Source organism: Falco biarmicus, chromosome 4 (genome assembly GCF_023638135.1).
Source record: "Falco biarmicus isolate bFalBia1 chromosome 4, bFalBia1.pri, whole genome shotgun sequence".
In the NCBI taxonomy this organism is placed as follows: domain Eukaryota; kingdom Metazoa; phylum Chordata; class Aves; order Falconiformes; family Falconidae; genus Falco; species Falco biarmicus.
Window position 1 is genome coordinate 11,808,250 of NC_079291.1, and position 144,179 is coordinate 11,952,428.

At 41.1% G+C, this 144,179-nt stretch overlaps 2 protein-coding genes across 5 annotated transcripts; both read right to left on the reverse strand.

Annotated features, from left to right (window-relative positions):
• Positions 1–591: 591 nt before the first annotated feature.
• On the reverse strand, positions 592–21,505 carry TCAIM (T cell activation inhibitor, mitochondrial). Of its 4 annotated transcripts, none has more exons than XM_056335769.1 (11): positions 21,356–21,505; positions 19,192–19,268; positions 15,787–15,922; positions 15,080–15,233; positions 13,631–13,877; positions 12,092–12,214; positions 9,346–9,443; positions 7,645–7,736; positions 5,174–5,406; positions 4,496–4,627; positions 592–1,113 (listed from the first exon to the last, which is right to left on the reverse strand). In XM_056335769.1, exons 2-11 carry the CDS (start codon positions 19,218–19,220, stop codon positions 888–890), a joined length of 1,470 nt encoding a protein of 489 aa, XP_056191744.1. In that variant the 5' UTR covers positions 19,221–19,268; positions 21,356–21,505; the 3' UTR covers positions 592–887. The 4 variants fall into 4 exon arrangements, with proteins under 4 accessions (XP_056191744.1, XP_056191746.1, XP_056191745.1 ...); XM_056335771.1 differs by lacking the exon at positions 21,356–21,505 and adding an exon at positions 21,189–21,207; XM_056335770.1 differs by lacking the exon at positions 21,356–21,505 and adding an exon at positions 20,745–20,888.
• Positions 21,506–23,446: 1,941 nt separating this feature from the next.
• On the reverse strand, positions 23,447–66,330 carry TOPAZ1 (testis and ovary specific TOPAZ 1). The gene is made up of 20 exons (XM_056337947.1): positions 64,631–66,330; positions 60,668–63,110; positions 55,122–55,189; positions 52,630–52,760; positions 50,670–50,731; positions 48,226–48,344; positions 45,885–45,970; positions 45,027–45,164; positions 40,633–40,696; positions 39,298–39,449; positions 38,994–39,086; positions 38,593–38,708; positions 37,035–37,101; positions 35,878–36,052; positions 34,225–34,325; positions 31,858–32,023; positions 30,826–30,990; positions 29,545–29,748; positions 28,295–28,478; positions 23,447–26,980 (listed from the first exon to the last, which is right to left on the reverse strand). The coding sequence occupies exons 1-20, from the start codon at positions 65,784–65,786 to the stop codon at positions 26,767–26,769; spliced, it is 5,904 nt and encodes a 1,967-aa protein (XP_056193922.1). The 5' UTR covers positions 65,787–66,330; the 3' UTR covers positions 23,447–26,766.
• Between the last annotated feature and the right edge of the window lie 77,849 nt (positions 66,331–144,179).

Sequence of the window (144,179 nt, forward strand, 5' to 3'; positions counted from 1 at the left end):
TTTTTTTTTCAAGGAATAACATACCAGTAAAAATCCATGCACATTTGCCTTACTGCAAACTCCTTGCCCTCACCGGGAAGTGCTTATTCTTGCAGACAATCCCACATAAACCAATGCTTCCTTTCCTTAGATGTCACATTAAACTACTCAGCTTTTAAGTGTTGTGAATGGGATTTGCAATCTGTTATAACATAAGTAAAGAGGATTGTCTGTATTTATTGAGCAAATGCCGGAAAACAAGAAGAGAATGACATCTCCTTTAAAGAAACTGCAGACAGTACAATTGGCGTATTTCAAAATTCTAAGGCAACAATACTGGGCCAGCACATGAAACTCTACTCTTGAGGCCAAGTTAATGCACTGCTTTATCCTACACAGTAGAAATACTCTGATGTTTTTTCCCCTTGTCTTTTTTTTTAATTCAGTAATAGGTAGCAATATGAAATACTGCCACCTGACAACTTAGGTACTCAACTTCTGCATTCAGTAAATCCCGTAAGATAACATGTAATGCCTGGTCTGAGTAGTGCACTCACTATTTATGATAATCTATTCGGTGATATTAATGTATATTAAAAATACACATGCCCATTTTCAGACTTGCAATTTAATGTATTTTCATAATTCGCTACAAAAATGTGGTTTCACAATACACCAGGACTCCTACAGTAGTATGGAGAATGTACAGATGTCTTTCCCAGAACTAGCAATACTGTGTACTGTGCAAATTGTCTAGGACTCCAAACTTCTTGAGCAGCAGTTATAAGAAAATTTGTGGGTTGAATACTGATATCAAAATACAGATTTAAATAATTTACTCTTAAAACCAACCATATTTATAGCCTCTTACAGAAAATAAACAATTCATCTGATTATCAGATATGTCCTCAGTTTTTCCAGTTCCAAGGTATACACAGGTCTCCATCCTGCAGCACAGAGTAGAAATGCGATATGCAAAGGTGCATGCCTTGTAGGTACGGCAATGATTCTTCCAGCAGTCGCTTACAACAATCTATCATCTGTGCACTGGAAACACTGGGTTCCTTATACAGCCGATCCAATGAAAATTTTTCAGTGGAAGTATCGATCAGCTCTTTTTCTGTAATCATCATCCTAGCAAATGAAGACAACATACAGTGACAAAATTAGAACTTAAATCTCTTAAAAAAAAAGAAACACCCTGAAATAAGTATATTTGTAGGTTATATACACGTAAACAAAGGTGTCATTTCATGTACAGCTATGGCACAGCTGAGATTTTTGTACAGGTTGATACTCACATGCCTACCTCAGAGGCTAGACTGAACATGCTTTCACGGCTATGGGCAACAGTATGCCTACCGATTCATGTTTGAAAGCCCATGACATTTTTTTGGTCACCAGGAAACAGGGAAAAATACCAACAGAGAAGTCTTATGAAGCTCCATTTTTAACGTATGGGATGAAAGTACTTAAGCAACCTTGAAAGTGTAAGCTTTAAGAATAAAATCATGTTAGGAATTACTCTGTCTTTTTAACTGAGATCCGTACTCTGCACGTCATCAAAACCAACAGATGACAGGTACAGCTACCTGATGTATATTAAATGTGTCAATAACTTACTAATTGCAGAACTATTAAAGGTCTTTTCCAACCTAAATGATTCTATGAATACTGAATTCGTAGCTCGTAGATGATTTTTTCCATTCACCCCAGACAGAGTGGTAAGACACCACATGGCAAACTCAAACTACTCAGAAATAAAGTTAATGTGCAGAATTAATTAAAAGTCACTGGAACGGTGGCTGATCGTCTAATGTAGAGACAGTTCAGGTTCAGCCAGCCTTCCTAGCTCAGGCACTGTGCCACATTAACATCGCCATACTTCCAGAGCCAGCTTGCTTAGGGGAACAGCACCGGTGCTGCTCTACAAGAGACTCTGTGCTGAACAGGAGAGGAGCACGTTTGCAGGGCCACTGGGACGGGAATCAGCCCAAGCTAAGCGTGGTGGAACAGCTACCGAGACTATCTGACTCAGGTGAAAACAGTGCCGTAGGGGCTTAACACCCCCCTTTACACAGCTCAGTGCGGGATCTCCATGTACCTGCGAGGCACTGCGCCCTGCTGAGGCGTTCGGATGGCTGTACAAGAGCCAGCCCAGCCCTGGCGGTCAGGGGTGAACTGAGCCAGTGAGTTAACCTGGAGCAAGCCTACCCTGCCTACTGACTGTATTCACGCCACCCTCCTGAGCACTTTCCCAAACAGCTGAGCACCAAGCTTTCCTCTTCCGTGAAACCTTAGGCTGCCCTGAAGGACATAAAGTTAGCTGCACACAGTGAGAACTGTGGGTTTATTTTTAGTCACTTCCACAAGGAGGTTTACACCTCTATCACAATACAAAACTGATAGGTTGCAAAAGCAAGGGAAGAAGTAGAGTCATACTAAATCCTGCATTACTAGAAGACTGACATTATCCACACAGATAAGACAACTTGCTAGAACAGCAGCATTTAAACTCCCCAGTACATCAGGTCATACAGAATTCCAGCTACACGGTGCTATTTACCGCATGTAAAACATTCATCTGCATGTGCAAAGTAAATCCAGTACATCTCAAAGTATTTTCCTTTATCTCAGGGCCCCTTTAACAACCACAGGAGGCTAAGGAAAGTCAGAAGTACAGAATGTGTTCTGTTCAAGGAAGTATTAAGTAGAAAAGGAGATTTCAGCCTCAAAGAGACAATTAAGGCAAAATATGACATATCCACAAAAAAGTAAAGGTGATAAATACAGAATGACTGGTTTTATATTTCCTAGAGCACAAGAACAAGAGAGAATGACAAATTAAATCATCAGGCTGTAGGTCTATAAAACAGAACACCTCTTCCCTCCTTCATACACATATGCTACATGTAATTCAGCTGCAGTTTTGTGGCTCCAAAATACCCCATGGCACAAGTATAAATCAGCTCAATAAATGATTAAACATCTAAGGGGGGCAGAGGGGAAAGATGATCTGTTAAATGCTCTTAACATGACAATGTTTCCAGCTTCAGTTTTCTGAAGTGCAGTCAGTCAGAAATTGGAAAGGAGTACAGAGTACAAAAACCCACCATTTTTGCCCCATTCACACAGACTTTCCATAAGCTAATGGATGATGGAGACAGACCTTCAATATGACCTAGTATAGTTGTTCTTTACTATGTTACACAAACCAGCAGTCATCCAACACACAACAAAAGCTGAGATACATAGCTTGGCTCTTACAACACAGCTGCTTCCACTCTGAGGGAAGCCCCACATTTTTCCTGGATTAGTGCCTTTATAACGTAGGGCAATGCGAGGTTTTTGGAGAGTGAGTTAACCCAGACACAAATGCATACGCTGGCTACAACATCCCTCCCAATCTCTACTGACAATACTTTCCCAGCTGTCACATATGGACGGCTACATAGAGAGCTATTCAGCAGTTATAACTTATATGGCAAAAATAATCTAACTTCAAAGCTAGACTAGGGTTATGGAAAAATTCCAAAAACCCTCCATGTTTTACCAAAGTTTATCTCCAAAACACATCCTCCCAAGTAATCAGGTCTTAACGGAGCTAAAATATTACAGCCTTCAGTAAGACTCGTGCCTAAAACACCTTCACAAAAAAAATCTGAATCAATATATCAGGTATACACTCATGACAGTGTGATACTTCAATAATTCATTAAAAGCTTTCCTAAGCAGAAAATAAACTTGCAGTAACAACCTCTAAAAGGACATAATACCCAGTTATCTATCACAGTATTTTATTCAAAATAAAACCAGTGTTTCTACTTCATGCTCTTAATCCTCAAAGACACATACAACATACAAGAACAAGAAAAAAAATTACAGTTCTGATGGATAGTACAAGTCATGAACTTTAATACTGAAGTATGGTACTATGACTCACTACTGTTGTCTCTCTCGCATCTGTGAAAGAGTACCAAGGAGGTATTTGTCTCATTGTTCTACCCCATTTTTTTCCTTCCCCTTGTTAGGTACTAATTAATCTTTTCCTCAACTAACTGACAATTAGAAATATTAATTCTATAATCAGTCTCAAGTTATTTTTAGATTTTACTGCTTTCTTGCCACAATGTGAGTAACGTCAATAGGAGGTTGCTGCTGTTATTATTCAGTAAAAAGGTCTCTTCCTTAAAAATTCCAACCCCTCCCCTTTGGGGAATTAATTGTAAAAAAATTATGTAATTTTATCTTGTAAGCAAAGATCTCTTATTTCTGAATAAAGTACAACTATTTCTACAAGGTGAAGGATGGGTATTTTCCAATAACTGTTTGCGTTCACTGAAGGCTAAAATTTTTGAATTAGTAAAGCTGATGGGTAAAGTTCTGTTTTATAAGCAGAAGTTTTTTCCCCACTACAAGAGCATGAATACATTCTTCAGAGTTCTCCTCCTCCAAATAAAACATGACATACAAAGATTTTCATGAACTAAACATATTGAGACACATGAACACTTACTCCTCCTTTCTTTTCAGATTATGCCTTGCCTCCTGTGCTTTGGCAAAAAAAAACCATTGAAGGGTTGCTGGATCACAGACCGTTGGGATCATAAAGTGTCCAAATTCATGTAAGCTTGGTGCATACCTGTCACTAATGAAACATGACGGAAGTAAAAAACAAGGTATCATTTTTTCTCTTATGCAAGTATTTACGTGAATTACTTTCAGAACAAATTCTGAAGATAAAAAGAGTATCGGTTAATTACAATCAGAATAAGTGGTAGAAAATCAAGTTTGATTCATGAGAATACATAAGCATCATAAATAAAGCTTTTTAAAAATTACATGTCAAAATTAACTCTTAACAATACTAAAAAAAATATAAACAGCAGCACCATCATACACAGCTGAGTGTTGACCTGACAGCATAAAACCTTTGATTTAACACAGCAGAACACTGCTAAGATAAAGACAGAACTTTGACTCTAACTTGCATGAAATTAAGCAGGATTTTCTTCAGTTTGATTCCTTCTTAACCCATAAAAAGGCACTTAAAACCTTTACAAACAAAAAGACTTCGACATAACGAAAATCCGTTATTATATTAGTTTTCTTCATAGTGAGAGTAATTATCAGTGTAACCATAAAAAAGAAGACTAAAGCTCTAAAAGGAAGAAACTTTCCTGCAAATACCTACCTCTCCAGAACCATCTGCAAGCCTCGCAGACTGCGAGGATGAAAAGGTAGTCTACTGTCACGTAATTTATTATAGAAAGAATCTAGAGTCTCGTAGTACTCTTCTAGAGTCAATAGGGGTTGCAGTTCTTCAATATATATTACTTGTATGCCTCCCAGAAGTTGGCTTATCCGGTCTTCCAAGAAGAGCAGCCTTTTCTGAAGTTTATAATAATTTGGCAATCTCTCAAAAATCTGTGCACACACAAACGAACATCTTCTATGTTACAAAGCATAAAACTTAAAATTAAGGAACTACCCCCATCCCCATGAAACTATAAAGGAAGAGTGTCTTAAAGTAAACATGGAACCCAAGGAAGGGGGAAAAATAAAATTCAAAGAACACCAAAAATCAGAAATATAGAGTATATACATTTTAGGGCAAGACATAGTGGAATAAGACTGTAATTATTCTGAGTATTTACTTTATACTATAAAGGCACCAAAAGGCCCTAAACAAAACTGACAGATGTCCTCTTTCTCTCTCTAGAGAGAGAAATTAATAGCCCCAGATAAAAAAAGTTTATAATCTGAGGCCTACATAAAATGTTTATCACCGCAGTTATAGTAGTAGAGCTATTCCAGTCAAAAGTGGTTTTGCCGGTGTAATTTATATGAACTCCTAAAAAAGAGAAGTCTCTGTTACTGAAACAAGTTTTTTCCCAAGGGTTTGGATTATCTTGAGTCTGAAGGGAGAGGAGAAAGGTCCCAGATTTCTCATCTACAAAACCTATACGAGAAAAGGTTAAGAAGTGATCAGACTTGTGAGTAAAGACACAGAAGGTGTGACAGGGAGAAGGCTGGAACAGGGCAACAAGTGAAAAGTCTGTAGTAGTAGTCACTACTTATCTTCTACCTAGTTATTACTACAACGTAGTTTTCCATCCCAAAAAATACTGCTGCTGGAACACCTCAAGTGATTTCAGAATAATCTCCTTGGAAACCCAAGAGAAGCAGAATCAGAACAGCTTTTGCCACAGTAAAATCCATTGGTTCAGCATTTGCATTTGTTACAGAGAAAACCTGCAAAAATCCTCTGAATATTGCACCTCTGACCAAGCATTCTACAGGCTGACTTGAACACTATTCTGCTGCTTCCTTCTTCTAATAATTAGTAACAAAAGTAACAGCTGTTAGGACTGCTTTCAAAAATATTGGTACATTAATATTAGACAAAAAAAAATTCTGCTCTCTAAAAACCAAGCAGCTAACCAACCTCAAAAAGGTTTTCACAGACTTTTTCTGTGTCTCATTTAACCTGATCCTCAGTGCATTTGAAAATAAAAGCCTTTGATTTCAGGTTCAAATACATACCCTTCTGTCTTCCAAAGCAAACACCATCACCACATCATCCCATCTGCACAACACTTTGTGCAGAAACACGACCCCTTCAGAAAACCCCTCAGCAAAGGTTTGAAAGAGGAATAAATTCTCTTTTCAAGGGACACAGTCTTTATAATTAGAACACTTTTATTCCAATTACTATCAACACTCTCAAGTCTCAGAGTAGAAAGTTTTGCATTAAATTCTAGTTTCTCAGTTTAAGTTCTCTGTAAATCATTCACATTAACAAACCATGGTTTATCTTCTCCCTCAGTGAAACACACACAGGCAAAAGTTCAAGCAACCACCAGAGGAAGCTTTGGATTGAGAGCTAAATTTTCGTATTATCCATTGATTGGAATACAGAAATAGAATATTCCAATACTCTAGCTAGGTGAAATTCCCAACTGTGAAATGCCACCAGTTATCTCCTTTACAAAGGAATATTTTTTTTGTAGAACTATCAATAATATTTCAGCAACCAGATTCCAGAAAATTTCCTGCATGGACACGCTGACATCATTACATATTTTATTTGTGGTCCTTTGCATATAATACTTTATCATTCAGGGTGCCAGAAAGCTTGTCAACTCTGAACTTTACCCAAGCAGCAGCAGAATTCACATAGTCACTAGATTTCTGCAACGCACACATTACCTGCCTAAAAGAACAAATTGGAGTGACAGGGTTGGTTAGCAGCCATTGACTGAAATGATCACTTCACAACTCCCTTTAAATCCATTTTTACAAAAAATCTGAATAAAATTTTTACATTCTTCATGGGAATGAGCTCTTTATGGATCATGAAATATTCTGCCGGTGCTCACTGCACTGGAACGCTGCATAACATTATTTTTCTTTGTACCTAATCAGGGGTAGGACTGATTGGTTTGTGAAAGCAGCAGCAAAAACCTGACAAAGATTGCTGTTAGTAACAGTATATCACAGGATTAAATTTAGAATGCAATGTACACAGTTATGCTAAACATACTAGCTATGTCTTTGCTTTAAATTACTCATCAGTTATCTGCACCAATTAATATTTTGGTTATAGCGTAAAAGAGGATGTCATAACAAGAGGCAGTATCATTTACTTGGAAATCTTCTTACTTTGGTCCAGTGATGGTGAACATCCATGGTTCCCAGCATTACGTGGCCTGCTGCACTCATACCTGAACGGTCTGTAAATACCACCGTGCGCCCTGAAGATTGAACAAAACTCTTTACTAATTTAGGTTATTGCAATTATTCCTATCACTATTTAAGGCTTAGCTAAGCTAGTAACTTGTCATGAACAACACATTTCTACAGCACAAAGACACACAAGCAGGTGTTTTTGTTATTCTCAAGATTTGAAAGAGTGATTCTTGAAAACTCCAGCTCAAGAATTTTTTCACACAAACTTTACTTAGCATTGCCTTGTCCCTGTTTAAACTCAATAGATTTTTTTTCAGTTAACTGGACTTTTTTTCTTACAAAGACTACTTTTAAAATAGAAAATCTCAGCAGACAGCATAGTCAAAGAAACTGTACAAATCACGTATGCAGTAGGAAATACATGCTGTACACTTAAAGTATATATAAATAAGGTAAAAGTTGGTCAGAGAACTACTGCTTCCACAGAACTCTCTGCAACATGCAAGCTGCAAGAAATGCTTTCACATTAGGTTTTTGCTCTTTTTTAAAAGAAATAATAGAGACAACAAAAGGATAATACTAGGTTTACTTCTGGGGGGACAAGTCAGCTTTGAGTCTGAGTATGGTTTTTTTAAGCAAAGTACAAATATCCTCAAGAATTCTTTAGGGTAAAAGCACAGGCAACTGTTTATTAAAATAAACTTCCACAAGAAAAGTCTTCAGTGGGATGTATTAATCTACAAGACAAGGCTTAAACAGAAGCTCTTGCTTTCAGAAATCAGTCTTCCAAAATCCTTAAGAGCGAGCAACACTGACTTGAAGGCATCTAGTCCATCCTTGTACCCCAAGGCAAGATCAACGGTACCTGTGTATTTGTCCAGTATATTATTAAAGATCTTCAAAGGTGGAGACTACAACAGATTCACAAGACAGACTTTTCTAGCACTTTAAATCCTTAGCATGCTCAGGTAAAGAAACTAATTTGAAACTTGATACAATTTACAACAACTACTTATTGTCCTACCCACTCTGTCTTTTGACAAAGGATTAGGTGAACCCTCAACTGAAAGCCACTCAAAACTGAGTATCTGCAGACAGGCATAAAATGTGGAGTTACAATTAGAGCAAACAGCTACTGCCACAGGTCAAACAGCTGCATGAGAAGAATGGTAGGTCAGGTTTACAGAGTATTTCAGTTTTTCCTGAGAAAATACTAACTTTAATATAGGTATTTTACAGAACATGCATGATAAGAGAAGACAAAATAGATTTTAAAGGTATTCTAGGAAGCCCTCCTTATATTGACTCTTCAGAGAGCTACTCATGTTACTCACATGGGTAAGAAGCTACCGCTACCTCCACCCTTTCAGAGGGTTTTTTTACTATCATTGCTAGTACTAAGTCTAGTGCCTTCAACTCGCTCAGTTTGCATTTATTAAGGTGTAAAATAGAAGCTGGATGTAGCAAACACACTGTAAGGAAAGGTCACTTTAAAAAATACCCAGTAGCTTAAAATGTCAGTTCTTACCAGCTTTTCAGTAAGGCTGGCAGGCTTGTTTTTGCAGTTATCAAAAGCATTCATGAAAAGAACTGGAGCTCCCTTGTCACAGAAGACTCATGCTCATCTCTGAATCAATACTGTATTAGGATATATGAAACAAGCAACAGAAATACCTTTAACATTCTTTAATACTTCAGGTCTCTGTTGGACTAATCGACCTAGACTGTGTAGTTGGCTACAGCGGTGAGCAATACCCCAGCTTCTCTGCCACCTACATAAAAATATAATTGAAAGCATTTCATTCTCAACATTATTAAAAAAAAATAATTCACAGAACTCGAGAGCAGCTGAAAACTTTATAACTCAAACAAAATAGCACTCCAACTGTAATAAAAGCAAAGGCCTACTGAAAAGCTGTCTGCATCATATGCTATTTGGACAGATAAAACACCTAAATAAAATTTCAATCTTTCTTAAAGTGAGTGCCAAAAGCCCAACCAACCAACACCCCTCCCTCCAAAGGAATAAAATCAGACATATGAAAAAATAAATATAAAACCCAGTAGACAGAACACAACTTGGAAATCTCTCTCCCAATAAGGGATTTGTAAGTAAACAGCAACAGTATTCAGCTGTCATGTGGCATGCAGTTTGTTGTACACTGTGTAATGTTTGTCTAGAGGAGCAAATACCGTATATAAGGACCATCTCTTTTTTTTCTTTTTCTTCGAGTTCCTAGCCCAGAACATTATTAAGATTCCAGCAGCAAGTTGCTGTCTATATATTCATATTTCACAGTGGAATAATTTTCGTTAAACCTTACAGGAGCCAGGTGTCACATTGCTGACTTCAATATACAATAGCTTTGACATCTCTTCCACCAGAAAGGTAAGACAAACTCCTAACAATTTCAAGAAGCATTTAAACTGTAAAATTGTCCCAGCGTATTGAAAAATTACACCCTTTAACAAACTTCTAGCTGACATAAAACTGTCTGAAAATGGGAAATTACCATTTCCTTATTGTACTGGGCCTGTCTGGGATGGAGTTAATTTTCTTCATTAACAGTCCCGTGTTTTGTATTTTTTACTAAAACAAGGTTGATAACATACCACTGTTTTGGCTACTGTGCAGCACTGACACAGTGTCCAGGTTCTCGCTTTTTCTTCCTACTCTGCCCCCTCCACTGGCAAGTAGGCTGGAGCGGGCAAGAAGCTGGGAGGGGACACAGCTGGGATAGGTGACTCCAACTGACCAAAGGGATACTCCAGACCGTATGATGTTGTGCTCAGCAATAAATGCTCAGGGAAAGGAGGACTAAGGGGGGACCCTCATGGTTATGGTGTTTGTATTCCCAGGCAAGCACTACACATGCTGGGGCCCTGCTTTCCAGAAGAACACCTGCCTGCCAACAGGGAGTAATGAATTAATTCCTCCTTTTGCTTTGCTTGAACATGCAGCTTTGCTACACTTCACCTATTAAAACTTCTACCTTGCTCCATGAGTTCTCTTGCTTTTGCTCTTCCTATTCTCTTCCTCCCATCCCGATGGGGGTGTATGAGTGAGCAGCTGTGTGGGTAGGTACTTAGCTGCTAGCTGAGGTCAACCCACATCATCTCATTTAGGGAAACCTAATTGGCAAAGAACCACTCTTTGGGATGCAGAGAATGGCACTGTGCCACGGCACTTAGGAGGCAACTCAGTCTATTGTAACCCAAGTCAGTATCACTTAAAATTCCTGTCTGGTGCTGCTGAGAGCAAAAAAGGTGGCTTATAGATCCTACCTTCTCTTCAGCCATCCTAAACTTATACATGGAGTAAAGCCAGTGACCCTATTACTTTTTTAAACCTCTGTGAAAACTAGCATTAGGCTGCAGGATTGCAAATATAGTTTCCTATTAAGACACTAGCTTGTCAGATTTCTACACTCACATTCCTTTTTGAATTATGACAATGTAACTCTTGGAAGGTTAGTAACGCCTCATTGGAACACAATAGTTTTAGTGCATTTTAAAAGCACAAATTATAAGAAAATTAAATTCAAGCCATGAACAGAACCAAACCTATGCCTCTAATACCGAAGACTGTTTCAGAAACCTTAAAACTCCCACCAAAGCACAGTTGCAGATAATTAGAAATTGCATTAAAAAACACTGCTTCAGCTTAAAGGAAATCAGGGTCTTTTTACAGAGTGAAAGGACAAAAGCATGATTTCAGAAGCTCCAACTCTCCCTTTTCCTGGTTAAAAGAAGAACTTAACAGACTACTCCTTGAAATAATCCGCAAAGTTTATTTTTCCATTATTGAATACCCTCACTGTCATTTCCCATCCTGAATATTCCACTTCAGAACATCCTCAATCGAAGGGACAAAATTTAAAGAAGGATCATAAATTATTTTCTGGAAAATATTCTGAAGAATCAAGATTACCAACTGTACTCAGCCCCTTCAGGCAAATATCCTCCTCCTCTGGAGTGTGGGGAACGAGACACTAAAAAGAACAACATTTTTATTAAGCCTTCACAGGATGTCAATAGGTACCATGTGCAAAGCTGCATTTCACTGCTAATCTAGTTACCTTTGTAGATATTCACCTGAATTCAGCAAAAGCAATTTCATTGAGGAAAACACCCAAACTAATGCACAGACAGAGGTCCTATTTTCAAGTGTTTAGGTGTTTGTCTCAACTGGAGCCTATGTTATTAGTTACAAACACTAGGTCTTTTTGAGCAGATTGTAACAGGAAACTTTTGTCCCCATAGAATTCTTCTAGAAAAATATTCAGTGCAATAACACTTTTACATATATGAAATGTAGCTGTTTTGCTGGAATAGGCTTCTACAGCTCATGGCATAGTATTACACAATACTTCCTGGCTTTGACTGTCTTAATCCGAGTCCGACTGATCTAACTTATTACCTGATATCTGAGAGCTGGAGTTGATGAGAGAGCTCAAATTTTAAACGTTCTAGTTCTTTTCTAAGTGGCAAACTCTTTTTCAGTTTTTTTACCGCACTTGCTTCATTATCATCTAGCCAGGATCTGAAAGAAGAGGAAAAAACTAACATTAGAGGCATGCTGTATTATCTGTCATGAAAACAGTACAACTAACTGAATTCTTACTGTTAACATTAAGATTTTATTTCAGTTTACTAGGTAAAGGGGTTTTTAAAGGTAGAGGACAAAAACTGAAATTGCAATGGTTTACCTTAAGATATCTGCAAAGGAATACCTGGTGCTTAATGTTTTTGAGGGGGACTAGGGAATCAAATTGAACCAAAAGACACTGACAACATTCCAGCTGTAAGACTTAGGGCTGTGAAAGGTGTAGAGCAGCAGATTAATGTGATTTAGGGGGGCATCTTCAAAAAAACCAAACCACCAAAGTGATTATAGTCGACTATCAAATAAGGGAGATGGTACTGAGGGGCTAAGTTAGGTAACTCTTACAGAGCTGGGATGAACATAGATAAAGCAGGTCAAAGTTTTACAGTTCTTCTGTCAATAATCACAACCAGGCAAACATGATTCATGGAGTACATCTAAAACTTTCAATAAGTAGATCATTCTATTTCTAGGAAAATGCTACTTTAAGAGATTTAGCCTTTGTTCGTATCATAAACTTATTTTCATACTTGTATTTTAACAAAGAAATACTTCCATTCTCACACTGTATTCTAAGCAAAAAAATTCAAACTCAGAAGAAGAGAGGCCCAGTGCCAAACGGCTAGGTATTAAAACCAGACTGTTAATATGTAACTGTTTGTGGCATTTCCTGTAAACGTGTAGAAATAAGTAAAAATATTTTCTAGTATGTTAAATCTCAGTTAAGTGTTTTACAGTAGCATATATTATAGTAGCTTTATTTGAGAGGTGCTAGGCAGTATGATGCTCTGAAGATACTACCACCACAGTTCTGCATTTATTTCAAATGGCACCTAAGTCTCATTGTTACAAAATTTTTCAAGGCAGTATTTTTCACCCTTCCACAAAATATGCACATAAGATTTTATAAACAACCGACTTCTAATGCACAATATGCTGCATTTAATGCAATTTCAGAATTTTTAATTGCCTCAATTTAAATATTAATGTTGGTATACTGAACAACAAATCAGGAGCACAGCACTAAGGTTTGAAGCAAGTGGAACCTCTGCCTTCTACTGAATCGCCACCAATATTCCACAACACTGAAAAGCGAAGATCAACCAAGACCAGATTGACCAAACATTAATGATGTGCGAAAACGCAAGAATGCCTCAGCTTAGCTGGCACTAGTTATCCCAGGAGCTCACCTGAACTCTCTTTAATTATAAAAAGCGTGAACAGAATTACATGTTGGGCAATAAGGTTTTGTGTTGTTTTCAGAATGTTTATCAGTAGCATCTAAAAACCCTTAGCATTAGTATAAGACCAATTTAGGTTACAAAATACCAGTTAAATAAAAGCTTTACATACATTAAAGTTGTTTCCACTCTCTGGGCTTGTTCTAGTTCCTCCTCAGGATCCTTGAATCCAGTAAATGAATAGTAAGTCTTATCCCATTTGATAGGTCTGTTCACTGTGCTTTTTGATTCCTTGTGGGGCTGAGAGTTCACATTCAGACTTTGAATATGCTCCGTAGATAAACTGCAGGAGTTGAGAATATCTAATACTGTGCTCAGGAGATCCCTAGTATGTAATGTAAAACTGACTGCTCGAAATCCTATAAAATACAAGTCCCACAATTAGTATTATTTAATTGAAATTATGTTAAATGCATCCACATCTCTCTCATCTTACAAGAGCCCAAACAAGACGTACACAGTCAGAAATTATGATATCGTCATTTCAATACTCGCTGCAAAATTCATGTGCAGTTTAACATTTAAAACTGTTATGTGTCCAAAATTATAAATAGAGCTGTTTTAACTACCTGAATCACTGGACAAATTGGAAAACTAGCTACAGATGCAGCATAACCCAAGAATGGATGCTTTTGCTTTAGCACTGGCAGTTTTGTCCAACAGCTCTACACAACTCATGTTATTACTGATCATCACTTTGGATATAATTTACTGTAGAAACGCCACACTACAACAGCTCTTCACAGGCTAGCAACAGCAGCTTCAGAACAAAACATTACACTTGCACACTGGCTAAAATTAAGTCCCATCACTTAGATATTAGGCCTAACTGCCCCATTAGACAGCAAGCAAGTAGACTCAAGAGTGTAACAGCTGCCAGTTCAACTCTTATTTTAAGTACACTGGACAAAACACTACTATTTTCTTGAAAAATGGTATGACTGTTTTCTAGCACTAGAGTCCCTCACAATTTGCTCAAGTGTTTTTATGAGCAGTATACAGAACATAAAACTCATCTGTTAGGTAAGGCATATTGGTACATCAGACCAAATACATAGAATAAAATTAATCAAAACCAGTAATCCAAACTCAGCAATATTTTCTGTAGTCTCAAAGCTAAGAGACAATGTGGTAAATTGAAGCTTCAGATATCCTACAACTTCTGCTTACACAGTAAGTTCCTACTGACCCTACAAACATCCTGACATTGTGTACTACACATTATCTGCAATGAACACAAGGACCCAACTGTTGTTCCAGCTAGACAAGACAACAGTATTAAGAGCAGAAAAATCACTGACATCAACTTAGGAGTTGTTTTTTTTTTTACTTTCTCATACTGTAACTTGGCCTCAACTTTGTCATTTCTTATTCTTTCAATGTTTTTTAAAGCTTAAGATGTTTAATTACTTGCATGGTTCTAGCTGGCATATTTAATACATATTTTCATGGTTTGACAGGATTTTATTTAGTCGGAAAGTCATTATGACGGCACAAGGCTAAGTTATGGTCTGAAAAAGTTTCAATACAGGAAGATGCATTCTGCACGATATAAAAGCACCTGAAGCACTGAAGGATTCTTGAACATTAGAAGAGTTTGGTTCTCTTTCTCTTACATAAAACGTAAGCTGAGTTGGCTTAAAGGAGCGAAATCCTGGTTTCTGTAGGTTCTCCAAGTAGCCATTTAACCTCTTCAGAGAGTTTTCATTCACTTCCTGTTTAAAAAATACAAACCAAAAACCAAACCCCCACAAACCTTACAGATGATGAATTTGGCCATTTTTCATCTAAACATTTTTAATCTTACATGCAGAATTAGTTCTTACAAACTGCCAGCTGCTCTTAATAAGTAGTGATATAGTTCATATTCTCAGCATAAATGAATTATCTTGCATGAATAAATTGGATGACGTACATACTTGCACTTTCTGTACATTCCAAAACACCACTTTTAAGGCTTTCAAGCTTAAAGAAATCCATTGATTCAAACATAATGCAGAGCATTTCACTATGACAAAGCAAGTAATATGTATTATAAATTAATCTGGAAGGATTCAATATTTGTTTAATAACAATTAAACAGAAAATATGACTAATAAGTAACAGGTGTTTTAAGGGACTTAAAATAAAGTGCATCTTTTTGTTCTCTGGTAACAACCATATTCAATTCTAATATTACTTTTGTGTCTCTGACTGCAGGAAAACTCGAAAATTTCCATCCCTGACACGTGACACATTTACAAAGAAAGCATACTAAAAGATTTTTACCCTCTCTTTGGGATGCTGGCCAAAGAAATCTGGATGCACAGCAAAATAGAAAGGTCTGAGAGCATTGATGGCATCAGCTCCTGATAAAGTTCTTGACTGAAGAATGCACTGTAGCAGTATCTTCTCCAGACATAACCTAATAAAATAACAAAATGTTTATATATGATGCAACCAAGAGACAAACTGATATAAACGGCATTAGAATGTGACAGAATGGAGTAAACATTCACAGCTGCAATAATTTTAAACCGGTATTAGAAGTCTCAGTTCTGGGGTTTTCCCCTTGCGACTCACAAAGCTGCATTTATATAGAGCAAATCCAACAAATTTGAGAAATAGTGAATGCTAACGGCTGATTACAGGCATGTAAATAAGTACAATAACTTTCCACTGTACTTTCTCGGAGCAGGCTCAAACAAAAATTCCCCAGTCAAGTAGTCTGAATGATGAAGACTGGCTTCAGTGGTATTTTTCATAGCTACTGCTGAAGCTGCTCTTAAAAGCCAAGCCTTACATACTTTTGAACCTCCAAGTTAAAAAGCCAAAACCAGTATTTTTCAAGCAGTGCCGAAAGAATATAAAATTTTACCCAGGAATAATAATCACAATTCAATCAAAAGAAGTTCGTCATTAGTTTGTAATGTCCACACACTTGTGTCTGTTTAAAAAAATAAAATAAAATCTACTTTCCCAGACATACTCCCTTTATAGAAGACATCAAGTAAAACATAGTACCTTTCTGACCTTTGATCTTCATTGAAATAGAGAAAAACAAGAAATTTTTTTGTGCTAGGAAAAGTTAAGTTGAAGTTGTTCTAGGAAGTTCAGAAAGTACAAAAGATCAAATAACCTCCAATTATGCATACATTAAACAACAGTTCTGCAATGAGGACACTTGCGTAACAGAAGACTGAAGTGGGAGGAAAAACAAGTTCTGAATTAAAGACCACCAAAATTTCCTGCCATAGCTCAAAGCTGATACTCAGGTCAGCAAACTAATTACCAAGAGACAGTATATATAAAATCAGCAAGAAAATGTGAATTGGTAAATATTTAATAATAGATTTCTCCTTCAGCTGATTTCATGGGCTAACAAATCCAACAGTCCAACCATTTTTCTCTGTGATTAATGTTCATTTTAGTTTGCTGCTCAGAAGGGTAGGGATTCCCCTCTGTCAATCAATACAATGCTGTTCCACTCCTCACAGTACCATTCAAACTGCAAGCCCCAAATAGGAAAATATATGGCAGACTGGAGGCAAAGCTACTTCCAATTCACATAAAACTAACAACCTTATTAGTAACGGTAAACAAGACTGTTTTACAAAGAGTTATTTGTTCAGCATCCTAGACCAAATAATTATCCTGGACACAGAAATATGTGAGACTATTTCTTGACTGCTTTCACGAATTAAAATAAAAAACCCAACCAAAAAAAAAAATCCCCAAATTTGTGCTCACACAATAAACAGTATTTTTCATTTTGGCAAACAGTAAATGACAGCAGTTGAGTTGTCAAGCAGATGCAATGACCCTTACTTTACCTTTTTTTTGTCAACATTTCCAACTCTCCAATTAGAATCATGAAAGTAGTTAAAGCTAACTTTTTCTGCCTAAGAGGTGGGCAAATATTTAATTAGTAGGTCTGAAAAGTCAGAATGCTGAAAACATGAGAAGTTTTCATAGAAAAGTGGGATGGAAAATGTGTAATGTAAGAAGACTGATGAAATTTCAAACGGTTATGACTAAACCCAATACTTATGTGCATGGATTAAATGGAAGATAAAAAAAAGGTAAAATGTATTACTGGCAAACATTTCTACCTCCTTGCTGGCTGCATCTCAGACTTTGAGACTAGTCATCACTATAGCCCATGATCCTACTCAAAATAGCAGGAGATGGTGAAGCACCACACAGTATCACATTTTTACGGAAAGCAAAGGCTCTCAATGACAAGAACACGCTAGATTTGCTCAGTGATGCAGAAAAAAAGTCTACGTGACCTGGCAAGAAACGAAGCGAAGCACAATGGATAAAAGTCCACCTGATCATATGCTTTACCATTTTGTATTGCAAAAATACCAAAATAACTGTCCTGCTGAGGGGAAAAAAAAAAAAAAAAAAAAGAAAGAGCAGAAATTTTTTTTTTGGTAGCAAGTGGGTACAAAGCAGTAAAAAGGGAAAAAAACACTAATTTTCCAACAAAGGCAAAAAAGTAAATTAACCAGCTACCTGTCTGATAGCAGTTTTGACTAACAGCAGTGCAAGAAACCTACATCCTCCTAGACCCAACTGCTTGGAGGAAGTAAGAAGCATATTTCTCTCTTCACCTTATTCATACGTTATTTCCCACGTCCACTCTCGAACTACACTGCATGCTGCTTCCAGTAGTTAGGGGAAAAAAGTTCCAACATACCTGGAAACTCTTAATCATACTTGCAAGTTTATTAATCATAAACTTCCATCTGGTATTTTACAAGACGAATGGCCAAGTATGGTTAACTCCAGTTCCCTTGTTTTGTATCTAAACAACACTGCCATGCTAGCAGGAAGGCTCAGGATTCCAGCCAAAAGTCTATTTTGAACTTGCTTAAAAGAGAGACGCTCAAAGGCCAAAATTAGTCTGCGTGACAGAAGGAAGAATTCATTTACTGAAGGTGAAAGACAGAACTCTGAGGCATCCTTCAAGTGAAGTGACAAAATAAGTGAATTAAAATGAATTCAGAGAGAAAAAAATGCAAGAAAGATGCTTATGGCTTCACTCACAAGGAGCAATAATTTTTCCATGAGCTTCATTTAGATTTTAAGGGCCAAGAAAGGCTTTGTGTTAAAATCAAGGTCATAAGCACTTTGAGAACAGCCGTCTCCACTTCATGAAAGATATGAAACACAATCTCCACTAGAACATATTATGCAATCATACTGTAGGAGCGATTTAATTTATTGATTAAATAATTCCCTTCAACTTTCTTTTTTACTTTTTCTTCACTTCTCTCTGAAGTTTAAATTTTTGGCTTATAGCTTTGGCACTGAAAAGCTTTGTTAAATTAAGCTCCTTATTAGAGATATATTCACTCATTTTGAAACACTGAGCTTTAATAACTCAATAATGCAGTAATATATTTGATATCATATTCAGATTTAGACTGCCCTTTTCTCATACTTAAACTATTTTAAAACCCTGGTTTTGTTGAGAGCCTTTTTAATGTCTCACTCGAGGACTGGCATATGCCTTTGGGGATTTTCAGCTGTGGATGTTCTGTTGAAAGCTTCAAGCTGTAAAGATGAGAAAGCCAAAGGAATAAGCATTAAACAAGAAGACCACACCAGTTTTACATATATGCAAGCCATAAGTACACACTTAAACATATGTTAAAGGTAAATTAGGTCAGCAACATGCTATACCTTCTCACGGCTCTTAAGCAGCAGAACATTTCAGCAATTCCAATGGTCAAGCCAACTTTCAGCCATCCACTAACTCACTGTGGAAAAAAATAAAAAAAGAAAAAATCCTATTTAGTAACGGACATGAGTATTTTCCCCTGTTACTTATCAGTGCATTTTCTAAATCCTAGGTGATAACTTTTAAAGTCACAACAGTAGTACAAAATTGCGAAATCACACATAAAACCTAAAAGCTTTCTGTAAGAATGTTTTCAGTTTCCTCTACTAACAGTGTCTTACAAATATTAACAGTAGTTACCATAATTGGATTGGAAGATTAATTAAAGATGTTCCAGTTAAGAAAAATCCCCCTAAGAAATAACTAATTGCAAATGTTTCCTGCTCTTCCTGATGTTCAGTTTTTGTCTTGAAGTATAGAAACAAAAAGAGGCAGCTTGCTTTCAGGACAAACACAGAGCAAGTAAATGCCATGTAAATTTTCACTCCCCTGAGTCCAAAACTTTCAAACAATGATAATACTTTAAAATAGGTACACCAATGATTTTATGGGGGTGCAAGATAAAAACAAAGGAAATGGCACTGCCACACAACAATGCCTTGAAATCTTTACCAAAAGTTTGCTGGCATCCATAAAAATGAATTCAAAATTTTTACTAGTAACTTCTGCACTACACAAGTGTATCTGAGCGTTTTCCAAGAGGAGATAAACCACTTAGCCTGTCAGAGTGCAAACTTAGACCTAATTATTAGGGATTATGAGGGTAGCCCCCTATTGGCAATGTTTTCCTCATGTTTTTCATGCACTTTTATTTTTAAATATACTTTTCTTTGCATTTTTGAAAATAACATGCCCCCACTAACGGCCCACACGTTGCCATTTTCAAGCACCTCAGATGAGCAGTTATCAGAGAAATACCATCCTGGTTCCAATACAGCACAATAGCTCATATGACAGTTTTCCAAGACATTGGAAGTTTTAGCATTGCATCTTACTGCTACAAATATACTTAACTAAGAATGTAAACTGTTTACCAAATATTTTACTAGGTATTTGTGAGCAAATAGTGAGAAGAAAAAAAAAAAATAGGCAGAGGTAAAATATCCCCAGAACGCCTTTCAATTTTTGTCTTCCAATTTCCGATTTTCAACTAGGTGGGAAAGGCAATAATAATTTCGCCTCTAGCAGCAGTCCTAATCATCAGCTAACTTAAGTACATCAACAAGCCCTTTGGTAATAAAACATTTCTCCGTCTGTAATTTTAGCTTCAGGGATTTGGATAGACGATGGAAAAACCCAGCAATCTCACTAATCTACGGCGGCACTTTATATAACCGGACAAAACCACCATTGTTTCTTGTTTTAAATGCTCTATTAACCGCCGAGAAACTGTTACATGGCTGAGGTAAACAAGAGCCTCCGGTCTCGCGTGTCACCTGCCGCCAGCTCAGAGGGGCTGGCCAGCACGGCGCAGGACACGGGCCGCCCCGCAGTCACCCTGCAGACGCCGGTAGGAACGCGCCGCCCGCCCCACCCGCGCCCCCGGACCGTTCACCTCAGGGGTTCACCCGCGCTGACCCCCGCGGCGCGGCGGGGAAACCGCACGGCGACGAGCCCGGTGCCAGCGCGCAGGGCACAGGCTGGCTGGCGTGAGGCGACCGGCCCGGCCCGCTGCGGGAGGCCCGCAGGCCCCGGCGGCTCCGCCGCTCACGCAGCCCTGGCAGAACCACACGACGCGCGGAAGGACAGGTCTTCCCCGCGCCGGCGGGGAGCGGGGTGCGCCAGGCGCCACGGGCCCCCCGCGCCGCGGCAAGGAGCCCCCGCCCGCCGCGGCTCTCGGGCGCGGCGCCGGGCAGGTGCCCGGGGCTCGAACACGCGCAGGGGCTGGCGCTCTGCCGCGCCAGGGCGGCCTCGGGGGCTGCGCCGCTGGAGGGGGGCGGCCGGGCCGGGCGGCCGTTACCTGCCGGGCCCGCACCGGCGCGTGCGCGCCCGCACGTACCGCTCCGCGCCCACGGGCCCGCCACGGGCAGGCGGGAGCTGCCCCTCGCCCGCTCCCGGCCTCACGCCGTCCTCCGAGGTCGCGCCGCCTTCCCCGCCCCCTCCCTTTCTCCCCGCTCCGCGGCGTCGCCCCGCGCGGAGGAGCCCGAGGCCCCCGGCCCCGCTTACCGCCACGGCCGGACAGCGCCCGCCGGGACCCGGCCCCCCATCCCCTGGCGCAGCCGCCCCCGCCGACGGCCCCGGAGCGGCGGGAGGGGGCGGGGCAGCGCCGCGGCGGGCGAGGGGGATTCCCGCCGGGGGCGGGGCCGGGGGCGGTGGGAACAGCGCGCGCCTGCGCTCCCGACCCCGCCCGCCCCGCCCCGGCCTGCGCGCCCCGCCCCGCGCAGGCGCAGCCTGGTGCCCTGCCCGCTGCGCGGCCGGCGGGGCCCTGCGGAAGCGCTACGGGCCGGCGTGCGGAGAATTGGGCGGAACAAACCCGTTGTAGCGATCGCTGCGACCCTTGAAGGCGTTGCCGCTGCCCCCCCGCCGGCCGGCCGGACGGGTGCGGGAGCCAGCGCGGAAGAGCGGGAGCTCTTTCCCTGCCGTTCCTAGCGTAGCGCTCCGCGTATACCTCCATCTATACGCCGGGTTTTCTTCCCAGGTGGTTGATGCTGGGGCATGCCGTCCGGTGCCCTGCTAGGGACCGGGGTTACGTGCGTACGACCCGCTGCCTTTCCAGGCGGAACAGGTTAACAGAGGGCGGACGGGGTTCAGGAAAGATCTGTAGTTCAGTGAAGCTTTAAATCAAGTTAACGCTCTCACTGCCCTCGGGGGATTTGCATGATTTCCGTAACATGCAGCACGTTTTCCCGCTTCCCGATAGCAGCTGTCAGTTAGGTAAGCAAATTGGTTGCGTAATTGGGCGAATGGAAAAATAAATTTAATCGATTCAACAGAAAAGCATGCCGTTCATTTCAGCAGGGATTTCTTCGAACTCGGTGCGGAATAAAATCAATTGGGAGGGGTAATTGGCAGGTGACACTGCCAGGGGGACGTGCCAGGACGCTCCACAGCGTAGGGGACATGTCAAATGGAGCCAGAGCACCACTGTCCCCCCCCGCCCCCCCAGGCACAGGAATTAAGTCCTACGTTGTAGCTGAAGGTCTCAACACTTGCTGCTTATGAATATCACCAGAATATTCCATGGGAATAGTACTCTGGTATGTGGTCTCACCACTCCCTGTCGGTTCCCAGGGTCTGTCCCACTGGCTCAGCAAGAGCAGCACAGGCATCTCGGAGTGAAAACATTGTTTTATACCAGATAAATTTAACATCTCATGGATGTTAGCGTTTCATATGAGGAGAAATAGTAAAACTAAATGTCCCTGGTTTCTACAAAATGAAAAAGTTTGTATTTTGACTACCTCTTGTTCCCTAACAGAAGGACGATTTTAAGCATCACAATAAAGTTGCTACATGCAGCAACTGAGTCATTTTCTCCTTGCTGCTTTTGTTTCTGTTCTGGTCCTTGGCCTGCAGGTGGTCAGAAAGCAGCATAGATTTCTCCAGTCCCTTCACCACAGTGGCACAGAAGCTCTGAGGCTGATCATGGCAACATTTAATTTTTGCTACTACTCATCGTACCAGTCATTTTAGAAAATGCGGGAGGGGTTAAGACTGAAAAATGTAGACCTGGGATTTGCAAAAACAAAACAAACTCAAAAACCAACCTCAAAACAAACCTGCAACACTGCAAGATGCATATCGAGAATGTTGAAGGCCAGAAACATAAACTAGTAATTGATCTTAATGTGGCTGTATTTTAATAAGCTGAGGAGTATGGCATTAAGATCTTGGTAATTATAAGTTCAATTACTACACCAAGGACATTTAGTTTCTCCTCATATGAAATGCTAACATCCATGAGAGTTCTTCAGCGAATCAAACATAGCCCCCAAGCCTAGCCTGTAGCCTCCGCTCAAGTCTGTACTGAACACTGGAAGCTGGCCACATCCACAGCTGGGAGTTTTAGCCCAAATTTATTCATGAGCATTTGCTACTTTATGTGCTACGGCCTGGTGAAAAACTGTATACTGACTGATTTCACACAGTCTTAAACTCCTCATGCAGCATTTCATACTCTATAGATTCTTGTAGTAGTTACAACATGCTGAACTCTTCACCTCTACTTTGCCATTTGCTTATCCTCCTCCATACCCAAGAATATGAATTACAGGGATCTGAATGGAATTAAACAATTTAATGACAATACTGACTCAGATATTTTGATACTTCGTATAAAGAATAAAAAACATTTATTAACATCTTAACAACCACTCCAAAATGATCCCCCCAATTGCTTTATAAAACACTGCAGAACTATCAAGCTTCTATTTCCAGCTTCTCACCTCCGTCCCTGATGTGGGTTAAGAAACTCTCAAAATTTATCAATGCTTTGAAATAAAATTGTGGTAAGTCTTCCAAACAACGTTATTCTGTTTTAGTTACAAGAAACTGTCCATACCTAACACAAGCAAGCTTTCTAAGAGCATACCTTGTCATCGGTGATAAGTGAAGAAAGATTTTCACCAAGGGAACTTCTCATGCATCTAACAACATACTAAAGGAGCATGGCATTGTCTAGACCTAGCTACTGAGTGCAGAACAGGAAGGGGGTTTTGCACCTCTCTCTCTCTCTCTGCAAACAGATAAACACACATTTTATTTCCCATATGAAAAATTAAATGTATCAAAGGAGTTGCTTAATCTCTAACACAGAAGTTCTTTCAGCTACTAAGAAACAGTAGCTTATACCTGGGGAAAAGCAAAAATACGGATATTGTCTGTTGAGTGGCTGGCTCTGCAGAACTGCATTGCCTCTGTTGTATTTAACTTTATTCTTTGGAACATTTTTTCATCTTTCCAGGCTCGCTTCCATTCCACATGGCAGTGTTGTCCTGTTTAGCACATGGAATTTCTGTCACCAAAATGGTATGGGGTATGTTGCTCAAGAAACCTTTCTGGTGTTTTGTTACACATCAAAATGACCAGATTTGTACGGTATTTCAGGTGGATCCAGACAGCACAAAAATGTGAAACACAGGACTTTACTGTTAAGTTGTTCAAACTGCCTACTGGTTTATCATGGTGATAGGAGAAACCCTGTATTGTCAGGAACAGCAGCTGTAACATAACTTCTGAGCAACAATGTGGGGAGCTTGCTTTGCTTGTTAATACAAAACATGGCTGAGATTGCGTCCTATCAGCTGAAGATGATACTCAGGAGATGGAGCCAAAACATTGCACAAATTTTACACAGTTCCAAGTTAAGCTAGAAGGTCAATGATTAACCTCTGAAAAAAAAGCAGTATTTGGGTTTTTTTCTGGGGATAATCTAAGTGACAATTCAAGGTTGCTTATAATGGAAAAAACAATGCTGTCTCTAGAACATCCCAAGCTTTGGAGTCATAGACAGTACTAAGAGAATTTTGTCTTTCTGCATCTCTCAGACATAGTATTAGCCACATCTGGTACTGCTTACAGAAATAGGGGATTTAGCTGAGGTTCAGATAGCCTCTGTCTAATTCCAAGGGAGATTAAGCTACAAAGGATCTTACAAAAAGTAATTAGCAAAAATGACTTAAGTTTCTCACTGCCAGTTTTAGTCTGTTGAAACCTTCCCAAATTGCTCTTGCCACTAATGCTGGAGTGGCTGGAAGAACATCAGTTTAGATTCCTCATCTGAAACCTGATCACTTCTTATCTACTCTTTCAGCTACTAGGAAACAAAAGCAGCAGAACGCTACTGGATTTATCAGGTGGATAGCCTTACAAATGGCAGAACAATCTTGGTGACAAGTGGTGGAACCCTAGGTCTGTTTGAACTCATGCCAACTGTTCTTCAAGAGAAATTCTGAGGTAAAGGGCTTTTAAAGAAATGCCATCTGATTGTTAGCATTGAATCTACCATTTCGTAGAAGGAAAGCAGATGAGATCCCTACAGAAGAATGATACCCTGTGAAAATATAAGAGCCTCTGTCCTTGCATTCTTCTGTACAGCTGGCACAGGAGGAAGGCACTGATCTAGGCAGTCATCAGATTCACAATCCTATCTCTTCCAGTAGTAACTCCCAGACAGACTGGATAAGCAGTGCTATCAAAGAGGGTCAGGAATCTAACAACTGATGATCAGATTAATGAGAGCAGATTAGCGGCATGAATCTCAAGACTAGAGTGGCAACACTCCCAAACAAAAAAACACCAGTACCCCTCCAAAACCCTCCACAACCACCCAGTGCTAAGATCGCAATGGCCTTCATGATTCAGAAGTGCAAGGGACACCTGCAATGATGTTGCTGGGACTGGGAACAGACTCATGCTGCCCCAAAGGAAGGGAAGATTTTTCAAACATTGAGGCCTTATGCCACCATCTTGATCTCACTTATGATGGAACAGCCTTAAAAAACTCCATGAACTTCTTTCTATGCTCAATAGAGCAGAAATTGTCAGCAGAAAAAGCTCTAAAGGGGATGGAGAGCAGCATCAAAAGAGCTGTATTATTGGCATGTTTATGTAAGTTGGTACTGGAGATCTAAACGAACACTATGGAAGTGGGGAGCTCCGGCACGTATCAACTTTGAGAGAGGTCCCACTGATTTGCCACAGGAGTTTTCTGATATGAAATGTTTGGCTTTTCTTGCTCAGGATGCAGATCAGTAGATGAAGTGTGCCTTAAGCAATTAATGTTCTGAATCTGATTCAGGATTTGCAGATGGGGAAAAAAAAAAAAAAAAAGAGTAATTCCCAAAGAACCAAAATGCTAGAACCAGCTTGCTAAAGCCTCCATCTCATCATGCAGTCAGCAGAAACTAAAAAATGGGCAACCCACAATCAAGGGAGAAAGCAAGTTTTCCTTTTCAGTGGAAGTATGCATATATATGAATGTGAAGCCATATACAAATTATCATCAAGACACAACTAAACCTTCAGCTGTGAGCAACTTGTGTAGACTCTCTCAGTTCTGTGAAGGAAGATATCCTTAAGTCAGGCATGTCTCAAGCAGTTCCGAAGTTATTCTTATTCTCAGTGCTTTCTATTGGGTTTTTGGAGTAAGGAAATTAAGAGCTGAGGGGCATACAGATGGGACAATATCCTCACAAGATATTGTGAGGAAGACAAAAGGAAACATATTACTTCTACAAACTATGAAGCAATGTGGAAAATGTTTCACAAGAACAGCAGATATATGCAATCAGTGCACTTACATACCATCAACTGCTAGGAAAAGAGCAACAGTTGGTACTAGATTCTCCATAAGAAGGGAGAATGTAGGTTCTGAGGCTGCAGCTTCTTCATTTTCTAATGATGCTGTCACAAAACATCTAAATCAGTCTGACAATCTATACAGTTAGGGAAAAAAAATCACTCTTTCTGTGCTACTACCATCAATGTAAGTATTTAAAAACACAACTTGAGTTTGAAGCCTTGCTGTAAATCAGGAAGGCAAGTCTGAACACAATGGGAACTGCCTTTATTATCATATTATTTTCAACAACAATTGCTTTAACCACTAAACCCCAGAAGTCTTGACTATTTAATGACTACTGCAACAGCCAGATGTTCCTAGCCCATTTCATATTCTCCTGAAGCCACTTTAAAGCAGATTTAAGCTCCAAGCTGTAAACTTCTTCCATACTAACATTCATTGTCATATACTTAAGAAAAAGCTTCGGATCAGATATACGAGCAGCCAGGATTAGTCTCTCCACTGCCTTTTGATAGTCACTGTTATTCTGAACTGTCTGATCTTCAGATCTGTAAGTGAATTTTCACAAATACAAAATTAGGCACCATACAGGCCTTGTGTCACTTGCCTGATGCTTTATACTGGCAACAAGACTGCAAAACATTAAAATAATGCCTTGTGTTCACTTCACTTATAACAGATTATGTTAATTTCTAGACAAATTTTAGCTGATTACTCTGTAGAATCAAAGTTAAGAAAAAGTGTATTTTTAATATATTTTAAGGTGATGAAAAGTAATAGGATCTAATGCCCGTGCCAAGTAGGTCTACAATATTCACAGCAAGTTTAATGATGAAATATTTAACTCTGGGCTGGGAAATTAAATAAAGGAATGTACACAGTTTTATGAACTGGATATAGCAAGAATTCATGTACATGCTTGAATCCAAAAGGATTACTCATCTTTGGCATGTAATCACTTTTGGAATAAGGATGTGCCTAAGTGACATGCCTATGTTTTTGCAAAAGCAGAACTTATTTTTTAAGCAAACAAGCAGAGGTACAAGAGCATACACACAAAAACAAGATATAAAAATCTTCTCATTTATCAAAAGTACAAATTTAAGAGATGCATTCCTTGGGAAGGGTAGAGGGGAAGGAAGACCAAGTTCTCAAGCTTGAGATGCCACTGTTCATCCTTCTTAACAAATACAGCTTTTCTATGCAGTTTTACTTTTTTGATGCCGAACCAGTCAATCTCAGAGCAAACAGAGTCTTGAAAAATAAATTACAGGCATAATCTAGTGACAGTGGTTGGTGGCTTATGGACAAAACGAAAAAAAAAAACCAACACATTTTTATCTGAAGGTATTAAGTCTCACAGAAAGGGGAAAAAATGAACAAACAGTGACATCCCCTATAAAGCAAATCAAGTAAAATGGCTTCATGCTGTTTCAAAAAAAGAAAAAAAAAAGCTAAGAAACGTTTGAGTTGCTTTTTGAAAGGAGTAATATTTTGACTGTGTTCTTCTACCCCACTGCTTAAACCAGAACACAAGAATTTATATACCAAGATATCAAGCTATCCTGGTTTTGAAAATACAGTACACACAGTGCAGTAGATGTGTGTAGGGAACATAGATGTTAGGGAACATAGGCCAGTATCACTCTGGAGCAATTACTTTTCTGCCATACATATTTAAAAATAATAAAATAATAACCCTGCAAACATCTACTGTTCTATAACCACTTTAGAAATAAGGATTAAAAACTAGTTTTAAACCCAAGCATTCTTTTTCCCAGCCAATGGAAAACAAGATCTCTTATTAATTACATGATCACACAGATAAATACAATCAAAACAGTACATATCTGACAACAAACCTTTTCAGTATTATCTGAAGAGTCTGACTAGTAGCCACTGGACTTTGAATATCACTAGCATTCGAAACAAGAAATATTTCAATGGCCAACAGCATCTCAACCTCAGACAAGTAAGACGGAATAATCAAAAGTTTGTTCCATAAACTTCCCTGCAGTGGTGGATAGCAACCCAATGATAAAGCACCTGAGAGTGAATGCAGAAACGTAAGGAATTAGGATTACCAATACCGAACACAGATCTGTTTTCTTTGGTATGTGACAAAGAATGTTGAAAAAAAGCACCCCAAAATCATAATGGAATTTACTATTTCACCTGTGAAATGGCCTGATTTGAGAACACAGCAAATAGTATTCACTCATAATATTCACTGTTCTAAAATGTTATTTTTCATCAATGAATACTATCAGTGATGATTAAAAAGCTCTGTCAGAAATCTGGGGACTCCAAGTGCGTAATAATACAAGTACAATTTAGGACAGATCAGACAGAAGCTTTATTAACCATGATGACAGTGAGAGGACATTTGAAGAGGGCAAAGGGGCTGCAGGGGCAAAGAGGGGGGGAGTGGTGGTAAAGAGGGGGGCGGGGGTGGTAAAGGAGGGGAAAACCAATCATTTCAATGTTAACAAAGCCAAGTATCCACCCTGGGAGGGACAGACTCCTCAAGCAGCTTGCTAACCACCACAATTCTAAGACAGAATTGAAGAGTAAATAATGGGACTGTATGGACAGATAGCTTTTGGTGGATCGTATCAGAGTGGCACACCCCGTATTATCTTAGCTCAGAAGTGGTGAGCTGAAAACAATCACAGACAGTTAGCTTTTAGCTGGAAGGGATTTTCTCTTAGTTGGGATAAACTTCTTAGCCAGACCTCTCAAATCTTAAATATTAGTAATTTTACCACCACAGCTCTAAAGAGAAGTACAAAGAAATTTAATTTGCCTCGATGAAAAAGCAAAGATGATGCGCTTTTTAATAATTTCAGGGTTCACATTTTTGAGATTCTGAAACTGAATGTAAATTAGTTTTATCAGAATTATGTTTATTTCATGCCTGGTAGTATGTACCAATTCGTATTTCACAATAAACATTTTGGTTATAAATAAATTCCCAATAGTGACACCGAAAGCAATGTTTTCTTCTTACAAAGTATACTCTTACACATTTCTTCTCAACATACTGAGCTGTTACAAGCATGTGTTATCCAAAGAACATAAGGGAAGGATATTGTTTCAAGATGCAACTTACTTTTGTAATAGGTCCTAGCTTTAGACCACAAAGAACTTCTTCCCAAAGCTGTGATTAATCCTCTAAGCAAAAATAAATCAATAGCTATGTTTTTTGAAAGCATGAAATCTACTGCAGAAGACGAGACCCCAAGGTTCTTGCTCTCAAAACAGGCATTTATCAGCTCATTAAAAAGGCAGCTATACTGAGAAACATCTACAGTATCTGAAATGAAATGAAGAATATTAACTACTGAATTAAGTCAAATGCAAATCTAACTGAAGAATCGCTTCTCAGTCAGTACCTAAATCAGGACTCTTGCTTCTGTCAGCAAAATGGAACAAGGTTAAGTTGTGATAATGCTTTATTCATTGTAAATCTTTTCATACAGTTAGTTAATTCACATCATAAAAGAGAAATGTTAAGGACCGAGTAATAATTTGCTGCCCAAACCAATAGGATTAGATAAAAACATATATCGCTTGCCCAAGCCTATAAATAGAATCTTCACCTCATCTCTCAGACTTTACAGTTTCCACCAAGAAAAACCACCTTAGTGCTTCGAGTTCTGCTTCTACTCTTAATCCAAACTGTCCACTTTCTCTCAACTGTCCCTTTCTCAGCAAGACTGAGCAGCCTTCTATCCACTTCATGACTCACATGACAAGAAATGATTCTCTTAAGCAGGTGGTCTCCAACTAAGCTCTCCTAACATACCTAAAAGCACACACTGGCAACAGGACTGAGACCTTCACGCAGGAATCAGCTGAGGCGTCCTCAGTGGAGCCTACGTGACTATGCATCTCGTCTTGAAGTACACATCCAAAATTTGTCAGATAAATTGAGCCCAAAAGAGCACTCAGTTCTTAATATGGTATGCAAAAGATGCCTAGGTTAGTTGGCTCAGTTATATAAAAAACCCAATGCATTTATCTGAAGTTAAGATAGAATGAATTGCCCCAATGATATCCCTATTTTATCTTATTGTATAGACTGTGTATGATCCTTAACAATTTAGTGAGTTTTTCCGCTTGTCCTGTGTAACTAAGCCAACTGGAAAAAGAAGACAGGTGTATAAACTGTGTGTGTGCATGTATGTGCATGTGTGCATGCACATGTGTGGCATGAGTGCAGAGCACAATACCTGGTTTAACTGACACTACACTTTTTGGAAATAAATAATGGGCTTGTAAAAAATGATCTTATTTCAACAAATTTTAGCGAGAAAACAAGCAAAAAGAACAGTACAGAATAATCTGTTAAATTTTTAGCTCTTAATGCAGTACCTTTTTCTTTACTTACCAAAATTATTTTGAAAACCTGGTAAGTTCTGCAGAGCTTCAAACGCTTGCCTGTATAAACTCTTCCTCAAATACTTCTGCACTAGTGTACATAACAGATTATGTCGACTGAGGATGTCGATTTTATCACAGGGCCACAATGGTGCATTTGTGGTCCACTCTGACTCTGCAGCAAACAACAGTGCAGTATTATTTCTGTGAACCGAAACTACTGGATGCCAAAACTTTTGACCATTAAGAATACACTGTAAACCACAGCAGAAAACAAATTTCAGAATTTCACAAAAAATGCAGTTCTAGTTATTTATAATTCGTTCCTTATCACCAGTACTTCTCAGATGGATTCACTGAACCTTTATATTGTATTTAACCTCTTTTATTAAGTATCATGGTATCATGGTAGTAAAACAGACTGTCAGTGGCATATATATGTGTGTATATAAACATGTATATATCTATGTACATATATAAAACTGAATAGCAAATTTTAGACCCTCCATATTACTTTATAGAACACCTTCTAGTCTTGTTTATACTTCTGAGTTTCTTCTCTTTTTAGCATATCAGAATTCCAAAAAGCCAGTAATTACGTGTGCCTTAATTGCGGAAATATGGTATAATTCTAAAGCTGTTTTACTAAATGGCTATACTGTGAGAAGAAAGAAACACTACACTGACTCAAGCCTGAAAATTTTGACACTGAATGTCACCTGGCTCAAAGGAAATCTACATGGGGTAGGGTCACTTTCCCAGCTACACCCCTCCCTTATTATGGTAGGCTTTTGAGTAGAATGGTGTTCATAGCAGACTATTGTGAAATTTTTTCTCAAAAAAAATTGGTATTGATCATAATATTTCTTATAAATATCAAGAACACTAACCAGTAAGATGGATCACTTTGTTTTTGTTGACCCAGTATTATTAACTTTATTTAACAACACAGACCAGCTTGTAACTTTCATCTGAAATCTGTCATAGAAGGGGACTGTTCAAATTTAAGTCAAAATTAATTTTTTTTATAAGATGAGCTTACCTCTCAAAACCCATGTTGCTCCATCCAAACTTCCAGTTTTAAGAAAAATTTCTGCAGCTTTATTAACAATTTGACATCTTGATGCTAACCCCTCTGCACCTGTAAGTCCTTTCAAGAGTGTAAAAGGTATCTGCAACTCATGCAACTTATCCAAAACCTTCCTTCCCTAGTATAAAAGGGAGAAGAGAAAGTGGAAAGGTCAAAGAAAGCAATGATATCGGTGAACACACAGCGTATTTGCACAAAATACAGCAGATGTAATTCAGTGATACAGATCTATAGGCATCAATTTAGTTATCCAAACTGAGCTGGGGAAAAGAAATGGTATTTTAAAATTTCTAATGAATAGTAGATTTTTTTGACTGTGTAGGCAAACCCACCCCACCAACCCACTGTTGAACAGCTCCGAGCACACTATTCCCCATAACATTATTTCTACTATATAATGTTCTTACAGAGTATTTTTAATATACTTTGTAATTAATTTGTATTTGCTTACTTTAGTACATTAATATTTTCACTTTTGATTACATTCAGGACTACACAACCTAAAAAATTCTAAAAAATTCATACTGAGAGTTTTCATTTTGCAGCAGAGGCATAATCGTTAAACTGAAGTAATTACTCCAGCATAAGCCAAAAAGAACACTGATAGTTGTACGCAGATAGACAATTAAGCTAGTAAAAGCTGCTTCTATCTGGCCAACAGCATAACAACCAACAACTTGATCATCATATTCCAGGTTGATGTTTACACTGGTTTTCTCCAGAAGTTTCCTCTTAACAACTCCTTGGATGGCCTTTTCAGTCAAAGATGGAAGAAAGGTAGCAGTCTCAAGGATAACTAAGATTTGACCAATCTAAAAAAAGATGATGATCCAAGTCAAGGTGGGATATCAAATTAATGTCCCCAGTAAGGCAAGGACAGGCAGGATGCAGCACTTGCTCTGTCTAGCTGCACCTTGCTGGTCAAGCAACACGAATGCAACTCCAAACATTTTTCAGCTCTTGCTTAGTGGGTGTATCAATGAGGAGGTGGCTTATCAAAAATTGTGGTCATGTGTGCGCATTCATTGTGGCCACAGAACAAGGGTTGTAGAGGTAGAAGAAAAGGGAGATTTAGGAGAAATGATTCATCAGAACGGGTGTACTGCCTTTAGATGAAGCACCTCTATCAAATACCTCCTGGAACTTGGGTTGACCCTGGAAATTGGATGAGCAGTGCACAGAGGTTTTATGTAACAGAATTCCTGAAGGTCATCCCTTAAGAGACCACAGTATATAAGATATTTTAATCCTCTAATGCAAACTAGAAAGGGTAGAAACTCAATTCACAAAAAAAAAACCTCAGAGACAAAAGGGGACAAGGAGAGTGCTTGCTTTTGTTCATAAAAATACATGCTGAACATCATTCTGTATGGGATGAGGAACATCCCAGTACAGCACAATTATTAGTTGTAAGGATCAGGCCCATTGACACACAGTAAGCTCAGATGATCACTGACCAAAGTACACTCCAAAATCATGGTGGCTTATATTATTTCTTATGTTGTCACTGGTCATGTTGCATTGTATGAGAGATCCAACTTGGTATATGCTGCTTCCTTCCAGGATAACAGTGAAACGGATCTTGCTGCAGTGAACTTATGACCAATACTGCATGAGGTCTACAGAGTATAAAACATCCAGTGAAAGGTCTGGTCTCTTACCCCTGTAATACTTGTATACAAAAGTCCTTTTTAATATTTGGCAGCAAAGAAAGGACTGTAAAGGGTATTTCTTTATGAGAGCTGAGTCTTTGCAAGATCCACAGAACTTAGATGCACCGGAAGAAAAGCACTTCTAGTGACATTCTGAGGAATGAGCAGTTCACCAACTGCAGCAGCAGCCTTGTTATGTCTCTTCTTTCTTTCCAGCCTTATCAATTCCATTTAAGGTCAGATTCAGAAGCATAAGTGCAGGGAAGGTCCCACTCAAGCTTCTCTAAATATTTCTTGTGTTGGGAAGTCTCAGAATACAGCCATATTGCCATATGGAAGAAAGTGACATTTCTGGGAAACAATGACATCAGCACCTCACCCCAGAATCTCAGGAAGACCTGTCTAATCCAGATTTATCCTTAGCTCAGAAAAGTCAAAAGCTGAATCTGAACGATAGGTTGCAAGACAAAGTTATGGGCTTCATAGAAGACTACTGCTCAGAAAGGCATAATAAATGTTTCAATCCAGCTGGACAGTTAAGAAATACTAAAATGGTGGGGAGGCTGGTGGCACATCCAGCCATTCAATTAGAGAAACACAGTTTAACATCTAGAAAAGAAATGACTCATTCTTTTTCTTTCAGTCAGGTTCCTATAGTCCAGTATACCTTTATCCACTGCAGTGCCCTGTGATAAGAATACATTACACTTATCCCAGTCCTTCCAATGAAAACTCTGTCTGCTTCATTATGTTGTGATTTTTTTATTACTGGAAAGAAAAAAACATATTTTTTTTTAATTTTACAAGTAAATGCAATTTTAAAGAAATTACACACTTGAAAGACATGGTCATTGTGAAAATACTAAATACACTTTCTCAAGTATTTGCCATTAGAAGTAGTAACTTCCTAAGTCGTAATACCAGAAGCAGGGTAAATAACTATAGTTTATTCAGGCACTGTTTCACAGCAGTCTAATTCATTGGACACTGGACAGATCCTTGGACATGTAATGGCATAATTTAGTAACATCATTACTTGTAAAGAAGCTTTGTGTTTTCTAGCACCATGGAGAAATGTTGGCAATTACAGAACTGAGTAATTACAAGTTTTTCCAACCATATTATATGACCACTTTGGAAGCACTGTTGGTATTCTAGAGTAGTGGTCTCCAAAGTGGAGTGTGAGCACAACAATCCATTCAGGTGTGAGAATAAAACATTTTTTGTATCATTACAAAATAAATATAGATAAATAAAGTATTTTTTAAAGTACTGCTTATTCCATCTTTATCTCTTCTTTTAAATTTCTATTTTTGTGTATTTTTGTAATGTACTTAATATATTAATGCAGTAGTACATGTATATAATTTATAAATAACTAAATAAATAAACTGGGGGTGAGTGCTCAAAAATTTTTTTACTATTAGAGGTGCCTATCAGTTTGGAGACCACTGCTCTAGGGAAGACAAAGTTCCAAGCCCCACCAAAATCTCTGTCTGTGACACAACTGGCTGCTGTGATAGCTGCTTTATAATATGAAAGTCTGGTCAGAAAGATCATGTCAAGTATCTGGAATAAATCTTAATTATGTTAGTACTTACTACAGGTTGAAAAAAGATATGAGTCATCCATTATAGAACACTTTAATATTTCACTGACACTTCAGTGAGCCTCAGTTTTCTGCAAACTTATTAGGAAGAATGATACAGACATGTAAATGAAGTGGCATAGGGAGGAGAGGGGTAAGAAAGGCTGCTAGAACTATTAAAAATCTAGACGGTGTTTTGTGGACCCAGGCCTTGCAGAAATTCTTGGTTCTATAGAGAATGAAATAATTCTGGAAATCCTGATTACTATTTAAAAAAAAAGTACAAATTATATACATGATGTAACCCTGTTCAATGTGTTTTGAAATATACAAATATATATAGAGCTGGATCTACAGCTCTATTCTGCTATTTAGAGTGTAACATTTCACAGGACAATACTTAAATATATTTGCCTTTGTCCTGAGCACAGGACATTCTTATTAAATGATCACCTACTTTGGTTTTGATTCTTGATTTCACAAAGCTCAAGTATTCTTCCTTCAGAACTTTGACTTTTAAGTGTAAGCACTGGATTTTACTTCTACTAAAAAATGGCTTCTACTGAGCATTTTACCTGATTGTATTTGCACTTCAAGAAATCCTGAATATTGTAACATATAAAATTAACCAATATTCAGAAAACAGTATACGAACTTAGGTTTTGACCTCTTTTAAAAACTCTACAAAGAATAGGGATGAACAACAAGCAGTTCTTGCTTCTGTAATTTTACCTGCATCAGCAAAATCACAAAAAGGAACTCCTGGTCTGTCTGTCTCAGAATCTCTGGTCAGTATTTCAGCAATACATAAAGACAGTTTCTGAAGATCATCTGAATGTTCACATCCAGTTCTTGCATTAACATATAAAGCTCCCAGCTTGTTCCAGTCACTTTTTTCATTGCAATGCTGCAAAGAAAGCCAGGGGTAAATACAAGCGAACCTACGTACGGAACACCAAACAGAAAATACACTGAAATCTGAGATACACCTGCAACAGCCTTAAAGCAGAAAAAAGATGCAGATGAAATGCTACTGCCAGAACCTCCATGTTCAATACGGCACAGTTACACATTGTCTAACTTGCATGGACTGCTAATCACTTTTTTCCCCCCCAAGAAATTAAAATCCTTTTTCCCTTTATGTCATGACCCCATCTGAGGAAACTCATAAATTATTCATCCTATTCAAGAACTGGCATTCATTCAGTATTTTACTTTTTATATGCATTAGTCTTTGGCTTGCCAGATCACTTGGTGACTTAGGTGTTAAAGGAGGAAAAAAACCAGTCCAGGTTCTTCCCTTCTTAAATTGTGGTCTCAGATTCTGTACAGTAAATGTGATAATATGTAAACTATACAATAATGTTGCATAAGTAATCTGCCCTTGAATATGAAAGATTAAAGTGTCTGATTATTAAGAATATTTAATGTTATTTTCTTATTCTTTAAAATACCTGCTTAGTGTTGCCAATTACAGCCTTTTACAATTGTGCTTTTTTATACCAGATAGGAATCCTATCTGCTAGATAATATATTAAATAATTTTTTGGTGAGGAATGATGTACCACTACCAATTACAAGCACAACAAATGTAAGGCATGAGAAAAAACTGCTGAAAGTTATAAAACCTTTGAATTAGATGCAAAACCAAGATAAAAACTGCAGGTATGTAAATTAAAATAGACATCACAGAAAAGCCAGACAGTTTTCCCCTGGACATTAATCCTTCCCAAACACAGCTTTGCATTAAAATATTTTATCATAATCTCAATATACTTAATAATAAAGCCCACTAATTTTACATTATGTAAAATTTGCTGTTTCTTGTAGGTTTAAAAGAACTCATGGTTTATGTATTCCAGCAGGCTTGAAGAACGTGCACAATGTACCTGAATTTCAGCCACGACCAAGTTGAAGTCAAAAAGCCAGTTCTTTTCAAAATGTCTTTCCTGAAATCTTTCAGAAGAAAAAAATATTACTTCATTTTAACCTTTTAACCCATCCTACTGAACTAAGCTATGCACTAGCAGAAGGCAATCAACAAATTATCATATCTGAACTAAAAGTTGATGTGATTTTTAATCCTATTTAGTACACACTATGCAACCTGGACACTGAAAACAGGCATTTACAGTCATGTCAAGGGAAGCCAGTGCATGTATTAAGCAAATAACTAAGCAGAGCTATTTTCACAGAAAATATTCCCTTGTTTTAGTAGAAAAGTAACTGGAAAGGTATGAATAAGACTTGCAATCCATTAAGTAAATGCAAAACTGTATTGTATATATTTCTGACATAGAAGTAAATAAAAAAAGTTAATTACATGAAAGAAAGTGCTATTCAGCTTCAAATACCTACCTAGGAGCATAATATTTTATTCTGATGCTGCCACTGAAACAATGGATACATCTATCCAGTATGATGCTATCATGTAGAGACACATAACCTACACATGAATGAGCTAATACATGTAGTTGAAGCAGCACAGCTGCTCAGTCTTCATAGATACAGACTGTTTCTCAGTTTGTACTGAAAACATACATACTGAGGCAACCTGGAAGGGGTCATTACTTTGTGAATGAGATTCCTGATCTGAAAAGTCATAAAAATTACAACATGTGTGGTAAGTTGCACTGGTAAAACACTGAGATCCGTGGCTGAAAGGTACTCTATGGGAAAAGTATAAAAAGCAGGAAATAATTTCTACAGTGCTTTCAGTTGAAACACTGATGGCTTGTTTTCACACAGTAGATGCTGCAAATTTGGTTTCCTCTAAGAATCAAAGGCTGCCTTATGAATTGCAAATTTAGTTTCTCAATTTACGTGTACATGTATGATGCAGATTAAAAAAATGGGGATCACAATCTTGTGCAAGTGATGGGGAGACATCAGCAGTTTTGGAACAGACCTGGGCTGTGAGTTCCCATTTTGCCCAGTATAATCCAGCAGTACTTAAAAAAATGACCTTCCTCCCTGGTTGTGTTGGCACAAGTGTTTATGCAGTTGCACAGTAAATGAAAGCAGAAAACTACTTCAGCTTATAACTAATCCTCTTATTGGCTAGAACAGTTGTTTAGTGCAGAAGTACTGTTTGCTTATGCAGGCCTAAATGATATAGTAAACCATGATGTTTCTAATTTGACTACAGTTACATAAACTTGTAGCGCAGCTGGGAACAGATGGTACAATGATGATCAATACGGGAAAAAAAAAATCATAACTGTGGTCAGAACCTACATTTTGACTTAATAATCCTTGATCTTTGAAGCACAGTAGATTGACAGCTCTTAAAAAATACAATTAGGCATGGCATGACACTATTTTCATCCAAATAACTACATTTGCATTTTCTAATTGCTTTTTAAAGTTTTTTACATGAATTTATAAAAATAGAACCTGAGGAAGGAACTGGACAGGTAAGCATAAAATAGCTCCTTAAATACGTACCTGGATTTTATGTTCAAAACAGTATCTATTTCCTGACTGGAAACTCGCAGTTGGTGAAGGCACTTAATAATATAATCAAAATGGTGAAACTCAAGGATCATACCAGCACCAATGAGCTGCAATATCAAACAGGGGGAAGAAAAGTAAGCATACAAAAAAATTGTGATCACTTGCCTATTCCCAGAGGCAAGTGGCAAACAACAGTGGGAAAAACACATCACAGTGCATCTCAGTCATAAACTAAGGGATAAATGGAAACCTGTACCACAAATTCAGCTAGTCACAATATAACTTCTAAAAAACAGTACTGAAATAATATTAAAGTGATACATTTGAGTTTTAAACCATGCAAGGTATTTCAGAAATTTCAACGAGTAGCAGTAGTACAATCAAACTCATACCTTATGAAAGGTGCTAATTAATGTAGGCACAGCATCTCTTATATTCAAAGCTGCCACATGATCAAAAGCTTTCAGGAGAACCTCTACAGCTGGCTAATTCAGACAAAAAAAGCACAATCAGTTTTGCAACGCCACTCAATTATAAAGTTTATAGTTTTTATAATGGGAACTCTTGAATTGTCTTTCCCCCCCACAAGCTTTGGGTACCGGAGCAAAACCAAATTTACTACTACGAATGGTATAATACTCAAAAAACTAAGAAACTATGGATCAAAGATTTAAAAAATATTACAAGGTCACCTACCAGTGTATTGATTTGTACAGTTACATTCAATATCTGAAATACTTCCTGCAACAAACAGTTCTTGAGCAAAGCAAAGAGAAGATCATTCAACACTTGAACAGCAAAATCCACACCAGGAGTAACTTCTTTGAAGTAATTCACAAATATTTGGACTGAAAAAGCAATTAAATTAATTTCACTTCCAGGTAACTGATGCTAACTACTTAAACAAGTTATTTCCTTAAATTTTAAATGCAGTATAACAACCCTTAACTATCCAGGATATTATGGGACAAGTAATATGGAAAAAAACAGGTGAAAAGATCCAGTTTAAATACAGCGTTAATCTTAGTAGATGCAGACTGGCTATTCTGAAATCTCATGTCATTCAGCTAAACATCATAAGCCCTGTGGGTTTCAAGAAAGCTTAGCTGATTTGGTGCAGCACAAGAAAAATGCACGAATCCGGGTTAGATTCAGTAAGTGCATGAAGATAGTTAAGGCCTTTCCAGACATGAAGCTCTAGGAAGTGAAGTGCAGTGTTACTGTGGTGGATACCTTTTCCTGTAGCAGAAACACGTTACAACCTGTTCCAGACTGACCTTGAGAGACATGTACTGTGCTGGTAACTAGTGTTATCTGCATCAGAATGCTCAGTATTTCAGCATGAGGACGTTACTACACAGGGTGCAGCAGGATCCCTCATTCACATTGTGTTACACTCTAATAAGCTTTCAAAAACTTAAGGACTGTTCAGAACAGGTACAAAAGAAATGACTGTCCGGGGTAAAATTTAGCCCTTTCTGACTGAACTCAAAAGCTCAGATGGATCTGAATCAAATACAGCCCCTAAAATGCATAAATCATAACTGTTTGCATATATGGTAATGTGAAAGGACTAAACTACAGCTGTTTGGGTACTGTAACAGCACTTCATTTCAAGAGCTTAAATCTAAAGTTTTTGGATTTGTAATGCTTGGCCAGAGTGTTTAAGAGTGCCTTAACAAAATTTTGGTTTTGTTAAACCTCTCTCCTGCCCCAGTTACTTTTCTACTCTCCATTTCTACTCTTCTACAGTTCATTTCTACTCTCAAGGCTAGTTCCATTCAGGCTAAGTTCATCTTCCGTGGAAGTACCATTTATAACAGCCTCCTGGGGTAACTGCATATCTAAATACCTAGCCTCAATGGGAAATTGGAATATGAAAACACGTCGATTGGATGTATTCCTTCAAAATCAGAACTTCTTATTTACTGTTGAAGTGGCACTCATTTCTCTCATAAAGCAAATGACAGACTATTTGCTTTAAATAATCTAAGTACCAAAGATACATCAAAAGCTTCTACTGTATCATACCTGCACGTTTTAGAAGGCTTGATTCTTTGATACTAATGTATGTCCTAAGTATTGCCATGCAAATCTAGAAAAAGATAAAAAAACCCACCATAGTAAAATGTTACCTCTGTTTATGCCAAACAAGAACTACCCACAAACATGAGTTCTGTAAGGAAACAAGCTTTACATTGCTTCTCTTTAACCCATACGTACTGACAAATCGCATAAGAAGGGAACTGGGTCCATAGGCAAAGGTGCTGTCAAAAGGACAGCAAATCAAATAGAAAAATAGTGTAGACAAAATGTGTGGGAAAGGATCTGCTGTAACCACAGCTGCATGTATGTGTGTATACACTCACAGCAAACAAACAAAAAAAAATCTGAAAATACAGTTACTTTGGAATTTGTATAAATGTAGCAGACTGTAAACAGAGAAAGGGAAGCAAAAAGCTGAAAGTGAAAACATGATAAACAAAAGTTATGTGAATGTACCAAGTAGTCAAAAATCATCTAGAAATCAAGTTGGTAACACTCATCCTTTGGTAATAGAGAATCACTTGTAAGGACACAGAATAAAAACCTCAGAACTAACTTGATTTAGTGAACCACTTCACCCCAGACCTACTTGATCAAAAAAAAAAATCCACACCTAGATATTTTAATATGTTATTTGGTATTGGATCATTCTTGTCTTAAAATCTTAAGCTGTCAGCTTTGTGATACTTATGAAGAAATAAAGACTGCTGAGATTCAATCTTAGAATTCTAAGTCAGGAAAAAACACCCACCCTTTCAGATACCCTCTGTCACTTCTGGAACATTTACAGTCTTTCTCACAGCAATGTAACTGGGTCATATTTAATACTATTTAGTGAAATAATGAAAAATCAAGAGATGGAGACCACCCTAAAATAGTAGTCATGTTATGATAGAATGGAGTCAGGTTAATTTTTACATGCAACTTCAAAATGAAACAGGACACGCTAATGAAGTTTGTTACACAGCAAATGAAATATCATCAAAGCAGAAGACACTGGCTTGTGGCCAAGACATCATTGTTTTTTAAAAACCATTAACCTGTTCAGATCATCAAGTCAAAGAACATAAAACCAGTATCTGTATGTTGAGTATAAATAAAGCTTATTGGTTTTATTCTGAAACAGTGTCATAATGCTTTTGAACTATAGTCTAAGATATACTTCAGAAAATCATTAGAATTTTTGATCATTAATATATATGAATGGCACTCATGTAATCCAAATCTACAACCCCAGGTGGCTGAGGGCATTTCCAAAACAAACTTTAGCACATGCTTACAGTATGTAAATTAGTTTGCTTTCTTTTGGAATCTGTTTTCCTTCTTCTTTGGACTGACTCCCAAAAAAAGCCAAGACTGCATCTGGAGCTCTGACTGTTCCAAGTATTAGTGAAATTGCTTGGAAAATCCAGTCATAGTAGTATTTGATCATGGGACATGTTACTTTACATTCATAAAAGAAACTAAATGTGTTACTCATTTATAGCTTCTGGGAAGCTTCAGTTGATTTAGTTGTTTCAATTTTAAAAGGTGTAACTGAACCTACAAACCATGTAAAAATGTGAGAATCTCTAAATTTTGAGTTAACCATAATAGATTTCAAATGAAGGTACCTAACAGTAACAATTCCCATTTTCAAAAGATAGTGTAGATCACACCATTCTGTCACTTATCAGTTGATTCCACAACTCATTTAACACGATAATTTAATAAAAAACTGTAATAAAGGGCAATGTATCTTATACAAGCAACCAACTGTCCAGTAAAACACAGTTCTGCTACAGTAATACAGAGGTGCTTAAATTAGAAAAACAAGCACCAGAATTTAGGAAATCCTTCAGCATCTCCCACTCAGTGTGCACTCTGATGTTTAGTAAGGAGGGAAATCCCATACCTCACTCAGCGAGATCAAAACCAGGAACCTTTTCACAAGAGTTTTTGTTTATAAAACCTGTGGCATTTTTGAGACACACACTCCACATTAAATGTGGCTGAAACTGACCAAGAGGTTCAAAAATTATTTAAAGGCAGTTAGAGACAGTAACAAAAGGACAGTACAGCCTTCAGTCTCATTTCTTTAGGAAGCCAGGTTAAAAAAAAACACAGCCCAAGGCCCTGAAGTTGCAAGATGACACTAATGAAGAAAGAAATCTTCCTATTCTGTATCCTGTTTGTTTCCAGTTAGAGGTTCACAGGATCAAGGAAAAAGAGAGTAAGAAGTCACTACAAGTGAACATTTCTTTAGTGGAAAGAAGTCCAAAAAAGTTAATGAGTAAGGTGCAAAAAACTAAAATAAAATCAGAGAAATACAGTTTGCATAAAACCAGATTTTCAAACCAGTTATCTAACTGTGCAATTATTATCTAAGCTACAGTCTGAAGCATCATTCAAGCCAAACAATTTCCTGTAATTTCAATTTATGGCCGCTGTCTCTTCCTCTCGAACCACTGAGAAGAGTGCGGCTTCACCTTCTTTATCCCCTCCAACCCTCATATACATACACATTGTTAAGATCCCTCCCCTACATCCCTGCATATTCAACCCCCCTTAAATACTTTGGGGAGTATTTAAAACACCGTTTTAATAGTTTTGTTTACTTTTCATAACGCAAAAGAGATTTCACTGTTGCAATTATAGGGAACTTAAAAAAAACACCCCAACCTGGTAACTTGAACTGGCTGAGCTCAAGAGTATTCTTTTCAAAACAGAAGATGTTTTTATGAATTAAATCACTGCTGTGTTGTGTGACCAGCCACAACTGTGAAGTGTTAAATCATCAGCCAGTTACTTAATGAGAAGGAAGGAACATCCATTCCAGGGAAAGGCACTTCTCTCCAAGAACTCTGTTAAAGATCATCACTGAAAGCATAGTACTAAGCAAGCAGACTACCAGTCTGTGTAACAGTTCCTGAAAAAATTTAGCTCCCCTGTATTTGAATAGATGACTTTGTTGCGGCTTTACCTGTCTTCCATTTATGTACTTTGGTGCCACCGTGAGGTGCTTGGCCTATTTTAATTTTTACATGGACATTTCTAAAAAATTAAATAAATACACAAACAAACAAATCCCTAAGTAAACTTCCAGACTACCAAGAAAATCAGGCTAGGTTTGGTGGGCAGAACAGTAAGTGTGCTGGAGTGCTGCAGCACAACTAAAATCTGATGGAATTTAATAGTTTTAGACAAATAATTTAATTCTTTAATGTGTTTGTATATAATGAAGCACTACAAATCACAGTAATTCATACAAACTGGCTCAAAATTACTGATATGCACTACAGCCTGCCAAAGATATTCAACAATTGAGGAAAAGGGAAAACATCCCATGCAAAATTACTCTTGCATTATCTTAGTATTTTTAAGCTGTCATATAAATTTTCAAAGGGGTTACAAAGCATTAGAAAAAAGCAACAGGTCTTTTTGAGACATAAAAAGGAAAAGAGAAAACATTAAGAAAAATAAAACCAAATTACACTGATGTATTTTAAAAATTCTGACACAGTGTATTTAAGATATCAAAGAGATGGATAAGCTCCCTTAGATACTTTTTTTTTAGTATTTATGTCTAACAGGTTCACCAACAATTTTTTATGTTTTGATTCTGTAATTTCTTACTTACTGACATCGATGATTAAAATTGTACTCATACCAATAAGATGACAGACAAGAAATCAATTGTGTAAGACCTGATGGTGACAAGTTTAGGCATTTGACTTTGTTTAGTTGGTTTAATGTTTTTGTTTGCTTCTGAGTGACTTACAGAACCATGTAAGTCTTGGATTCATACAGCCAGTTCCAAAATGTTATTACATGACAGCACAATTAGCTTGCCCTGCACAGTTCCTGCAAGTTTTACAGACTCATAATTTCTTTGCCAAATCATTTGAAAACACATCTAGTTTGCCCACCACAGGAAAAGTATTTTTGCCTGCAAGTATTATGAGAATTGTTGCTCCATTTAAGGAGATTACAGCATCTTTAAACAAACACTTCCCTGTTGCAGAAGATTTGCAGAAAGTAATATACCATAGGTGGCTTTTGACTTTAAGAATACATACAAAGTCTGGGTTTGCTTACAGGTCTCTGTATGCTTGGCATAGAAATGTCTCAGAACTTCCCTGTTTTACTACTCTACATTCATACAGCCTAATTCTTGCTCTTTTGCTGATGTCTGTTCTCTTAAAAAAATCTACTAGTTCAAAATTCTACCATTTTCTTTTAAACAAACTTGAGAGGAAGAATTGCTGAACATGCTTTTGATCCATCAATCTCTGAACTTTATTCCCTTTCTGTATATAAATGAACAGAGGAGATGTCATTTTGCATTTAAAAAGCGTTCACACTTACAATCCGTTCCTTTCTTCATTATATTTCTTTACCTTTTCATCCCCTTGTTGAGGAACATGCCCAAACCAACATTTTCTTCTTTCACACCCACGCAAAGTCATGAAATAAAATCTACAATATTTACGGGGCAATTCAATCATCTCGAGGATCTGCTGGACTGAATGAGAAGCCTAAAATAAAATAAAATTGGAACAAGCAGAAAAAAACTAACAGGTAATATTTTTGAAAGCAAACATACTCATTTTTTTTTTCAGAATTTCAAAATACCTACAAATTATAAACAAAAGCAAAGAATACGTGATCTATAATTCAACCTTTGAAACAACCCTCATTTCTATACTATATGTGCAGCATTTCAAAGCGGACCCAGATCAATCCCTTGTCATGTCATGTTAGCGTCCAGTGTGACAAAAATCTGTGTTGAAGACCACAGAGAGAATTCAAGAACTGCTAAATGAGACAGACAATGAGTAGAGGGGAGGAAGAAAGGTGACTAACTCTTGCATGGCTCTGTGTAACAGTCTGAGAATTCTGGGGCATCAATTTCCTTTACCCTTTTTCAGTGCCCAGCATAATGGATAATGCAGTCTGTCTTAAACACATGAAACCTTGTCTGCTTTTCAGTTCTACAAAAACAATAAAGCCAAAAGCATTATTTGATACTGCTTAAGCTGGAAATAGAAATCAACAAATCTCCAGTGAACAGCTGTCCCCTCATTGATTTTGTTCTCAGAAATTGTCTTTACTCAGTGATAACATCTTTAGAGCAGTAGCAACATAAACATACACAGATTCGTAATTTCTGACTAGATATATGGAGAACTGTCTGAATGTCCATAAAAAAAATTAGTGGCAAAGGATCAGAAACCATTAAGGATTTAACTACTCACAACTGCATTTTTTTCCATCTTCCATGGCTCAGAATCTCCATACTTTTGCAATGGCAGTATAGGACTTCTTCCTGAAAATCTGTAATCTAAAAATTGGGACGAGGGCAATAAATGTATCATGTAATAAAACAAATCATACTGAAACCACTCTCATTTATCTTGTTTTCCTTTATATTTACAGTTCCTTCAAGTCACAGAAATTATGGATGAAAATTTGATTAATACAATCTAAAGCCAGTAATTTAAGTTAGTTTTCTTAATTATCTTAAAACTGAGACTCCACAGAAACTTCAAGAGTAAGAACGTTTATTTTAAAAACTTCACTACTTTATCAAAGGTTTTTAATCTAACTTACAGAGATAAGAAATGGAATTAAAATATCCTGAAGTTTTAATTTCAAAAGGACCCCACCGCATCTATATTAGTAATCTTTGCATTCCCACATCACTAGCTATAAATAGCTATTTTTCCAGAACTGAAATAAAACATTTCCTGCTCTCTTTTAAGCAGTGCAATATCAAGCTTAAGCCCAATGTAAGTTACTGGTCTCTTAACCATGAAACTTTGTTTTAGAACTTTTAATTATTACTGATACCAGATTTATTTCTCTGAAAAATGAATAGTGTTAATGGAACATAAAAGTTTGAATATTCAACTCCATATCTAAAGAGAAAGGAGCGCTTTTAAATGCTTTGCTTTCTAGGGTTCCCTCTGGCCCCTTTAAAGAACTGTGTATTCAAAAGGCAGGGTGCTTAGCTCTTTCTGACAAACTAGTCAGAGTGCAGAAGAGCATCCAGTAACGATCTGTGTTCTACTAGAGACCTGCCCTACCTACATGGTTCTTAACGTGCATGTCTTTCTAACAGATATGACTATCACAAGATAGGAAGGAGAAATATAACACAAAACAATTAAATATCTAAGTGTTACGTACAATCACAGCTGCATAATTTTGTGCAGTGATGGTGGGCAATTTGGTAGATTCAGGACTGGATACATTTAGTGATAGGAAAAGACTTGAGGAAACAGTCAACCATTAGCTGCAGAAAAATGCCACTGGGAAATTGAGCTCAGAATTCTTTCCTCCAGATTCTTGCCGTCGCCACAGCACAGAGTTTCTGACCAGGTCCTTTCAAAAGTTTGTACTCTCCCTGCCGATTGTATATGAAATTTGCAGGGGAGCAGGCACTAAAGTGAAATAGCCCATCCTACTGGCACAGTTCTGGGGGAAAAAAAAGGCTGTCTTGCCCTCTCCTAGCCCAGGAACTCTCGCTTTGGCAACAGTTTCAAATGATTTTAGGGAGGAAGATTTAGGAGAACTCTTCAGAAGGTGTATACAATACTTCTAAGGCCAAAGACATGAGCAATTTCAAACAAGTGTAGTCTAGAGACGTATTTTACAGTTGTGTTTTATAGCATCTATGTTTCTTGCACTTCCTGAAAATATTGGTAAACTACATGATGATAAAATTGTTCTGGCAAGCTCAGACTGGGAGTATAATATGAAACTAAGCAAGAACGTCTGATCTCAATTCTGGAAATCTACGTTTATAAACATCCATACTAACCAATAATTCTAAAAACATAATTCCCAAAACAGCTGTTGCAAAGAAACAGAATGAAGCATCTATCCATAAGTAATCAATTCCTGGTTTTCTCTATCTGCAATGCCAAATAAAACAATGCATTTATGTAAAGCTAAATGCCAGAGTTGTTATGTGCAGAGAGAAAGAGAAGGAAACCAACTACAGTTCTATTATATTACAATTTCTCTGGCAGCAGACACACTTAAGAGGCATCTGTCCCAGGTGTGAAATTTACCAGGTCAAAATGAAGTGCTGCTTATTAAATCTAGATATTTCCTTGATCCTGTCTAGCAAATGCCTCACAAACATTTGAATTGGCATAAACAACAAAATTCTGACCTTCAGCAGGGTGGGTAGGTAACAGGTAACAAACAATCAAGACAATCTGCACTTACATTCTCTGACCACAAACAGAGAAAACCATGTTACTTGCCAACAACATGGTTCAAACATAACGTGTCAGAAGACTAAGAACGCAGGCACAGCTGTACCATTAAAGTATCTGAGAACCATAAACATCAAGACAGAATGATTGCTACTTGATCCTACCAAATAGGGTTCTGCTAAAAACCCCAACATAACCCCCAAAACCTCACTAACCTATCATATGAGAGCTTGCATTTCTGCTTCTATGTATGCAAACTAAACCAAAATCCAGACAATGCCTTCAGGAATTGAATAAATTCCTTAAGATTTTATAGGAAAACACATGTAAAAATAAATTCTGTAGGGTTCACCAATACAGCACATGATACCATCCAGGGTTGTCCGGGGTTTCATCACTGTAGCTTCACTGAGGACATTTACTTTCGGGGCATGCAATGACGATCCTGGTAGTAATTCACAGCTCACAAGATCTTTGTATTTACAGCCACTGTTGAGTATTAAAAAACAATAAATTTGTTTAATCAAATTAAAAAGGTGCTTCTCCCATATAGTGAAGCCTGAAAAGGGGGATTATGTGTATAAAAGGTGAGAATTTCTTCAACAATTTACACAACACTTCAAAACTTCTTGTAAATTTAAATAGCTAACAGTCCCACCAACTTTACTTTCATTACTCTCACTGCCTGGTCCAATCTGATTATGTTCTTAACTGAGATTATTCTGTCCTAAAGTATAACTATATGAAAAACACTTCCACGTTTTTTCCCCACTATGCTGACAGGAAGATTGAGATGATTTCTGTCACCTCTGAAGAAGCATCTACTTTTCACTAGTATGTTATGTAGTATCTGCCAAAGGAGTAATCCACAAAGCTTTTCAACTTACATTTGAAGAGCCAACTGTTTTCTTTCCTAATAACTGACTCTACTCAGCAGATGATTTAGGTGATTTCAAAGAAAACTCCAGTTAAAGACCCTTCTGCCTTTAACTATTCCCAAATATGTACATTCTGGATAATTAAACTACTAAAATGTGACATTTTCCAAAATCAGCTACAAATATTGCTAGCAAAATACTTAATGTTATCTCTTTATTTGTAAATAAAGCCACAGCAAAAAATAATCCCCTTTCATGAGATCTTCCTCCCCTCCCCCTTCAATTAAGAATCTAGGTTCAGTATAAAGGACATTTCAGCCTGTTTGAGGTTTGCAGACAGAAACAGACTTGCTATCCCCTGTGAGGGGCAAATTCTAGCTATTTAATACTTCTCATAGCCAGGATAATTCAAATCTTTCCTAAATTGCAGGCTGTTTTTAATCCAGTTTGAAATAAAAATTTTACAGAAGAGAGGAATAAATTTTACCTAATAAACCTAAATTCTTCAATATCAATCTTTGTTTTTATTCTAGTCAATGTATTGTATTGGTCTCTAGAGGAAAAGAATCTGCAGATCTAGTTACTCAGAATGTTCAAGTTACCATGCAAAGGTTTTTTTATGTTTCCTTGTGATGCCAACCTCAGATCTGACACAACAGGATTTACACAGCAGTTTACCTTCAGAATAACAATCTCAGCTCTCTTTTTAATCTAGACATGAAACTACACACAGTTGTGCCAGGAACTGTGAACTATATAGCTCTACAAGAAATTTCTTTTGAGTAACAGCATCACTAGAAGCAGAGTTTGCCAAATAAGAACAGTACCTACGCTTTCTTCTACATGAACCTTTGCAATAGTAACATTTTGACTAAAACTAGAGAAAACAGTTTGCCTCCAAATGAAGGAATAAATGCCTCTGCTCTAACGGCAGAGTGCTGCATTTCAACTAAGGAAGTGAAGTAATGCAGCATCACTTGCACAAACATATTTTATCCAGCATAATCTACTTATTCTATAGCATAAAGAACTACTTATGCTACTAAGGTACATTTAAATGGGTGTTTTAGCAGAAGGAGGAGCTTGGAGCTCTCTAGTGGATTAATAAAAAGATGCAATATTCTCCACATAACAGACCTCCAATACACTTCAAGTCTGTCACAGAAATGTGAGTGGTGCTGCACAAGAGCAATGCCCTCTTCTATGCCAGCTAAGGTTTCCTGATTATTGTGAAAATGACTCAGAAATATCTGTTATTTCTTTTCTAATTACTTCAAGTATTCCATCAGTTAAGTATACTTTTTTCTACAAAGTCTTACTCTGCTTCATTTTTGGGTTGATGTTGAACGGAAGTTTCTTAGTCTGACACTTCAGGTTGTACATACAATAAACACTGTTAAGCACAGCTTGAAGCTAGCGAAAGAGTAAAGCACATGCTTAACTCTACATGCCACGTTTTTAAGAGCCTTTTTTCTACTGCTGTTCAGATATTTGTCAGCCTGACTCTGAATGAGATCTTTCACTTCTTCCATCAGTTTAGAAAGTCCAAAAAGCAGAAAAGAAAGCTGAAAATTTCATTGACTGTTTTGGGTTTTTTTAAAGTTCTGGTAAGTGCTACTGTGGCTGGAAATGTATTTTATGCCGCATTCACACGAAGATGCCAAGGTGGGACACTGGCATGAACTGGACATATTTCATCACCAGCCAAAAGACAAAATAGCCTCTATCTTCCTGTCAGGCTATGACTATACTTGTCTTGTACTCTGCACAGTGAAACTGTATTATTTCACATATTTATTTTCTTCATCACATAGTCACAATAACATAGGAAAATGGAATGAAAATGCTGATGGTGTTTTGGTAAAAACACTGCATTTCGTTTGTACAGTAACTGGGGAATATCACAGGTTACATGAAGGACACAGTATATATATACCTGTTCACAGCTTCACCTTTTTTTCCTTGTTTAACATCAGGCACTCCATCTGCAAACCTGAACTGTGAAGATATTTAAAATATACTTTCAGATACCACAAAGCACTCCTAAGCCTGTTACACTTTACACTACAGAGTTACAACTGTTTGTGATTTTTGGAAGGTGTGATAATATAGCTCTGACTGTAAAAACTGTAAGGTTACTCTTACATCATCTTTTTAAATGGACACTCTACCATTATACTGTGATCTTAATAGTGATTTTTAATTGGAAAATAGGTGACATGATTGTCTTCACTTGTCTTTGCTCCCACTGGTAAGCCCAGCAATTTTTAGGCCCACTGCCCAATTTTAACTGCACCTGACTGATACGTAGAAACCCACAAGAGACATTCTATCAAGTTTAATGAAAATTTAAAGCTGTATTGAGGAGAGATCTAAGGCTTTTGCTCAGCTGCACACCATGGTGTATAGGTAAAAAAATCCCCAAAGATACGGAGAAAAAAGAGCCTGTAACATATTTGGGGGTGAGAATCTGACAGGACTGATACAGAACAAAGTCATGGAATCCTGGCTTTGTTTTATCCATTATTAGTGAAGTAACTTGAACTTCACATTATATCACAAATATATGATAGCCAAAGAATTAGGGATGGATATTCTCCCATTGGATTTCCGAACTTCACCGGTTACCCAAATATTTTTAGGGTTTTTTCATGGTTAGTTTTTGTCCTTCTCACAGCATTATTAGTTGGAAAAGCCATCAAAACAACAAAACTCAAGATCACCCCAAACACAGCTAGTTTTCCATCCACATACAGGAATACATGAAGGGCTGTAACATGTATTTTATGGCTTAAGTTTGAGGCTTTGGTGACTTTAGTTGTATGTATTTACTGCTGTCCAACACAGCACAGAAAAGCAAACATTCAGATACTGATTTTATAAAGCCACAACCAATTGGGATTGACTTGGCAATATTGCAACAAGTACTACATGTCCAGTAACCTATACTATTTGACAGACCCTTTTACCCTCTCCAAGAGGTCAGGGAACAAAATGGTGCTGTTCACTTTGTGAATCAGATGTTAACAGCCCCAATTCCATTTGCTGAAGGATATGTTTCTATTCTGCTTTTAAATAATGATTTTGCCAGGGAAACTGATTCCCTGCTGTTTGATTACCTTAGCAATTACTTACCAGTTTTTAGCCATGTATATTTTACAGTTTAACTTACCCAGTTAAAACCATTATCCACTCTTGAAGTAGTGGAAAACAGTAAATGTTATCAGCACCTATGCCTCTGTGGCAGAGAGTCGTAAATTCCAAGCCATTATCAAAGTAAATAGTAGAATACTTCAGCAAGTCTTTAAAGACCTAGACTTACTATCTAGAGGAAGGACAGAGAGAGTATGAAGGTCAGATAAAGTCTGTGAGCATGAAAATGGCTTAACTTCCCTCTGAACAGCCAGGAAGTCAGTATGTTAATGTAATGGCCCTTCTGCCCGAGTAATGAGCCACAGACTGATCTTCCATGGACGCACAATGGCTGTGCAGCTTCCCAGATTTCCAACACCATCCTGTCCTTCTGAGACTGAGACTTTTAAATCTAGGTATGTTATGTAAAAATGTCACATATGCGCAGTAGTACTCTTCGGTGTTCACCAGGAACAGTAATTTTCATACAATTGGTAATACAGAATTATTGTAACAACTGATATAACAATACCTTGTTTCATTTCAAATTTGAAGATGAATTATTAGTGACAACACAAAAAAATCAAGTTCTGTCAAGCAAAGCCTACACTGTCAGCACAGCATTCTATGAAACACTAATATTCTTTTTATTACAGGAAATTAAGAATTTTGTTGATAAAACAGCATTAGTAATTAAAATTATCCAACTACATGGACTATCATTTCTTAAACTATTTAGTGACAGAAGCATGCTTGCTCAGTACCTTTTCACCCATGTCAAAACTCTTTAAAAGTTCATCTAGTTTTCTTGGTTGCCCATCTTCAAGACAGTCCTCAGTAATGCCTCCCAAAGGACTACTTCCTCTGGAGGAGTTGCGGGTTTTAATATCTTCAGCTGAAAATGTATAAACATATTACTTTATATGCTTCCCATGCTACAAGACAACAAAGCTTTTATTTCCTAAATATTACAAAGCCTTAATACTAATGACATTTAAGAACTCCTAGGACTTCCTAAATGTGAAATTTATAGGTAAAATTATTTCACCTTTAAAGCACAACCATTGCAAATAAGTATTAAACTGAATCTGCAATTAAAATTCTATCCAAGCTGTATGTTCTGTAATAGTCCCTGTGGAACAGTACAACAGGTTTATTTATACAATACTGAATTCAATATTTTAGAAATTAACTCAGTCAAGCTTTGTTATTAAAACACAGCCAAAGATATGTACGGTAATTTGCTAAGCAGGTAGAAAGTTAGTCTTTGCTGGAGAAAGGGATAAGTTAATCATAATGACATGATGCAAACCTGAACTAAATATAGATAGTTCTGAGAAACTCCAAATTCCTGTAAAACAGTAAACGCAATGAGAATTAATTCAGTGTCAGGAAACTTCAGCATCTTTTGCAGATGCCACAGGAAATGAACAGCACACCTGACTGAGGTTTTCTGAAGCAGCTGTTTATGTACAATAGAAGTGTTCTGAATAGAAAATAAATTTGCTATTTCATCGGATCACATGAATGAATTTCAACTGCACTGCATTGTCCAGATACAGGAAGAAAGATCAATTATTGGAAAGGCTTTTATCTTACAGTCACTGGTCTCTGTATGACCATCAGTACAAGACACATCTACTTGAAGTCAATGTACATAACACTTCCATTTGAAAGATGAAGAGGATTGACGTAATCTAGAATACCTTAACTATAGCATTTGCTGCCCCTTAAGACTGAAGCCACTGAGACAAGCAGCCATGACTTCACTACATAACACAAGACATCAAAGCAGTAACATGTATTTCTAAATAAATACATAAATTGTCAGTAATTACCAAAACCTGGCATGTTTCTTGTGTTCTGTACAGGTCTTTTTAAAAAGTCATATACCAAACATAAGTTACCATGTGCATATTAATCTAAGAGTGTGATGTGATCCTAAATTCCTCTTATCTGGGAAGGACTGACTTAAGCCTTTTTCTTTATTTCGAGCACCACAGACTCAAATGACTTTTAGCCTCAAACTTCATTACAGCATGAAGTAAAACAACAAGCAGTCTAAGAAAATGCAGAAGTTACTAAATAGTACAAGACTTGCTCCCACATTTGGTTTCAATTACCTCAGCACTGCAGATGCCATGGCACAGGCTCCTCTCGCTCCTTACACACCAGTGGCCTCACTGTGTACTGCCCCCGAACACCTCAGGGAGGGAACTTGCATCTATTTCTTGGTGTCTGAGCTCTTAAATCCTCATTACCTTTTATTTTGCCTTCTAATCACTGAAGCCTGTAACTCTCCCCCAGTCAGTCACTATTCACTCCTTTTTCTCCAGGAGGCTACAAATCACTGCCCAAATCACTCACTTTTTCTACCTAAATATAACACATTAATATGAAAAAAACCCACAAGAGGTACTGTCACAGACACTTTTCAAGCCTGCAGCAAAATCAACACATAATGGCAGAGTGCTACATTAACAGCAAACTGCCTCCAGAAAGAGAAACACCAAGAACTTTCAAAACCAGTCTCAGCACTCTGTGCTTTCTGCAGTGTCAGTAATGGGATTCTGTTAAAAGTCAAAATCCTGGTCCTCCAGCCTAAGAAATACTTTTCACATCAGACACATGCGTAGTAGGTCTGTATGCAAGCTGTAGAAAACAAAACAAATCACATTCACATGCTACCTAGCTGGACTGTTCTACTTAAAATAGGAAGAAAAAAACGTTAAGTCAGAAGTTATCTTTCTCTAAAAAAAATAAGCACCCTTAAAAACCAAGTTTGTCAGAAGAGGGGCATAGCATCCAGAAAAACCAAACGTACAACCTGGAAAAAAAAACTTATTATAAAATTTTGTCTTCTGATGAACACAAGAGAACAACCAACTGACTCCCAAAGCACTACCGCAGTACTCGGTGTGTTACTATCATCTTATCAACAGAATTCCTTGCCTAAAGTACCAGAGATGGAAAAACACCCACAATCAAAACCAAACAAAAACCCAACCTAGTACTACCAACAGACAAGCACTACAGAGAAATAGATGCTCACTGTAACGCTCAGGTTGGTACCATTTCAAAAGACATCCATTTTATACGCATTAGGAAACAAGCTGCTGTTAGAATAAAAAGATACTACTGAACTGACAAGTTCTTACTTTATGGGAAAGTAGAAAGCCTAGGTTTTGCCACTGAACATCTTTGTGGTTACTTTCTCCTCTTGATTATGCATTAAAAAATCTCCAAAGACTCTTACCTTTTAGCATCCAACCACAGGAATTTTCAGTATCATTTGACATTCCAGATTCTTGTATGGTAATGTGTCTGTTTGGAACAAAACGCATATTTAAGATTTCCATCTTGCACAAAAGCAGAATTAATCTAACCAGTTATGTAAAATTAAAGATCTCAGTAATACTTTTAGCTATTGACAGAATCCTTCCATAAAATACACTGTTGTAAGACTGTTATTAACTCTTCTCTTTTGGCTTTCTTATGCCCATCCTTACAGATACACACCTAAACATGCTAAGTAAAACCAAGACATTTCAAGTCCCAATATCTGTCAGTAAAAGCTCATTATCTCACTTCACTTTTGCCTAGAATACTGAGAAGGGAAATCTTTTATGATTCTCTGTATAGCAAATTATGGAAATACTGTGCTAACAAGCCAATTCATCAGTTTCTACAAAAGATGATTTATAGTAATTTTATATTTGAGACAATTTGCATAATAATGAATCTCAAAGAGATTAACAAAAACATTTGTTCACAGAAAGACACTAACTTCACCTATTTTGAAGATAAATTGGTTAAAAAGTAAGTAGTCCTCTTTAGAAAAGTCAGACTCGCAGAATGGTCAGGGTTGGAAGGGACCTCTGGAGATCATCTGGTCCAACCCTCTGCTATAGCCGGTTCACCTACAGCAGGTTGCACAGAATTACATCCAGGGGTTTTTTTACTATCTCCAGCGAAGGAGACTCCACAACCTCTCCGGGCAGCCTGTGCCAGGGCTCTGTTGCTCTCAAAGTAAACAAGTTTTTCCTCATATTCAGATGGAAGTTCCTGTGTTGCAGTTTGTATCCATGGCCCCTTGTCCTGTCAGTGGGCATCACTGAAACTAGCCTGGCCCCGTCCTCCTGCCACCCCCCCCCCTTAAGATATTTATATGCACTGATATTAAAACATTATATATAGACTACATAAAACAACTTCATCATCACAGATTTTTTGGAAGCTCGTACCTGGAGAATGACACCAAGTATAGTGACAGCAAGCTGCCTAGCAAAATGGAATAATGAAAATTTGCAACAACCTAGTGGAAATGAAAGCTTCCCAATACACATAACTTGGAACTACACAAACATTCAGGCACAGATACCTATGTATATGCATGAGATTCATTACGAAGCAGAGTTAAGTAAGTTACAGCAATTTTGCAGTGATGAGAGTGATTTTTATTAGAGGCAGGCTCTCTGCAGGCTCTCCCCCCCCCCCCCAATTTTATGTGAAATGCAAAGTTTGAGTGATTTTGCCTACAACAACAACAGACTTTCTTTTTTGTAAAATTGCAGTGCAGACAGTTCCAGAAAGCTGTCATTTTCATAAACATTGCTGAAAACTGAAAATATTTAGCAGCATCAAGAGACCAAAGTCTTCATGTTCAGGTCAAAACCCACTTCCAAATCTTTACCAGATTCTGCCAATTGTGTAGTGTGAAATATTTACAGAAGCGCCTTGTAAGCCCTCATAAAGAAGGTGCCTAAAACACATACAGAAAACTACATTTATTACCGTACTTGGCATTTGCTCACCAACCTGACAAATCTAGGAGCACTGACAGAATCAGAAGTAGTCAACACCTTTTAGAGATCTAGAAATGGAGAGAGACTAGACCATGTCAGAATGTGGGATGCTCTTGCATGATGCTGATTAAGTTTAAGCAAATCTCTCTTTACAGCACAAGTTACAGAACCCACAGTGTTCACTTTGCTATTTTGCATATGAAAAATGGATTCAAGTTTAGGCTTTTTATTCAAAAGAGTAAAATGCAGAAGTCTCCTAAGAGCAAGAATGGCTGCTGATGTGCTTTCAAAGGTATCATCCTAGTTCTGTTGGGATGAAGAGATATACTGGATGCCACTTAAGAGTTAAAATCCCTACATTAGAGAAAAGAAACACCTCAGATGATTGATTCAAAAACCTGCACTGTTGGGAGTCACTCGGGGGTATGCAATAGAAAATGGCAAACATAACTATATGCGAAACCTGAGTTTTCACAGCCCCATTCAGGCTGCAGATCCAGAATCCTTTCCTGATGACTAGCAACTAATGCCTGGAAGTGACCAGCACTCACTATTCTCTTCTTAAAATGCAACCACCAGAGGAATAACCTTACCCTAAAAGGCAGAGCATGCTAACTGAATCAAACCATTCATGACATTCACAAGCAGAGCCTTTTCTGAATCTTCCTGGACTAAAGAACACAACCTGCTTGTCCTACTTAAAACTACTTGGTCAGAGACATCAATTCTGGGCGCATGAACAAGCACAATTAGTTAAGTAGGAAACTTTAGGTCACAGATGTGTAGCAATATTAGATGCATCTGTGGTTGCTGGCTGCTTGGTTAGTTCGCTTAAAAAAATCCAACTAATCAACCAATAGCAACCCCCCACGACTTATTTGAATTTTGTATCTCAATCACTGTTGTGACCATTATGTTCTGCTTTTGAAGAACAGGTGCCCACATTATCTGAAATTTGGAAGCCAAAAATTACTATCCTTGAATTTTCATAACTAAAAATACCCCTATGGCTTTTAAGGTCACAAACAGTCAAAGATAAAAAGTGTCATTGGCTAAACATGTCTTGGTGTTTAAATTCAAAACTCAAACAAAAACATGGATCCACGCTAATAGCTACAAACCCACAGTGGCTAATAGTTGCCACTGAACACTTGTCAGTTCCTGAATCAAGCTGGTACATCCTTCACACTGTTTCACTATGAAATGTCAATAAAAAGTATTACTTCATTACAGCAACTGTCATTTTGACAAGCTGCTAGATCTCAGATTTTTGTAGTTGGAAGAAAACTACAAATTAAGGCACCAATCGTTTCCTTTACAATTACAATTTAAATGCTATTGAACTCATAAGTAACACTGAACACATTTTAAAAAGCTTTTTAACAACCCAGCTACACTTTCAGAATAACCTGCTGCTAGCAGAAATACAGTTCTTACTGCTCTGTACCAATGCCAGACTAAAATATCAGTACACAAGAAGTAATGTTCTGAAGTCCATCCCCATGCATACATGCACTAAAACTGTATTAGCAAAGATCCTGATTCTTTCTGTCATCATCTGCCTGTTCTTGCTAATCTGAAACATTAATCTGAAAAAATGATAATAAAAGCTATGTATTGATACAGTTAACGAAAACATTCAGCAAAAACCACCTTGTGCAGCCATTAAGTGCTTGCATTGCTCTTCTACCTAGATTACATTCATCTAGAGTATAATGGCTAACAGTAACCAAAGGTTAAACAAAACATGCATACAAACTAATTAGAGTTGGTTTACAACAGTGCAGTTCTGACTCATTGTTCCACATGGACAGGCTGAAGTGGTGTTACAAACTAATACTGCAATGAAGCAAAACCGAGCATGTATAAAATCAGAAGCCAGACAAGAAAATATAGACAATAGTCTAGAACACCTGGAAAGAAAGAAAAAAAACCCAACAAACCACACACAAAAAAAACCCCCAAAACAAAACAAAGGACATTAACAAAAACAGTATTTTATTTCAAAATATGTAGTACAATGTGAGCCTAACTCTACCAGCATAATCACTTTTTTGGTTGGCCAAACAAAGCTGAAGTCCCAGTTGTATCTGGTAAATAACAACAAAATAAAAAATCAATAGCATGAAATGGCCATTATCTGGTTATACCATAAGCCACCTGATAACGCTGTGGTATAGTCTATTGCCCTACTTTAATATTCTTGTAGTCATTACATGAATATGTTCCTGACTGTTACCAACTATAATCAGTCACTGTCTAATGATCTTTGCATCAAACTATGGAAGGTAAAAAGCAAAACCAGACAATTTTGCTTGCTTCTTTACCAGATTAAGTGGAAATTTTAAGAAATAGGAACCATGCATTTTTATTTGTCTTGGCTGATGACAAGCAAATTCAGCAGGTACCAGGAAGAAAGCTGAAATACGACTTCAAACAAGTTCAGTTTTCATCTAATGGTTGTGATAATGTTACTCTAACTCAATGTCATTACTAATTAAAGGGAATATTTGTCCTCCCTACAAAGCACTTACAAAAGCCAGTAATTTTCAGTTAGTATTCATATAAATAGCAAACTTTACTATCATAACTAATACACGAGTGTAAAGGGCTCAGATGTTCTGGCCTTCCATTCTGTGAAAGAGCTGTCAGGACAGTCTGTGGGAAACCATCTCTGAACAGCCATTATTACCCTGGGTAATACAAAGCAAATACTCAATTCTGTTATACAGTGTATATAATATACAGAAATGTACACAACATGAATACTCATACTAAAAAATTTACTGTGAGGCAGCCTAGTTGCTTCTTAAGCTGCATGCTCCTACTAAAGACTTGCCCTGTTCTTGAGAGGCTTGTTTTGGTAGAAATTTTATTCTATTAACATCTGCAAGTTTTATATTCTCATGTCTAAAAAACTTGTTTAGCACCTCAAAGAAGATTCCTTTCCTCTTTGGCACATGGGCTTAGTGAAGGAGAAAGAATAAGGAGAGTAAAGAGTAAAAAAAGTGAATGCAGTTATAAGGAGGTACAACGTTGAAAATAATTAAAACATTATTTAAAATAAGGATAACATAACACCTCCCAGAAAGAGCACAGGAAGAAAATTAAAACACTCCTCCCAATAAAACAACCCTAATCTTCAGTGGAAAATCTTGTACTATTTCTATCTAAGCTTTATGGTTTACTTTGTAAGATGAAAAAATTAATCTTAAAACTCCTTAATTAAACACAAGTATCAAAGCTTAAGAGAGAAAACAGACTAGACAGTTAACTAGTTCCTCTATCCCTCAAAGGACTACTACCTCTTTTACAAAAGTTTGTTTCTACTTTAAACCTCTCTTCCCCTTTCAGTGACTTTCATTATCATCTCAAAACCCATAAAAAATTAATACCCATAATTTACACCAGGAACTTGCTGAATGAAGATGCAGAATCATAAACATCTATATTGTGTCAGCCAAATTACAGATTTGAAAACGATTTACATGTCTGGGGATAGGAGAAAAGCAGGGAAAGAGGATGACAGAATGGAATGTTACTGTACAGACAACCATTTACTCATACAGATCCAGCAGAAAAATAAGCTGCACCTAGAAAGTAAAAAATATTTCTCTGTATTATACAACTTTACAACTAAAAATCTCCCATCAAAGGGATACATGCTATCTCAAATCAAGTCAGATATTTAAATATATTATTTATTAAAAATAATATTCTTAATTTGTTTATACTTTCACATTCCACTTCACTTGGTTTAAACCAATTCTTTAGGACCATGATTTCCTTTGATTCAGAGTTTATCTTAGTTCTTACGAAGAACCAATTAATGTATTTGCATTCAGAATACTGCCTTACCTCAATCAAATTTTGACATTTAAAATCAACCCAGAAATTACTGAAATTCTGTAAGGAAGACTGACCACTACAACCAAAGTATACTGATATGAGAACAAATTACTTAGAATTACTATAATAAAAAGAATTATATGCATACCTAAAATTATCATCTACTGAGTCTCTATTTTCTGAGATAACAGGCTTAACATCCTGCTTTTTGTCTTCAATGCATCTGCTAGTACAGGACGCCTTCACAGGACAATTTTCACACTCTGCAAGTGCAAATTCCTTTTCATTATTTGTTCCAAAAAGGTCAGGGTCATCTTGAATCACATCAATGACAAGAACATCTTTTTCGTAAGCTTCAAGAATATCTGGAAAATGTTGACTTTCGTGTTGTGAAAGATTCTCTCTTGATTTTCTATCATCATTTATTTCTAATGAAACAGAGCAGTCAATGGTTTTCCAAGAATGATTGGGAAAATTAGATTTTAGTATGCATTTAGTATCATGGAAATCAGGCACAGATGCTGCTAGTTGCCCATTGAGAAAAGGATGTGGATATAAAGAAAACTGCTCAGGGAGCACAGACATCTCATTTGAAAGGTTTTCAGAGCCATCGTTCTGAAAGTCCTTACTGTTGATCTCACCTACTTCTTTCTTCATGGAAGCTGTAGACATAGCATCACTTGTGACAGTAAGAGACTGCTCCTCAGAATTAAGCAGAAAAGTCTGTTCACCTGATTGCTGCCTCCTCGAAACACTAATGCTGTCAAGAACTTCTACTGGACTACATGTTTTTCTTTCAAATGAATGGACAGATTTCAATTTTCTGAATTCAGTTTTATTTCTGCATAAAGGAATTTTGAACTTTGTCAAGTTTCCAGTGCTTAATCCTTTCATTCCCTTTAAATCAGAAAATGTCTGGTTCACTACTGATGCTTTATGGCTGAAGTTTGCTCTGTGTGTGTTACCTGTCTGGACTGTCACAGACAGGTCTCTCTTTGTTACAGCTTCTTTATTTTTACCTTTCTGTTTTGTTGTAAAATTCAAGGTTGTTTTAACTTTTTGCACATCATCATGGTTAAAAGCCACAGCACTTCTGTCCATACTAACTGCTGATTCCACATTTTCACTGCTCCTTCTCAAAGCCTCATAAATATTCACGGAAGAGGATTCTGGTGTTTCAAGTGAAGTCAGACATTCAGTATTTGGATCCTTTATTTTATGTGTAGATGCTTTGTTAATTTCTGCTGATGACATATGCAACTCCAACAGCCTCAAATTCCCAGTCACAGCACTGCTTCCTACAGCTTCAACACTACTTTTACTAGAGGACTCCTGGAAAGCAGCCCTTGAAAGCTTTTTTCCTTCCGAGATGGATCCATGATTTTTTTGAACCCACTTGTAAGTCCTGGCACATGATTCGAAAGGCCAAACTTTTTTACCAGTCATAGGTATTGTTCTTTGACAGGTAAACTGCTGCAGTTTCTTATTAACTTTACTCAATTTTTCATCTGTCTTGCTTTTGTGACAACTGGGAACATCACGGACCTGAGCTAGCACTCTCAGGCTACCTGAGGCAGCAGAACGATGTGCCATACTGTTTGAGTTTTCTCCTACTGCTATCATGGAGAGCTCAGATGTCTTAAAGCCATCTTCAAATGCAAGTGGTTTGGTACTATCCTTTCTCCAGACTGATATATTTTGTACTTCATGAGTAGGTCTTCTTATATGAAGATTTGATGTATGATCATATGAAGCTGAAAGAGTAGTTTCCTTATGATTTATTCCTAAAACGGCAAGGGAGCTTGATGTGGCAACTGGTGCTTCTGTTTGTAGCTCACACTCACTGCATTCATGAGCTATGGCTGTGAAAACATTCTGCACTGCCGATTTTTCAGTGATTTTCATCTTTTTTCTATGCCTTCTACCAATACTCCACCTTTTTCCCCTTAAACACTTAGCGTTTTCACTCTGACAGCATGAACAACACCCTTCTACATTTTGAGGTGTTTCTTTATTAAACAATAAACTACATTTTATAGGTGATCTCTCACTTCGCATTCTACTAGCACTGCAATTCATATCACTCTGTTCTACACCACTGTCAGGAAAAACATGCTTGCTTTTATCCTGGGCTACATGGAAGAACCCACTTAATTTATAATGGCTGCTACTTTCACTAGCTGAAGACTTCACAAATGTATTGATATAACTACAGACCTCTAGCCTCACAAAAGGATTCTTTTCTGTTGCACAGAGCAAGCCATTACTGTGGTTTAGGACATTTTTGCAATGTTCAGCATCACATTTTGCAGATACATTTCTCACATTTTCAGCTGCAGTCACACTAACACTTTGCAAGCACCCAATTTGATCAGTTCTGGGTTTCCTTTTTTTACGCTGGATGCCAGATTTTGTTACAGGATGACATCGAAAGCTCTTGCTTCGAGTCCCACCTGAAGTAGTAACCATAGGAAATTCATAGTAGTGAGGTTCCTTTTGCTCAGAATCTTCTGATTTGTTTTGATTTGTCTTAAGCTTCTTCACAGCTCGTGTACCGAACTCCTGCTCAATTGCTTTCCATTTTTCCTTTGCTGATTAAAAAATAAAGAATGTCATTAAAGAATATGCTAAGGGAGAATGACCATCCTAGTACTACATTATTTTATAACGAGAACAAAAAACATTCAAGGCTATCAAAGAACAAGATAGTGTACAAGGCTAAAACGTTTCTGTAGTTTTAGCAGTTGCTTTTTTTTAAGCGACCACTATTAGCAGACTTGCAGTAACAAATGATATTTTGTCTTCAGAAACAAATGTGAAGATGAACAAAACTTTAAGGTGTAACAAGGACATAGGAAGTTGTAGATTTAAAACATAGGTGGAAAACAAATTAGAGCAAGTCTGGCAAAAAACCATGCAGGTGCTGTTTGCACACTTGGTCTTAAAATCTTTTGTTTACACAGTAGGTGCTCTGTAACAGGAAAGCTTGTTCATAAGAATGTAGTAATTTATTCCAGATATATAGTCCAACCAAATGCATCAGACTGTTGAAGAAGATTAGGAAAACTGCAGGGCTTGCATTTTTATAAAGGTTTTTTTTTTTAAATTTTTTAATTAAAAGCAAATACAGATTATGTGAAAAACTGTACCTCTGAATTTTTTTTCTGGAAATGGACTAAAGAATGTACTGGTAGAATGATGGATTTTTTTAAGATCTTAGTTTTCAAAGTAAATAAGATACAATTTTAATACCAAACTTTCTCAGAATATGGTTCCTAGATATAATATTTCTTAATAACAGCCTACAGCAAGTATTTTTCATTTGAATGTACCCATTTTGAAAGTAAAAAGAATGCCTTTTAGACAACTTTCATGAAAATGAGACTTTTACAAACATCCTTTCAAAATTGTTCCAGTTTGATACAATGCTCTCTTAATACACCAAAATACAATCTTTGTTGCTACATCTTTTAGGATTTTGCAGAGAATAGTAACTAAAAGGCAAAAAGTTCTGGAAACAAAACCCAGCATCCTATAAAGGCAAGCACTAAAACAAAATAGCATGATACATATTAAAACATAATCAAATACACAGATGGATGAAGAATTGACTGTTTTTATGTTGGCTTTGCTGAAACTACTGCCTCCTTTCCTGTTTGTGCCTGACCTTCTACACATAAATGAACTGATCATTTTTGAGGGAAAAAGAAAATAATTTCTCACTTGGAGCCTGCTGCTGCCAATACCCCTTCCTCTCCCCACCTCCCAAAGGGTATGTGGTTTCCTCTCCTTTGCGCTATAGTACTGCTTTTCTCCTTCAAGAAAAGCTCTTCCTCTTCCTAAAGCCTGTTTTCTTGTACTGTACAGTACTGTAAAGCAGACCTTAGCTCTTACGTCTACACTTCTTGAGCTAAGTTAGCAGCCACTTTGACTTATGTAGAGGCCACTCTTTCCTGCCCCCATGACTTTGTCCCACACAGACACACCTGCAAAAGAAAAAATTACCTCCTGTTTTTCCACTTTTTAATGGGGTCTTAATGCAGCACCAGTCCCTTGACCTGGGAGCCCAAATTCTGCACCTGTACTTCTACAATGGGGCACAAGTACTCACCACTCTCTCCAAGGCTGCCTGCTCCTTTCTGAGGGTTTGAGCTCTGCTGTTCCTCCTTCATGCAATGCTCGTGCATCTTTCCTTGGGGTGTTGGTTGCTCTTGGCCACTTAGATGCTGTAGCTGCTGTGACACCAGTGCCCTCTTCCTCAGGCTCCCAGCTCCTTTCTTGCACTCTGAACACTGTGTATACAGTTCTAGCAAGGCAGATGTGCCACTCCCTCTGGAACCTTGTTGTTTTGGTTTCACCAAAGATGCCCCTTCTTTCTTCCTCAAGCATCTCTTTTGTTTCTGCTGTGTCCCTGGCTTTCTTGATCCAATTAAAGAACACCCACCCAACTTCTCTGGCATATCTACCTCTTCATGGGGTTTTGGTTCAGGCAAGGATTCCCGAGTCGCCAAACTCTTCTGATGATCTGGGATTTGCACCTTCGGTATCATCATGGAGTCAGGGCTTTTCATTTCAGTACTACATGTGCCCTTGCTGGGTTGCAACACCTCTGGTACTGGCAAATAGGAAACACCATGTCTCTCTGTGCCCTTAATTTCCTCCTCTGAGGGTGGAATTTGTGGTTTTATTTCCATAAAGGAATATTTGTCATTTTTCCCTGAACTCTCCTGAAAACCTGAGAGGTTCACTCCTTCTGAACTATGTTCTTTCCCTCCAATCCCTGCTGAGAATTTATTTTGCAAAGTAGTTCCTAAGAAAAAAACCTGTTGACCCTGTCCTGTCTCACTCCTTACAGGCTCTTCCCAACACGCTGCTGCAGCTGTGGTCACTGCCTGCCCATCTTCACATAGAGCATCTGAAATTGCCAAAGCTACATCCTTGCTGCTTCTGGCAGCCCTCCTGCACTGTATTCCCTTGCTTTTACCTGGGAATCTCTGGCTACTCCTGCCTTGCTTCTTTTGCACGGGCACAAGAGAAGCAAACTGCTCACAGGAAATGCTGGAGAGCAGGGCAGGTTGCAGATGGGATGACAAGAGCTGCTCAGGTTTTCCCTTTGGTGCCAGGTGAGGACTCTGCTTGACTACTGATTTTTTCGCCGGCTCATGTCCTACCCCCGCACCCAGAGAGCCCGAGCTGGTGACCATTCTGTCGGCTGACTTCCCCTTGCTAGCTGTTACCACCTTCCCTGATCTTAACTGTGGCATCATAGCAGCCTTGAGAAAGCAATAAAATCCACCAAATCCACTCACTAGAGCATGTTTAATAGCACCCCAGCTAGCCCAGCACCCAAGACAGGCACAGGCCAGGCCAGGCAGGGAGCACAACCTCGCTCAGGCAACTGCCTCAGGGGTCACCCGGGGGGCACCAGCCTGACAGAAAGCATGCACGGGCCGCCTGGGGAAAGCCCACGCCCCCACAGCCTGGAGCAACCCCTCACGGCAGCGCGGGGTGGAAGCAGCGGCCCCGCACCCCTCCCGCCTCCCGTGCCGCGCCGCGGCCTCCCGTGCCGCGCCGCCCGCCGCCTCCCTCGCCACCCCTGCGGCCGCAGCAGCCGCCCAAGCCAAGCCCGCTCCCCGCTTCTGTCGTCCACCGATCTGTCCCTCGACGGTTCGCCGGAGCCCCGCCAGCGCCGCCTGCCTGCAACGCGCCGCTCACTGCGACGGACGAGCGCCCGCTGCGGCCGGTAATGGCGGCGTGGCCGGGGCAGGCGCAAGGGCGGGAGGCGGCGGTGGGCGGCGGCGTGAGGGTGTCTCCGAGGCGGGGCGCGGGGCGAGGCTCGGGGAGCAGCGGGGCAGCGCCGCTACCGGCTCGCCGCCCTCGTCCTTCTGCCGCATGGAAGCTCCTCTCCTGAGGCGGGGCCGAGCACCGGGGTGGCAAACGCTGCTGCCCCGGGCGGCGGAGCTCGGCCGGGCGCTGGTTTCGGCTGCGGAGCCGTCGTGCCGCCCCCGTGGCTGAGCCCCGTGCTGCAGCGGCTGCGGCCCGAGGGGCGGCCAGGCGGCGGCGGGCGCGGCCCGAGGTGGTGGGGCCCGGCGTGGAGCTACCGGACCCCGCTCCGCGCCGAGTGGTGGCAGCCGTTCGGCTCGCCCAGGGCTGAGTCGGGTACAGAACAGCCCAGCTGCCCTGCTCCCCTCAGGTGTTATCCACCTCCATGAAGCAGCGTTGCTTCCTTTGCCCACAGCACTTCGGAAGCTCCCTAAAATAGAGGAGCAATACGCTTGTTTCCATAACCATGGCTTATGGAAACTTCGTATTTCAAATAAAGTAGTTTCTCAGGAGTTAGGAAAAACAGCTTGAACAGTTAGGCTATGTAGTCAGAAAACAGCTGAAATTGGTGTTTGGGCTTCAAATGTGGTGATAGTTTCAACACAAATGGGGGACACCAAAGCCTCAGGAACACTCACTGTGTGGTAACGTGAACACGTAGAAGTTAGCTTACAAAAACAGCATTGTACAAAGATTGAATCTAAGTGGAGAGTGCTATGAAAATCACAAATGATTAAATTTAATAAGGTGATGCTCACTGGTAGATACTTACGCTGGTAGTGCTAGCAATGCCATCAGCAAAACCAGACGTGGTTGGTAAATAGCTGTGTCCTGCCCGTGGTCCCTTTCCGCTCGCAGGTGGTTCCTGAGGGCTGAAGCCCTTTATTCAAATTAATTTCACCCTGGCTCAGTGTTTGGTGGTGGTCACATTTCACACATCATAGTTTCAGACCCGTGCACAGAAATAATGGGTTTTGTGTCGTTACTTTCCAGAAGTGCGATACTATGGATGTAAAAGGGTGGTTTAAGAATAAAATTATATTTTACTAACTGGTGTTGGCTCGCTGCGTGACTTCAGCTCACATTACTCACTTTATCTCTGTTTCTCCATCTATAGGCAGAGGTAATACCTTGCTGTCCAAAGAAAGACAGAGAACACTGGATTTTTGGCAAAACCTCTCCATAGGTGAGGGAAGCACAGGCAGGCTGGGAAGCCATTAATTTTCTTTTGCTTATCAACCTCTTAGATTGCATGTAGGTGCTTAAGCACAACAAAAAAGTCAGCAAGTGGCTAGCTAAAGCTAATCAAAGCAGAAAATACAGATTTCTTAGGCAGTTTCTCCCCTGGCTCGGTATTGCGCTTCAGGTCCTTGGGACATAAAGGACGCAATAATAGGAAGTTAACTGCACAGCATTTATCATTGTCAGTGTTCAGCACAAGGCTAGTATTACATAAAACATTCCGTTCTGGCAAAATTTAACCTTCTCCAGTATGTAACGTAATCTTTTGATAGCAAGACAAGAAAGAAAAAGATATGCCAAAAGCAGTAGTAAAGGAAATCTGGAAGAACAGCGTATGAATTATCTAACTGCTCTCTAGTATAGTTTTTACAATTTGAGTATTTAGTTATTTACAATTATGAGAACACTTCTCAGACTGGATTTTTTTATGAAATTACTAAAAAATCTACTTGAAATGAATACTGATTAAAGACATTCTTCTTGAAGGTCCTTTGAAAAAAGGGCTACAGCCTCCAAAAGGACACTTTGAAGAAGCTGTGGATTATGTTAAAAAACAGATTGCATTGTTTACAATACTGCTAAAAAGAGGTAGTATAAACATTGTCTTCCAAAGTGGATCAATTTATCTTTTAAAAACACTTGAAAGAGGAGAGACTTTTAATACATAGATGTATTATTTAAAAAAAATTATGTGTCAAGTGCTTATTAAAACTGTTGGTTATTAAAGGAGAAATAACTTTAAAAAAATCACGTAAGCAGCTTAAGGGGGGAAAACAAGTTCTTTTCACATTCCAACAATATTTGTATTAGTAATACTACAAGGAAATGTTTAAACTTTATTTTAAAATTCTATCTTGTTTGGAAATAAAGATAAATGTTTGTTTCTCTTGAGTTTTTTAAGCGCTGTATCTCAATGCCATATCTAAATTTTAGAACTGGTTCATCTTTTGCTGATCTTTCACTTTGTTTCACTGTTTCTTGTTCATCCTAGACACTTAGTCATAGAAGTATGAGGTACCAAGTATCTGAAAGTATAAAGGGAATCCTGGTGCCTAAACCCATTTTTTCCTAGAATAACCAGTATACTCAGAGATGCCTGGCAATTTCCAAGAAAGAAAAAGGAACTTGTGTGACTACATTTATGTAAAGTCCATGAAATAATTTTTTATTTCTTCTCTCAGAGGAGTAACTGTGTGTACTTAACCCCCCCAACTACTGTAGTTTGCATTACTAGTGTGGAGGAATTGTGGCTGCAGGTCTAACAATGATACATTTGAGTAACCTTCCAAAAGTTTTTGAAGGATTGAAATTTATAAACACATAAACCAGCTACGTAGGTGAGCAAATCATACACATTTTTCACTGGGCTGTAATTTAGACTTTGCTAACACTCACGTTAGCAACAGAAATTAAGTCGTCTTTTTTAGCTAGGGAGCTGAGAAGAATTAACTTGAAAATTAATTGGTTTTTTTGTGAGGCAATGTGAAAAATGTCCCCCTGGACCACTTCTTTTTGCATGGCTTACATCTTCATGCTTGGCTGAAGGATAGATTTGTTATCTAGCAAACCTTAGTGGAAAGAGTTTGGCTGTGCTGTAATAACTGGGACTGAGCTCTGAAGAATATGCATAGTCTGTTATATTCTTAAAACATGCCAAATTAATCCCTTAAGTAATACAACTAAAATGAAATAGGAGAGTTTTAGTCCAGTATGTCTGAGAAGGTATCCTTTTATAACCCCAAGGATTTATTTATTAACAGTTCTGAGTTACTGGTTTTGCAAAGGTAGCACCCAAATATAGTGAACGTAGATATGATTTTTAAGTAACTTCTTTACCCCCTGCCTTCCGTTCAAATACACGGGTGTTTTGGAAATAAGTGTATTGCTGTTGAACTAGGAAGTTTCATCTCAAGCCATTCATGTATATCCCTCTAAAACTGCCTTTGCTTTCTATTCCCAGGGACTTACTGCAGGAGCCACCTTTGACATGACATCTAATGAGAATCGTGCTAACTGCCCTGTTAAGACTTCAGGTATGATGTATGCATTTGACTCGTCCTTGGTAGCTTAACTGTATAGGTGTTCATCCAGTTTACACTAACAGCTGTTTGTCAGTTTTTCTAGCCTGACACTATGATCTCTGTTACACAAGGGCCAGTATGGTGTTGAAAGCAGAGGTACCTCAGTGGAAATATGTGATCTGTTTTGTGAAATGCCTGAGTGATTACACTACATGGCATCATGCTGGCAGACTAGGTGAATCCTTTTGAACCTTTATTTTGGTGTCTGTTTTTATTGTAGATTAAAGTAACTTAATTTTCCACCAGTTTAAAATGAGACGTTGGAGGAAAAAGGACAGCTGGTGTATTTCATAATGAACCATCTGGCATTTCTTGGTAGATCCTCTGATTCCTAATTTACTACTGAATTGTGACAGCATGAAAATCAAAATTATTGATTGTGTGGAATCAGTGTTTCCCTCTGGCACATTTTGTGCTCCTTCAGTTTCTGTCAATGGATAGTCATTGGAGGGATAAGGGCCTCTCACACTGAGCTTTGCAAAGCTTGAAAGTCTTATACCATTTGGCCTTTTTCTGGTAATCATGCTGTTTGACATTTATTCTGGAAGACTGACTTTACAGATGATCGCATCTGATCTGAACCTTACAGAAAGTGGCACTAATCAGTTTTAAGGTTCCACAAGGGAACTCCTGTGTTGGGTTCATATTCTGTTTTATTCCCTTTCACTTATGGCTTTTTTTGAACTTCCACTGCCAGGACTTTAAGAAATAATATAACTAGCTAGCTGGAATTTGAGATTCAAAAAATACAGATGCAGTAGAGGATTAAGTAGTCAGATAGGAGACTACCCATTCAGTCTCAATTTATTTCAAAATTCTCTAAATAAAGCGTATCGTTGCTTTAACTAGGTAGTACATAACCATGTACCTACCTCTAAGTCTGCCTTTAGAATCAACTTCTTTTAGTATCTGGATGAAAAAGATCTTGGGCTTATGAGGAAAGCATCTGCACACCAGCAAGTACATGACACCTCTATCTTGCTGCCAAAAAGGATTACGAAATGTGATTTCTAAATGAGAAAATTAAAAAAGAAAGGAAAAGAGGAAATGGAAGTTCAGTAAATCGGAGCTAAAAAAGGCATAGGATTAGAAACAGTAGGGGTCGGTTAAGGTATAGACAGAGTGTAATAAAACAGTAGATAAACAGGGAAAACAGTGCTAGACAGAAATCAAACAAAAAAAATGGCAAATTGCTTCAGAAAATCACCCTTGAAAAAAAAGGAAGGAGATGTGAAGACAAAACACAGTAATGGGAAACTTCTTTTTGGTTCAGACTGACTGAAGAAACAGTGGAGGATCACCTTCAGCAGTGCTCCCAGGAAAAGTAAGGAGAGCCTTGAACTTTGAATGGTGACAGTGATCGATTGCAAACTAGAATCCCAATCTGAATCCCAATTTATCCTGCTGTTGGGCATTGAACAGTGACTGGCTCCTAGGTTCAATTTCTTGTGCTGTGGTCATCCATTAAGGCCTTATATCTCTGCTTTATAGTTTCAGGGTGGATGACAGAATGTGTGGAGCCTCAGAATAACTTGCCATGTCTTTTCTTCCCTGGGTGATTCATCCATAAGCATCAGATCACTCCACATCCTCCAATATATTATATAGTTTGTGTATATAGTTTTGAACCTGAGGAGTGTATTTGCAGTTAGTGTATGTTTTCAGAACTTGAATGTGAGTTTTTTTGACTGCAGACCTAGGAAATGGCTGCTGCTTACCTCTTTTTTTTTTCTTCTTTTTTTCTTTTTTTTGAGACAGGATCTTATCAATGTATACAAATATCTTAAGGGCGAGTGCCAAAAGGATGGGGCAGGTTCTTTTCAGTGGTGCCCAGGGACAGGACAAGGGGCAACAGACACAAACTGCAACACGGGAAATTCCTTCTGAATGTGAGGAAGAACTTCTTTACCTTGAGGGTGATGCAGCACTGGCACAGGCTGCCCAGAGAGGTTGTGGAGACGTTCAAAACCCACCTGGATACAATTCTGTGCAACCTGCTCTGGGCGAACCTGCTTTAGCAGGGGGTTGGACTAGATGATCTCCAGAGGTCCTTTCCAAACCTGACCATTCTGTGATTCTGTGTGATTACTCTCTAGCAATGAAAGTACCTTTTACAGTTGATGAAGCATAAGTGTTTCAGACATGCTGACTGTATTGAGCAATGGACTGACTATAAAGCTTCCTCTGGCTAAAGCAGCATACAAGCATTTTAAAACATTTGCTGACTTTACCATTGAACATTTTCCCACTGGTATATCCAGGATAATCTACGGGAAGAACTGCATGAAAGTTGATAGTACTGGTGCATGTGTGCAACAACTTGCTGTGTAGGAAAGGGAAGATGACACCAGACATTTACCTACTTTTGCATTCATCTGCTTACTTCCTCATATGTAATTAATTTGGGTATTTGAAAGCAACAGAAAATGATCTTCGGATAAACCAGGCACATACTAGGGGGCTGTAGTGAGGGTCTGAGGTAAAATTCATTGATGCTAAGTCAAAGCAAGGCAACCATTCAGCTGGGAGTTGCATCCAGCATAAATTCTTCAGTTAATATCGACATCACTTGCATATCTTCATACTTTGATGAGCTGAGTGGCTGGGTCATAATGTCTAAGTGTTGTCTCAGCTATTTGTATTCTGCCTAAGAAGACAGGTCCATTTAAAATCTAAATACTCCTTGCCTGTATGCTCTGCTCCTTAACCAGCATTTGGGGATGGATAATTTCTTTTTCATCTCTTCACCTAGATAAATATTTTCCTAATCAGCAAGAGGATTGTTGATAGTTGATCTGTTTGTGATGGCCCAGGTTCCATACTGTGTTAACTGCGTGTCCACTGTTCTGCTTGGCTGTCATCCAGTGGTCAGACTGAGCACCCAAGTAATTAAGGAAAGTGTTATTTCTGGAGTCGTTGCAACTCTGTGACTGCAGAGAGCTGATCAGAATGTTTCTGTACCTGTCAGCTGTAGACAAATATGTAATTACTGAAGAAATTAGATGTTTCACTGTTAAAGGAGGAATTACTTGCTGGACTGCCTTTCAGCCTTGCTGCTTTCTAGACCATCTCCTTTGACTCCAAATAACAAAAACCTCCTTTAATGATAAAATGCTCACAACAGCTCTGGAATCCTGTTGAGTCATGACTCCACTGTAGGCTTTCTGCATAATACTACTATTACTATTATATTGGTAGAATCCTAAAGTGAGTATTTATGTTCCTGGTGCCCAGGCCAGTCAGCTGAGAACGGTTGAATGAGCCATCTCAAGTGCTAGTTTCATAAAGAGTTTCTGAACACAGACTATACATGGATGGTTTAAGAACTTTTGTTCATGCTGGTAATTAAAACTGTAGTTTCTCTGCTTATTTGCCATGTTGCTCAGCGTGAGAATTGGAGTGCTTTGCATTAATCATATTGTGACAATCAGGTGAGGAGTGAAGTTACACATTTGCATAGCATAGGGTACAGAAATCAGGAAGAGATCTTCTCTGATGTTACTGTATATATGCAGAAGTACCTTCCTTGCACTTCAGGAGCCTCTCTTTCAAAAACTTACTCACCTGTAATAAGGCTGGCAGTAAGTGATAATTCTCAATTAATAGCAATGTGGTTGTCACTGTTCAACAGACAAGTCAGAACAGCAAGGTAGTCTATTTCCTTCTTGGCTGCAATGGTGGCGTTGCACTTGTTGTTTGTGTGCCTGCTTATGTCAGTCATTCCTGGCCTCTGAGTAAGTATCCAACATTGGGCAATTTTGTCTGAATTTGAGTGTGGTGGAATCGAGACCACAGAGCTATTAAGTTCCTGCATATTTCATGAAGATGGACATCCATGTAGATGAGAAGTAATCCATAGAAAGAAAGGCTCACCCTTTATCAAACATCAGAGAATCCACAGGAAAAAGAGATGTCAGATACCAGGTCCTTTCCAACTGCTTACACTGCTGATGATTATAAGCTCTTGAACAGGGTTTTGGGCAGGACTTGCTGTCAGGGGACATCTTGCTTATGAGAAGACGTGCTGGAAGGGAGAGAGCTTCCACAGGAATTACACTTGCTGGCAGAGCTTCATGACCAGAAGGCCCTAAATGTTGTTCTTGAGGGTTTCCTAAAGTTAGGGCACACAGACTAGTAGCTACAAAGCAGTATTAATCCATATGTGGATTAATGCTTCCATGTGTGACGCATCTGAATGATTTTTCAGGACTGTTCCAATACATAAGCCTCTTCCTTGGCCCATGTGAATTTACAGCAAAATGATTTTAATATATACTTTATGTTGTGTAATAGAACTATAAATAAATGTAAATAAACAATATATTTATTTACATTAAAAGTATATAAGTTGCTTTTGTAAATATGCAAATAGTTATTTGAGTCTGAGTTTTCTATTCTGTTTTGAACCTTGAAAGGAACCAGGTAATAATTTATATTCATTTTGCGTGCTCAGTCTGAAAAGAGACAAGTGAAATCTGTTGCCTTATGTGGGCTAAGAATGATACCTTCAGGGATTTAGATGATCAGGGCCAGACAAATGCTGAACTGAAACCTCTGCCTGTGGCGCAGGATTTACTTGGTACCTTGTCTTTTTCCCATCATCCTATAACATTTACATTTCATCTTTAGTAGTCATTCATCACGTAAATCTACGTTGTGGTCTTCCTTGGGGGTGTTATCTTCTTGTTCCTGGCCATTGAGGAAACAAAAAGATGTAACCAAAGACAAATAATTATTTCTAATCAGGAATCTGTTTGGATATTTTTTAACTAGTGTCTTTCCTTTGGTGTAGTTACAGACTTTTGTGAATACATTATGCTCCCTCACTTTATAGGCTGTATTTATTAAAACCGAAGATGAATTAACAAATTGTTCCCTCATTTAAAAAGTCAGGCACTATGTACAGCATTTATTTTTGCCGCTGCTTTTTCAGAGACCTGTTTTCTGATACCTTCCTCCTCATCATCTCTTTGCCTAAATAAATGTTTTCTGTGAATTAAGGTGGAATGGAGGTTATTGTAAGTAGTTCAGGGGCTGTGCTGAGTCCTTATGTTCTCTTTGGAACTTGTCAGTGCAGCTGGACATACTGCACTGCTGAGAGGCTACCACCGCGGGTTTTGGTATTGCTTAACTCCAGCAAAATAGTAATGAGATGGTCCTGTGCAAGTTACTGCTTGATCTCTTAGTAAAACACCTTTGCACACCGATATGCCCTTTTGTACCCAGCAGTCCTGAGCAGCGAGTGCTAGGCAGCGACTGTAATTTCAGTTGGATTCAAGCAGATACTAGCAGGACAAAAAACAATGTAAGTGTTGCTAAAACATGAAAATGAGGCAGGACCCTCCAGCATCTGTTTCTGGCAGGCACTGCCCTCCCGTGCTAGCCTGGGGGCTGCTAGGAAGCTCTGCTCTCGCTGCTGCAGAGCTCTGGCCTTGGGCTTTGAAGCCTTAGCCGATCCTTTAGCTGACCCTTCAGTTTGAGTGACTGCCCATGTTCCTGGCATGTGATCATGTTTTGGTTTCAATACAGTGATGTAAGGATTTAAAGATGGCCTGAAAGCTGTTTGAAATCAATGGCCAGCAAACAATTTCCCTGACACCTACATCTTCCTCTTTTATATGCAAGTGGATGCTAAGGGCATACCCTGGGCTGAATAAAAACTAGTATTCATCCCTCCATCCAGACCCCAGTACGCTTAAACCCTCACCTCGGGTTTTGTATCTGTTGTGCTCTTTCAGAGTGACAACTAACCTCCTCGACCAGCGTGAGCTGGCCCCGTGAGCTGGAGTTTGTGCTCTGCCACCACGGCCAGACCTCACACACATACAAACCTCTGCATTTTGGGAGCAGAAGAAAAAGGAGAAGCAGGAGAGAGAAATAGTGGCATGCTCTGTGAGGAGACTGCCATTTCATTTCCCTCCTCTGGCTGTTGCTCCATCATGCATGAAGGCTTCAAGCTATATAGTATGAATTAGTATGTAGCCTATCTGAAATAAAAGCAAACTAAAAGAGCATGCCTCATTAGTCTGGTGGAGATTCAGAGATACTGTTCTGAAAAGGAATTATATGCACTGCAATAGTATTCACTAGAATGCACAACCTATACGTTTAATAAAAATCCTCTCTCATATAACCCCTCATTTATGCCATCCTTTTGAGGAGACTTGCCATTTAAACTGCAGGCTTTTGGGTCAGGGACCGTTATTTTGGGCATCTCTGACTTGCATGGTGAGGCACCAACTAGTGGAGCCTGCAAGTTGCCACTGTGCCCTGTACATGTGAGATAACAGCAATGACGTTTACAGGGGCAACTGAAGGAAGAATTTTATTATATATGGCCTTTTAATATTGACTAATTGATTTAGCACTTGAAAAATATTTGGGGCTTGTGGATTTGCCTACTAAAACTGTAAGCAGCTACTGCTAGCAGTCTCCAGCTGGATTCAGAGAACATTGTTGGTCACAGTGACCTTCCCTCCTGTTAAATTTTTATTACTAAAAATAATTGGAAAAAAGAATTAATCAGGAATGTCATTCAGATTATTCGAACTATAGTAATCTTTACGTTAAAATGTATCTTTTATGAAATGAAACCATTTTTATGAGGAGGAAACTAAGCTATGTTGAATTAAAGTGCCAGAGGTTGTTACGGTTAGATATTTATGTAGATTTATATGCTCAATTTTCCCTGCTATTTTATGAAATTCTCATGATAGAAATTGTTTTCCAGACTCATAAAATGTTTTAGGAGAAATATAGATTGTGGGTAGTAGATTGGATTTTTCAGAAGTGCTTGCAAATACCATCGTGTGGCAAATGACAGAGTGGTGTAGTGAATTTGCAAAGCTGTGGACAGATAGTGATGAAAACCTAGTAATATTTTGATATGTTATTAACTGTAAACAGAAAGCGTTTATTTGAAAAACATAATGGATGACCCTTTCTTGTTTGGTGAATAAAAAGTTAGTTCTCACTGAAAGTCTGAATACACAAGTGGATTACTTGTGCTAACTCGGGCCACTGGGATTACAAATAAGAAAAGAGTTTCTTTAACAAACTCGATGAATTTGCTCTCCTAAGTGCAGCTGGTTTCTAAATCTCTGATATGTTTTGTCATCTTGAACCACTTTACAGCATGCACAACTGGTTAGCTAATACGGAATAATGCCTACAACTCCGTCAGGAGTTCCTGGGCGTCTTTCCTATATCTCTTACTCAATGTAAAGTTTATACCTTAAAATAGTATCATTTAGTTCAACTCACTTTTACCTACATCTTACTAAGGATCCTTAGTTCTTGGAGGCTCGGTGTTGCTTTTAAAGGAGATCCAAGAATTAAGGTTTTGCTAAAACAGCCCCACCGCAAAACCCTCAGTAGTATTGCTGAATGGAGCATTTCCTTCTGCAAACAAAACATTTGGACATTTTTCAGTAATGCCTTTCTGGCCTAGCCTGTGCCACACAATGGGATGGGGTGAGGAGATCCCTGAGGAAGGACAAATAGAGATATTTCCCACAGTAGCAGCAGTACAGTTGTCTCAGCGTGTTGTCCATACCACTGACCAGCCCTTCTGAGGTTGCAGAAATTCTGTCCTGGAGTACCCTTTCAGGGTGCAAGCTTTCTGATTTTCATCAAAGGTTCCAGCTCCTCCAGCGGATGTCTTTCTGAGCAGAAAAACATTTCTGAGCCAGAAAAAAAAGCCTGCTAAAATTTTTCAGCTGGACCTTGCTGTTGATGTGGGGAGGATACATGGTGTTTTTCATAGCTAATAAAGATGCTGATGTCCTCCTTTATAATGAAGCTTAGTTTAGACTGTTAAAATGTGACTAATTCTTCCACAGATTTAATGCTAGCAAAATAACATAGTCAGTGCTATGTTCACTAGCTTAGATCTCTCACCTACCAGCACTTTCTGATGAATTAACTCTTGCCTTTTCTGTCTCACTTTTGAATGTCTGAAACCTGTCTCCTAGGAAGGGATGAACATCCAGAAACATTGCTCAGTCTAAGGGGCCCTGCCTCAGGTTCCCAGCTTCATTTTGGCATCACTAGCCTGTACCAGTCTTTTGGAAATGCCTGCCTGTGAAGTTAGCCTGCAGAGATTAGAGGCCACTGTACGGAAATGACTTCTTGGATAGGACCTTAAAATGCAAACTTTCTGCAGGCTGTACTGTGCTTTTTGCCAAGTCCTCCGGGCTGCCAATTGCTCAAGTAACAATCTGATTAACTTGCAGAGATTAGTTGCTTCATCTTTGCTGAAAAGAAGAGCGAAGAACCAGGGAAATGGAAATTTTCAGTGTGTCTTATGTTTAGGAAGATGGGTGCTGACAAACACTGGTGCTGGAAAGATTTGTCCAGATTGTGTGTGTTCCCAGCAGATGGTGCTGCGCTGGTGGCCATGAGAGAGGTATGTGCCTAGGACTGCTCCTAGGTACCAGCTTTTGTCCAGCACTTAGTGATGTGCAACTTGAGATGCAAAGTTTGTAGAGGCAAAGGGATCCTGAGGACACTGGAAATTGCCATCGTACAATGTGGAAGCCGTCTGTTTGCAGCTATGCATAGGTGCTGTGCAATCTGAATTTCCCCTTGTGGTGTTTCATTATGTTTGCATTAATCTTTAGTTCATTTGTACTTTTGGCTTCGTATTGTATTGCCTCAAGGTTTGCATCATTTGTATAAATATACAGCATACTTCTGAGGCTAGAAATAATGTGCATCCTCATTTCATTAGTCCTTTCAAATGGGCCAGGGCAGTGCTACCCTTTCATTCTTAATTAAAGAATTATTGACCTGTTTGGTAAAAAAAAGTCTTTGGATCACCTCATATTCTACTATTTTGCAGTGATTTGTAACTGTGAAAAACACTTAGCAGTTAGGTAAGCAAGACTGCGATTTTTATGTTTGTTTTATAAAATCAGATTTTTGCTGTTGTAATCGCCGGCACTGTACCCAGGAACTGACACTAAAAAATGTGAGTGTTCACTAAGCTCTGGCTTGTATTTCCTGAACAGGAAGACACTGGCAGCTGTCAGAAATTATTTTGCTGATGTCCCCCTGCCTTATGGAGGACAGACTGCCTGTGGCCCATGGAATGACTAATAGGGGATCAAGGTACCTGAGCAAGGAGGAAGGGACCCCATAAGTGACCTCATGGCTGATAAGGCCAGCCCTAGCATTAGTAACTTTTTAATATCGAATTCTTCCCTCAGAATTTGTCTAATCATCTGAGGAAACTTTTTAGGGCAGCCTTGGTATCATTGGCGTATTTTGTGCCTCACATAAGTGTATTTCGTAGTGCTGTAAGTATGTGGGAAGAGCACAAAGTATATGCAAAATGCTATGGATTACCCTGTGTTTTGAAATATCACCTGATTTTTAAAGACCTTATTACAAAAGTCATAGTAACAGTATATTGGAAGCCTTAGCATTATTTAGTAGGAAATTTTTAACCCTGAATTCAAAACACCTGATTATCAAACTTGAGTGTAATCAAGTAGAATGAGCATGTAAGAAATCTTCACAAGCAACACAACAAAGCAGTTTAATGTTGTTTCCCTTGCAAGGCCATGGCCTTTTCATCACGTCGACTGTGCAGATATAGCAGAGCTTGCAGTATTTTCTTCCTTGCCTTTGTGATTATCACTAAGCAACTGGCCCCTCACTGTTTCTCTGCTCAGAACTGGTTTAGAGAGATTTGCATCATTTCAAACTTTCTCTTTTCTAGAAACTGTATCACAAATTAATGGACTAAAAGGAAAGTGCCTTGGATGAGTGACAGTTCTTTGTTGAAGAATTGTGAATAACATTATCTTCTCCAGCTCTCTATGATGAGAACATGAAAAGCGTCTCCACAGCCCCCACAGCATCCTACTGCTGTTGAAATCTTGTGGTTTTGGAGAAGGTGAATTGTGGAGGTGCCTACAAACAGTGTATCAAATGTACGTGCTTGCACGTAAATGTTCTAGTTCAGCAGTTGAGTAATTCAATTGCTGTCAATGCAATTCAGATAGTTTGCTACACTACAGCGCAAGACACAAGATATTTCTACGCAGAGATCCAATTTATATAACCTATTTCCCCTCTGAAGATGAAATCTACTGCCAAAAATCTTTCTTTACTGCTTCTTGTAGGTAATTTCCTGGGAGAGGGGAGCTGTCTATAATCACAGAAGTTGAACTGGGCTGGTACATAACCAATACACCTTTCTGGCCCACTCCGAACATATGTTGCAGACACTGGAACACCACACATCAGCTACAGGAGAAGTAATTTTTAGAGGTACGTCTAGATTTGCATTCCAAACACTGGGCATAAAAATGAGTGCAGCAAGAAGTGCATGCCCATGTACTAGCTCTATCCCATGCTCACTGAATCTGCTTTAAAAGTGGTAGCTTTTTTTCAGAGACGGTGAGCTCTAAAAACTGCACAGACTGTTTAGGATATCATCACAGTAAAGTCTTTTGTTAGCTCAGTTTAGTATCAACAAAGAGAGACGAGAAAAGGATGTCCTGGAGATTCTCCAGTGCAGTCTTCATCCATTTTTATTCCACCATGAAATGAAGAAAGTGCCCTGAAGGTACCACACATCTCTGGCACAGGAAGCATTGTGATGCTTTATAGTAAAACAGCAATATGCAAAAAATGATGTGCAACCCTGTCATTAGGAGATGACATACACGTGGTGTTTATAAAATGGCAGTGGCTGATGTGCGTTACCTGGTTGGTTCCTGAGTGAAGCTGAACACCTTCAGTGTCAGATATCCTCAGGGAACAAAGGAAAATCAAGTGACTCTCAGGTCTTTCTTTTTTTTTTTTGTGCTTTAATCCACTTCTGAATGCAATAGAAATATGGGTTGGTCTGTAGCAAAAGTTTGTATTTTAATTCAGTTTTAATAAATGATCAGGATTTTCAGTTCATCCTTATAGCGGACTTTCAGTAAAAAGTTGTAGGAAATTTTGCGAGAAACTCCATTGCTTGATACAGATCATTATGGTGAGTTAATTGCTGGTTCAAAATTCCCCCTCCTATGATTAAAGTTTCAGAAAGCCTGATGACAGTTACGGGATACCGATTTTCTTTGAGATTAGTCTTTCGTTAAAGACCAGTTTTACAGCTTCTGGTATTGGATATTTCATTTGAAGAAACCTCAATTTTCCATGTGGATAAGAGCCATTCTGCCCTCTCTGTTGAGACTGTATGGAAGGGGACGCATACTGCCTTGTGAAGATGGTATGAAAAATCCCATTTTTGGACTACATGCGTAACAGGAGATGCTGTAGTCCAGAAATGGGATTTTTCATACCATCTTCAAACCTTTAATCCCAAGGCTAATGATGATTCGTTGCAGCCTACAATGTGATTTTTTTCCCCTGGCGCTTACGCAGGATAGCCAGGTCTTTCTCCTTTCCCTCTTGCAGTTCCCCGTGCATGGCATATGCAATCGACTAAGGTAGCTGCACTCATGCCTGGAGTCGCAAAACTTCCCCTTACAGCATCTCAGCAAGCTACCATTTATTTTTAATTGCTCCCCACCGTGTAGGCCAATTAAGGATGAAGCCAGCAGGGCAAGGATCACTGGCAAAGCCTTTGAAGGGAGCAGACCCAGCATTTGCTTCGCCGGAAGGCTGCCATTCACACATTTGTGCAAGAATGCAAACAATTGGGCTCACTCAGTGGGATCAACTGCTATCTAGTTCAGTTTGAACCACTTTCTAGTGCAGATGGCAGTGAGAGTGGCAGCACCACTGAATATTATCCCCAGGGTTAGAAACTTTCCAAATGAGATTTACATTTGTGACCCTCCCTATTTCAGCAGGAAACACCTGCTAAAGCAGCTTTAGGAAATGCCTCTCATTAGCAGCTTCTGTTTGAGCTCAGGTTTTCATAGCCATTGAAGTTCAGCAGGCTTAAGGACTTGATCTTTTCATAATATGAAAGGGAAAATATTAGAGGATAGTAGGTACAGGCTCCGTTTTTGGCTCATGTTTCCTGCTATCTTAATTATTCCTTTAAAATCCTCATTTGACACATTTATTTTCCTAGCTTTTAAACCTCCCAGAAAAGAGGGTTGCTGGGTATCCTAAATAGCTTGGTCGTTTCCAGGAAATCCTGGATGGAGGCTTTTCTGGGTAGATTGGCATTAGCAACCAAATATTTTAGATGCTTTGGGAAAGGAGTGAGTCTGCAAGTTTGGTCAGGAGCATTGTGAGTGGTCTGTGCTTTCCTGCTTCTGTGGGAGAGAGCTGGCATTTATGTCCAGTTTCACTCAGAACTGGGAAATATCAGTGCACGTAAAACCAAGAAGTACTGAGGAAAAGTAGGAAACCTAAATGGAGGAAACCCAGTTTTATCCTGGGAAAAGTTTTGTACTGACTCATTCCAGGATGGCTTGCTGTTCCTTGTGATGGGCTTGTACAAACTGCCAGCTGTGGCTCACACATCAGCAGCGTTTATGCTCAGTGTTAGGGACACACAGATGCTAGGCTCAGGAGAGGTTTGGTGCCTCCTGATGTCTGAACACACATCGTGGAGATAAATCTTATTCAAATTAAGGCTGAACTCTGGCTTTGTTCTTCTTCCATGCATTGCATGACGAACCTGCTGTTGTTTCTATGAGCTAGTCCCCCAGAGAAGCCTCCCAGTTACACGCTGGTCAGGCTGGTGAAAGCAGCTGGTGCAGCCAATCTTTCAGGTTAATGACATGTCCTTTCCTGCTGTTTGTCTGCACATCTTAGTGGATGCCAATTCCGCAGTTTTCAATCTTTTTAAAAATATTTAATTTATTAATCCCTCTGCTTTTTTGGTGGAAAAGAAAACCTTACATGAGAAATCTTAGATTATTAACAATTAGCCTTTTGTGAATAGCTTAAAAATTCTGGCCACAGCTCATACCTGTGCACAGAGGTCTTTTCTAGACAAAGATAGTCCCAAAAATACTAATAATACCTCTTACCTGGCCATTTGTTTAGTCATCTGTCTGGAGAAGTCCTGTATGTCTAAAAGGGCTGATGTCAGGTTTTAAATGCTATTCTTTATAAAGCAGCAATGGAAAGGATGCAGCTGAATCAAAGCTGCAGTTCCATCACGTGTAGGCAGGTTTAATTTCACATGTATGCCATGTAGCCTGATTCTGCACGCTATAGAAAAAGGATGCTTTCTGGCTTGTCTGTAAATTGGATTTTTTCCTCAGAAACTCCTGCAAATGCTTGCGAGGCAGAAGGCCAGTGTGGCTTGGGTTATTCCCAGGTGCTCCCCACCTCCCCAGACCGTGCAGCGCATCCCCCTCTGCTCCCCAGACTGCACTGCCGGTGCAGTAACTGCAGCCCAGCTAGTGGGAAAGAGGAGGAATTGCCTGACGCACGCTGAGTCCCAGGAGTGCCTGCTCCCTGAGCTGCCTGAGATCTCACTGACATGGCTCCCCGTGGAAATGTTGATGCTGCAGATTAGAGAAGGACTGGCGCGCCTCTAGGGCTGAAAAAAAAATGGAGTTTCTGGGGTTACTTTTGTTCTGATCCTGGTTTATCTCTCACTGTGTGACTGCTTTTTAAAATTTCCCTGCATGTAGGCTTCTGGGGATACTGCAGCTTTCTGTGCCCCATGAAGTCATTGTGAGGATCCGTTATTGATGGCTGTTAAAGCAAGCTAGCTATTAACGTTACTAAGAGTATATTTTTTTTGTTACATTAAATGTTTCAACAGTAATGTAAAATTCTAATTAAATTTCATCCTTCATGACACCAAGAAAAGCACTGCTGTTTTGTGAAATGCACATCTCTGACGGGTGTAACTTCATCCTTATTTTCAAGGAGCTAATAATTGTAATCAAAATATGTGTAAAACAAATTGCTGCATTTGATTTTGTCCTTTAAATACCTGTAACGTTACTATATGATAAAGATGGAAATTCTCAAACAGTCTTTTTTGGAAAGAAATGCAGCTTCTTAAAACCATATAAATAATACCTGAAAAGAGATGTATTTGTGCTCTCCCGATAACGGAATAATATGGAGCCTGTGTATATTTTAATCTGGCATTTGGTGATCGTACAACATGGTGATATAACAGTCTTCAGATTTCAGAGCCTGGATTCAGCAGTAGATGCAAAATTGTTTTCAACATGGTAGAGAATTGTAGCGAGGGAAGAGACAAAGCTGTTCAGTGTTAGACAAGGGTTTATCTCTCCGATTGCCATTAATGTATGTTTTGTAAGTTAGGATATGACTGAGTATCTGTTTATATGGCTGTTACAGGAATATATGTGTGTGTGCTCGGAATGTGATTTTTCAAAAGCAAGCTGGATGTGCACTCCTGTATGTAGTTAATCATTTTACTATGATGCTTATATCATGAAAGCTCAGCAATTGTGTTACAAAACCCCCAATATTATGATCGTTTGTCTTGCTTTCCCCATGATTGATAAATTCTTGGTGCATCAATACATCAAAAGCAAGTTTATATACTAAACCAAGAGCCTGTCATATCAGAGGAAAAAAAAATTAGATAAAAGGAAACTGCTAACTTATATTCATGAGCACCTATCAGCATTTAATAAGACAGCATCCAATTCAGACCAAAAGCCATATTCTGCCTTCTATCGACTATGTTATCTCAGGCTGGGGATTTGACTTGTTATATTTGCTTCCCATGTTTTTGCAGTCACAAAGTCTTTGAAACAAAACTTTTTTTCAGATTTCTTACTGAGATGAGAATCACGTTTCGGTCGACAGAGAGTGGCTGGGTCTGCAATTCTGCAGTAGTTTGGGTATTTTTAGTAAGAGAAAAAAGCTTGTGCCTGTGGTCTAGAAAGTGCTCTGTTGCTTCTCCATAGCCTGAATATGTGTTAGAGCAGCTGAAATGAGAAGACAGAGAGTCAGCCTACCATGACCATCCGTGCTGCTAAAGCGGCATGCAGAAAACACACCAGCCGTTGTAGGCACTAGGTATTGCATCCGTAGCGATTTGAGTCATGGCTCACTAGGGAGGGAGGATGGTCACGGGGGTACAGGTAGGGGTCAGCAGGGAGAGAGGATGACCAAGCTTCAGGAAAGCAGCTGCAGATGGGAAGAAGACTCCAGAAAAAAGTGATGGGAAGAAACAATGGCTTTAGCTGAATTCGTGAGCTGAGACCCTGAGGACCTGGGTTCAGTATTCGCTTTGGCTTGGGCTCTCTGTGTCATGGTGGGTAAAACAACTTCAGTATTTCTGTCTTTCAGTCACGCCTGGGTACCCGCAAGGTAGCAGTGTATCTGCTATACCAAATGGATGAGGAGTTACATGTAGTTACACATCAAGGTGCCCCTCCAGACCATCTCTCCTTAAGATGATCAAAATGTAAAAAGACTTTGGGACAACAAGCTCAAACACCTTAGTGTAGTTCTTTGTTTAGAGGTATTTCCCTGGGAGTTTCTCTGGAAGGATTCTGGCCAGTTCAAGCCTCTACCACCTTTCCCAGAAGCTGTGTGTTGCTTTCAAAAGAAAGCACAAATATTTGCCTTTCAGTGTTCATCTGATTGCAGTATATGGACAACATCCACTACTGAAGAAATATATGCTTTCTGTTGCTGGAGGGATTGCTTTTCTTTCTTCTATTGACATCGATCACAGCAGCAAACATCTTCCTGACCCTGTGCTCAGGTTATGAAGCTGCAAAACCAGCACTGCAAAGGAGCTAGCACCAACCTAAGCCTGTGTTGACTCAAACAACCAGAAAGGCAGCCTTCCACCTCTCTTTTACATCCATACCAAGGGAAGAGCGCACAAAACTGGAATTCCTGCATCTCAGCAAGTACCTGGAATAGCACAGATGAGGATGTGTTTTTCAAAGAGGATCTGGACACCTAAGCTCCAGTTTGTCTGAGATGATCTTTCATGGTCATACCGAAATGCAGTTGTACAGAGGATGCTCCATGGTATGCTGCAAGTCCTATAAGACTTTTTATCAGCGTATTCAAATCTCCACTTTTATCACGTAAACACTAAAATAAAAAATGTCCTCTCAAAAATCATTATGTCCAAAATGTTAGCAAAAATTACTTTTTAACCAAAATTATGGTGCATTTTATTCTGCTAGTGCAGCCTAGTGTCTTATTAGCCCAAATTTGCATTTGATGAAACTGCATGCCACGGATTTTGTCACCAATTATCATTCTTTTCAAGGGAGGATGTTTGTGATTTGGGCTGAAATATGCTCATTAATGAAAACCATCGACACGTGAAGAACTCAGTATTTGAGCCTACTCCCCATACCACCAAGAGCAGTGAATGTGAAATACCACCTGTCAAGCACTTGCAGTACATACACTATATGTTCTGCGGCATCCTATGGAGTAAGAGAGATGTGGGAAATAAAAGTGCTGGAGGATGTGATGCTATTGCTTGCCTCTGTGATTTGTATGTGGAGCAGCGTGGTGTAGCAGGAATTTCTCAGCTGAGTATGAAAGGCAGCATCGCAGCGAGCTGCTGAGCTTGGTAAAGCTTCCCACACCAAAGGGGAAAAAGTTTGCATGGGGATTTTGTTTCTTTAAAAATCCATACTTGCAAACCAGCAACTTACACACAAGAATAACACCAAGGATTATTTTGAAAGTGCTTTAAAAAGATTGTGAGAGAAGGGGACTGCTGATTGTTCAGAGCAACGCAAAGCTGTTGCTGCCTATTCATTTCATTCATCCTAAATACCCAGTCACAGTTTAATTCCTAGATGTACTGTATGCCCTTTTGTATATAATCAGCCTAATTTGTCTTCAGCTGCAAGCAAGTGAACCAAGATTCATTTAGTTAAGCAAGCTAAGCAAAAACATTCTTTGCTCACAGATGGGTAAGCCAGCCAATATCTTAAGATAAATGAAGGGAATTTTGTTTTCTTTTCTTAACTGCTGTAAGGAGTCCTACGGACAGAATGACAAAACAAATTCTGTCCCTCCATGTTTTTAATTAGTTAAACAGGGAAAGACTAATAGATCTCATCCTGGAATCTGGAATCCTAATTTGCAATGTTGGACGTTGTTTTGACTTCAACTGGCACTTTTAACAAATAGACTTTTCACTAGAGGTTTTCAGAAAGACCATGTGTAATATTAGATGAGAGGTACTTAATTAATGTAGGAAAGCGCCAACAAACTATCAGCCAGCACTGACTTGTCTTGGATTTGAAATAAAAGGTATTTGCTCTGTGCTGCCTGCCTAGCAATTACCATTAAATGTGTGTGGATTTAGGCCAATTCTTAATGAAAAAGGGGCCAGCTCACAACAAATGTCACCCATGTTGTCTTGGGTTACGCTGATAGTGTGGTGAATGAATCAAACAAAATGCAAATGTTAAATCTGGCTGACCCCAGGGCAACTGGGGGAAGGCTGAGATCAGCTATGACTCTCCTTATCCTTGTGCCCTGTCTGAGGGCACAAGGCAATAGCCAAATCTGTCCATCCACCTCTCTCCCAGATAGCTAAAAGATTTGCAAAATAGCTGCAATAGGGCATAGTGTCATCAAAACAAAGCATACACAGATGAAAGTGCTGAAAATTGAAACCCTTTCAAACCCAGTGATCATGTTGAGTTGTATCAGGACTTGCTACTAAGAGAACTGTAAAACCAGTTTTCAGATATATCCTTCCTTCTGACTGCATGCAGGTGAAAGCAGATGGGAAGGGGAGAAAAGTGCATCCTCCCAGGCTCTGGCATCTTTTGTGTAGAGGAGCAACGTTTAGGAGAAGTTGCAAGTGCCAGCCCTGCATCTCTGTTGCACCCTCACAGGGTCAGAGAAGAAGTGAGCACAAACAACTCTTGCTGCTCACAGTCTTCCTGAGGAGAAATTCAAGAAGATGTAGCAGCCAGGGAGGACGTGTCCCTTCTGCCCTCTGGTTCTGAGGGGGCAGCAACTGCCTCTAACTTGGGCTGCAGAGGAAAGAGACATGGTTTGCTCTACAGCCATCCTGGTTTCAGCTGGGATAGAGTTAATTTTCTTCTTAATAGTGGATGCAATGCTGTATATTGGATTTGGTGTGAGAATAATGTTGGTAACATATTTTAGCTGCTGCTAAGTAGTATTTATACCAAGTCAAGGACTTTTCACTTTCTCAGGCCCTGCCAGCAAGAAGGGTGGAGGGGCACAAGAAACTGGGAGGGGACACAGCCAGGACAGGTGACCTGAACTAGCCAAAGAGATTTTCCATACCATAGAATGTCATGCTCAATGTCCAAATCCGGGGGAAGAAGAAGGAAGTGGGGGGGATGTTTGGAGCGATGGAGCTTGTCTTCCCAAGTAACCGTTATGCATGATGGAGCCCTGTCTTCCTGGCTATGGCCGAACACCTGCCTGCCCATGGGGAGTGGTGAATGAATTCCTCGTTTTGCTTTGCTTGCGTGTGTGGCTTTTGCTTTGCCTATTAAACTGTCTTTATCTCAGCCCATGAGTTTTCTCACTTTTACTTTTCTGATTCTCTCCCCCATCCTGACATGGGGGAGTGAGTGAGCAGCTGCGTGGGGCTGAGTTACTGGCTGTGGTTAAACCAAGACAGCTGTGAAGAGGTTAATTTAGGAAAGATCTCCCCAAGCCTGTATAGGAAACCCACAGAAATCCTGCCAGCCCTCAGTGAAAGGATTTTGCTGTTAGAGGGCAGGGTAATTGCCTTGGGACTGTTAAGAACCCAGGGAGCTGGATCCGCTTGTTCTGTCTCCCACTTCCTCTTGCCATAAACTGCCACCATGAAGGTGTGCTCCCCCATTTCTCACCTGTGTGCACCCAACGGGCAGCAGGGAGTAGGCTGGCAGCTCCCATGAGCTTCAGCATACAGCAGAGGTAAAAAAATCTGCCTATTCCCTGGCCTAAGGCCTCATGTCATCATCATTACCTTCTTTCTCTTCTTTTTGAACAGTTTCCACATGGCAGCTTAAGGTAAGGTTTTTCCTCTGTTGTCACAGCACTCTCCAAACTATCAAGCTGCAACAAGGTATTTTACCATCTCATACCAGCATACTCTTCACGCCAGTCCCTCTGCTGCCTTTGCCTCGTCTCATCCAGGGCATGTGTTCTCTCTCCTCTTGCTTCTTCTCTCCTCGTCTCGTCCAGGGCACGTGTGCTTTCTCCTCTTGCTTTTTTTTTTTTCCCCTCTCTCCTTGTCTCATCCAGCACCCACTCTTTCTCCTCTTGCTTCTTCCTCGGCTGCTCTCTCTTCGTTGGCTCTCAACCCCTTAACAGAACCAGCCACAGCTGCACCTTATCTACATCAGCCAACCCGCCGCCCCTGAAGCCAACCCACAGCTGTATATTATCAATGCTAATTAACCCAGCTTCATTCCTCTACACTCTGCCACTGTCCTACCATCTGTCCCCTGTCCTCTCCCTGTCTCCACATGCTCTTGGCCGATCTGTACAAGAGACACTTTGTGCACGTGCATATATATATTTCTCAAATTCCAGTGCTGTGCAAAATGGATTTTAACCCTGCCTGGAACCAGGTCTCTGCACACCCAGCCGGTGGATAGAGCTTCTTCTCCATTACAAGCTCCTTCAGGTCTTCGAGCTCCTCTTGGCATCTGAAAGCCGAAGTGTGCCCTGTATTTCCCCTCCCCCAAAACCAGCAGCACTACCCAAGCCTGCTCGGAAGGGAATTGCAGGAGGTGGCGGTGGGCTGGCAGTGCACACCAAGCTTGGCCCTAGCTCCCTGAGCAGTGACTTGTGTGATGGTTGCATCATTTTGGTCTGGCTGATCTGCGGAACTGCTGCCTCTTTTTCTTGTCTCATATTTGTCTGAGTCTGTTTCTGTGATAACCACTGAGGTTTTCTGGCAACTGACATCACTGGCCCCAAACAAGAGCAAAGTGAACTGTGAATTTCTGCTTTGGGATGCAAAGAAGAGTTTCTGGCTCCTTGCAAGTCGTTCACACTGCGCTTCTGTAGGTACCCTCTGAAATGTAGAGGTCTCATCAATAGAAGGTTAGTGTCCCGGGAAGAATAGCAGGTGCTTAGCTCTTCCCTTTCTCCCATCTGTTTCTTTTGGAGTATCAGGTTGCTCTGAGGCAGGCGGGCTTTTGGAAGAGATGGGGAGTCAGTCCACCCTGCATGCAGTCCATGGGAATTGTCTGGGCTCATCCTGAAGCAGGTCAAGGTGTCTGCTTGGAAAATAAATTCTTTTAGAGAACTTGTTATTCCTTTATGTAAGCCGAGCACAGCAGACAAATGAGGATTTTCCTCATAATCTTCAGAGCAGAAGTATGGAATAAGCTGCAGTTATCTTGGAAGGGATGATCATATTTTAAACTGGCCACCCCTCGGTGTAACCACACCTTCACCCTCACAGTCCTCAGCTTTTCTGTGGTAGCAGTGCTCAGCAAGCCTTTCTCTTCCCAACTAACTTCAGATGTACCAAGGGAGCAACCTCTGGTACCCACCTGCAGCACTGGTTGCTTCCCATTAATCCCCTCTGGGCTCCCACCATTTGGATGGGCAAACTGCTGCTCTTTCCATTATTGCCTTCCCCCCCCCCCCCCCCCCCCCCCCAAAAAAAAAAGCAATCAAACTCCTAATACATTGACTGACTTTTTCAGCTACCTGATTGTGTGTGTAATTGAAGGAACTGGTTAATTTCTGAGCACAGTGGGTTATTCACAGCACTAAAATTAGTTTTGCTTTTGTTAGACCAGAGATCCATTTGCCACTAACACAGTTAGGGCACAAACCAGTATTTATATGAGAGATGAAAAATGCATCGATTGACCAAAACCTTCTGTGGCACTGAACACTGTGCAGTGGTCTAACTAGCACTGAAACAAATAACTTATCACAGCATTGGAATTACATGCACGTAGTGGGAAATTCTTTTTTTTTTTTGTTCACAAAAGGACTTGATCACATGCCATTATTCAGAGAGTAGCTGAAATTTCTGCAGGCCTTTGCTCTGTAATCTAAAAAGCCCTTTGCTTTTTGCTATCGTAGGCTTTGGCAGCTACAAGAAAATGCAAAATGATGGCTGTGCTTGTATCGATTATCATCCTAATTCTGCTTCCAGTGAAGTCCATCACAAACCTGCCACAGCCTCCCGTGGGAGTGAGTGCAGGCTGTGTATAATTGCTGTTACTTTAATACAAATTTACTTCCTTGACACTTGAAATTCTGCATTCTTTCTGCAGTTATGCTGTGAGCAGCATTAAATTAACTGTCTCCCAGAAAAAGGTTCTTGCTCACCTATACTCCTATTTTCTGCTGGAGGAGTGACAGCCCCCTGCCTGGAGTGGGTCCTGTAGCAGTGCAGGGCTTTTTTCTGCTTCTCCACATCACCTGTGAGATTCCTCCGAGGTACTATGTCTCTGTGATGGATGCTTTGCCCACTGGCAATTGCTCATTTTGATGCTCTGCATGATGTCTCTGCCTCACGTCTGGCTCTTTATCTCATTACTTATTTTATGACCTCTCTCCCGATCCTGATCTTCAGTCACTCCAAATTCTCTTTGCTGCCTACTTCTGCTTGGTTTGCTCAGTTAGTGGCCCTGCATCTGGTTTTTGGGTCACAGAGAATGAACAGGCTCTGGTTGAATGCCTCCTTCTTCAGGTGGAGAAGAAGGTGACATCTTCCAATAGTTCTAAAGCTTTTCACGGCCTTTTATCAAGTTCTTTGCATTGTCCAAATGCAGTACGTAGAGCCATTTAGCTTTGCCAATAAAGCACCTTCAGCAATAGCTTTAATTCAGTCTGCACAAGAGGGGGTCACGAGGCCATGGCTTCATCCACAGTCTATTTTAGGTTTGTGGGTTGGGCGGAGGAACAGAAATTGAGCAGTTTCTACCATCTTTTTAAGAAGTGCAGTGTAAACCTGGACAACCCTGTTGCTGTTAGGCAGAGGAGGCAGCACAGGGAAGATTCACCCTCTCCCAGCTGCTCTGTAAGTGTGTGCCTGGAGCAAAGCCTCTTGACAATAACCCTTGAATTACTTGCTTCTGCTGTGAGCCTGGGCAAGGTTAGGACCCCAATTTAACCTCATATGCCTCCATGCACCCAGTTTTTGCATATGAGAATCAGCAACCTGATGCTGCTTAAAAGCTGGCTGTTACTTCTGCCTGCAGTTCACCAGCTGCCTGTCAATGCAACATCCAGATTCTGCAGAGAGCTGCTGAGGGAAGAGGCAGAGCATTGTATCCTAGCTGATTTGCTTTTTCCTTTCAGAGAAATCTCTGTGCCCTAAAAAACCTGGAAGGTTTCAAAGCATCATTTACAAATGTTAATATGGAGAGTGCTGGGTACTGAGTGCGTGCAGGCATCCAGATAAGTCTTTAGAAAATGTCTGTCCCCGAAGTGGAGAAGTCTCAGATTTGTGTTTCAGTATCTATCATCCGCCCTATTTCAGTTCTGACCTGTTGCAAATAAATAAATACATTAAAGATCTCCAGCTAAATATCGGTAAGCTACACTGAGCTCTTCAAAACCTTAAGGACTCCGTGACCGGTTTCTGGGACAAGTGTGCAAGGCCAGCTGGTAAGACTGTTCAAAACTGTGACCTTGCAATGGGCCTCTGGTTCCCAGGGTCAAGTCCGTACCACATGGGCTTGGTAGATGTAGCCCAAGATGAGGACTGTGCAGATAGCTGATCTTTTCATGGCCCACATATGAATGGATCTTATTCCACACATCAAAGCTCCAATGGTCCTCTCCACAGAAATCCTCCGTACTCTCACACTGATGGGATGTGGCTGTGCTTTGCACCATTCTTTTGCCTTTTGCTGAAGAAGTTGTGAATTGGAGCCAAGGTGATCGCGTTGCCCTCCTGGGAGCTTCCTGGGTGACTGGAGAAAAGAGCAAAGCTTGGGAGGAGTTTGGAAACGATGCTGGCACAGAGACTTGACTTTGCCACATCTCCTCCAGCCTGGGAACAAAGACCACTGGCTAGTTAGGCTGGAGGCAGCTCTGTAGTAGATGTGCTAAAAACCAGTTTAAACAGGGAGAACGCAAGGCATGATTTGCACCAAACTGTTTTTATCTTCTGTGATGGTAGGCTCAATCATCCTGCAAAACAGAGCTTCCAGCTTTGCAGGTTCAGAAGCAGAGCCCCATGAAGACCCAGAAAACAGCTGGTTTGGACCGTACGCTGTTCCTGTCATGTGTTACACCAGTGCACACTGACACGCACTTCATGCTAGTCTATGAAAGCTAACTAGAGGTATTCTTTCCTTCCTATATCCTTATTCTCTGTTTGCAGGTGATCAAATACACATATTAATTTGAGAACACACTGCTTAAATCTGACAGGAGAAAAGAGAGTTTGAGAGTGAGTACTGGCCTTACTGGGGCAAGTGACAGACAGCTGGTCAGTAGCTGAGCCCTGGAGATGCAGGAGAGTTATGATGACACACCGCAGAGCTCTGTCCCTGCAGACAATCAGGAAAAGAGGAGGGATGTGCACAAGAGTGCATGAAACTTGGTGCCTCTGTGATCAGGCTGGGGAGTTTTTTATGTGTGGTTAAGAAGTTGTGCTAAATCCATCTATGCTTACATCTGTTGCAAATGAGAGATTGTGTGAAACACCTGGTGAAATATAAGCCCTGATTTTTTCTCCCCCACACATCGTGAAATAAGATTAAGGGAGTGGTAGAAGTAACCAGCTGAAATATGTGGGAAGTAACTGGCTGCTGGCTGCCTGCACTAAGGAATGAGGTGAGGGCCTGGGGCTGCATGGACTTAAATGAGCCCTGGTCCCCAGTTCCTGCTCAGCTGAGATGTCTACAGGCTTGCAGTTGAGCACTGTAGAAACTACGGATGCTTCTGTAGTGGTTTTAAGAGGCAGGAAGTTTTATTCCTCTTTTAAAGTGGGCTACAGTATTCATTTTAGCTGGCAATTGCACATAGGCAGGGAATTTAATTTGAGAGAACAAACGCCCAACAGTTTTTCCCTTGTCCCAAAGCAGCATGCTGGAGGGACTAGCATCCCAGCCCTCTCTTCCCCAAAGCTCAGGTACTGACTCGCCTGCAGAGGCTGCGGCTGGAAGCACAGCTGATCATCTGTTGAGTCTGGAGAAAATTTTTCTGGTTGAGACTTCTGGGTTTTGTTCAGCTGACAAACAGGAGTTACTGGAAACTCATTTGCATTGCAAGTGTGCATTAAAATGCGTGCAGCGTGTAAGGCTGGGGCTGGTGGAAGAAAAATGCGTGCAATTTGTGGAAACTGTGGATTGTTATGACTTCTGAATTGGCATATTTATATGCTTCATTGTTCTTAGAGTTGGGATTTTCTGTTTGTCAAATCTAGCGTGTGTGACATACATACCGTGACAGGCTTTTTTTCTCTTTCACTGAAGACCTTTTGATGCAACCAGTGTCGCAGCATAGCCATGACTACTGGACGATGGGCTAGATGACCCAAGAGAGATCCCTTCCAGCCTGAATCATTCTTTTCTGGGAATACACTTGCCAAGCCAAGACATTTCTTGAGAATTCATCACACTACAAATCACAGTTTGGGAATGAATACAAATAATGTCTGATGTCTCCAACTGAGACAGTATTTTTAATCCTCCTTTCTCAGTTGTCTAAACACAGTAAAATTGAAGGCAAGATTAAGACCTGTTACACAAAGGATCAGAAAATGTTTCTTGAGACATAACATTAAGAGGTGTTTTTTGATTTGGGGATCCCAAGTATTTTCCAGCAGAGGTGCAGAGCCCAGTGGAAATGTAATACAGGCAGACATGTACTGAATACCGGGCAAGCTCATTTATCTTAGTTGTCTTTTGCAGGAAACTTGAAGGAACTTCATGTGTTCATGTTCATGTGTTCAGTGGCAAAATCACTGATGTTAAGAGAACAGATTTTAAACTCTTAACCCCGCTTCATATGCTGCTGTATGGGACCAAGAAGTCATAATGTGTCACAGCATGTAAAACATTATGTCACCGTTTACATAAATGGTATTTCTTCTGGTCTAACAAATACACAAGTGGCAGCTATGAGAATATATCACAAGTTGGATATTCCTACATAAACATGAAAGATGCTACTTTTCTGTAAGATGCATTCAGCATGTCTCTCAAAGTACAGATTTACCAGACAAGGTCTTCTTGATCCCCAGGCCACCACAGAGCAGCCTCACCACTACCTCCATGGGCTCTGCAGACCACCACTGCTCAAATGTGCCTGTGGCAAGTCATCTGGGTTGTTGTCAAGACTCAGACCGTGGGGTGATGAGGTGGGTTACAGCACATGACTCTAGTCCCGTATGGAGAATGAGCTTATTGGCAGCATGAGAAAAGCATCAGCAGAAAAGAAGAAATAAATGTAACAATTTATAGTTTTTATCCTACAAGCAATGGGACAAGCTGCTGAAGGAAGGACTGATTGACCACTGCTGGTGCTGTCTAATGCTGGGCTTGGACTTCAGCAGCCAGGAATATGGTATGTGGGTGAGATCTGTAGATGGATGGGGATAAAGGGCAAGCCAGGGAAGTCCCCTTTGTTCAGAGCTGCTCTGAGTGAGAGGGCAGAAAACTGGCATCCTCTGGGGTGACGGAGAGGGTGACAGAAAAGCCCCATTTCTCATGAGGGTTAATACAAAGAGAAGTTGTACGGCTTCAGGCAAGAACAAGCTATCCCTGAAAAAAACAGGGGAAAATACAGTGTATTTTTAATGTTTGTGTGGCACTTTGAAGCTAGAAATTGTTATGAGTGCTAAGTATTTTGTTCCCTAATGTGTAAAATGGTGACTAATACTATTACGTTCTGTCATACGCGAGCCCCTGGGATGCAAATTCAAAGAGGCACAATAAATAACCATAAAATAAATTTTAAAAAAGCACAAAACCCCGTTTCCCATTTCAGTGAGAATTTCCTGATTGACAGCAGGCTTGCAGAGACATTTCTCCTCTCTACCCAGGCTGCAGAGCCCAGGCCCCTCGCAGGGAGAAGAGGGATGCTTGCTGAAGGAGTACTGAGAAAATGGGTCTGTCTGCTGCCGCCTTGCAGAGCAGCTGTGGATGGGCACTGCCCGACAGCAGGTGCTCTCAGTCTGTGCGGAACCGATGGTTACAGATCCCTCATCCCTTTCGAACCAGTGAACATAAGCATCTGTGCTGCCCAGCCCATACGGCTCCGAGCTGTTAATGCAAAGCTCATGGTAGCTTTTTGAGAGCCCGTCAGCAGCCTTTCCTGCAATAGCTCTGCTTCAAAACTGCTGCTTGGGGGAAGTGGCATCTCACTGCCACCCGGCCTCCCAAATCCCGCTGGACACCACCAGCGCTCTGCAGTCAAGGATACAGCCCTCCTTGGGCCTTGGTGGCCTGGGGGATGGCGGTGGATGCCATTTGTCCCTACTTTAGTGGGGTTAAGGCCACAATATCCCATAGTATCCCCGTAGCCAAACTGGTGAGATGTGGTTTAGTTGTTAGGGGGTCAGTCCTGGGGCTGGTACAGTTTAGTGTTTTTACCGGTAAGGTGGGCAAGAGGACAGAGCACACCTGTGACACGTTCCTCATGGCACTCTGGCAGTCAGTCTTTACAGGCTGTGCCACGGGCATGGTCCCAGCTCAGCCACCTCTAATGCCCCGCACCACTGGTGATGCCTCGCCGAACCCCAAAGGGGCGGCAGGCACGGATGTCCCTGCAGGTCCCGCTGGCCACTGCCGCCGGCTCTGCAGAGGGGCAGGCTGCTGGAGGCAGCATGCGGTGGGAAAACCCCATCCAGTGAGGGAAAAAAAAGCCACGGGGTTGTTTCCCTAAACCCAGATATAATAAGTGGAGCTTGATGAAATGTGGTCGGTGAGTGTGTCTTGCGTGTGGCTGTTTCTAGGGGAGTGATTTTTTTCTTTTTGCTTTTAATTAGCCAGGCTTAAATTAGCAGCATCTACTGTTGATATTCCTCTGTGAACAGCTAGAATACTTTCAATCAGGAGCCTTATTAATATGCAAAAAATTTGATTTGTTTTGATTTCAATCTGGAAGGGGTTTTTTCCCCCCCAAGTTTCCATTTCAGTGTCTTCTGCTCTAAACAAAGGTGAAATTACTGTGTCGTGGCCATGTAAGAGAGCTTGAGTTATATGGGGAAAGAGGAAGGACTTGATGGAGTTTTAGAAACTCCCATCTGGGTCGGTATTTGTTCTGCTGTATTTTACTATGCTGAGCCAACACAGCCGTGGGATGGCAGGAGACTCCCCCAGGCTGCTGAGCTCCCTCACAGGGCAATTAAAATGAACACGGTGTAACTTCTTTTGCTTTGCAAAGGCACTGGGACTCTTATCCACCATCTCCCCCCCTCCCAGCCTACAGTTTTGGACAGGAGGAAGGTACAAGTTTTTTATGCCTTCATTCTTGAATCACTTCACCAGTATATTTGCATTTCTATATTCATACTGCAGATGACTGATGCTGGTCTGTGTTCAGAAACAGGGCCCCAGCAAGCCTCACGCATGGCAGCAGGTTTCACTAGGTCTTGCTAAGAGCGTCAGGTCCAAGGTCCGTTTCCTTGCTATGAAGTTTTTTGGCTGATGTAGCAGCAGACTTCAATTGTTCATTTCTCTAATCTGGAAGCCTTTGGAAAGGTGAGGGTATCAAGATCTAAACTGGGCTAAAGTGGTGAAAGGGGTTGGCTGAGAGCCAGTTTTGGCCTGTAGAGCATCAGAGGTCTCCTCCCCACCTTGCAACAGGGCAGTGGGACTTTGTCAGCTTCTTTGTAGGCTCTGCCTGCCTTAGCACACTATTTAAAGACCACGAGGTCTTTACATCTGTTTCTGTGAGACACACAGATGGGGATGGTCAGGACTTTTTATTATTACTTGTACGAGTGTTTAGAAAACCCTGCTGTGTGTCATAACCCCACTGTGTTGTGCGCAATGCATATACAGAGAAAGCCGGGGAAATGCTGAAAGAAAATCTGAAAGGGGCCAAGTTTCTTGGCTTTTTAAGCCTCCTTGGCACAGCAGGAGTGGCAGGAGGAGAGAGCCATGCCCGCCCACCCTGAACCCCTGCAGAGGAGGCTCAGGGCACCCAGACCCTGGCCACAGCAGTGCAGGGGGAGGCCGGTGTGGGCAGGAGTTTTGCTCTCCTCTATTTCATGTTAATTTTTACAGGAAAAATTCCATTTTAATTTTTTTTTCCCTCTGAGAAAATCCCAGTTTGTCACTGTTAATCTGGGTTATGTTCAATAACAGAGCACCTGACTTTTCCAATTAAACTGTTTCCAGATACGGAGTTTTCCTTCTATGAACATATGGGGAAAAGTAAAATTTTTTTCCCTGACCAGATCTAACTATGAGACTTGGTGGACTCCAGTCATGTGCTTAAATTAGAAGAGACTAGATTCTTCAGATGTAGGTTAAACCGAATCATGTGGGGTTTGAACCAAGTGGACTGTGAAAAGCAGTGATTTACACAGTGTAAATCATCTGGTCTGGCACTATTTATCTTAGGCCAGTTGTGCAATTACAAGTGTTGAGTAAGTGGATGTTACCTGATGTTCATACCACCTCCCCACCTCCCAGGCAGAGATTCGGGGATATAAACTCAAGAACAGAAAAGAGGTTATCCCGTAACAGAGTCAGATGAGGACCTTAACAGGGGACAAAGTCCCCATGCTCCTCAAGTACAGGGTGATGCCTTCAGCTGGGGACCTGCCTGCGAGGCCACAAGCCGGGCAGAAAGTCAGGCACCAAAGTGGGGTTTTGAGTAACGTGCATACAGGACTGATGGGCAGATGCTGGACCGATGGCCAGAGGCTGTGGGAGTGCCACGCTGAGGGCATGCCAGGGGGCTACAGCCCTGGCCACTGTCTGTGCGCAGGGACACTTCATGTTCAAAAAGCCTGTGAAGAAAGGGATTTGGATTCCCCAAATATTGCCCTCCAAAGAAAAGAGTCCTGTGATTGAGGAGGTTAACAGCAATGCCTCTGAGGGCCATTTGCTTCAGTGGGTTGGAAGGACAGACTTTTGATGTGTGTTTTCAGCATTGCAGTTCTCTGACTGCAATTCCTCCTGTCTCTGGGGAACTGGAGCCCTGCGTGTCCCCGGAAATTAAAACAAAAACTGGCTTCTGTGGTATTTCCTGAAATGTGTTTTCATCTCATTGAATCTGTCCTAACAGCAGCCCCGAAGCATCCAAGATTTCATTTTCATCTAGTAGTGATCAAAAGCAACATCAGCAAGGAATAAATACACAAAGCCATGCTGCGGGGATATTAATTCACATGACAAGGCAGTGCAGTTTGCTTTATTAAAAAAGAAAGCTCATGTGAAGGTTTTCTTGGTCACCGAGTGTTTCAGTCACTGCAAACATCTGTGCTTTGCAATCTGCTATTTTCCTAGGTCTTGGCTTTGAGGGAGCAAGCAAGTTCCTGTGACTGAAGGTGCTGGAATTTGTGGCAGGCCTGGGACATGGGCAGCCAAGGACAGGGGCTGGGCAGGGGGCTTGGCTGCACCGTGCTGGAGGCATCGATGTTAACAGTATTTAGCTATTCAAAATTTGCTTGCTCATCCTAGCAGGGCTGGGGAGACTTTTTGCTGAACAACTTCCTTTTCGTTATTATTACTTTATTATTATTATTATTATTAGCACAAATAGAACTGCTTTGTTTACAAAGGCAGAAAAACCAACCCCACCTAGGCGGGCTGTCTTTCACACAGTCAGAACAAGCCAACTCCACCCAAAGCTGCCCACCACTGATGTGACCGACCTGGCCCTGGGGTTATTCTTGCCTCAGGCACGGCAGCTGCCTGCACGCCCTGGCCTCATTGCTGGGGTGTGGGGGGTGTGTGTGGGGTGCATCTCTAAGTTACTTTTCCCTGACAGCAGACACATCTCCCCCATGACAGGACGACTGATGCTGTTCCCTGGGCACCTGCTGTTCAAAGCAGTCACCAGGCTCCCCTTCCCTTACCGTGTCATTAAGCAGCGAAGACGTTGCCATTTTTAATTCGAGGCTTGTAGACAGTACGCTTTTAATTCAAGTAATAAAACTAGAAGGGCTTTTTCAGCAACACAGCTGCCAGAACGCGACTCAATACTTCTGGGTTTAGACTAGCTGCAAGTGGGAAGAGATCAAAACCCATTCCTGGAGGAAAAGAACTGCTGCTTCTCACCAGAGAGTTATCACACACTGCAGCTGACGTGGGAGATGCTGCCATTGTGTGACAGGTCTCTCTGGAGGTCCCTATGGCAGAACAACGGAAGTTTATTTGGAACAGTAAAATAATCAACTAGTTACATTGAAATCTAGTGAAGGGAGAATGCAGGAGTACCTTTCCTGGAAACACCCTGTGGACGTGCAGCAGTTCCTGGGGCACACGGGGATTATTTTTCTCCAAGAGTCTTCTGCAACATATCTCCAGAGTTGGGGTAAGTGCCGGCCCACGTGGCTGTCACTATGGAAACCAGTATTTTTACATCATAAAAAATAGTCATGTAAAACCCCTGTAGGCTGTCAGTGCTAAAACCTTTTGCCATTTGGCAAGGAATAGGGCTGTCGGGCGTATGGGGAAAGCAGTCTTTTCCAGAAGACTGTCCTGCTCTTTATCCATCGATGGGCACCTACTCCTATTCCAGCCGTCAGGGGAGGCTTTGGGGAGGGGAGCAGCTGGGTGGGTGGGTGCCCATCACTATCCGCCTCCTGCAGACACGTGCCTCAGCAGGGCGAGGTAAAACCGGCACAAAGTGCTGCCTCCTCAGACCTCCACAGATCTGGTGGTGAAGTTCAGCCAGAGATTTGGAAATGAAACGCGATTTACAGCGTTAGCAGCCACTTCAGTCCACAGCTGCTATTCACAGAGGAGCTGCCGGCTCTTGTAGAGAGCCCAGGAACACAAGCGCTGCCACGGCTACACATCCCAAACTGCAGGGAGACCAGGGTGGGAAGAGTTCAGGGCACGAGACCCCTATGCAAAGTTTAGTCATCTTAATAACCACTTCACTTAAAGGCACACATGGGACTGTGTCTTTGGATGTTGAGTTTTTGACATATGCCAAAGAGTTCTCTAGAATTGGGCTTTTCTTCCCAAATCACCAAAATCTTTAGCTGAATCATGGAGATGCCACACACTCAAAATACTAATACAGACTTCAGGTCTCTTCTCAATTCTGCTTTTTTTGTGCTGTCCCAACCCAGGAACGAACCAGCTCATCCTAAGCCCCTGCCTTACACTCTACCAACAGAGCAGCAGGGGGAAAAAAAGCTGCAGTGGCACTGGGGTGGGTGCCTGGTCCCAGCCTCCCTCCTGGCACCCAGCATGGTACCCGTGTTCCCTGAGAGCAGAGGAGTTTTCCTGGCGTGAAGTGGGCATCAGAGAGTGGCTGGCTGGGCTGTTTTGCACATCTTTCTCAAAACGGTCCCTGTGGTGGCGAGAGCTGCGTGCATTAAGCTTGCATGTGTGGGCAGCTCTTTCCTGCTAATGCATGGTTGGAGGACTAGGTCTAATCAAATGCAATGTAAAAACACATTTATTGTGGCACACGTAATGACTCTTGTTAAAGAACAGAGGCAACTTTGCCAAAGCACCATCATTATTCTTGGAACTTCCCATATACATGAAGACAAGGAGTATGACGCAGCAAAGTCTCCACTGCTTTGGCTTTTAAGCAGGGAGAATCTCCTTAGAGGATGGGTTTTAAAACTTCTCTGTAGTTTACGTGATCTTCAGAGACTGCTTACTCTCTTCTGTTGTTTACACCAACCTTTGAGCGAAACAGTTATATAGCCTTACTTTGTGATTTGTATGCTCTTTGTGGAGCCAGCTCACTGCACAATGGGGAGGTTCTGGCGCGTTTTATGTGCATTTTGGGGCCTGACCATATACAGTGAGGACTCTTGATTTTTCTAAAAATGCATATCATATATACACTTGCATTTGTGAACTGTAAAAATCACTGTCAATCACTTACCACAGGGGTGACAAAGCTGGGCATCACCAGGCACACTGTGCTGCAGAGCAATCACCTTGCAGCAATGCATCCAGGGCTATGGAAGTCAAGTGCTGAAGTAGCACGATGTCTCTGCTGCCCAAGACCTACATTTCACAGCTGTTTCACACACAGCGAGGTAATGTCCACTCAGTGCTGGTGCTGTCAGCTGAGCAGTGCTTGCTCTCTGGCTTGCAGTTTTCCCATTGCCTGCCTTGCTGCTGCTGCTGCTGGGGTGGGCAGCTGTGGTGAGGCAGCTCAGCCTCAATGTCTGCTGCAGGGACGCCATCCCCTTCCCTGCCAACTCCTTTTTTGTTTGTTCATTTTGCCTTTTTCTTCCTGTTTTCCTGCTTTCTTTACTATCAGCCATCTTTTCGCCATGTGCTGGTTAAAGCACAAGGCCCACAGAAAAGAACACAGAATAAAGAGATGGGAGTTTGGGTATGTTATTTAATCTGATTAGCCTTCCTATCAAAATCCTACTTTGTTTTTCAAAATGGTAGCTGTGAACAAGCCTTGTCTCTTCTTCCTTAGTGTCACCTCTTGCTCACCGTGTTAAGATACCTGGAGACCTGTTTCTGTGTTTTCTTCCTCCTACTGAGATGCTTTTATAGCACTGAAATAAAATCTGACTCAGGTTTGTGGGTACCAAAATTCAGTCCCACCTACCGTTTGCTTTGCAATACTGCCTGAAATACCATTTTAATTTCATGTGAGTTGTTTGCCAAAGAAGCAGCCCAATTAAACAGACAAAAAGGAAACCTGCTAATGGCACTTTTCATGAGGAACATCCTCAGTAAAAAGCAGCGTGCATGTGAACAGGGAAAGTGAGAGATGCTGAGCCCTACTGTGCCTGTCAGCTTGGCTTTTGCATGCAGGGGAAAAGAGAACAAATTTTACAAGGATGCTACTCTCTGAAGTGCTACGTGCACTGCTGGCGATCCTGGGGAGGAAACAAAGACAGCCATTCAAAATAACTGAAGAACAGCCATAGTACTAAGTGCATGTGCTGAGAACATAAACCCCATCAGATTTAGACTTTGAAGAGTTAAAGAGTGAAATGAAATATTATTTGCTTAAATACAAAAAGCACTTTTGGAATAACAATGCCTTAAAAATAAAAAAAAATTCACAAGAATACAGCCCGGCATTTCAGCTTTGACAGACTTCGCTCTTCTCCCCTGCTGCCCCCCCCCCCCCCCCCGCCCCTGAGCACAGTGTTTTATAAAGATTATAAAATTAGGCCTTTCAATAATTCACATAGGGGGTATTGGTTTTTTTGGTAAGCTACCATTTTTTATAATAGCACACCAGTAGGAGGACAGATCTGGAAAGCACCAGAAAGCTCTCCAGGCATACCCACAGACTGGGGGCTACCCAGAAACCCGGTGAGCCCCTGTTTTTCCAACTCAGCAGACAGAAATGGGGTTGGCACGAACACGAACTGTAGGTGCTTATTTAAGAATAACACTCACAACAAATTGAAAACGCATAAACCCCACTATTTATTTTTTGCATTCACCTTTCACTACAGCACATGCTAACATCAATTACTTCTAACTACTGAAGAGAGCAAACAGAAATTGTTCCATCACCTGAAGCTGACAGTTGGCTATTCAGCCTGTGATCCACCTCGTGAGATGACACGATCAGGCTCCTTAATGATCAGCAGGAGTGCTTCATTTTCAGCAGCAGTGCTACATTATGGCATGCATTAATTTGCTAGGAAATCACTTTAGAAGAGCATGAACTGTGATGGAGTCAAGTTAGAAACAGGGAGTACAATACACGCCCCAAAGGTACCTCTGAAGTGTGATCCTGAAAAATTCTTTAACAATGAGACTGAAAATGACTTGTCTCCACATATCATACTTGGCTAAGTATGGAGATAGTCTACTGGGTCACCCAGCAGCAAATATTAAGCGTTAATGGCCGGACTCGATGATCTTAAAGGTCTTTTCCAACCTAAACGATTCTACGATTAACCTATTTCAAATGTTATGCGTATTCACAGACAGAAACCGAATAGGTCAAACAGGTTTATGGCTCACAATAGAAGATGAAATGGTGTTTAGTTCTATAAATGAATAGCTGCTCATGCAAGTCGGTGTGTGTGCACAAACGTTGGTGGGGCTATTTCATTGTTGCCTCCTGTTTCTAAAGAATTGTGTTATTTTACTCCACGGAACAAACCCCGCAGTGAAAGGTATCAAGCTTTAAGACAAGGTTATAATGAACCATAAGACTACCACACAGAGCACACAGTTTGTGTCAGCAGAGGATACGTTTAATAAAACAGACTTCTTGCGTGTTGGGTTGACAAATTCACACTCCTCCGTGCCATAGTGCCTGAACCAGAAACATGGTCTTGCTTTTCCTCCCATCAATGAAAAAAAGCCAATGCTAGCCTACAACAACAGGTTGCTCTCTCCTAACCTATGAGTGAGCTTCCCATACATCACTTTCATTGTTCATGGTGTTAGTTGTAGGCTTTTTGCTATGAAAGGAATTCAGGGTTACTCCCATAGGAAGCCCACCTGAACACAAAGATTAGGACGGGTCTAATGTAGCCACCTTTGTCTCCTTTCATTTATATTTCCAGGCTGTCCCATGCTATTTCTGGTCTTATGTATATCCTGACTCTCCCCTATGTCTATCTCCCTGCTAGCAATCATACATCCAGGATGGGATTTAAGTAATTTTTACTGCCGACTTCAATCAAATGAGTTAAGATAACAAAGAAAACTTTCAAAAAAATACTTCATCAGCTCTAAATTACCTTGATTGTTTGCCCTCTGCCTATCTTCACTCTTTGCTTTCAGATATACCCAGTGTTTTATGTCACACAAGAGATCAGCCAGCCAACAACTAAGAGCATATAGACAGTCTATCCTGGAGGGCGGGAGAGGAAGGGAAAACCCACCAGAGAAAAGCCCATCCTGAGCCTGAGAGCAGATGGCTGCTTTCAGAGATCAAAACTGATCAGCATTTCAGTTTGACTTAAGGGATTGTATAATGGCCATCAGCTTTGTGCTGACCTCCGTGAACATGACCCAGTTTTGGGTGGAAAGCACTCTGCTGTAACCCACTCCCCTCAAACTAACATCACGCCGGTGCTGCAGTACAAGGGAGGAGGCAGGGAAGAGCCTGAATTGCAGACCTGAAACGCATGGCCCGTGTTACAGCCACTGCGGACAGGGTCGATTTGAGTGTGCTTTGCCATCCCTCTACACCTAATAATTTATGAGGTGTTGCTTAAGCAACGCAAAATCAAATGTTTTCTCTATTGTAAGGACAGCAGCTGTTGGCACCACCCCTGGATAATGCCACTGTTTATTTTTGGTGCTTTTTCATTCATTACAACACTTCTAGGGCTGTTTTAGTATCATTTCCAAGGGGTCTGGCTTCTTTCCTGGTACATGCAGCATCTTTTACAGAGAACGTGTGATCAGGTGTTCAGACAGGGAAGGGATCAGGACTAGTCACAGGCAAGGACCACAGACATGACTGTCAGGGAGCATGCAGAAGGTTTTTTGGTGTTTTTTTTCTCCTGTTTGCCACAACTTAATAAAAGTTACCCGATCCTTAACATTCACAGGGCGTGCAAAGAGGCAGTGACCGTGCTGCTGTCAGCACTGCCCTGTGCCTGCTGAAGCACTGCTCTGCACTGCACAGCAAGCCAGGGTCTCGGGGCCAGACCCACAGAGATATTTAGGGGCCTAACTTCTATTTCAGACTTCAGTGGGAGGCCGGTACCTAAATAGGAGTTGAGCACCTGATTACCTTTGCAGGTCTGGGCTTGGGCAGAGGCAGCCGGGACGTGCTCCACATCCCCTGCCTGCCCATGGAAGCTCCGCTGTGGCCGGTGGTCGAACTGTGGTGCGGTGCAACCCTGGTGTTGTGAAGTAGCCGTTCTCCAACTGGTGACGGCCTGATTCACAACACCAGCTGCTGCACGGCACCCGAGGGGGTCCCAGCCGGGCTCCCCACTGCTGGGCTCCTCCACGCTCCATCTTCTGCATCGCTGTGTGCTGGAAAACAAAGCGACAGGGTTAGGTCTGTTGAACCCACGGGGTATATACTCTTACCTCCTTAAAATACGAAAGTGTGAAGGGTGTCTGTCTCCAAGAAAAGAAAGAAGTAAGAGTGGCAAACTGCCTCTGCACTGAAGACCTACCACGCCACAGAGGTGGCCCTGCAATGCAATGCCAGTAACGCGTACAGCTGCACTCCTGCTGCTCGTTTCCTGCGCTCCTCTGGGGAGGCTCAGAGGCTGGCAGGCAGGGGAAGCAACCTAGAAACTCAGCCAAGCCCTCAGAGACACAGGAGAAACGGGCCGCTTTTTCACAGACCCCAGGACATTGTCAATTGGCGAACGGTGCTGTAGGGACTGTGCAGCTTCCTGAGCGTGCTGCCGCCATTAACCCTCACGCCTGTAGCCCAGCTGCTCCTCTGAGGTGAGCAAGATGCCAATGTGCACATGGCCCTTCCCAGAAGCTGCTCAGCATGTTGGAGGTATTCAGGAAGGTGCCTCCACTACACATAATTACTGCTGGGCCCCAGGAACATCCCAGTTTGCAGGCCCAGCGCTCCCCCCTGAAGTGCCCATCCCTCAGGAGCTCATGGAAGCTGAAGGACACAATCCACTGCCGACCAGGAAAGTGGATGTTCTTTTCAAACCACACCAGGAGTTATGGATTCTGGGACTTCCATATCGCTCAAGGGAAAAGGAATCTCCCTCACCTGCGCGGGGCTGCCGCTGGTGAGCACGCTGGCTGTGGAAACTGCGGGCAGCCTGGCCCTTGGGCGGCACCGGGGCGGTGTTGCAATGCTGCAGTACTGCAGGAATGGCCTCCGAGAGGGCACGGGGCCAGGTGCTCCTGCAGCTTTTCAAGCAGACAAAAACCAGGGCGGAAACAGACATGTGCTTCTCCCCGACCCCCCTCAAAATGCTGCGCTGGTGGTACAATGACTTGCTTGACATGGTTGGGTTGTTCTTAAGGGGTTATGCACAGCTCCTTATTGGGCTCGTCTAGGCACACGCAAAAAATAATAAACTTCATCCTGTGTATTACAGACTTGCCTCAGCAAACAAAACCCAAAAGAAAGCCGAGTTTCTGCCAATCGGCTCAGGGCTATCTCTGTGATGAGGACCCATTGCAGGAGTCCTTAAGCAAACCAGACAGAAAGCTGCGTGAAGCCTAGCAAACCTCCAGGGAGGAACTGCTGGGTTTTAATAGTTCTCCTGAAATAGGTTAGATGTGGAGGAAAAACTTCCAACCCTGCTGACAAAGGAAGCGTTCCCCCCCCCAGCCCATGCCCAGCGCCCAATTTAATCCAAAGGAAACATCATGCGTCGTCTTTCCCCTGCAGAGAAGGAGACATGGCCATGTTTAGTCCCTGGGCAGAAGAGCAATTAACATACACACGAACGGAAGATACCCCAAGAGAGACAGGTTATACGATTTAGTCACTGTTGGAAATGAAGCTAAATTTCTTGACACCTGTGCATGCGTGCACACTTGTAAAGTCTCAGTCGTGTTGTATTAACAGAGCTTTTATTTAAAGAGCAGTTTCTGGCATTTTAACACATTGCAAAAACCCCAATGTATTTATATTTTATGTGTATCTATTATTCAGCCTTCAACCCTGAAAGGAAGAGCCTGAAAGCTGAACTTGTGTTGTGGCTGGTGCTGATCAATGGTGACATGATAATGCCGGATGAAGGTGAATCATCTCCCCTGAGCAGATCTTTCACTGCGTGTGATGGCACTGAGCACACTTGACGAAGCACATTGTGTCACACACAGAGTAATGCCAAATACTTCTTGTACGTTCTCTGCTCCCTGGGAACACTAAAGTCTGCCACTAGTACTGTGGGTGGGAAAAGAAAAACAAACGATATGAGCTTTTTTCAAGGTTGTTTAAATCTTTCTGAAACCATCCATGCAATCTGTGCTGAAGTATATCAGACTACTTATAAAAAGCAGGCTACTGTATATGCGTTGCCTGTTCCCTGGAAGAAGCCAATTTAAAAGCCTTTTCAAGTAAAAAACAGTATTACATGTTGTACAAGTGAGAAATGAACACTTAATCTACTTTCTCTCCTCTTAATGTACCAGAGATGGAAGCTGGTTTTCTGCTTCTATACCCCCTCAGTCAAATAGTCCAACATAGTCTTAGAGTACATCTGAGCTGAAATTTTAATATTCTTTCATTTTTACTTCATATGATTTTATTCATTCATCTATTGGAAATAGCTTTCATGTTCTTTAACGCTACATGGTTTGAAAGCTTTCTTACGATGCTAGATTACACATATGTAAGCGTACAATCTCCTAAACAGCTGAGTAACCAGCAGCTAGGGAACTGCACTCCCCCGTGCCGTCCGGCTGGCAGGATCTAGAAGCCCTGAGGAAAACCACCAAAACCAAATATTTACTTTAGGATGACACTAGTGCATTAGGAGAAGAATCTCATCTCCTAGAAATAGGAAAAAAAACTCCTCAGTTTTGGGGGAAAAACCCCACCCAACAGTAACACAGATAATCTTGCCTAGGAATGAGCTTTTTTTTTTTTAATATTTAGAAACAGGAAAGCGTAACGAGGAACCGTGCCAACAAGCTGGGTTTTGTATGCCAAGTTTCCAGGTGGTAAGCAGGACTCGAGTGCAGGGTCACCACAGGACTCGGGACATCAACTCCAACCCCATCCTACAAGGTTATTACCACCCTTAATATCCCATGCAAATAGATTTCCTTGCTTTGGTCACAGCAGTTTATTAATTCAGCGCTCTTGTCTGGTACATCTTTATCCTCTGCAGGTTAATCCTGCCAAATTCCTTTGCTGTAGTACATGTCACACAGCATATAATATCCAACAATGCAATTTTGCTAATCCTGTTTTATCAGCTTTGTTGCCCTGTCTGGTCAATCCAATAGCAAAAAACTGCACATAAGGTTTTTTGCCAAGATCTCTCTCTTTTGCGTGTGTCAATCCCCCCCCCCCCCCCCCTTGCATGGTTTCAATTAAATGGTTTGAGAGCAGAACATAGCATTTGGATATCCGCCAATGTCCTTCAGAAGCAGAATGTCAAGGCACTTAATTATATAGGTCTCCCAATTCTTCCAGGCGCCCCACCTACCCAGTCAGCTGAATTTACTAAATGCAAGTGTAAAAAATCAGCTCAAATCTCTTTTTAAAACCCTCTTCATGCATTAAGGACTTGAAGATGGCTGAATAGCGATATATTTATCGCCCATTATCTTACTAAAAGATTAAACAAATGAGTAAAGACTGTCTCATTAACAGTTCTTTGTTGTCTTGTTTACTGTTTAGTGGACTCATTAACATTAATTATTAGAAGAGGAACATCAATTATTGCAATAACCTTTGTCAAGCCTAGCAAACTGACTGCTAAACAGCAAACGGATCCATGTTTATCAGGCAGGATTTGCATGGACATAAAGAAGAAAAAGAAAAGACCCCCAAAATCCTCAATGCTGCTCTAAGACAGCAGAGATCCAGCATCACTTGTTAATTCTGGCATCAGTGGAGCATCCTGCTCCAGACCTCTAGACAGAGAATAAAAGGGTAAATTCTGCGCTTAACTCCACAAGACCTGCTTACCCAGCTCTAAGTGGCGAGATGTGAACTGAACAAAGGGATCCCTACTTCCTCTGGCGCTCGCCAGGCTGTATTTATTACACTAATTATTTTAACGCAGGGAACAGCCCTTTCTCTCCCTCGTCATCAGCGCAGTGCATATGCTTGTATAAATATAACACAGACTGCAGCATCGATTTCAGGATGCTCCGTCAATGTGCTTGCTAGAGCTGACTGCTTTACTGCCACAGGTGAAGGGCATTTTTACACTGTTACAAGATTACGGCTTGGGCTCCCCCCTCTTCATCCATCTGATTTCTTTTTCCTTTTGCGAAAACCAATTCCAGGTGAAGATCTTCTCCTCCGCCTGAGCAGAGATTCAGCGTTGTATTGGTATTTTAAACACACCATATATTTCAGCAGCTCTGGCAGGAGTTAAATATCAGCAGTAGCACATCCATTATTTAAAATACCGTGAGGAAGAAGGCTGAGTCACTAAGCTGGATCTGCCACCTCTTGACATTCTTTCTCAGCCTAAATACAAGCGCCAGCCTATGCCCAAGAATGAAATGAACCTTTTCAGAAGGACCCTGAGCCAATTCCAGGGCTTGTAAGATTATATTTATATACAAATAGAAACAAGGGCAGCTAAGCGCTGCACTTTTTTGCAGATGCTTCCACAGCTACAGTTACATGCTGTGAGCTACTGAGAGAGAATACTCAGATCGCCCCTTATGCCAGCCAGGTTTCAAAGGAAAAAAAAACCTTGCAATTTCTGAAAAGCTGCCTTGCAACCGCTGTCCCATGCTTGGCATCACCGGGAGCCTTCCTCCTCGCCCCACAGCCCCACCAGCATGGTCCACCAACACCTTCTCCCTTGCTGCCCCTTGTAGCGCATCTGCTCTGTCTGAATCTCCCCACTAATTAAAACATGAAACAATTAAGCTGTTGGCTAAATTAGCAATTCTGGCCCTACAGCCTCCTGGCCAGAGAGAGGTCTGCAGAGATGGCATAGCCTGTTACCTCGGCATGAATTTGTGCTGACAGGACAGTCCATCCGTCTTCACGTCTTTAGACAGCTGTGCTTACCTAGCAGAATGTAAACATCTCTGAACTTTGCTTACTGGATAAAAGGAAGCATTAGTTTCCTATTGCATTTCCTCCTACAAGATCAATTATACATGTGGGCTAGACACAGCATCCCTATGTTTGTAATTAATCTCGTAAAGGAAGAACATCTCCTCTCAATCGATTGCTATATTTGTATGCAGCCTTCCTGCAAGAGAGGGAGTAGCAGAAGAAAATAAAAGCTGGTAGCAGAATAATAATCAGCTGATCCCTTATAAAGGCTGGTACGTGCCATATATGCACAGCAAGATGCTTTTTTAGTGTGCTGATTTTCTGCTGGAAAAATCAGGCTACAATCAATGTTGATCATTAACACCGGGGACTTCAGGATTGCTTTTAGATGTCCTGATAGAGGGACTTAGTTTCACGACAGCGAAATTCAAAAGGATTTTCTGACTTGTTTCTGATGTTTTTCACCTAAACAATAAACGTGTACTTAAAAATCATCTTCCAGCTGCTTTACTGCCTCTTGCTAAATGTTATCGGTTGCAGACAACAAAACCGAACACCACATGGTTGTACAGTGCCCTGTTTGTACACGTGAGACTCCCTCCCACCAACACATCTGCTCATAAAGGACATCCCATTCACTTTTTCCTTACTGTTTATTAGGAATGTTTAAAATTCAGACTAAGGAAATATTTGTTAAAAAACAACCCCAAACCTCCATACTACAACCTGCTAGATCATCTATCCACTTCATGAAGGACAACTTCTTGCTCTTCTCAGGGAAAGAGGAGTGTGCAAAGTTACTGCCCTTCTGAGGCCAACAGAGACTCAAACTAGTGGGTAGAGGGACTCAAATGCTTATAAAAAAGCAGAAGGGAAAGCAAGCGCTCTTCAGCAGTTCCTAGGTCCCAGGCCTGACTCTTGCTGCTGTTTTATGTCTGTTTCATCACACAAAATGCACTCAAACTCACTGCCATCTACACTGGGCCAGCACATTCTTTACAATGAGAAAATAAATAAGTCTCCAAGACCTGTTTAGATGAAACATATGCTTCTGATAGGTACTGTACTAGTCTAGTATGTCACTGCCCATTTTGATTTAAAGGACGAATAGGAAGATTTGCTTGCTGAATGCAATATTGAGACAAGTCGGAGCCTTTCCCCCCATTACCTGAGTAGCAGCAGGACTGGGCTGCTAACATGGTAGAACTTCATACAACCTGCTTTATAGGCTTGAAGATTAATGCCTAATGCTTGTATGTTCAAATATTCAGAAGTACTGAACTGTACATGTCTGGGAGGAGGAGAAACACCCCCCCCCCATACATTTTAGGAAACTGATTTACAGCAATAGAGAACAGCATAAGTAAAACAGCACTTTAAAATAAAATGCAAGTGTGGTATTATCTACCCGACTGCCAACACTAAAGCCGCATCAGCAGGGCCTGTGAAGACCTGGAAGCATCCTTCTGCCCACCAGCATCCCACTGTCGGAGCAGGTAACAACATGGTCCTTGCTAAATGCTCCGCTGCAGTACAGCCTCTTCAGGGACAGAGGCTGATCATTTTTATTTTGTACTGCTCCTTTTTAATTCAAGTATCTTTTAGCTCTAGAAAAATTAAAGCTTTGCCTCAAAGGAAGAAGGATCTCAAATGTGCACAAAATACTTGTGTACCATTTTCTTTCAGTGCACTTAAATAACGGAGCCTTCACTTAGATATGTATGTACACGATTTTCATAAAGAACAGGATACCAACGCATCCATTTTAGAAACCCTGTATCAGAAAATACATCTATGTCATAATGAGCTGGCTTTCATCTGGGAAATCTATGGCCCATTACCAGATTGCCTGTTCGCTGTTCAGAGAAATTACCAGCAAAACCAAGTGACAAATCACCAGCTCGATTCTTTCTGCCTCTATTCACCCACTCCCTGCACAACAGAGGCACAGTCCCTGGGCTGACAGTGCTGGCCCCTAACACAAAATGATGGGCACTTCAGGAAGAGCATTTGGGTACCCAGACCCTCACCTCTTCCTCCTTGCTGGCCACAGCCAAGGGCATCCTCCCTTACCACAGGCACAGAGATTTCCACAGCCACGAGGTAAGGAGAGGCTCGGATGCCTGTGTTGCTCTTCAGATGCCTCTTCTCTTCCCCTCCTTCTCACAGAAGCCCTGGATGCAAAGTGTAAAGGTGCAGCAATTCAGTAAGAAGCATCCCACCTCCCCCATCTTCTGTAACACAGCACTGCTAAGTGTCATCCACACTGATGGAGGAAGGAGCTGCTCCCCACTTTTCCTGCTTTGCTCAGTCCTTGGGGTTTGTCAAAAAAACCCAAGATGGAGAGGAGATGTCAAAAAAAATAATTTGAGCTGGTCCTCCTCTTAAAAGATGCTGTTTGCAAACACTGATGGCTAAAATGAAGGCGCTGTTCAAACGTTCAGTGTTTGACAAGGTGCAGAGAAGATACAGTCCGGCCACAAGCCACTGGCAATATAAAATACAAGCATGGTAAGTATTTGACTAAAGGACAAATGGTAAGCCCAAGGCTGAGTACTGAGCGTTAACCTACGCTTTTGCTCTGCACCTGCTTAACAGAGGACTTCAAGACACTTGGCTGACTTGGAAGTTCTGATGCCTCACCAGCTGCCTTCAGGCCGCAAGTCTTACAAGATGAGATCTTCTTGTGGCATTTAACTATTCTGCCTGAAGCCCAGAGAGCTCAGAGGAGCAGACAGAATGGACCTGAAAGTAACCTGTTACAAATGATAATGCACTCACTGCACGTTGCGAGTAAAACTTGTGTAGAGTGCAAAAGAAAGGGAATTTTCCTATTCTTATTTCCTCCGTACCTGCGTGACCATCACTGTTCTTTGCTTCTATGTGTACCGCTCTCAAGTCTGTAAGACCAACAAATGGAAACCATTCTGCAGGCTGCATCTACTTTCTTAATCTCGATGGCTGAAGAGAAGGTTCTTATCTCTCTTCTTTAACAAATTGAAAACTAGTATTATTGCTAGTTCCTCCCTTCTGCCTGCAGCCAAATGCCACAGGTATCTTCGGCTCTCGTCCACCACATCTTTAATGGTCAACTTGTAGTTTGGGGTTAGGGAGAGCTAACATAACATGATGACCAGGTTAACAGAAGGTATAACAAAGCTGTAAGAATATGACATTTTCTTCAGTGTTGCGTACCTTTCCTAGGGGAACACTGCTGCAGTCTTCAGTGGATGGAAAGGATACTCAGCATTTGGGACAGGACCTCAGAGATCAGCAAGGATGTTCTCTGTGTGTCAGGAGAGACACACACCAGCAGAGTTTAGTGGGCAAGGTTTGCACAACATACCATTTCTCCCTCCAGCCAGAGATACTAGCTGTCCATTACCGTATCAGCAAGAAAACAACATATATGCATCAAAAGACATAAATGAAAAATTCAGGTCTATGAACTTTTACAAATACAAGTTGTTTAGGAAAAAGGGAGTTAGACATGGTTGAGCTTTACATGGATAAAAGGATGGAAAGCACGTTCTTTATACACTTTCCAATAAATTGAGATCAGAAATGTCAGAAAAGTTGACCAAGGGTCTGACAGTGCTCCTTCTTAGGAAAAAAAAAAGACCCCAAACTCCTCCAAATTCTATCTGCTGTGTCATGCTACAGAGGCTGAAGAGAAACATTTCTCAAAGCCATCAGGAAGACAGTAACCATTAACAGAATTATTCAGTTATGTTGAAGCCAAATAAAAACCACAATCAGCATAAGAATTCAAAATTATATCCCTAATGAAATGTACTTTCTGGTTCCAGCTATTTTTTCCTAAAAAAAAAATAAATAAAAATAAAACCAACCAAAAATAAAAACACCCAAACTAAAACATCCCCAAACAAACCAAAACAAAAAAGCAGCTCAAAGCAACTCCTAAGTATGCAAGAGCTTCCCTTTCCTTTACAAAGACCACACTGCAACTTATGTTAGTGCAAGCCAGCTGCACAAAGCCATCCCCTCTTTTGTTACCAAACCAGCAAAGAAACATGAATCAAAGTGTAAATACTTCAGAGATTTCCCATTAAAGCTGCAAACTTGACAGAGAATCACATATGGTCAGTTGTACCACAAATGCAAAGCTACAGTCCAAAATCCAGCTGGTCTCCTTTATCACAACAGGATGCGTCTGTCTAGCAGTAGTCACAGAAAAAATGAAGTAATCTAGGATCTGGAAGATAACAACTTGGAGGTGGGGCATGTTCGAGGATTTCAGCTTAATTAATAGCAATCGATTTCATTGGCGTCCGCCTCCAGTTTTGCTCTTAATTCTTTTTCAGACTTGCTCTCCATTAATGAACAAAATGTACTCAGAAAAACTTGAGTTCAATTAAGCGTGTATTTTTTTTTTTTTTACCAACAACAAATTCACATCAAAACCCCAAGACCACCATGTATTTAGGATACTTACCATACAATATTCATGTCTCTATGGGTTTGTGTGATTTGTTTAACACAAACAAGCACAAGTACCCAAAGATGAGGCTCTGTACCTAAAGACATAGCTGACAAAACATACTCACATGTGCAAACAGGATGCTCGGGAACGAAGCTAAACTGGGGTTATTTGCACAAATAAGTTGTGGGTTGTTTTTTGGGTTTGTTTTTGGTTTTTTTTTTCCTCTCTTCCTCAGCAGAGCTGACAATAAAAGTACTCCTGTCATCATCACGGCCTCCTGCAATGTTAACATTGAGTTTTTCTCCGTGGTGCATGTGTGCAGGCAGCTTTTGTTAGCGTTTGTCTACAAAATTATAATAGGTGTCTTTCCTTGTGCACTGGCTTGTGTGATAGCGGTTTAAAAGACAAAACCAAGCCCTGCCTTTAATGTAGTGTTATCAGAGGCCTCTCCCTCGGGGAGGTGTTACGGCCATCTAGCAGACACCTAGATGAGATATGCACTCCTTTGGAGAGATATTGCCACAAAGCCTTTGAGAGAAAGAATGGATGCTTAGCTAATAGATGCGCATAATTACTAATCTGTGATGCTCCTTAATGGGAGATCTTGACAGGCAGTTTTGAGAGGTATCATAAAGACATGCAATAGTGCTGCTGAGTTTGTGACTCAATCCGCTGGAACCCTCCAAGCCCAACTTTTATTAGCTGTAATCCACCCCCCCACTCCCCCTTCAACAAATATTTGGCGGTCCCAGCCCATCACTGCCATCCCCTCCCGAAGAAGCCTGTCAGTACAGAAACGTACATCCAGATTTTCCTTGTCTGAATGGGCTGGGCATGAGCACTGCATCGCAACCGAGCAGAGATGAGGGGAACACCATTTCTGTTGTGAGAGAGGTTAATGTAAAGAGGGCACGACAGAAATGAAATTGAGTTGCCCATATGGAAAACCAACCGGTACCTAGGATGTAAAATTTAAGGGGAGATGGGGTGTTGCCCCAGAAATACATCTTGGGAGGCCAACTACTCGAACTCAGACTGAAAGTATGGGGGACCATGTTTTACTCTCAGTATTGGAACTGCAAAACCATAGATACTGGTTGGGTGTAATGGAAAAGACCTGAAACTCAGAGGTGAGTAATTCCCCGTGCCTTTCCTCTGCACGCCTGCACAGCTGAGGGCAAGATTTCTGATGCTTGCTATTCCTGTCCTGGAGAGGCAGAGTGGCCTGATTCACCGCCTAGCTGGTTTTGCTCCTGTGATTTCAGGGGATGGCCTAGATGTGCTGCAAGGAATTAACCCCTCTCCCTCCTTCCCGCACTGGCCCTTCTGTTGTGAAGTGCAATATCGAAAGAAACCACTACGGCAACACGCCTTGCTGCCAGCACAATGCACAAGAAGTCCAAGCCCTGCTTGCAGACCATTTTGATTATTTTAAAGCAGCATAGTTTACATTTTAAATGTAAATTATTTTACATTTGGCTTTTGTCCCTCTGTTTCCTTTGCATTTCCATCATACCTGGCCACCCTTGCAGGAGGTGATTGACTGTTTTTGCTAGAATTCCTCATTTAGCTCACTATCCACCCCAACACCAAAGCATCCCAATGCTTTGAACAAGCAACCCAGAAGCTTCTTAACAGAGCAAAATGTGACTCTGAAAAACTTCAGGAGACCATGCGTGTGACAGGTTAACGTGGACTATTTCTGAAGGTGAAAGGGAGGTGCCAAGATCTGAGGGCAACGGCAGCACTCTCCCAACTGCAGTACATGATGAAAACGGCCACCGAGCATCTGCGGTGCATCCGGAGCCCTGTCATGCATTACAAGCATATTTTGAAAGGTTTTATAAACAAATCCAAAGGAGGTTATTAAATTCACTGTTCTGTGTACAGAAGGCATGAAAAAATTGTTGTAAATCGGGTAAGTAAACAGAAGTCTAACTGCAAATAATAAAACTACATAAATAATACAGGAATGACGACTAGATTGCTGTATTTTGAGTGGATTTGAGGCAGATGTGAAACAGGTGGTAATTATTTGCTACAGAGTAACTGCAATTTACTTGAATTAACTGCGTAGTATGTTTTGGCCACAAATCCTTGTATTAACGCAATGTTTTCTGAACTTCTTTAGGGGAAAAAAATTAGCGTATCAAGTTGCGTTTCACCACTGCGCTTGCATTTTATTTTTTTAATCCCAAATAAAATACAAACATTCAGGCAGATCTGTGAGGTTGGGCAAGCTGCCAGGGCAGCAATGGCTAGGGGCTCCAGGCAGAAAATGACCACTGGCTCCACGCAAGAGGAGCACTCTCATTTGGTTTCACCCCGAATGCCAACACACAGAACCGTGCCACATCTGATGCTGCGTGTGCCCAAAAACGTTCCCTGGGCATCTCCATGGGCCACGCAACGGGCTTGCAGGGTGACTCCCGTGGCTCTGTTTCTCAGTCAGAGAGATATCTACTACATCTCCCCTGGTTCCAGGCACGTAAACTAATTACAACAATGTTCCAGCAGAAACTTCCTCTTTGATTTTGCACGCTATTCTTTCAGCACACAATGATGACAAAAATCTTAATTTGCTTCAGATGAGCCTGTTAGCTGTATTAATAAATTAAAGTGCCAAAAATAACATAGCAGTGCCTGAAACTCCACCAGCAAAAAAGGCATTAAGCAAAACGTATCAGAACTACTGTGCAAGGCATGTACTTGCTATATTTAGCTTTCTACCCTACCAGATGATAATCCCAACGTGGAATGAAAAACGTGCTGAATCACTACATCTAAAAAAATGTATTCTTCTTCCAGCAAAATGTACCAGCCATGTAAAACTGAATGTGTGCTTTTCATCCTACATTAAAATACTGAACTACAAGCGATTAAGGAATACCTGAGACCTTCCTGAACGCATGGCTCAGAGGAGCAGGGATTTAAATCAGAATTCATGTACTTGGAAGTTGGTATTCAAACTGTTTTGCAAAAGGAGCACTCTCTCTGTTTTGATAACCCAACACACCGTGACTGCTTCACAATACATGCATGGCATGAATATCAGATCCCATACCGCCTACCTTAGCCAGGAATAAGGGGAAAAAAGCTGACTTTGGCGACGCTGTTTACACATGTTAGGATTTAATCCTGCAAATCCTTCATCCAGCGGTGATGCCGATAAAATTGTGGGGAAAAAATGCAGATCCTCACCATAATTTGCAAAAGTCTCGTGTATAAAACTTGTCAAATGCACAGGCAATGTACATGAACAGAGCAAGCCTCTAAAAAAGCAGACAAATGCTAAATTTTTGAAGACATTTTAAAACAGGATGAGTATTTTGCCAGCTAAAGAATTATTTTTAGAGAAACTAAACTTGAATAAGTGGTGCTATGGTACCATATGGCAATTTTCACCAATCGTGGCAATAATATTTCTTTAAAAAAACAATATCCTTTTTCCTCTCAACAAGCTTTGCAGATGAGTATAGGAAAAAAACACCTGAATTAAGCAGATGCTTGTGACATTCCTCCTAGCAATATAATGTGATTTATTGAGTTACACTGCAGTCTTCAGGTTTTTAACCAGATTAAGGCTGAAAAGAAGCCGGCAACTAAAACATTTTTCCATTTTTATTTGTATTATATTTAGTTATGTTATATTTTTAGTTAAATAAACTTGTGGAAGAGTACAGAAGCTACAAGACCTAATGGCCCGGATACGTAATTAATCAGATTTAAAAAGCAAGGACCATTTATTTACATAATACTAATAGATTCTGTTCTATTAAGCTAACCCATTCAAATCACAAACCTGACTGCTGCTAGTGAGAATATTTTGCTTGGCAAAGGTCCTAAAGGTTCTAAAATTATGTATGCTATTTTTATTTCCTCCTTGGATTGGATTAGTTACTAAGCAACTGAAGAGTTCAGTTCTGTTGGTTAACAGACATACTGTATTTCATAAAATTGGTTACTATATAGGACCTAACTGCCCATAAAGAAAAGATAGTACAGTGGTCTTCTGGAGGCTAGCAAATGGTTTTATACAACTGTCTCTGCACACATTTTAAATGCACATAATTACTATCTGGGTTGCAAGGGGTTTTTTAAGTTTTATCTCTAGGTTATGTTTTTAAGAAAAGAGGGATCTCTAAGTCAGCACCCTCCTTGACAAGGGAATTTGATCACTTCTCATTTCTTAAAGATGCCACTAAGGAATCAGAGCTATATCATCAGTGTAATGCTTGCTCTTTGGTGCACTGAACAAATAGGACACAGGTTAATAATTTAAAAAAAAAAAAAAAAAAAAAAAAAAAAAAAGGTAAAAAGCAGCAGGGAAGATTGAAAAGATGCCCTGAAATAGCTCTCATTCCTGAAAATGTACAAGAATTCTGGCATAAAGGCAGAATACCGATAACATCCTTTAAGGCACATCCAAAGGTCCTACCTTTAGCTGCTCAGTCACTTGGAAGTACATACGTTCTTCGTATGGCTGTACTAGGGAGGGAAAAGTACTTGAAGCCTCTCAGGACTGTGAAGCGTGCTGCATACTGACGCTGAAGCCCTATAAAAGCTCTGCTGTGTGCCAAGCTCTTCAACTTCACAAAACACCTGCCAAGCCCCCTTTAAATAGCGTAAAACGTGGAACTGATATTGATGATTCCTCTGGCTTGGGTGTTTCTTGGTAACTTCAGACTCTGCCAGCTCAACCTAACCTCCCCCTTTTGCAAACTCCTATTTGAAGATGATATTATTTCCAACACCTCCCCCCTCCCCCCCTTTTGGTTTGTTTTGTGGATTTGTTTGTTTTAACCCCAGATGAAACCTTTGACACCTAGGAGGAATGAAATACTCACTTTCCACAGGGTTAAAACAGTCCCCGGGGGAATGTGCACCATTAGGTATACCCTGGCACCTTTTCAAAAATAAAAGGCCGTGCCTAGATAAGTTAGCCTCCCATCTCTCTCTCTCCAAGCCAGCTGACTGCCGCTTTTCTGCAGCGATGGGGTGGTGTGGCTGCGGTTTACAAAGGTGCTCAGACACGGCTCAGCTAGGCAGAGCTCACGGAAGCTTCTAGGCTGGATGGGAAGGGCACACGCTTGTGTAACCAGCTGCCACATCAAACATCTTCCCTGCTCATGGGCAGCTGGGTCAGGTGAAGTGCCTTCCTTCCCAGTCAACAAGAAAAGAAAACCCACCCAAACCACAAACCCCCTGTTAAAGCTGGCCAAGGCATTTCTGAGGCAGGATGCACCAGGTACCCACCCTTGCTTGCTTAGTTGCAGTGCAGTGCAGAAGAGCCAGGCCGAAGCAAAGGGGTTGCCTGGCGGGGCTTCTCTTCCCCGTGTAAATCAGTGGGCAATACCTGGTGAGCGGAGGGACAAAGATGCTGGAGTGCCTATCAGTCCCACAGCTGCCTATGCCACCCGTTTCTTCTAGGCAATGTGTTTAAGCTCATATCCATAAATAGATGGTACTGGATGATGATAAAGTAATTGGAAATGCTTAAAGCAGCTACTCCATAAATCATTTGCATTCACTGGGTTCCACCTGGGCCCTCGCTGTACTCTCCTTCCTCTGCTTGCTTTGACAGGCAGTGCACAAAATGGGTCACTTTCTGTTCCCTTGCATATTTTATCACTAAAAGGGGAAAAGCAAAAGGTTGGCGTTCAAAGGGATTCCTTGTCCGCATCTCCGCGCAACTTCAGCAATCTGGGTAATCTCAAGAGCAGACCTTTCAAGATGCACACAAGACCTCTGACAAAATTGCTGCCCCGATATCACAGTACTTCCTCCTGCTTGGCTCCTTGCTGTCTCAAGGCTTAACATGCACACACACACACAAAATCAACTTGTAGATACTAAAGCTGACCTACAGCATGTAGTGCGCTATTCTGGAAACTAGTTCAGGCAATTCAGCCCCTTCTTTCAACTACAGCCTATTCTTTGAGTATCACTCTTCTACAAGTTTTAAATAAAACAACACTTAAAGTATCATTAGTGATGCTTAAAAAATGCCTGTGTAGGTACTAGGCCACCTGACCCCAAGACAAGAGCCTACCTTCCTGTAAATTAAGCAGCAGCACATTTGCACTCAAACCTGCTCACTTCAGGACTCACAACCTCAGCACAATCTGCCAAATGAGCTATTTCAAAATCAAAAGGAAGGAGGCGAAGGGGAAATAATCTGTATTTGTGACGAGTCCCACCTCTGCTCTCTGGCCAGCTGCAGGGAGAGTGAAATTTTGGTTATTTCTGTGGTCCCACTTCAGCCCAAAGCGGGCAAGGCTTTAGCAGCAAGAGCCAACGCTATGAATGCCATTCAGCAGCACCGATGTCTTTTTTTGCAAGGAGGTACTGCACTGCAAGATAGACTGCTGCATGACCCAAAATAAACGCACTCTGCGTACATTTGGGTACAAAGCACGTTACATTTAAATTCTAGGAACATCTTGGCTTTTCCACCAGGAATTCCTGAGGAATCATCCCGAGTCAGCTGGAAGGGGGACAGCACAGATACAGAAGATCCTACAGGATCGATGCTGGGGAAGATGGGGAAGGAGGGTGGAGCAGTGTCTCAAGCACCTGCTAAATGAGCGTAGTCATTTTAAATGATGTTTAAATACCGATGTTGAATAGTGACATGAATGAAATGTACTGGAAAATATGAAGCATTTAAGAATCAGTGGGAAAGTATGAGATGCCGATCTGCAGTTGCAATAAAGAAAAGTCAGCATTGCTCGTAGACACACCACACTGAAACCTCAGAAGCAAGCCAGTACCCTAACACAAAGCAAAGCACGAAGCCAGTTCTTAGCTGGCTTTTTTAGGGTCAGCTTCTCTTGCTTTGCCAAACCCTTGCCTCAGCATGCACTGACACAGCAGTTCCACTGAGAGCATTATGGCCAAGCAAAGTTAACGCAATTGCAGGTATAAGCACTGTTAGACCCAAGAAATAATATCAGAACCAAGGTTTCAAGACCAGAATTGCCACTTTGCAAACTAACTGTTGTACCATCTCTTATAACCCCACAAGCACACAACAGGAAAGCCCTTCAGAGACCTCTCTTATCAAATGCAATCCTGCAAAGTCTCTGAGCAAGGCTGACTGGGCGATTTTCATTTTTGGTATGTGCACAGTCCTCCTGACTTCAGCAGGACTGCTCAAGCCCAGGTCCACTTGCTCCACAGCTGATCTTTCAAAAACTTTGCATTTTGAAGAAAAACAAAACAAGTATGTTGAACTCTACAAAGGAAGGAATTCTAATAGAAATGCCTCGTGAAGTGTGAACTCTTCTAGACCGTCCACAGTTTATTTTCCAATACAAGGCTACACTTTTGCAGCTTGCTCCTGTGGGGTGCTATTCACCAGCGATTCCCAGGACTTCCCTGCAGCGGGTACCATCATCTGTTTCCGTGCAGCAGCTTCACCCTTGCAGCTCTAGCTCTTGCTGCCCACAGGAACTCAAATTATGTTTTTTGATTTTCAAGGTAATCCATGCTGCAAACCTTACCCATGCAAGCCAGTCTACTGATTTAAATGGGAGTACTTGCAGGTTTGCAAAATCAGGTCACAGGGAAGAAAAAAAATAATCCTGTTTTGTAATGCCTGAAAAAGGTACGTGTAGGAGAGATGGGGTTTCTTTTCTAAAAAAAGAAATACACAGTGAAACTCAAGGAAGGGAAAATGAAGCCTTGCTTCTGAATCGAGACAAACTGCTGTCTTACTGGCACAAGTAAATTAAAGGTGAAAGCTTTGTCAGTGGCTGTGCTCTGTGGAAGACAGCTAGAGAGGAAGCATTTAAGATTTCTGGGACAGGAAGAGTCACAAGAGATGAACATTGTATGATTTAATTATCCAACTGAAGGGATAAATTAAGCTTTTGACTTGGAGCTGCATATAAAGAGAGCAATTAGACTTCTCTTTAAGAAAATTAGCATACGGTTTAAGATGGGACTAATAGCTTAAAACGCTAGTATGCAATTATTACTTATATGCAATGGTAATAGATCCGTATCCTATACGGTTTGAACTAGATGCTCCATTGTTTTATATCAGTATTCCTTTCCCAAAGCCGATGACCTTGTGCTGGTTTGTACTGTTAGAAGATCTGCCCCAATGAGTCCATCTGGACAGTATGGACACCACCTCTACCTTTCACTGAAGTCTTCTCCATTTCTAAACCCACACTGCTGCTACGTGTCTTGGATATGTATTATTCATAGATTATTAATCCCCTTAAAATTGGTGCGTGCTGTGAATCTGCTCTTGAAATGGGTTCTGCATATACACATCCATGCTTAGCCTGGGTTCAAGTTTTCATGACAGACTTCTGTACAATAGTACACTGTACGAATAATCCACTTTTTTTTCTTATAAGTGTGTGTATGCGGATGCATACCTCTATATCTATATCTGCACGGTTGCCCTCCGGGCTCTGCCAGCACCACATGAAACAATTTCAATGAGATGAGGTGCTAAACTTTCAAAAAAAGCCAAAACCATCTCCACCAAACTTCAGATTTTGAGAGGCTAAATCAGTAGGAGTTCTTTGACCAAAATAAAACTCTGCCAATCTATTCCAGGTAGGGAATGAGCCCTAAATCATTAGGGAAATACTTAGTAATACGTTCAAGGTTTAAATTCAGTGATTTTCCAGATCAGGAGTGTATATAAGCGTATTCTCTACACTGTGCACTAACTATCAATAAACTATGCGCTCTGTTTGGAAACGTAACAAAAATTGAGAGAGATCTCATCACTACTGAGGCAAGCACTTTTGACCCTGTGTAAGATTTTGTTATGGTATCCTTATTTGAACAAGTAACAATTCTGAGGAAGTCAATGTTTGCTCTGCTATCATATTTCTATCTAGCAGCACTTTCCAGAGTGAAGAAATTGCTCTATCATGCGTGCAGAAGCACTTGGCTTGCACATAAAAAGTCCCTGGAGGATTAAAAAAAAAAACCAACACAACGCTTTCTGAAACCCTATCAACATGCACACAAACTGCACACCAAAGAACTGGCTAGTATAAATCTGAATGCATTTAATACCCAAGTGAGGAGCAAGACAGTAACTCTGAAGCAACGATCCCCCCTTTTTGTGTAACTCCCTGGCCAACAAAATGTTTGAAAGAGTAATCATTTTCCATCCATGAGTTCTTACCATGCACTTTCATGCTTATATAATTAACTTCTCTAAACTAATGCAAAACAGAAAAAGGAAAAATATCAGTGCAGCTTTCAGCGCATTAATATAAGCACGCATTAGTTTAATTTTCTATTGAACAGATTCACACAGTTGTTTGAAGCCCTGGGATCTCAATGGTAAAAACCTAATGTGATTTGACCTCTTCTATACAGAAAATCAGTTGATGGAAAGAAGATGTAAGATCTGCAGCTTTACAAATTTCTTACATTCACTAAGTTTTTATTACCAGCAGTACTGGAGGAGAAAACATTAAGAGTAAACACACACACAAAAGGAATCGCTGCGTTAGTTCGGAACTTGATCTTGCACACAACTTCTCATTATAATACAGCACCAAAAATTACTAGGTTGCATGTTTACAGTGGAAAATAGCATCTTTCCCTCTTACAAATCACATAGCCTGACTTACTCTGAGCTGAATTTCAGTTATGAACATTTTTTGAAGTATAACAGCAGTAAGCACCATGATGACTGACCACCATGATCACTGTGGGAAAGCGTCCTTGGTGGTCATCAAATGCTGGGGTGCCAGAGGCATCAATCAAGCCACTGACGTGGTCCTCATCCACTCCCAAGGGGGCAGCCCAGACAAGAGCAAAAGTGTGCTCAGGCTGTAGCTCTCAGGGATACACCCCAAAAGCCTTGTGCCAGTGAGAACTGACCTGTTCGCCCCCACGTTGTACTAGTGTTTCCCCCAGAACAGACCACCTGCTAATGGGCAGGAGCTGGTCTTCAGGACTAGGAATATTCATGCTTTTCTGTTTCTATGCTGACACTTGCTGCTTAGATGTCTTGAATTAAACACTCTGATTTCCTTGAAAATGCTGCTCTGTACCTATTCAGAACTGCCCTTTGGGAGCAGGTTTTTGTAACAGGTTCCCAAGATCACAGGTGAGCGTTTATCTCTAGTGTGGTTTAGTCACTACTACCTGCCCTCACCTCCCACCCTGCAGGGCGAGTTCATATGGCCCAGACTTCCAAGGAGGCTGTCAGAGAAATGCAGGAGCCTGTGGCTGCCAGATGGCTGTGTATCCATCTATCTGTCTCCCACTCCCTGGTGCTACCCCATCACGCAGCATCAACTGCTAGCTCCAGTGGGAAATTAACTCTCTCCCCTGCTCCTACTCAGGAAAGTTTCCACTCCGCATTGTAGCTACGCACCACCAAACAAGCCCCGAGCTGGGGGAAGACTGCCGTGCTGATGTTAAGTGACTTGCTCAACATGAAATGGCAGAGGCAGGAACATGACTGCGGGTCCTGCACAGCTCACACCGAGGGTTAGTAACACCATGTAACAGCAAGGTATTCCTGGTGGTGAAGGCAGAACCTAATCAATTTGCTCTTCTGCAGCTACATTTGCTGGTTTAAAGTTTTGCGTGTACTTCTGAAAGTGAGCGCATGGTGATTGAATACTTGAGTATTCAATGCCTTGTTTTACTGCTGCCCAACACCCCCAATAGTAGCCCATACAGAAGCCTACTCAGACAATTATTTGGAAAAGATGAGAGATCACACTATTCCCAGGAGAAAACAAAATGACCCCCCCACCCTTTCTATGTTCGGGACAGAGGGCTGAGTACAAAGTATCATGGATATAAATTCAGCAAATACAGGTTGTAAATACTTACCTAATGCAGTATTTTTATAATACACTGGTTCAAGCCTTTCTTTTGTATAACAACGCTGGATACCAAGGTCTTACAGGGGGACATGTCTCCCTGGCAATGCTCTACCTTCCCGTACATACTGGTTATAAGGGAGTAACACTATGCCTGCATTACTGCTAGCATGGGCGTGAAATGCATTAATGCAGATCTTAAAAAAGCTAGTTTTGGAAGCTTATAAAACCCTACATATTCTTTTGAACAATTAGTTCTGGCAGCAAGACCTTTAATCCAATAAAGCCTCATTGTGTCAATAACAGACCTCACACAACGTGGAAATTGTGTAGCTCCGGTAAAGCAGCCTGCATGAGGGTCAATTAGCTGTCAAGAACACAGGTCTGGGCTGAAATTATCCCCAGTGCAGAGGCAAGGGATTCACACAGTGTCACACTCCTCTCTTAACAACATCCATGGGCTTGGAGCTCACTGCAGAAACCAGGACACCCTCTATGGACTTCAACAGGCCTGGTGAACAGCACCTGAAACGGGGCTTCTTCCCAGCATCGGGCCACGCAGCCAGAGTTATTCACTGCATCCTCTTAATGGGTGAGGAGGAGCCTCTGCTGTTGCAATAACCGTTGGACTTTATGATCTTAAAGGTCTTTTCCAACCTAAATGGCTCTACGAATAACAGAAACGACTACACAATGCAAGCATGACAACCTTGGAGAGAATTTCCAACCAAAATCTCCATAGGCAAGTAGTCTCCTTCTACGATATAGGGGCTACACCCAGTGAGTGATGGGAGTTGATTAACTTCTGACTTCTTGACCAGACCTTTGGCCAGAAGAGAAAAATGAAGGCTATGAGAGCCTTGTGAGCTCTAACACCCCATGTTTCAAAGGGATATAAAGAGACACTCTGTCCTGTTAAAATCAAAGCCCTGTGCGCAGAAACGAACCTAAGCCAATGCCCTGCCACCTCCCAGAACAGAACAACTTTCATAAATGTGCAGAGAAACACTGTGTGGATTATTTTTTTTAACTGAAAAATAAAAAAGATACTGCTATTGTCCTTTGAAATTTTATGAACTGTTGACCTTAATGTCAACTGCCTGCCTGGTCAACGTTAATGAGAAGGATTAAGAAGGTATTTCCATGGGTTTGGGGACTGCTTTACTTCAAATGTATTCCGTTTGCTTTGCTTATTTTGGCAGCAGCCCCTAAAGGCCAAAGGGCCTCACAGCATCCCCAAAGCCCACTGGGACCATTTGTGTGTGGCAGCTGCTCTTGGGGAGGTCAGAGCCAAGACCAGTGCAGTGGCTACCACTTCTGGTCAGCCCCTTGTGACTTCTAAACACATCCAAAGCACGATGAACACCCTTCCCTTTTGCTTTCCAGCACATTCCCCCTCACCCCAGCTCACGAGCCTTTCCCCTCATTGCATGAGATTCAGCTGTGCAGAAATAAAGTTTCTAATACGCTTTGCAGAAGCTAGAGTGAGGGCCGGGGGGCAGGAGCAGAAAAGAAAGGAAGGAAAAGGTACAAAAGCACCAGTTATGCAGGAATTCAGTGTTTTTACCACCCCCCACCCCCCCAAGCTCCAGGAGTCAGCTCCAGTCAATTCCACCCAGACAATAAAGTCATTTATCACTGGAGAACCCGCACAGGTTCGATACCTGATGTAAAGCAGATGATTGCTTCCATTGATTCCCATGAAATATCCGAGCAGAGCTGCAGCCAGCCGTGGCTAGAGCGCATGCACCATTTCTGATGGTTTAATAAATAAACCATTGATTACAAAATGGAGCCTGATAAATCCTGACAGGGCAGATCTGCAGCTGTACCTCTCCTCTGATTCCTATAATTAATGGCTTAGTACTGTGCTACTGTTAAGAGAGGACCAGCTCTCATCCAGAAGCAATAGCACATGTTGGCGACATTTATGCAAACGTACATAATTACTGCACTCGGCATAACGACAAGGTCACTTCTTAGTTTGGCTGAGATTTTCTCTGTGGAGACCATCAGCAGTGGCAGGGGATGTCTTGCCACAAGACCGTTTCTAATGCCAGAACTTCAGACGCTTGAAAGCATGATACCACGGCAGGGCGGCAGGAGACTGCTAATGCCTCACCAAATGGGGAGATCTGCCCCTCCAGTCAAGAATCCACCAGAAGATGCAGAATGAGAGATGCGGTGACCGACTGGGCTCTGGATGGCCTGCAGGCTGGGAAAGGGACCGATCCACTCCTGGCCACAGGTTTTAAGGAAAACTTCGCGTAAGGCACCCCTTGACAAACAGCATCTTGCAATCCCGAAGATCTGGACAACTACAGCCTCATTTATAGTGCCTTCCTCCTAAGCAACAAAACTACAGCCTTGTTATGAGCAGTTGTTTAAATGACCTATTTTTTCCCGAAGAAGTGTTGGATTTAGAATATCGCAACCAGCCCACAAGCCTGGCTGATAGGTGAGAGAGGAAAAACGAGCCGAATCAAACAGTGTTCATCTGTCTGTGTAAATACTCCTCCGGCCACAGCGACGCACAGCCCCAGAGCTCAGCTGTGACTCAGAGGTCTGCAGCCACAGACCCCAGCATTGCCAGCGTCTGCCTCCATCTGCATGGGCGACACCAGGACAGAAGCATTATATCTTTCTGTAACTGATACATGTGCTCTTCCAGGAACATATTTCGGTATCAAGCCAGCCTAATACATGTCCAATTGCCAGTGGAATTGCTTTATTGTTTACCAACTTTATTAGGCTCTCCGGTCAAAGGAAGGTGCCAAGTATCAGATGCATCTAATACAACAGCTAACTATTTACACAAAACTCATTTAACTTCATAGTATTTTAACAGGGTAGAAACTTCCTGATGACATTCTTCAGTAGTTTCAAGGCAAACCCCCAGATCCTTAAAACATACATTGCAGAGGAGACTGGCAGAGAGAAGAGGAAAGAGACTGTATTTGTCTTTAAATTTTTATTTGACTCCCTCTAGCCTGACTAGGGACAGAAATAGGCACAGTTTAAAAAAGCCACTAGATTTTTTCAGGGTAATTTCTCGCAATTTGAAGAGGTGAATTTGTCCATTTCAATTTGAATGGAAAATGAGCTTTCTTTGGAAATGTAATGCGTAGATCTACAAAACACATTAAACACAGGGGGTATTACTCAGTAATGTCCACCAGAAAGTATTCATCTGAGTTAATTCTGTTTCCCAAATGAAATAAAATGCAACAATAAATAATGGCTAATGTGTAATTCCATGTAAAGTCAGGACCAATCTTTTCTTTCATTAAACTTGGTACAGTGTGTGTGCTATGCATTTTTAATACCTTTAAATAATTTAGGAGAAACAGTGCAGACTAAGACTGACAGGAAATAGTCTAAGTCCTTAATTTTAGGAAACAGCCTATAAATGAAATTTCAGGAGGATATAACTTCTTGATTAAAGGCAAATTGCTGTTGTCACACCCAGAAAAAAATGCACCATTATATCTTATTACTCTAATTTATTACGTTTATTACTGTAATTTAGGAGAGTACCACAAGACAACAACCAAAGAATCACGGCCTGGGATTTCACTGTGCTATGCCCTGCCCAACCACTGCAGAATAAACAGCAACAATCTAGAATCTGAGATATTAAAGCAAAAAAATGGCTCCTCTTATAAGCATGCATCAGCTTCTGATTTTTGACAGCAAATGCATTTCTGACTCTTTCCATTTTCTTGCTGGCTGGTTCTTAAACATATCTCTCCCTCCTCCCTATCCGTCACTCCTGACCCTTTTCTGCACGCAGTATTTCTGTCCTTGCCGTGAATCTGATGTGCCTGATAGACTGGGCATGCAGGATGCTGATTAGCGCCATCAGCTTTAAAGTTTCCCTAACCCATTTCTCAGGTAATCTTGTACAAATGCCTATCTACGGCCAGCACATGTGGCAGGGATGCGGCAGCTCACCTACTACTCCAGAAACAACTGCAGTAAATCAGAGAAAAGCTCTTAGCCCAGATGTTGAAAGGCAGGGGCATTAACAGTCTGGCTGAAGCTGGAACTTGAACCCAAATCCCACTGCGTGCTTGTACTCTTCCCTGCAAGCTCATCATGGTGAGGGGTGGTAGTGGATCCGCAGAGGGAAAATAGAAGGCAAAGCATAATGCACGAGCTTACAAATTGCATTGCAAATGAATAACTCTACTCTGCACGAGCAGACTCCGTAAATCCCAAATCATGCTTGTGTTCAAATACTTCCTCCTACAGCTGCAAAATGTGCAAGGAGGCCGAGAGTCATCTGCAAGTACAAGGACTCACAGCACTTGCAGTCGCCCTTATTCAAAACAAACTGTGTGTATTTACCAACAGTATACAAGTAACCTTGTCCATCTCCCTTCCTTCACGCAACACACGAAGGGACCAAGCCGCTCCAGCAGAACAAGGAGGACATGTTTTTTTCAGCCAAAGGGGCTGAAACATCTTCCACTTCCACTTGGGGAATTCAATGCAGAAAATACCTAGCTTAAATCACATTTTACAGCTTGCGTCACGCCAACTAAATAATTTAATAGCCCCTTGTGGCTTTAAAATCTCCTAGTTAGGGAAACCTACCTATTGCATCACGGGTGGTAAATCCTTCAACCAAGAGAAGAGTAAACTTGGCCTTGAAAAACAGGGCTTTTGAAAACCAATCAACCAAAGCCCCATGGTAAACCAGTGGGTGAGAAGTTTTATGTCATTATGAAGGAGACCAGATGAGTTACGGTAAAATCTTAAGAGCCTGGAACTTTTAGTCAGTTTCTGCTAAGCTCCAGAAGATTACAAACAGTAACATCTCTTGCCATAAAACACTGGTGTATTTGAAATCATACACAGGAGGGTACAGATTAAAATATGAACCCGATTATACTACACTAGAAGCTACAAATATCTCATCTACCGCAGTGTTTCAGAGAATGAACTCTAAACATGAAAATTCCAGCCATTACACAGCACCCGGGGCTGGAGAGACCCTATCAGGTTTAGCAGGGGGGAAAGAAAGAGAGAAAAAAGCTGCTGCCTGTTCCTCTCTAGTCCGAAGGGGACTAACATCTTCAAAAAGGCATAACTGCATTTACTCTGCTTGGGGGACTTAGATAGCAGCTAGGTATCAATGCAGTCACGGATTTTACAGGTTCCAACTCCACAATGTACTTAAGCAAGATGACTTCTGTGCACGAAGTTAGGGATTTATCTATCTGTACTTTACACACAAAAGCAGCACCCCATATATTATTCTTGCCCGAACTGGTGTTTGCATATGACACCTCTCCTGAGAAGCACATGTCTTTGAAGGTGAACTGCTGAGCCACCGCCTCACATTTCACAGGTAAAACAGCAGCTCTGAAGCCCCTTGCACTTCCCTGCCTCAAAGACAAGCCGCACAAGGCAGGTTTCCCATATGGAAATGGACACAAGACCCAGAGATATCATTGAGAAGAATGCCCCGTGATCTTTAAGGACCTGTGCAACATCTGAATGCTCAGTGCTTGGTCCTGGTTAGGTCCCAAGCACAGCACTTCCAATGGTGCACTGGGAAGTTGGCTTCAGGACTCTTAGGAAGGCACAGACTTGCTTTTTTTTTTGAGTGTTAGGTAGCACCCTCGACATTCACAGTGATTTCATCAACCAAACAATCTGCAAAGTCTGGGAAAGTTTCAGCATGAGGCGGTATTACTGAGCGCACAGGAGGGGGGCTCTGTGGCATGGGGATGCCAGATGTGATGCTGCTGGTGCTTCCAACCCGATGGACCCATCTTGGTTAGAAGAATGCGAAGAACAGCAGCTGCTGCACCACTATGCTGCCGTGTGAGCATACGCAGCTCTTCAAAGCACTTATATGTTGATCACGTTTTCTCTGCTTTTTTGCTCCTGTCCTTAAAAAAAACCGAACAAAACAATAAAAGACCAGGGGAAATGTCTCCTGGATTTAGGAGAAGCCATGGTATTTCTCCTTTAAAAGCAAATAAAGGATAGAAAATTCAGCAAAGCGTAGAACAAACCCTCCAATTTTCCAATAGGGAACACACTTCTGGTTTTCCTCTGCACACTCCAACACCTCTCCACCAGACTTTGCTCTAACATTCTTAATTTTCTCAACAGTTTCAAAATTAAAAGTAATATTAAAAAAAATCTACTTAGCAGAAGGATGTTTTCCTCTTTTTTTACTGCCAGATCTTTCCACCTTGTTACCGGATTCAGATGCGAAGTGTGCAACACCCAGGGAACCAATGACAGATTTAAGGGCTGGCCCCTGATGCCCATGCAGTGTTTCAGATTAGTGCTTTGGGATCAATATAACTAACTGGGAGGTTCACAGTTTTCCAAATGAACACAGAATAATGGCTTCTCCTTTTTCATCTGGACCCTGCAGCAGAAGGCACCCAACTTCTGGGGAAAAGTAATGTAAGTGCTCCCAACCAAAACCAGCAGAGCTTTCTAAACAGCTTTTCAATAAAGCTGCACACAGCATACAGCTAAATAAATCCTTTTCTCAGTCCTCACGTGAAGTGACCTGCATAACTTAAAAAGCAGCTTTATTATCTAATAAAACCTTCCATCACACTGAACTGCCCTGTGCGTTCATGCACACAGAGATAAAAATGTGTGCGCACATGGGTGCGCACACACGCAGCCCTATCACATATCCTTGCGTTTCGCCATCTGGCATTGTTCTACGGATTAATAAAAGCAAAGTTAGGTTTAAAGTACCACATATGCACCCAGGGAAGGAGAATTCTTACCGAAGAATTAGCAACCTACATGGAGGCACTACGAGAAAAGACAAGGCAAGCCAGCTAAGACCGCGAGCGTGCATTAGGAACAGGAAACGACACATTTATCATATTGGAGGATGCAAAAAGTTACAACTATATGTGTTTTATGTAGCGTAAGTAAATTGCAAACCAGTACGATTGATTAAAGCTTGTTCAAATCTAGAGGAATTGAAATATGACAAATGCTAACATGACAGTGAAATGTCAAAATAGATGAGGAATTACACATGCCAGTGACTGAACTGAAACTAGCTGAGATTAAGTCAGAGACAAAGATGAAATGCCAGATTGCCTAAAGCTAATTATCTGGACAATTAATGGAATGCCTGCAACTCATTTTGATTATTAAGAGCGCAGTCTATTGGAGAAAGGACAAAGCTATTTGCAAGAGTCTGCACTGATTTCCTCGGAAAAGGATGCTGGCAATGAAGTGGAAGAAATTCTTACCCTGGAGATCACTAAGCCAGCTGCTAAACTATGGTACAGCCATGTCACCTGGTACCAAAATCATACCAATCCCTTCCTTGGGTTGTCACTGGTGTCAAAATTCAATGCACATCTCATTTCCCAAGCTGATAATGTGACAGTGATCCTAAATCAGGAAAAATATTTGTGTGCCTTCGATGCTACAAAGCAAAACACAAAAGTATTTCTATACCTTGACCTGCCAGAAATTAAATTGAACTTCCTCCTGTTCTTCCTTAATTTTATCATGCACCAGTTTTCAGGAAATTCCTACATTCTTTTATATTTATACACTCAAGAGCTAAATGTGGTTTCCAGATAAATTCTTTATGTGATGACACTGCTTAAACTGGCCACAGACCAGCCAGAGACAAATACAAAGATGTTTAATAAAAATATTTCACTTACTTCTTTTTTTGGGGAGGAAAAAAAAAAAAGAAAAAAGGCTAATCTCAAATACATAGAGGCTATCTGTGAAGAGTTATCTGAGCTTTTTTTTTTTTTTATGTTACTGGTATAGGACTACCTTAGTATCTGGAATGAGAAATACCTGGCAAATTCCCTTCCTAAGCACATATTTCTGATAGTAAAAAGCACAGGGACCACATTCTTTTGAAGACACAACACTACGTTTTAGCTTCCCCCCTGCCCCCTTTAGTGAAATCCTGAGAAAACTGTATGCATTCACCACTGCCATTAAGCATCGCATCCATCAGCCACAAGCCACTACACCCAAGACAGCAGAGAGTGGAAATAGATGCGACCCAGCCCTGGTGTTTCTCTGAAGAGTCTCCCCGCAGACAGTCCCTTCAAATATCACATGTAAATTAGAGTACCTATGTCAACTGAGCAAAGGCCCATTCTGCAAACGCCCAAGCCCAAGCTCTGCTGGAGCTGGGAGGGCGAGCGGCACAGTCACAGTGAGCTCTGCTCATCACCCAGTTCTGACCTGCCACGAGAACTCCTGGGGGTGGATTTATTTGTTTGGGCTCTGGCACGGACTGGTGTAGTTATGCCGCTTTCAGCACTTAGCTAACACCTTTGCGCTGCATGTATATTCATTTTGGAGATTTCTACATCATGTAACAGCTCAAGGTGTAGGACTTTCCAGAGCTGCCTCGATCCTCAAACGAGGATGTCTTTCAGCGTAGGGATCAAAAAGCCAAGCTGTTCCTGCTTCGTGTTTAAATTCAGCACTGTTGCCTTAAAAAGCTAGCGAGAGCCTATGAGACAGCACTGGCCACAGCACGGATTGCAATCCACTGTGCTTTTTGGGACAGACCCACTACCAGGTTAACATCCGTTTAACACGCCGGGCAGAGATTAGAACTGGTTCTACAAACACAATTCCTGAACAGGCACCGGATTTTAATCGAGGGGAAGGCAGCCAGCTTTGCAGCAGGGAAACCAACTTCAAACAGGCGCACTAGGAGGGAGCCCGTGCCTTCAAAACATGTTTTACCCATCCTTGGATGACAGCTAAGACGACACACCGGGGAAGCTGCTCTTCCTATTCTATTCTCTGCACTAGAAGGGACCAACACCGAGGGTTTCAGAGCTGACCTACCACCTCAGCAAAAAGCTGCTTGGTGAGCGAGCACAGCTTTGCTGACGAGTTGGTGAAGGGGCACTGGGCAGCAATCTAAATCCCAGAGTAAAGCAATTTTAGTAAAACCCCAATGAGTTTTGCAAACACAAAAAGAGTATGTTGCACACTACCCAAAAGCAACAGCCTTTGCTCCTGCTCCCTGTGAAACCCCGACTCCCAAACGCAGCAGTTGCGGCAGTTTGGAGAGGGACCACGAGCAGGATGGGTGTTCACCTCCTGTCATCTGTCGCTAGAACTCAGGCCGCACTATTACCACCTCCAGGCAGGATTACAAGCAGAAAATAGTTCAGATCCACGGGCTCAAAAGGTATTTTTTTCACCAAAATACTCAGAAAAGTACCCTAAATGCTTTTGGTCATATGCTAAATATTAGGATGCTTTTCAAAATACTTCATCTTGCTAACAGCTAAGGGTTTTCCAGCCCCTCAGGGAAAAATCATGGATATTTCATCTTTCAGATAAGCCAAATCTCTCTTTTTTTTGCCATTTTAAACTGATTTTCATCTTCTGAGATGGCAATTAATATCTTGGTCAGAGACATAATTATAAAGGAAAACTCTTAGCATATCAGGTCATACCGGTATTTGAAAAATGTGCTTATTCTGGTTTCAGCTTTTATTTTTGTTTGCCAAAACAAAGAAATCTGCTGTCTCCCAGGGGAAAGCTGACAGACACACTGATTTGCAAAAGACAAATACGATGGAGGCTGGTGCAAAACCAGATGTACACAACGAAGCCAAAGCAGTCTGTCCCACAGGCTGAAGTCAAGGCAGGGAAGTGGGGACAAAGTGGACTGCAGTGTTTTAAGGGGAAAACCCCAAGCTGACAGGTCCAGCTCAGCTGCTGGAGTAATGTTTTCTGATCTTTGTTCACAAAAAGAGTATTTAAAGATCTGAAAGATTCCTGCCCCCATGCCCCAATAGTGTGTCAGAATAATGCACGCTTCTGCTGACCTCATGGGAGGCACGGGAATCATGCCAATCCATCACACCAATGCCACTGTCCACCACACCTGTGCTTTTAAGAGATCAAAATACAATTCTTGGTTTTGTGAAAGGGTTGTTTTTCTTTATCTTAGTCTTAAAAATAGTGGGAAATTTATACAATCTGTATCCATACCTGGAGAGGCAATGCAGGGGGAAGCATCATTGCTGGACTCAATTTCTTTACAACCTTGACAAAACCCAAGCCACTGCAAGACAGGTGTGAGCACAAGCCGAGTGTTGCACTGTGCTTTGATTTCCCTCGTACCAAACAGAGGTTAAAGGACTATAGGAAGGTGTATTGCAGGCTTCCGCACTACAATACATCCATCTCAAGCACAGACATGAAAGATCTTGCAAGACTGAGGCTTTAGTAAAGCAACAATTCTGTATTTAAATGATGATTTGTTTGGACAAGGTTTTCAGGATGAATCCTGCATGGCAGCTCAGCAAGCTCAGCATGAGCCCGAGCGCTCATTTCATCCTACCTTTTCATTAAAAAAATGGCAGCTCTCTCCAACTACTTTTTTTACATCTCAGGAGTTTTCTTCCATTATAAAGAACCATTTGTATTCTCCTAAATCTGACAGATCTGAACCAGATTGAAGAGACGATATGTGAGGGGATGTTCCTCCTTCCCAAAAATTCTGCCAGGGTAGACTTCAGAAAAAATTAATGATTTTAGACACTTTAAACCCCAAATGAGGGGGAAAAACAAGAGAGGTTAAAAAAAAAATAAATACATGCATGCATGTGTTTGATTTGAATGATGAAATCCTACTCATGAAAATAAATAAGGTATTTATGCAAGATGTGTCCCAAAGATAGCCCTGTTGTCCCATTAATCATATTTATTCCCAAAGTCTAATAATGTTATCTTTGGTCCCAGCTTCAGCAGCCTGTAATTTAACATAAGCACCTTTTTTCAGCATGCGAATCGGGTACTAACAGTGTTTCTTTCAACCTCTTTTGTGCTTCTAAATTAGAAAAGCCAGATGCCGTTTTTCTTCAGATATAAAACACAGTGAAAGTGACTGTAAAATAAAAGAGCAATTAACTTTGCAAGAAAACTGTTGTACAGGAGTGAAATACAGGACTTGAAGTAGCCAAAACCTAAAATTATTCCTACAAGTGTCATCCCTTGCTCAGACTAAAATGACAGAACATCACTCTAGAGATTCCTGTCAAATTGGGGAAAAAAAAAGTAGTCATGGAAGATATCCCCACCACCCACTAATTCGTTCGTTGTGGTTTTATTGCTGCAAGGTCAGATGGCTTGCTGTTTGGATAGCTCTGATACTGGCTCTGTCTCCCCACCATCTATTTTCCTTCTCTGCAAAGTGCGCACTAAGCAGCTAAAACAGCACAGAATTTCTTGTTTTGTTTCCTCTATCACTCAAATGACTGAAGTTTTATGAATTATCTGAATAAAGTTCAGGATGGAGCTGCCCTAGCTGAAAAGGCAAAAAGAAAGCTAACATTAAGGGTTTGGAGTTGCTAAGTATTTAAAAAAAAATACAAAATTATCTTGGCTCTGACCCTTCCCTAAAATCAGCTAAGATTTTGTAACTCTGTAAAATTAAATGCGTTATCAACACACAACTGACTGTGCAACCCAGTGAAGATAAATTATCTCATTAGTACCATAGAAATCAGATGAGGTGTGCATAGTAAGTGACATATTAAATGCAATTATAAAACCCTACTGAAGTGATGTTAGTGACCTGACACATGACAAAAAACCCCAACGAGACAATGCAGAATCCAGGCTGGAAGATGCACTGATATTATTTCTATGCAGCATACATCAGATACAAAAAAATACTACTCAGCCATCAGTACAAATCCCATAATCAAAAGCACTGGGAAAATTTAAGAAATTATTAACATGCAAAGAAGGGGGCATCTTCAAGAGAAGCAGAACTACCCAAGAACGCAATCCGCAATTGCTAGGACAGGGTGAGCAGGTTAGGAGAGCTACCTTCCCGCATCACCCACCTCCATCCCTGCACAAGCATCAGCTGCCAGACTTAAGGCACGCTTCCACTTTCCACATCTACAGTGATAACTCTCCAATATCAACTATCGTAAAAGTAAAGAAACCACATGGCCAAAAGATACTATGGGGACCCCCCCCCCATCTCCTGTCAGCAGTACCAGTGACCTAGACCCCTCCTCACCAGCATCTAACCAGCTCTCCTCAACCCCCCCCCCAGTGCCAGAGACCCCAGCACTGCTGCAAGCAGACTCTCTGGGGCTTCTCTCCCTTTCTCTGTCGTGAAGCTTTTTCTTAAAATCTAACTTACACTTTCCTTGCTGCAACTTACTGCTCTTGAACCAGCTCGCAGCAGACAGACAACGGGCTACTCCCCTCTCTCCAGCAGACTTTTACACCTTCCAGGTTTGGATGGCCTCACCAAGAGACCCGCTGACAGCTTCCATTATTTCAACTTGCTGTCGTACACCTTATTTTCTAAATTCCTCATCATCCTTGTTGTTAACCTCTGCCCTTCCTTATAATTTCTTGAAGGGCTGTGCCCCAAAGCAGATGCACAAGTACTCCAGACGAGTCCTTATTGGTTCTGGCTACCTCAAAAGAATTAGTTCACATGCTGCATGTGCAACACTGCTCTCATCCAGCAAGCCATCTTCTTGCAGAAGAACGTTACTGGTGACCTTTGTCTGCTCTGTGACGCTTCCTAACTTCCAGACTGCAGAAGAGACACCCCTTAGGGGCCACCCGCTGCTTGGCCAGTGAATTGGGCAGCCTAAACGCCACCTTTTCACTTGTCGAATGGAGCTGCACCCTACATGACAGCATGGTCCCCAGCGAAAGCTGAGTACTTATGGCTGCGGACAGACCGTGGCAGGGCCACCTCCCCTGCAGGGACCACTCCACACTTCACCATCAGCTCCGTCCTTGGTGGCCAGGGCAAGCTGGGAGACACATCAACAGGCCAGCCCCCAAACCTGACCCAAAACAACCCAACAAACGTCCACAACAAAGTGACCACTGCTCACCAAGCAGCTAGCATCCCCCCAGGAACCAGAAAATGAGAGTCCTGTGCAATCTGGCCTCTGCCTAGGGCAGGAGCTCTGCAGAGGGGCTAGGGATGGTCCTTCCCAAAACACAACACTGATGGCTGGCAAAAAGCATATTATTTTTTTTTGTCTTCTGACTTGCACCTGACTTTTACAATGCATTTGGAAAGCAAACCCCTTTTCAGGCTCCAGGGCTGAGGGAGGCTCCTCTCGGCTGAGCCTGTAGCAAGACAGCTCTCAGCTGCACCTCGCGCCCAACACTGCCGAACGCGGCTGGAGTCACACGGAAGATTAGAAAAAGTAATCAAAATCCAATTTTATTAAACTGAACAGGTCAAATCAACATACACCTGTACCCAATACAAAAACACCATTCTTCCACTTTTGGGGAATATTTTGTTACTGATAGAGAGCCTCATGTTTACAGGGAAGATGACAAGAGGCTCCTGCAGCAGGCAGTGGTCTGAATGAGACGGGGCATTGCTAGGGAGCTCCCCGCCATCTTCCTCCACTTGCCAACCTCATCACATACAAGAGTGGGGAAAAAGGTGTGAAAAAAACCCCTTGTACTCCTACTTCACATTGCTAGCAAAGGAGAAACACAAAGATGTGCTTTTCACATGTCCTTGTCAGAGGATCCAGGGATTTTGTTCGCTTATTGAAATGAGTCAGCTTGAAAATGCTTTCCTTCCTCTTAACGCAACCTTCAGCTGCCATCAGCGCCCTTGTGAGTGGCACTGGTAGGCGTCAGATGTGGAAACAACCATGCCAGAGAGACAGGGAGAAGGCAACCATTTTCCGAGTGCGTTGTTTCATTCCGCAATAAAATAAGTTACGTTGTTCACGGAATTACTCTTTATCCATCACTACTTAGCAAGACAAGCCAATACAATTTCTGTTCTTTGTACAGTTCATTTTTGTTCCTCCTGGAGGTTAGGAAACAAAGTGCAAATTGACTGGTTTGAATCCTCAACACACAGAGGGGTAATACTGTTTAACTGCAGGTATGTTGCTGGGATGCAGTTCTCCATTTTAATACATCTCACTTTAACTGTAAAATTAATTACTTGGCGACACTAGTAAGCAGAAGTAACCAACAGAGGTAACTGCACTTTCATTTAAGTGTATGTTTAACATGCAAAAATAACATACAGCAAAAAGATTTGAGCATGGTTAGTTCTGTTGGTGGGCAGGGTCCAAATCCTTGGTTTTTATCTTTGAAAGGCTAAAAAGTTTAATTGGATTAACTTAGTGGTTACTCACATTATCCAGCAGGGATATTTTGAGCCATTACAGAATGTCTCGTGTGTTGCCTGAGATACAAGCCAATGAAAGCAAGATGAGGATTTGTTATTGGCCGGAACCAATTATTTCTGCTGGGAGAAAAGATCAATTCGTGATAAGAATTAGCATGAAATAACAGATAAGAATTTGAGAAATTTTGACCTTAGATTAAGTGAATATTTTCCTTGGAAAAGCTTAAATACAGCTCTTATGTTATATAGGAAAAATAATCTTAAAAAAGGGGTGAGGCAATTTTCAACGTCCAGGTTCTTTGTCCTTTCTTGCTGGACAGAAAACATCAATAAATTAATTCTCCCTATTCCACATGCCACACGTTTGATCTTTCAAGTCTGAGTATCAGCTACCGTAACTACTTTACACTACCAAGAACTACTCACAGTCTAATCATCAATGGAAAACTGCCAAAAAACATTAGTAAAGAAGTCTTGAAGCAGCAGGGGTTGAACTCACCTGCCTGTGTGTCCATAAGAACACCAAATAGCCTTTCCTCAGAATTTATGGGGTCTTGCATCTCATGGACCCCGCTGGAAGCGAGCTCCTAAGTGCTGCCTCACTGATACTTCTGCCCACTTTGCTCCCAGGCTCTCCAGTAACCTTGTGGCTGCCACCTTTAATTGCCCTGGGGAAGCGATCAGTCAGGGGCAGGTATCAAAATGGCACCAACTCTTCCACACCAAAGAATGTCCTTTACCGGCTTCTACTTTTTCCCTGCTTTTGTTCCGCATAGCAAGAACATCATATTTTCTTAAAGAATAAGGTCAAGGTGCTGGTTAACTGACACTCAGAGCTGTTTTTAGCAAAAGACTGCTAACTTCTCAGGTTCATAGCCCTCCTGCGCTGTGGCAAAGGCAGCAAACGATGTTTGGTTTCACACGTAGCACAGATCCAGCCCTCAAACACAATTCTGGTTCCTTCCTGTGAGACCCCCCCAGACTCGGCACATGTAGCATTTCCTCAGCTCAGTCACCCACCAGTTTCTGACAAGATTTTTTTAGCTTTTTCTTTCCCTTCAGTCTGTGAGAAGTTGATCTGATCTTCACTCTCCCGTTCATTCTGCAGTAATTCTGCTCTGTTCTCCAGGCTATCAAGTTTTGCTCCCTTCTTGCTCGACCCCTTTTATCTTCTCTGTGCTCTTGGGAACGGCTCCTCCGCCAGGGGCTGGGACCAGCCCCGCACTGCCTCACCCTGCGATAACTGGGGGACAGGTAACAGTTCACAGGTAGTTGCAGGGTTGGGTTCACGTCCTCGCTGCTGCAGCTACAGAAATTTTAACACTAGTATATGCCTTCTGACTGCCTGCTAAGGTAACAGAAGCTGAGAACCAGGTGCAAAGGGGCTCTAGAGAGTGACAGCAGAGTGGGATAGCGCTTGTAATATCCCTGCTGGATTTAAGATAGCAACTTTATTATAATTTTAAACATCTTTTAATTAACGAATTCTTTTGCAAGCAACCACATCAGCAGTGGTTTCCATGGATGCTGCTATTGGATACTGCAGAGCACAGAGTGGGGCTGCAGCAGCAGGGGGATGGGGAGGCCCTGCACTGTGCTGATGGGGAGAGGGACCACAGCTGCCTGCTGGGACCCAGCCCAAAGGGGCAGAGTTAAGGCTGGTTTCACGACCCTCTCCCCTCGGCAGGTATCATCTCCCAGGAAAGCACCAAGAGAGCAGCGCTGGATGGAAACATGCCTCCTCCATCCACCTGCTGCTCGTCCCATTGGGTCTTTGTGTAGCCCACTGGCAGGAGATGGGGTCTGCCCTTTCTGGGGGGAAGCCAGCCACATCCAGCCCTGCTCTACAGTGGAAGAATGTCCCCATAGTTCCTTCCTGCAGAATGGGTATGGGCTTTAATTTGTTCATCTCTCAACGTTCAATCAAACAATCTACAGTAGGTCGACTTTCTGATGGGAACTAAAGGCGATTCTTTAATTAGATTTAAGAACTGCAACACTTGAAGTTAAATCATGCTTAGAGAGATGAAAATTGAAAAATGATAACTAATGGGATTTACAGATGATTTCCTTTAAAAGTAAAAAATTATTATTACACACATGTACCCCAAGGACCTTTCCATAGCTGTTAAAAATATTCCTCTTAACAGCAGACAATGAGAATATATTCACTTCTATGGAAAGATGAACAACAAAGCTTCTGCTAAGACATTTTTTAATGAAAGTAAAAATTCCCAATTATAGACTAGAGCCTGCAGTCCCTTCAACCTCCTCCTCCATTTCAGATCCTGTATTTCTTTTGCAACTGAAATGATGTCACAGCTCGGTAACATGGGGGCCACACGCCCGGGTTTTGACCTAAGCAGTGCTGATGAAGCCAGCTGTAAAAGGGGACATTGAATCCTAGCTCAGCGGCATAAAAGTAAAGTGAAAACACTTTTTCAAGTATCTGTCCTATTGCAAAGCAGCACTTCAACCCAAATTTAATACCACTGTAAAAAACCTAGGACCTTAACATTTAAAACACCAGGTAGCATATTTTTAGCTAATCTTCGCATTATTGGTGATTTCCTCAATAATGCTGACAATTCACAGAAATTATTGTTTATGGCTTAATGTTACACCAGTAGAGGTAATGATAATTCCAGGGATCTTCCCCTGTAAATTCAGGCACTCTCTTTTGCATCACATTCATCTCTTCCCTCACAGCCCCAAGGTCAACTTAAAAATCCCTACCAACTTCAACAGGAGCAGATACAGACTCTAAACCTGCTTAATGAAAAAGATTTATTTTCTTAATTAGCATATAAGAATTGAATGTGTGAAGATATTGCTGTAATGCAAATACTGCCTGGTACACAAGGCTTTTTGTGCTTGTGTGTCTTTGCTTGCTTCAGGTAAGTTAATCAGAAAGCCCGTTTGTTTCCCACCTCTGGTCTGCGTAAGCCCACTGCCACTGCAAGGGCAAAACCACAGTCAAAGGTATCAAATGCCAGCATCTGTACTGGTGCCAGAACTTGCAAACACCTCTCTGCATATGCTTTGCTTGGTCAGGGCTTGTCCTTTTGCAAGTGACATGCTGAAACTGCTGTCGATGTGATGAATTCAGGTAGGAATCCTTCACTGAAGTACTTTATCACGTGTCGATAACTTGAATAACATTTTTGTACGTCTGAACACATTATCATGTCTCTTACAGGGCTCCCAAAAGTGTTCTCAAGGCAAGTATTTTAAGTTTTCCTTCAAACATTCATCGATAACAATGTTTACCATGAATTTTGTGGTCTTACTTGCTCACTAAAGGAATTACAAACAAATCCAAAAGCAGACAGAATTCTGTTCTGAATCCACAGACCAAAATGAAAATGAGGAGCATGTCTAATGACGTAGCATCGTACGACATAATAAATACATAGGGACAAGACAGAAGATAGACAAACAGCTACTGCTTTTCACACAGATTGTGCTAAGAAGCATCCTACAGAACTGGTAAAGAAAAAAAGAAGAAAGTGTGTAAGATTCTTGCACTCTGCTAGAAACAAAGTCACCGGTGCACGGCAGCTGGTTTGGTGGCTCATCATATGCAGCAAGACGATTACTGCACTCGCAAGGGATGGGCGCCCCTATCCCTAAAACTGCTGGCAACCTTGGCAGACAAGCCAAAGACTGCTTGTTTTGAGATTAAATCCTTGTCCCTTCAGTTTCTTTAGAGCATAACACACTAGAAGAAGCTGGCATGGCTTCCACATCCCCTCAGCAGAGGAAGATACCAAAATGCTGCCACTGCTCCCTGGCAGGCACCTTCTTCCAGTGCTACGTTTATTTGCAAGCAGCAGCTAGAAGTCTGACGCTGCAGCACCGGCAGAAATGTAGCCAGGGTTTGCCAGGTAGGAAAGTTTAGGTGTTTTACCTGCTCAATGCTCCTGAGTCAACCGGTAGAGGAAAAACCGCCTGCTCAGGAGCCACAAAACCCTGTCACAGCTTTCCTTTCATCCATGTGAATGTGCTGAATCATTAAAAAAAGGTCTTGCTTGGCTAGGTGAGGCGGTATTTGAAGGCTCTGGAGAAGAGATTATTTGGAAGTTAGAATACATACAATAATTTGAGGTAGCGTTGTGGTGCACAATGCTATTTGCAAACTGATTTCATGGCAGTGCCGCTTCAGCCCCAGGAAGAATGCCTTCGTGGCTATCTGGCTATGAGAAAAGCTTATCCATTTACTCTTCTGAGAGCCCAATAACCTGCTGTGTAGCAGGGACTCTCTTGGGGTGCATCCTCTTCATTCATAGACCCTGATAGGAATGCTCTATCAGTGTTTTTATGTTTATCCCAAATTATGAATGTTTTCAAATCATGCACAGCATTAAAAAGCTTTCTTGCTTTTTCTGGCAGCCTGCGGTGCAAAAATGTTAACTCAGGAGTTTATTCTACAATGGATTATAAATGACATTTAGCGACATGATGGATGCATCCTGGCTTTGCAGTATAAAGATGATCTCAGAACACAAGCCTTATTCCTTGTTTCACTAATATGCTGCACACAG

Bases quoted from the DNA above. Each gene is read 5' to 3' on its own strand.
- TCAIM (XM_056335769.1), bottom strand. From the start codon at position 19,220: ATGTTCTGCTGCTTAAGAGCCGTGAGAAG. The intron at 15,234-15,786 runs GTAAAAATCTTT...TTTTTTAAACAG, and splicing joins GCCAGCATCCCAAAGAGAGG to GAAGTGAATGAAAACTCTCT. The intron at 9,444-12,091 runs GTAATAAGTTAG...ATTTTTATGTAG, and splicing joins CTCCAGCTCTCAGATATCAG to GTGGCAGAGAAGCTGGGGTA.
- TOPAZ1 (XM_056337947.1), bottom strand. From the start codon at position 65,786: ATGATGCCACAGTTAAGATCAGGGAAGGTGGTAACAGCTAGCAAGGGG. The intron at 39,087-39,297 runs GTAGGTGACCTT...TGTCTGAATTAG, and splicing joins CTGTACAAATCAATACACTG to CCAGCTGTAGAGGTTCTCCT. The intron at 28,479-29,544 runs GTAAGTTGCATC...ATTCACTCTCAG, and splicing joins AGCTAGGACCTATTACAAAA to GTGCTTTATCATTGGGTTGC.